This window comes from Scomber scombrus, chromosome 1 (genome assembly GCF_963691925.1).
Source record: "Scomber scombrus chromosome 1, fScoSco1.1, whole genome shotgun sequence".
Taxonomy (NCBI): Eukaryota; Metazoa; Chordata; class Actinopteri; order Scombriformes; family Scombridae; genus Scomber; species Scomber scombrus.
This window is the reverse complement of record NC_084970.1, coordinates 28,044,923-28,184,752: the sequence shown is the minus strand read 5'-3', so window position 1 is coordinate 28,184,752 and position 139,830 is coordinate 28,044,923. Positions and strand designations below refer to the sequence as shown.

The 139,830-nt window shown below is 38.5% G+C and overlaps 8 protein-coding genes across 9 annotated transcripts; 5 read left to right on the top strand and 3 right to left on the bottom strand.

Annotated features, from left to right (window-relative positions):
- Window positions 1–14,809: 14,809 nt before the first annotated feature.
- On the bottom strand, window positions 14,810–34,993 carry LOC133978019 (mothers against decapentaplegic homolog 6-like). The gene is made up of 4 exons (XM_062416345.1): window positions 34,059–34,993; window positions 32,503–32,556; window positions 31,873–31,950; window positions 14,810–15,627 (listed from the first exon to the last, which is right to left on the bottom strand). Exons 1-4 carry the CDS (start codon window positions 34,798–34,800, stop codon window positions 14,990–14,992), a joined length of 1,512 nt encoding a protein of 503 aa, XP_062272329.1. The 5' UTR covers window positions 34,801–34,993; the 3' UTR covers window positions 14,810–14,989.
- Window positions 34,994–54,430: 19,437 nt separating this feature from the next.
- tmem208 (transmembrane protein 208) lies at window positions 54,431–61,974 on the bottom strand. Of its 2 annotated transcripts, none has more exons than XM_062424776.1 (6): window positions 61,812–61,974; window positions 57,746–57,842; window positions 57,428–57,487; window positions 57,189–57,325; window positions 55,313–55,397; window positions 54,431–55,144 (listed from the first exon to the last, which is right to left on the bottom strand). In XM_062424776.1, exons 1-6 carry the CDS (start codon window positions 61,862–61,864, stop codon window positions 55,007–55,009), a joined length of 570 nt encoding a protein of 189 aa, XP_062280760.1. In that variant the 5' UTR covers window positions 61,865–61,974; the 3' UTR covers window positions 54,431–55,006. The 2 variants fall into 2 exon arrangements, with proteins under 2 accessions (XP_062280760.1, XP_062280767.1); XM_062424783.1 differs by having other exon boundaries at window positions 57,746–57,841; window positions 61,809–61,948.
- Window positions 61,975–65,291: 3,317 nt separating this feature from the next.
- On the top strand, window positions 65,292–72,380 carry slc39a1 (solute carrier family 39 member 1). Its single transcript, XM_062424765.1, has 4 exons — window positions 65,292–65,543; window positions 66,733–66,863; window positions 67,384–67,698; window positions 69,440–72,380. Exons 1-4 carry the CDS (start codon window positions 65,429–65,431, stop codon window positions 69,791–69,793), a joined length of 915 nt encoding a protein of 304 aa, XP_062280749.1. The 5' UTR covers window positions 65,292–65,428; the 3' UTR covers window positions 69,794–72,380.
- A 5,971-nt stretch (window positions 72,381–78,351) lies between these two features.
- On the top strand, window positions 78,352–81,211 carry LOC133993761 (retinaldehyde-binding protein 1-like). Its single transcript, XM_062432864.1, has 6 exons — window positions 78,352–78,603; window positions 78,697–78,901; window positions 79,897–80,075; window positions 80,163–80,321; window positions 80,430–80,540; window positions 81,065–81,211. Exons 1-6 carry the CDS (start codon window positions 78,352–78,354, stop codon window positions 81,209–81,211), a joined length of 1,053 nt encoding a protein of 350 aa, XP_062288848.1.
- Window positions 81,212–83,269: 2,058 nt separating this feature from the next.
- LOC133985163 (monoacylglycerol lipase ABHD2-like) lies at window positions 83,270–102,083 on the bottom strand. The gene is made up of 12 exons (XM_062424751.1): window positions 101,918–102,083; window positions 100,208–100,283; window positions 99,653–99,694; window positions 99,137–99,352; window positions 94,921–95,096; window positions 94,344–94,511; window positions 93,620–93,803; window positions 91,836–91,928; window positions 91,078–91,179; window positions 90,759–90,828; window positions 90,564–90,648; window positions 83,270–87,479 (listed from the first exon to the last, which is right to left on the bottom strand). Exons 4-12 carry the CDS (start codon window positions 99,343–99,345, stop codon window positions 87,271–87,273), a joined length of 1,296 nt encoding a protein of 431 aa, XP_062280735.1. The 5' UTR covers window positions 99,346–99,352; window positions 99,653–99,694; window positions 100,208–100,283; window positions 101,918–102,083; the 3' UTR covers window positions 83,270–87,270.
- Window positions 102,084–104,913: 2,830 nt separating this feature from the next.
- Window positions 104,914–116,529, top strand: LOC133993685 (EGF-like repeat and discoidin I-like domain-containing protein 3). The gene is made up of 10 exons (XM_062432735.1): window positions 104,914–104,992; window positions 108,222–108,347; window positions 108,439–108,570; window positions 112,901–113,014; window positions 113,545–113,726; window positions 113,826–113,981; window positions 114,128–114,272; window positions 114,880–115,064; window positions 115,184–115,339; window positions 116,339–116,529. Exons 1-10 carry the CDS (start codon window positions 104,914–104,916, stop codon window positions 116,480–116,482), a joined length of 1,419 nt encoding a protein of 472 aa, XP_062288719.1. The 3' UTR covers window positions 116,483–116,529.
- A 4,034-nt stretch (window positions 116,530–120,563) lies between these two features.
- Window positions 120,564–123,664, top strand: LOC133993598 (hyaluronan and proteoglycan link protein 3-like). The gene is made up of 5 exons (XM_062432616.1): window positions 120,564–120,690; window positions 120,846–121,068; window positions 121,167–121,312; window positions 122,214–122,516; window positions 123,375–123,664. Exons 1-5 carry the CDS (start codon window positions 120,564–120,566, stop codon window positions 123,662–123,664), a joined length of 1,089 nt encoding a protein of 362 aa, XP_062288600.1.
- An 8,779-nt stretch (window positions 123,665–132,443) lies between these two features.
- On the top strand, window positions 132,444–135,037 carry mibp2 (muscle-specific beta 1 integrin binding protein 2). The gene is made up of 8 exons (XM_062424887.1): window positions 132,444–132,710; window positions 133,321–133,411; window positions 133,667–133,712; window positions 133,946–134,135; window positions 134,241–134,312; window positions 134,401–134,507; window positions 134,616–134,706; window positions 134,787–135,037. The coding sequence occupies exons 1-7, from the start codon at window positions 132,685–132,687 to the stop codon at window positions 134,699–134,701; spliced, it is 618 nt and encodes a 205-aa protein (XP_062280871.1). The 5' UTR covers window positions 132,444–132,684; the 3' UTR covers window positions 134,702–134,706; window positions 134,787–135,037.
- Window positions 135,038–139,830: the final 4,793 nt, after the last annotated feature.

Sequence of the window (139,830 nt, the reverse complement as noted above, 5' to 3'; positions counted from 1 at the left end):
GGTTTTAACCATGTGTCACAGCAATATATATTTTGGTTTGGCAGTGTGACTCTGCTCATGTGATGCTCTAGGGCAAATCTGAGTGGACTCAGAGCTCTCAAACCCCCCTTTCAGAGCCTGAGATACACAACAATTAATGAACACACACTGTTGAATGTTAATACATGGGGTGCTGCAGAGGTGGAGAAAACATTTTTATTTAAAGCAGGCATCAATGTAGCAACCAGGATGCAGAGTTGTTGTGTTTTGACTGAAGGTTTAATTGGACCACCTATTGTGAAAAATAGGCAGTCGGCATGTGTGATTGGAGTGTATGAAACATGTGCCAAACTGAAACAAGCTCCACTTGTTCCTAACCTTTTTAATGTGTGACCCTCATCAGAGTTTATGGCATTACAGTGGACATGAGCTCTCAGCAGTTCAGAAAAAGAGTGACTTTACTTCTCAGATTGTTTATTTTTATAGGCCTGAAGAGATAAAAGTACGCACAATTTTACACTAACCGGTCAAGGCAGATGGCCGCCCACCTACAGCCTGGTTCTGGTTGAGGTTTCTTCCCGTTAAAGAGAAGAGTTTTTCCTTGCTGCTGTCGCCAAGTGCTTGCTCATGGGGGAATGTTGGATCTCTGTAAGTAAAATTACAGAGTACAGTCTAGACCTGCTCTATGTGAAAAGTGCCTGGAGATTACTTTTGTTGTGATTTGGTGCTATTTAAATAAAAGATGATTGATTGAGAAAGATCATAGTGGCCTTAAGATTAGAGAGGCGGGTTGTGATGGTTAAAGGATAAGTTCACAATTTTTCAAGGCGGTGAATGATAATCAGGTGCCCAAATGAACATTAAGACATGCTTTTCTTACTGTAATCATTCCTTCTTTTCATACTGACCATCAAGAAATTCATTCATAATGCACTTACAATGGAAGTGCATTATGAATGTTACCTGTTTCAATATTTATTTGGGCATCTGACTATAGTTTTAAGACATATCAATTGTCAACCTATCCTTTGAAACTTTGCTTTAGAAGTAAGGTCAGAATTATAACCTCTGTTATGGTTGGGAGTCGACATGTATCAGTTATTGTTAAATGTGGTGGTGAAAAAGTGTTCAGTCCAACATAAATGCTGTCAGAAGGGTTCAGACAATCCAAATGCAGTCAAGAAAGAAGTAGAAAAAGGTCCTTTATCACCCAATTCTATTACACATTTTTTTGCAACACACACACAGACTCTTTGTTTGATTATATTTTGTTGCTGAAGATACAATGAAACATTTCTCATCATTTTCTTCTCTCATCCCTTCTTGAATGTAACTCAAGCACAAAAAAACATTGAATTAATTATACACTTCCGTCACAAGAGGGCAGCAAAAAGCCACTGTGGTGATAGTAGAAGTTGTAAAAGGTGGTGACTCATTTGATCAAAGTCTGTCACACATCAGATTTACTCATTTTGAATGAGCAAAGCACACGAAACCTTCAAAAGATGGGAATGGTTATTTAACCCAAAGTTCTAAAAAATCCATGGTGTCTTACACTGATTTTTTATTATATATATCATAAAACATTTGAAAATACTTGACCTCAGAATTTAATACCAAACATAATTGAGGGTGTGTGTTTACATTAATACCATTGTTTCATCAAGTGAGTTGGGTGTGTGTTTGCGTGCTTCTGACGGTGCTCTTGATGAATGTTTAGAGAAAGTGAAGATATGACAGAACATTGGCTGTGTGTGTTTAGTCGTCATCCTTTGGAGCCAGACATCTAACTGTCAGTCCGCTTCCTGTCTGTCGTCTATCTGTCGGTTTAATTGTGTCTCTGCCTGTCTAATTGTCTGTCTGTCTGTTGTTATTATGTTTAATAGTTTGTGTTTCTGACTGAGTTTTGATAACATGAAGATAAAATGTTCTCAGTTCTGTCTTCATATTTTCTAATATTTGACAAACTGTGACATATTTCATTGATTCTCTTGTGTTGATTTTCCCATTTTGTAATTTTTATTATAACAGAAACATGTAAAAGGTCACATGTAAACTGTTTCTGTTTTAAACTGTTAGTATATTATGCCTTTAATTTTGATAAAAACATTATATTCAAGAGAAATTAAAGAGAAGAGAGTCAGTGTGTTTATACATTAAAGCTGGAACTAGAAAATATTTTTCTCTTTTGCTTCATAAATGACTCTTTCTTTCTTTATTTATAAACTATTTCTTAACTATCGGAATTGTTGCTTATCTATTTTCTGTTGACTGACTCATCGATTAATAATCAAATCGTTTCGGCTTCACTGGAGTTACGTTTATTCTGTGAGACTATGTAAATGTTTGTAGTTTGTAGTTGTGGCTCCATAGTTACATAAGACATGATGAGTCACCACTTCTAAGCAAGCTCTAAAACACTTCTTGTTGCTCTTGCAAAAATCAGTTTGTAAACCAAAAGTATATTTTTGTTTTAAGCTTAATCCTACAGTATGTTAAACATGTCTTTATTTTTGTAAAAAGTATTGTTTTTCAATTGCTCTCACAATGTGGAAGAAGTGTTTATTATATCCATGTTGCAACATAAAACACAATTTAATAGCAGGCAACAGAGACACAAAGATATGAAACGCATAGTTCCTAAAGTCGTCTTATTGTTTTTCTCTCATTAAAGAAACATTTTCATACCACTGATGAGTGAAGGGAACATTAGAAAATGTGGGTGGTTGTGTAGGCCGTTGTTATATTATAGTAATGTCTATGTCTCTACAAATGACAACTTGTACAACAGTAATGGCTATAAAAATACTAACCAGTAGTTCAATAGTTTAATTAATAAAAGTAAGAAACAACTCCTCCATCACATCCTAAAAGATTCAGGTTCACACATTGATGATCTGTGGAACATTTTTCTCTCATATTATCGTTGGTTATTAATCTCAACTCTCATTTATGGGTAAATGTAATTTGTATATTTTACAGTACCAGTTCCAATGTTTACATCACTTCTGTGTAGTCATCACCTTCTCTCATGTTTCTGTGCATCACATTACAGTCAAATCACATATTACAGTCACTATTGTAGGAATGAAAGAGTGAAACTTAATAAGTTCACTAACAGTTTAAAGTGCCATATTAGTTTCAGCCACTATATTTACTACACATAATGTTTACTGGACCTTCCTGCCAGCATTTTTATGCTGCAGTATTTAAATTCATAAGCATCTTTTTGTTGATTAGTGAAGTTAACAGAAGTCAATCGCTGCCTGGTTGACTCCCAACATGTTAGATATTCTGGCACAAAATTGTTCAATACATGCAAAACACACTTTTCTGATCTTTTACGTGACTGGGTAAGTAAAATAAAAGTAATTAAGTCTTGTTATTTGAATGCTTTTGTTGATATTTGTGGTAGTTTGAAAACGTTGTAACAACAATGACTCGTCTTTGGCAAAGCCGAGAAAAATTCCTGAGAAAAACCCACCAGAATTCCTCAGATTCTTTTGTTGGGGCGTGAGCGCATTGTGACGAGAAAGTGTAAATCTTTCAATGTACATGTAAAAGATGACTAGCAGTACTATATAAGCTGTCACCTGTCCAATACTTTACTTGAGAATTGTATCTTAAGGTTCTTGGCACACCAGCATTTCTGTGGTTTCTATCTTTGTAAGAACGTTTTAGGGGTTTCAGGATGTCTCCATTTTCAGGACTTTCCAACATACCAAAATTAAATCGAGCAAAAGAAAAAAGAAGAATCTGCAGCAGCAGCAGCAGCGAAGGCCAACTGCAGCACTGCAGGGCATGTGTTGACAACTCCTCCAACAATCTTAGGAACATCAGTAGTCGTGGTAATGTTGCCTTCAGGGCTCAGGCTAGTACCTGCAACACTAGCACAGTGACAGGCCGACATAGTTTTCTCACCTCTAGCTCAGTTTGACTGACGGATTCACACAAAAGCTGAGAGAATTCCCATTAATCCACTTCAACAGTGCAGACCTGAACACAAGATTTAATCTAATACTTCCCTCGCTGCATCTCTTGTTCAACACCTAAACTCTCCGTTTGAAAGATGATCTCTTTACTGCTGCAGGAAAACAAGGCAGTTTTATCTTTTCTGGTCAATATGATGAGCTGAAAGTGAGTTCTTCTGTTTCAGGCCTGTCGCACTCAGAGTGGCGGCCGACAAAATGTTGCTTTTTAGTACGAAGACCAGACCTCTCAGTTCCACCCTTTTATTTCTGTTTTTAACACCTTGCCTGAGACAAAAGGTGAGAGATGAGAAATTACTGTATACTTCTGACTGGTTCAAGAGGAGGTCAGACAATAAGGCTTTGTGGCTTCAGTTAACCGCCACAGTTCAATAAAGCTCTTTGAAATGAAGAATAATGTCTGTGAGTTTCAAAGAGAGAGAGAGAGAGAGAGAGAGGGGGAGAGAGAGAGAGAGAGAGAGAGAGAGAGAGAGAGAGAGAGAGAGAGAGAGAGAGAGAGAGAGAGAGAGAGAGATAGAGAGAGAGAGACAGAGAGAGAGAGAGAGAGAGAGAGAGAGAGAGAGAGAGAGAGAGAGAGAGAGAGAGAGAGAGAGAGAAAAGAAGAAAGGGAAAGGAGATGAAAGAGTCACATTTAATGTCTCATTTTCGGGTTGTCTGAAATATGCCTGGTCTTTTTTATGTTGAAGTGCAGGATTTAGTCTTGGTAGCAGATAATGCTGGCATCACAGTTTGTAGTTGGTGTGTATGCAGCCATTTACAGCAGAATTAATTATACTTACAAAGATGAAAGGCTTCAGAGCTGCTTCATTCCTTTTTTTTTAAATGTATAATTAATGATGATATAAATAGGAGAGCCTATTAGAGGGAAGCTATTTTCAAAAATGTAATTAATCAACCAGTTCAGTTCAGATTTTGTATTAAAATATCAAAATCAGGAACCTTCTGCACAGCTGTGTAATACTCTCAGGTACTGATCAAGAGCAGAAAAAACCGTAACGCTGGACAAACTTAAAACTATGTATTAATTCAAACATTTCCTGCAAGTAGAAGAGTGAGCAGCATGTTTGTTTTGCAGTTTATCTGTTACACTAGCACCACGATTCTTGGGACGGCTGTGTCTGTTGGTCCAGACTAAAATATCTCAACTATTGGATAGGTTGCCATTAAATTTGCTCAGAAATCCATGGTCCCCAGAGGATGATTTTTGATAATCCTCTGACTTTTAATCTAGCTCCATCATCAGGTCAAAATTTTAATAGATTGAGTTTTGATTTTAGCACTGATTAACACCTGTAAGCATGTTAACAGTCTACACTAATGCATGGTTAACATTATACCTGTTAAACATGAGCATGTTAGCATTGTCAGTGTGAAAAACGTTGCATTTATTACAGCCTCACAGAGCCACAATATGTTCCTGCTCCCTTCTTTCAGATTATATCAGATTATTTAGGATATCTGAGGCTATACAATGTCTGACTTATTGTTGCCATTTGCCAGTGTTTGATCACTTTCTGATTGTTGCTTGACTTACATAACATGTGATCTTTAAAATGATTAGCTCTGTCTTGTCTTCCCTTATTATCTGACATGAACAACTGCAACAATTGAAATGTTGTCAGGCTCATCATGGGTGAACCAGACAGCTCATTCTTAAACAGTGTATATACTATTTGCAACACTGGGACTTCTGACAGGCCCAACCCAATTCTAAACTGCCAAAATGAAAATGCAAAACAATGCCTCCAGGCTGGCTGAAACATATCTGTATTGTTTATTTTCTCATTATGTTGTTTCATGTGCTTTTTTTTATCATGTCAGCAGATTCATGAGCTATTATTTATGTTTTTGGTTTCAGTTTTCCCAGCAGCTACAAATGTAATTTACTTTAACTGCAGGACTGTCCTCAAGTCAAGCAAACAGACTTCCAACTGCTTTAAAGTACCAATTAAAAGTTTGGACACATTTTCTCACTCAAGAGAATGAGAAAGAGTGTCCAAACTGTTGACTGGTACTGTATGTTGAATGGGCAACAAGGAGAAAAATCCTGTTGTTTCCATCTGAAGCTGAAGAATCAAGAGAGGGCGGAGACTCCTCAAGTCTCTCCCAGCAAGAGGAAACCTGAGCAGGGTCGGTACCGCGCTGGAATTTACCGCACTGGCATCTGCCAGAGCCAAAACCTCATTCTGGAAGTTTGGAAAGCAGAGTGGAGTGACAGCATTTCCTGCATCCATTTAGAGTCCCACAATATGGAAAACATTTAGACCTCTTCAAAAAGAAAAGTCAAGTTGTAGATCAGTTGCGTTGTGATTTTTTTTTTCTGGTGGTATTTTGAGTAAATGCAAGTTTTGTAAAGGAAACCTTTTATATGTGAACAATAACAAATTGAAAACATAAGGGGAGTTGGTTTTATACTTGATTGTTTGGTCTTGGGGCAGAATTGTTCTTTGTTATGCATTTTGTAAAATAAATTACATTAAAGCTTCTATGAAAGTGTTCAAACATCCTCTGTGTCTCTGGAAATCTGCCACAGCCATTGTCTGGCTACCGTGGCTCTGTGCCAGAATAACCAGGCATGATATTTACACTAACCACTATTTAACCACCATATGTTGTATACATTTTCATTGTTGTCAAGACTGTATCTGCCTCCATTACAAAAATATGTGTGGAACATGAAAATGACATGTTAGTCTGAATCGTTCTAACCCGAGGCTGCCACAAAGGAGACACAAGCATCCTGTTTGTTTGTTTACTCTCTGAATCATTCCCACAGTATGTTAGTTATAACACAATCTGTATTTCTGAACATTAAACACTACAAATGTTTGTTCTGCAAAGCTCATTAGAGTTAATTTCCACAGTGTTACAGATAATGAATATCCTGTTTATGTGTGTGTTAAACTTTTTCATCCATGGTAACCTTCTCTAAAAATTCTTCATCCACACAAAAATGTAAACTAAACCAAAAAGTTTCATTACCTTTTCATTTATGGGATGCAGAACCTTTAAACAAATGTTACCACATGACGCACTCCTCCTGCTCTTAGAGGTTAAAGCTGTTAACCGCAGTGAGTGGTGATAACTGAGTTGTAAGTGAGCTCCTCCATTAAATCTCAATTTTACACTAATCTGACAACAGGAAAGTAAAAATATAAATGACAAAAGATGTATTCAGTGGAAGGCAGTCACACATCATGTTTTACTTGTCAAATAATAATCATATATATGTGTTTTTAAAAAGCAGGTTAGTGTCAAAGACATTTTGTTCTATAAATCTAAGGTTTCTAATGTCGTGTCAGCTGTTGTCATTTGTATTATGATCCTTCCTTCACGCTTTAATGTTTATTGAAATGCAGCTACATGCAGTAAACAACCAAATAAATGTACATGTTTGCAATTAAATGAGGTTAATACTACTTTTATCCATTCTGACAACCATGTACATGTACAGCTTGCTTGCAATAGCATAGTTTTGTAGGAAACACAACAATTTGGTGTTTTTTACTGCAATCTCCCCACAATATCCACACCGTACAACTACAGCATCATGACAATTTTCATGAAAACTCACACCAGTAAGTTGTAGGGTAAGGTTAGAGAAAGATCAGATATTTGGCAAATAGTAGTTTATGAACATATTTTGGAGGAGACAGAGTTTAATTTGAACCAGAATATGCGCCCATATTTTCTACAAATGACCACGTGTGATGTCACAGCTGACAGACTTCACTGTGCTGGTGTTACATCATAACTTTGGGAGACAAATATTCCCCTTTGTTCCTCTAATGAATGTTAAAGGGGAACTCCACCGGTTTTACACATCATAGTCTGTTTACAGGTCTTGCGCAGTGCTTCTGTGTGTGTAAAAAAAATTGTATGAGGCCTTGTGAAGCTTCAGAAGGAGTTCTGTGAAGTCTGTTCCAACTGAAGCTGACAAGTCTGAAAGCTAAAAAAAAACATATTGTGAAAGAATTGAGTGGCCGACCTCTCCTGATCTCTGCTTGGGGCTATATTAAAGGACAGGTTCATAATTTTTCAAGGCTGTCTTAAAACAGAAGTCAGGTGCCCATAGGAACATTGAAACAGTTTTTGCTTGCTGTAATATTTGATATTATTAATTAATTAATTCATCTTCATACTGACTATTAAAAGTAAACGATGCAGGACAAAATCCACAAATCCAAATTGTACAAATTAATCTAAAATCTACACAGTAAGTGTGTATATGAGGCTTCGACCATCCAGGGGATCATTTCCAGGGTTGCGACCTTTTTAGTGCAAATTTCCATCTTTTTGTTCCCCTCCTCTCACTGCCACTCAACAGAGAAACCCAAAGAGGGAATTTCACACTAAAAACACTTCAAATACACCTCTGAAAAGATTTTTGCACAAAGAAGGTCTGTGGTTTTTGTCCATCATGAGTTCACTTAAATGAAACGCACATTATGAAGGACTCTCCTAATGGTCAGCATCAGCAGGAGGGATGACTACAGCGAGCACAACCTGTCTCAATCCTCATATGAGCATCTGATTGTTGTTTTAAGGAAGGCTTAAAAATGTGTGAACCTGTGCCCACAAGAACATGTCCATGTCCGTGGTTGAGTTTAATTGTGGGTAATGTAGGTGTCCGATTATGACAAGGAAGAATCTGTTTAATCTGTTTTATCCTTTTTTGAAAACTGCCAATCATGAGTCTGACAATCTTATAGGATTGAAATGCTAAATCGGTGAAGTACTGTTTTAATTAATGCAATCCATTCCTGTCCTTGGGTATATGGATTTGGTTTTGTAGACTAATATGAGTCCAAACAGCCAATATTACAAAAATATTTACAAGTGGCAAAAATATTAAATAATGATGCATGGAAATTGCAAGCAATGTGTGTTAATGTTCCAATGTGTCTTTTTTAAAGGTATGACATATAAATGTATGATTGTTTTGTACATACAAACATTCATTTCATTAATGTAACATAAGTCATTTTCCAGACCTTTTCCAAGTCATCTCCACCTGTGAGATCTGAACTTTTGAGGAAGCCACCAGACGACTCTGAAAAAAAGAAAAAGAAAAAGGGCTCTTTGGGTGATCTAAGGGGTTAAACGGGAGTCGAAGAGTCTCTTGGCTGCTATTCAAGAGGCGAGCAGCTTCAGGCAGTGCTGGTTGCGGCTCACAGCAGCTAAAAGAGAAGGCTGTCTCCAACGCCTCCCCCCCTCCTGTGTCTCTGTCTCCATATAATTACACTATGGCTGACAGACATGGTGCTTAAAGTAACAAAACAAAGACGGGCTGGAAAATAAACAGCACCTCAGTCATTCATTGAAAGGGCGAGCCTGAGATGTGTACATTGCTGGGTTTTTATACTAATAGTTCAGAAACAGGAAATAGTTTACAGTGAAAGCTTGGAAATCATAAAGGTGACAGTCAGTCATCCTATTACTCTATTACTCATCTTCATGTATTAATGAGGCAACACGAGCTTCAACCACAACTGTTGTTTTTGATTTATTTCCAGTCACACAAGCACTCAGAGTTTCTTTCAGTTAGTAATTAGTTTACAATGATTTCATGCTATAAATTCAAGAAATAAAACTGACTGATGAGACTCTGTGGATGTGTTTGTGTTTACATGTGTGGAAGTGTTTATGTTTGTTGGAGAGGGCGACAGAGTGAAGGCAGACAGAGAAATAAAAAAAACATTTAACATAGAGGTTGTGTAATGTAGATTCAAATTTGATAAATCCATTAGTTAAAAAGTAATAGTATGAGAAGTGACGAAGTTCAGATGACATCAATATGAAGTGACAAATTTTCATATTTGGAGTGTCATGTTTCCAAGCCTGAGTCGGGACAGCTTTTTAAAAAATCTTAACGATTGTTGTGGCCTTTACTGTTTTCATGATAATGAAGCCTAACTTTAAGGAAGTGGTAACTTAAACCTACGCAACGTTTCAAGTGATCATTTTAACCCAAACCATGACCCTTCGTTAAACCTAACCAGACCTTAACCACCGCATCATCACAATATACAACATAATTATTTTTTAACAGTGATTTTTATAAGATATGAAATTGAAATAATTATCAAGATGAAACATGACGCAATATAAAACTATTCAGTCCTTATTAGCAACAAAACACTATCTGTCTGTCTATTCTATAGTCCATCATATGAGAAAAACCTTAAAGTTAAATGTTTGAGCTTCACTGTGCAGAATGATGTATGTGCAGAGTTTGACACTAGAAAACTGTTTTCACATTGATCTTCTGAAGGAGGAATATTTCTCTGAATTCACCTTAAAATCTGAGTTAAAGTGCTATACGCAGAGCAAGATTTGTGACATCATAAGTTAGTTTGGAGTCAATCATAAGTTAACAAGTTAAGTTTACTTTCTTTTGTGGAAAAACCATAGACATATATTATTATTCCAAGAGAGTATATTGGATTGAATTGAGCAGTTTCACTAAAAATACCAATTTGATGTGTAAACTGGTCACAAACTGATTTTATTACCTTTTTTGGTGAGGTGACTGAAAAGTATTATTATTTGAAGTGAGCTGGATCTCTGTTTGTACCATTGTCAATCCAACATTAATTCATTTGAAAGAGTCTGTTGTTATTAAAATTACTGACACTGATCAAATAAAACTGAGTTGAGCAGCAGAGTCACAGAGCCGGCGTCTTTAAAGAGCTCTGACCTTGATGTCGTTGGATGTTTACTTTTCACTTACTGATGACTGCGTGCACCTTCCAGCTTTACAGAATAACCACTTATTCACTGGTGTCACATTTGCCTGAATTTTAATATTTTCAAGCAGCCAGACCGATTACTTTGGATATTATTTGGCTAACAAACATCAGTGTCTCTGTCTGCACAGTCTTTGTTTAACAGACTTCGTTTTTTTTTTTAAACTGCCAGTCGATTGTTTGCCTCCAGGGCGGCTAAGAAAACTGTCCGCCATCATTCTTTGATGTAAAGATGACATTAATAAACACGGATGTGCAATCAGCAACAAGACAGTGAGGAGATGTCTGAGATGTTTGAGCTGTCTGCGGTTTCACACAAGAGAGCTCGCTAACAGCAGTGCTATCGATCCACATGCACTCCCAGCATCAATGTGACAAAACACTGTCAAGGCAATGATGATGTGATGAAGGGAGAGGTGTAAACTCTTATTTTCTCCTGTGATCACTTGAATTGCTTCGGAATTTCTGCACTCATGAGATGATTGACAGCTGGATTACGACCTGAAAAATAGGTGACAACACCCTTTGGATTTACTGTATTGATTTACGAAAGCATGAAAATGAGCAGTATTTTTTTTATGTCACAGCCCCTTTGCTACAAATCTTGTATACTTTACATCACAGCTACTTATTTTTTGGCAAAAAAATTCAATGCATCGTTTCTACCACATCATGCATTCATTGGTTTCTACTGTTTTCTATATGGATATTTATGAAGTGGTGCAGATTGGAGTTTTTCAAATGTTTAATCTATAATTAAATTACATACACACATAACATTAATCTAAAAAAAAAAAACTGATGCAGACTTTATGATCATTAGTTCAAACTATTTTTGAACTATATATAAAAAAACAATAGTTGCCTGAACATCTGAAAATGTGAACAATATATGCAAAACTGTGTAGTAAATTGCAGTTGGTCCTTTAACGGTGCAGTGTGTAGAATTTAGCCACATCTAGTGAATGAACCTAGCAGAAATGGACTATGATATTCATACATATGTTTTAACTAGTGTATAATCATCTGAAAATAAGAATCATTATGTTTTTATTACCTAAGAATGACTTTTATATCTATCTAGTAAGCAGGTCCTCTTCCACGGAGCCTGCCATGTTTCTACAGTAGCCCACAATGGACAAACCAAACACTGGCTCTAGTTTTTCATGAGTTTTGCAGCCATTGTAGGTTTTCCTCTCCGCTACTGTAGATGTCACCAAATCCTGCACACAGCGTCTTTAAACACTCACTCATCTTGTGTGTAGTGTAGAAAATATCTTCCATTAATTACCCATCCCTGATGTATTCATTAACATAATTATAACATCATAATCTGGATGGGGATAATTATACGGTGGCTGGGTGGAGCTCGAGAGGCAGTGGCAGAATTAGCCCGTTTTCATGCAGTTCACAGTGAGGTCAGCACACACCGCAGCCCTGAAGACGAAGGCCAAAAACCCTCCTCCGCCGCTGCCTGGGATTCATTTCATCGTCTCCATGACTCTGAGTCCTGACAAGGGAAAACAATTAGACAGGAGACTGGGCAGTGGTGTTTTCAGATGAGAAAACCAAAGAAGAGATGGAAGAGAAACATGGTAGATTTCGGACAAGGAACGCCAGCAGCAACTACCCCCTCCCCTCTGAATCCTTCCATTGTGTCCGAACCACAAATCCCACACTTTGCCTGGAAAAGCAGAGAAGAGACTCGACTTAAATATACATTTTTTTGGTAGGGAATGCCCAGAGCTTTTACAAAAGCTTTCATTATGTTGTTATACAGTATACAAATAAGAGCTTCAAACTCCTCTCCAAGAGAATCTATGTTACAACAGAATTCTTACCGTCTTTAAATGTGACTGGTTTTGCTACAGTATGACATTTATTTTAAGATCGTGCTGCAAACCTACAGTAACACAATGTTGCAGTGCTTCATTTTTCTTCAGGAGTGCTTTGTAATCAACCCCTCTTTCAAGCTAAAGTTAATTACAGGTTTCAGCGAGCAGCCTGCAGAGGTTCAGGGTCAAAACAAAAATGCCTGACTGCCTGAGCGAGGTGCCGCTGCTTCTTAAACAGACGTCTCCAGAAAGGTTTTTAACTGCCTCCTACTGCTTACATCGCATTTTCATCTCACTGTTCTTGCTCTTCAGCCTCTTAGTCAAATATGAGTCTCCATAAATAATTGTGTTGTTGAAAGGCTCAAACAGGATGCCATTACGCTATAAACAGAACTTTCTCCTTGCAGAGTCGGTTTGGGCCTGAGTGCCCTGCTGTGGTTTGTTGTGTAATCTCTCAGTTATGCACTTTATTTTCTTACCACTGGCACTGTGACGCCTTTCACTGTTTTCCATTGCCGCTGGTCCCTTTTAATGCCAACAAGATAGTTAAATTTTAATTATGATTTATAAAGTTTAAACTCATTTTTTTAAAGTATGTGGTGTATTGCACATGTACATTTTTCCTTTTACACAAACAGCAATACTTTTGGGCATGAAAGTTCATTCTTGAGCTTTGGGAACAGTAAATGTAACTGAATAATCAAAGCTCGGACTTCCTTTTAATAGCCTTTCATAACCTAAAAGTTGGCTGTCTTCCTCAGTGAATGGAGTGCCTCAAAGCTAAGTTTATACTCCACACAAGGGGTTAAAGACATGATTTATGGTTATGTGTCAGGTTTTACCTGCTAACAACGCCTCCACAACATTAGATGTATAGCATATGATCAGGCCTTTTTGTGCTGTAATTATATTCCCTGCAGTAACTGTTTTCATCCTTTCATTCACTTTGTGATATAAAGCAATGTTAGCCTATGCAGGTACTTATAGAACTGCAGTTCAGATAACTTCTATTTTGAGACTACCGCAGTGGAGTCGCCGTGTCTATGTTGCTTCATTCACTGCGATAGAGAGATGAATGCAGTAAGCAGGAGGTTGAAGTGGAGAGGGCTTGGATATGGAGAGGGAGACGACAACTGAATGTTTGTTTAGCAGGGATCAGAAGGAGAAAACACAACCAGCTTGCATTGACCAGTCACAGATCTACTGGTCCCCATGCAGGTACATTTTTGAGAAGTTGCATATCAGCTACAGCTTAGCTACGTTCGTGACATGTAGGCTCCGAAACTATGCCGTAAACTATACATCCTTTCATGTGTAACTTCACCCAGCATTGACTGGGAGGGGGTCAAAGTCGTCGACCAGTGCTCAGTGAACAACTGGAAAATGATCGAAAAGGCCATCCCTGAACAGGCACAGGGGTAACAATCTCTTGGCAATATACCAGAAGTTATTATGTGATTTTTTCTTCTTATTATTATTATTATTATTATTATTATTATTATTATTATTATTATTATTATTATTGTTATTATTGTTGTTGTTGTTATATGTGGTTAGAAATTAGTAAGTGGACCTTTGAGCATCAATTATTTTGTTAAACAGCAAAAACTGTACATTGCATCACTCGTGCATAAAGGATGCTTGAAAGGTGTTTCTAAATAAGCAAATATGGCATATCAAAATATCTTTAAATCTACAGGACTAACAAACTTGAGCTTGCGGTGGATATTCAGCGTTAATTTAATCGTATCTGTCACCCACAAAAATGCCTTTTTTGACAACACTAATAAATAGAAGTTAGTCCTCAACATCATATCCTCTTTACCTAACACTTATCAGCATTTTTCTCCATATTTTTCATGGTTCATGACAGTTCATGGTACACACAGAACACATTTCATTCATCTTTTAAACATTAGAAACAGCATCTATGTTGAAGCAGAACTCTGTTTGCTCTGGAATAAAACAGCCAGGAAAAGTGTTTGTCTTGCTACAACGTTGCTAAATATGTCATTCATCGATAAATGACGTAGATAATGAGTAACTCAGGTAAAAGCACTTAAGACCACCACATAAACCTTCATTTAATACAAATACTTTATTGACAATGTGTGTATGGCATACTTTTTTGATGGAATTGCTAAATCATGAGAACATAGACCAGGTTCGTCTTATTTTTACAGTTTATATTTGCAAAATGACGCTGAGAAACTCTGCAATGCATATATAGAATCAAAAGTGCATATTCTTGTTCCTTTTTATTTTGTCTATATACACATTACACTATACATAAATAATTGCATTGTAAAAATGACTCAAGTATTTACATGTATAATATATTTTATATAATATATAAATTTTATATTAAATCTAGGTAGATTACAATTAGGATACAGGGTCAGGAAACCTCCTGTGTATCTGTGAGAGGGTTTGTGTGCTATCTGTGGTTGTTGAGGAGCACCTCCAGCCAGCACGGGCAGGAGGTGATGAACTGTCTGGAGTAGCAGGGGCCCCATCCTTTAGCAAAACTGATGCGAACACTGTGGGGGTCCCAGGGCCCCTCCTGGCTCTCAGGTTTCACGCCATGCTCCGCCATCCAGCTGGAGCGCTCATAGTCAAACACCTTGAGGGAAAAGCCAGGCATCACCCTTTTCACGCTCAGTCCTCGAGCACTGGGTGGGTCCAGAGTGGGCGAGTGGACAAACACCGGGTGCTGGCTGCGATTGTACACCCAAACTCCGTCCGGCTCACGGCTCAGCACGATGCCGAAGCCGATTTTACTGCGTATCTGTTGTACACTGCTGCTGCTGTTCCCTCCACCTATACGGCTGTGGTGGCCGTGAAGTCCTGATGTGCCGTGGCTGCCTGGGTCGTCACGGCGACTGTGGTAGGCGTTGGCATGGAGCTGGCCGAGGCAGAGGCCTGTTCCCTGAGGTAGGTCATAGAAGATGCTGAGCGAGGGCTCGTAGGCTGGATAAAGGCGACCCACACGTGTGCGCTGTTCCCAGTAGGCAACGCTGCACCAGTGAGAGCGATGTCCACCAGAGGTTGAGGAACCAAGGGAGGTACCAGTGTCTGAGGGGAAGAAAAGAAGAAGAATAAATGTTCATTCTTTATTGAATTTCTTTTTCTTTCTTTTTTTTACAACTATGATTTGTCTTTAATGGAGAAGAATGGTCTTGTGTTAATGGGAGGGAGAAAGGAGGATGGGAAAAGAAGTCTTTATGGAAACAGGAGCAAACATGTTTATTCTTTTCTCTGCTCTCAGGAGGAGTGGGTTACCACAAAATTTGTTTCAACACGATGTGATGCTCAATATCAACTTAATCATTCAAAGCAGATAATGCGCTATCATGTAAGGGGCAGCCATGTATAATCAGAGCCATCATTAATGGGCTATATCTAAATTCATTTTTATTATCAGACAGTTCCTTTGTCAAACACTAAGTATTTATTCTTACTGTTTATGAAATGGAGACAAATGAAACAAACTGCGGTAGCTACAAGTCATGGATAGACTGCATGAAGAGCATCTAACTGTATGGAAGTGACATTTTCAGGTATACTAACATGCTGTTTAATGTGATGCAACTGAACAGCTACATAGCTATTTAACCTACTAACTAATGTTTGTTTGGTAGCTGGTTCAACAAACTAAGATGTAGTAGAAGTTGTGTATTCATGTTTGTAAGATAGATAAGAAGGAGACTTCAGCTGGAAAGCTAATGTGGGTTGTTTTGACTCTTCCATATCCAGGAACAGGAAATCAAAGGACAACACAGTACAAGTTATTTAAAAAGCAAATATTTATGTTGCAGTAGACAAAATTGTATTTAATTTGGATGTTTTTTAATTGAAAATTGAATGGCAAATGTTTACAGTTTTGTTTTCTCTAAACTAACAAAGTCATTGTTGCAGAATGAACACAGCAGTATTGATCCTATTCACGCAAGTATCAATACGCAAAACAACACTTACAAGACGACCCCTCGTTTCACACTGTGAACTCACACATGCATTCCTCAAAGCAATTAAACATTTTAGCTCACAACAGCCATACACAGGTCAATAATTTTTTATTCAACATTGCAAAGACAATTTCTCCCACTGCTCGATGTGCAAACTTCAATACAACCTTTAACTTGTAGACAGAAACAACATAAAGTGTCCTAGTAAGGTATTGCGCCACTATGAACCACAATAACACCTTCAGTGCTCCTGGGAATATATTCCTCAAGTCTTTACTGGAACTGTACTGGAGGGGTGAACACCTTTCCTCCAAAACATATTCCCTCATTTAGTGTTTTGATGATGGTGGATGAGAGTGCTGTCTAAAGGCTGAAATGTGCTTCTACAGGCTACACGTAGGCAAACATGTGCAAGGGTTGTTCTGAGATCTTTGTGGCTGTTTCTTTTATACTTGAACATGTTTTGTAAACTTTAACATTTTATTTTTTTCTTCTTTATTTTCCACCCACCTTCTAACAGGACAGGAGTCAAATCAAGCAGCTTGACACTTCATCTGCACGACATGTTATTGAGATTTAGGAGGCATGTGCATCGCCTCCTCTGTGACCCCTCGGTTAAAGCGTAACAGCCTCCTCTGTAGAGACGCTTCTTTGCAGAAGCATAATTCCAGGTTAGCAGGACCAAAAGATCTGTTTACTTTCAAGGCCACAGCAAATAACTCACATCATATTTATAGTCTGTTTATATTATCAAACCAGTCAGTGACCCCTTGGCCTGTGCGGAAGTGTAATTTCTCATATTTCTCCATTTATTTAGACTTTTCCCTTAATTTGTCACCCGTCGTCTATATTTTGAAAAAGGGGTTAAAACTGTCAGCACTGAACAGCCCACTTCCTCCACTGACATCCCTCACCATCGCTGCCTAACACACTCCTTCAGGTCCAGAGTTAAAGAGAAGGTGGAGGGCAACAGCGTGGGGAGTTGGAGGGGGGGCGATGAGGGGAAGCATTCAGCTCTCTGTCAACCTAGCGCAAGCCCATGAACCCTTGACCCCCCAGCCCTCATGCTATCAGCTCACATTAACTCCCACACAGAGTGATGCCATTATTTTGTTCCAGAGACTCTACTGACACAGAGGATTTAAAGACCCATGTGCCTGTGGCCCCATTCCTTTCATATTCCAGCGAGCACCCCCTCTTCATCCACCAGGGGCCAGAATGGCTGCCCTTCTCCCATTAACAAGCTGTGTTTGGGTGAAACCAGGATCGAGATTAGGCTAGGTGTGTTGTGTTTGCACAGCAGCCATTTTCATTTCGGGGGGGATGGGTAAAAAGGGGGTGGTACGGGTCGCTGGGAGGAGGAGGAGGAGGAGGAGGGGGAGGAGGAGGAGGAGATGTGTACGCAAATACAAGCACACACACACATTAGATGATGAGATAGGGCCTCACACATGCACACGTACACACACAAATTGGGCCTTCTGATGCAAACAGTATGACTATAACACACACTCACACACAAAATTGCACTCCTCATCTGAGGCCCACGTGTGTCATTAGTGAATTCCGGGCTGGCAACTCCTGCGGTCTGGAGTTTTTACAGCTCTCCAATAAGAGAGCAAGCTGCTCAGCTAGCAGGATCTCTCTCTCTCTTTCTCTCACACACACACATACACACAAGCAAACACACACACTTTTACAAGCCATGCTCTTCCCTGTAATAAGGCAACACAAACATGTCTGGGGAAACACAGGGAGACTTTATGAGCTCACGATCAAATTAATTCCCAAAGAAGACATAAAACAAACTGGGACTTTTTAGGGTTTTTTAGACATAGTGCACTTTAATTTCTATCTTATAATGAAGGGTGCAGCACAAAATCTAGTATTAAATCCTGGCTTTTAAGTTTCTAATGCACTTAAAGTGTTCATATCACAGACAGAGAGCATCTACAGAAGTTAAATGTCCTGAATATGCTGTCAAAAAACCCCTTCAAAAACTTTATCTTCATACCTTGAAGTGACTATTTAATAATCACCAGTGTGCTTGTTTGCTAATTTGTGTATTTACTTATTTATTAATTTACTATTTATGACTTTATGCTTTATTGTATCATATTTCAGTTTGATTTCAGTTACCTGGCACTAACTTTCTTTGTCTGCTCACTTCATTTCTCTTTCTCTTTTGTGTTATCTTAAACATCTGAGGAATTTTATAAAGGTATCTCAAAAAAAGCTTGAAAACTGGCAAAAATGAATGACAGCTATGTTTCACATTAAGCAACAGGATCACAGTCTTACAGTGGAATTTTTTACTGAAGGTTAACTGATATTATGTTCAGAATAATATAAGTCACGACTTCCACTGTTGTTTGACATCCCGAGTGGTACAGCATGTCATGTTTAATGTTTCTGGCACAGTCTTTAGTGTCATCATGCTCCGTCTGGCTATCATCCAACTAAAAGTATAATGAGCTCGTGTGAGAACGAAAGACAGAAGACGGGGAGGGAGGAGGTGGGCAACCAACTTCTTCAATGGAATTTTTTAAGACAGGTTCAAAATGGAGGTTATCAGTATGTTTATGTTCGAGCGGAGGAAGTCAAAAACCTCTGTGTGTGTGTGTGTGTGTTTGTGTGCGTGCCTGTGTGTTCATCTGTATGTGAGGGCTGGCAGCAATTACAGCGTCCTGCAAGCATTTAAGCCAACCACCATTTAACAGCTCTGTTTACCAATTAGATAAGTAGCCTTTGTTATTTCATTTCAAAATCACTGTCTCTTAGTGCCAATCTCATTGAAACGCCTGGTGCACTTCATGGATGTTTTCTCTAAAGCCTGAACAACAGTGGCGAGGTAAACTAAATATATACTTACTGCTTTTTACTGCAATAAAGGCACAATGATCCACAACTCAGGGCTAGTTTTGTTTTTGGACTGACACAAAGCAGTGGCAATCTAAGTTCAGAGGTCAGACAGTCAGTTTCCTGCCGGCACCCCACAGAGGGTTGAACCTGAGCTCTTTCTTTTACACCTCTGCGGGTTTTTTTTAATCTCCTTGCACCACAAATAAATAGATGTTAAAGGAATATTTTGGCAGAAAGAGTTAGATGAGAAGATTTATTCCACTCTCATGTCTGTACAATAAATATGAGGCTACAGCCAGTAGCTTAGCTTAGCATAAAGCTAAACAGCTAGCCTCTGGCTCGGTGCCAATGTAACAAAATTTGCATGAAGCTATCTTATAAAATTTAAGTTATATCTTGTTAATTTAATCAGTACAAAAACCAAATTGGAGAAATGACTAGTCAAGGTCTTACAAGGGGGAATCAGACTATTTCTTGGTAGGACACAGTGACTAACAGTGACGAGAAAGTCAGCTACATCCTGTGGCGTCATATTTAACTGACAGGAAAAAGCCAATAAGCACAAATTTCCAAATTGTTGAACTATTCCTTTAAACTCTCTAGTTTCTCTTTCCCTAGTTGGAGGAATGGAGGCTCCCTCCTGCCAACCTTAACCTGCACTGTGAAGGAGAAAGCTGGGGGAAAAAAGGGGAAGTAGAGGAGTAAAAAAAAAAGAAAAGACTGAGTGAAAGAGGGAGCGGGAAAATGAGAGGGAGAGAGAGAGAGAGAACCTGCCAACCATAACCAGCATCCACGGAAAAAAATGAAGGGAGAGAAAGAGACTGTGAGAAAGAGAGGGAGGGAGGGAGACCCTCGTCTTTCATCCAGTGCCAAGGATTAGATTCCCCTCCAGTTATTAGACTCTTCCACTGTGCTGAAAGAAGTGTGTGGGTTGGGGAGAGGGAGGAGGGGAGGTGTAGAGGGGGACAGAGGGACGAGAAGCGAGGATAGAATTCAGCTACTGACCATTGTCGGTCGCCTCTAAGGTGCTTTATTTTGATTTGACTTCCTCAAATTTCCTCTTAAAGTTCTAAAAAAAATAGGAATAAAATAAAGTAAGGGAAGAAAAGAAAACACCCCTCCCTGGCTGCAAATGGTAGGTTCTGTGTTGTTTGAGACAACTATCATTACAGGGCAACTTCAATCCAGCAAGCCACATTTAAGCTGGCGTCTCGACTATCTCTGCCATCAGAGGGCTGTGTTATCGCCAGACATGGGCTTTACAGTCGAACACAACGGGGGCTCTCGCTCGCAAACACATACAAACACACACATTCTTGCACACACACGCACACACACACTCCTTCCTTCTCCCTTTTTTTCCATTGTGAGGTGGAGGATCTTGTGATGTAGCCTGCTGCAGTGTGAAAGTAGGCATTTTTCTCTGCTTATTGTAATAACACAAATGAATTCATTCTCTATCACCAATCCATTATTTCACACACACACACACACACACACATACACACACACACACACACGCCCACAGGAAAGTTAGCGTGTGTGTCTGTAAAATTCCTAGGAAGACGTGTTTGGAAGCTGTTTAGAAAGCTCCTCCAAGAGGAAGAGTGAAAGTAACCAGTTTCCTGCATTTCTGCTGCTACTTCAAAGTGCCACACAACTCAAGCCAAGGAATGCTCATGTCTTATATCATCCAATGAGATACCAAGAAAGACATAAAAAAAACTTCTTAGATAAATCCTGTTTAGGTTATTCTTATTTTTTCATTTCAGTTTCATGACTACAGTTGGAGAAATGTTTGTGAAGCCCTTAATGAAGGCTGATCGTGCTGAAATGTCAGAAATGCAAACTCTTCATCTGACATGTGATGCAGATTATATATTGTTGTTTTTCATTGTTGGGGAAAAAACATTAAAAAAAAAACCATTGATTATCTGAAAAATGCAATGTCACAAAGCTGGAAAAAAACATATTTTTCACTGCCAGGTTCATAAATTCGATTGTATGCAAAACATCTCAAATATTGGAAGCAAACAGAGAAAGGGAGAAATAAATCCAGCCCTGCAAACTGCGCTCCTCGGGGCAACTGTAGGCCTATTGTTCTTGGTTCAATTTCATTAACTCAGAATGAGGAAAACTTACTGAATGTTGTACAAGTTTCCTTGAAAAGTGAAATATCAGCTTATACCCAATAACTAAACCTCATCTTGAAGATTGTACACTTTACGTCACATCACCGCAGTGAAAATACAGTCCGGTTTTTTTCTGTTGCACAACAACCTCGCTATTGGAGATTGTGAACATATTTTTTGGACATGCAGGCCTGCATGTCCATTAAAATTGAAGCAGTAAGGAAAAGCACTTGAACAATAAGAACGCACGGCAGGGATGCCCAATGTCAGTAAAATTTGACAGCTAGCTACTGACTCAGAAGGCTCAGTAATGACTTGCTGTATATTTAGCTGTTTTCAGGATTTATAAAGGTGGACCTTTCTGTGTGGTGCTACCTATAAAGTTGTTAAACGTCTTCCTTATCAGATTTTCATATATGTCTATCAATATGTCTATGTCTACATGCCTATGTATATCAATTAATCTATAATTTTCTCATCTTGTTTTTCCATGCTGTATCTCTACAATATTGAGTCTTTGTCCATCCTGAAGAGAGATCCCTCCTCTCTTGCTCTTCCTGAGGTTTCTTCCATTTTTTCCCCTAATAAAGGGTTTTTTCAGAAAAGTTTTTCCTTACTCGAATCAACAGTCTAATGATAGAGGAAGTTGTTTTGCTGTGCAGATTGTAAAGCCCGCTGACAGGCAAATTTGTGATTTGTGATTAACTTGACCAAAAACGTGATCTGAATTCATCTACTAAACAGAACTGACAGGTTGATTGTACTGTGTGTTATTGTGAAGGGTTTTGAACATTCAACCATTCCTGGTCTAATTGTTAGTATCTTGAAGCAGTTTTAGTTTCTGCAACTGTTTTGAGTGCCACGCAACCAACAGAGCTCGAGGATGATGAGACTCAAGCCTATCATACTTCCAATACATTAAGGTGCAACAAAGTGATATATTGTTCTGCTTAGGCTCAACCTCTAGGCTGATGTAGTAAAAGAAGATTGTGCGATCGCTGTGCATTCCTGCTCAACCTGATGTAATCATGTTCACGTTCAGTCACAATCAAAAACAAAGGAGGCAAAGTTTGCACTGAAAATGTTTTGCTAGATGAGGGGGCGCTAATCTGTGTAGCATTCTTGATAAGAAAAAAGAAAAGAATAGTCCTTTCTACAGTCTGCTCCTTGTTGTCTTTGCTATCAACAAACACCACCATTAGCTCACATGTGGTGACTGTAAAGCCAGTGTAGCTCCTATACAATAGATGTGGTTACATTTTTGAGGAGGTGCACTTTGCTAGCCCTGTGTTTACCTACAGAGGCACCAGAGACACATCTATATGACACAAGGTATCACATAGACAGAAATCAGACTTCATTTAGTGCTACAAGAGGACAGATGACATATTTTGGCTTTAAGCATAACCAACCGTTGGTTTCTGTACCTTAAAGACAGATTATTTCAATCTGAATAGAGACAGAAAAGCAGAAAATAGAGACAGAGAAGCAGAGAGAGACACAGAGGGGCAGAGCTCGCTGCAGTTGACAAGCCTCCCCTCCCAACACATTCCTGGACAGGCGCCCTCTTCCTCGACACTTCCTCCCCCCGCTCAGCCAGCCACAGAGGTCAAGTTGACAAGTCTCTCATTGAGCCTCACGTGATCTGACTATATGGCCTTCACTCCTCACAACATAATTACAAACGTTTATTGGTGGAATTGATCGATTTGTTCCACTATGAAAGAAGGATTTATGAAATTCCAACTAAAACTTAATTTGGCTGAATTTGAAAGTCCAGCAGTTAAATGCAAAATCACTACACACAACGTACACAGACAGGAGGAAACACAATGACTGTGAGACCTGCACTGATTTCACAGATATCCTTCAGAAAATAAATAGAGGGATCCTGTTTAAGAAAGCATGTGGAGGCCCTACAGCAAATTAACATTTAACAGATTTCTTTTGGCTGAAAGAAAAATGATGAGAAATAATGGCAATTAATCGTTTGATGATATTGGATTAAAATTGTTACTGTTGTACTGAACTGTTGTAAAATGCTACATTATAAATCAAATATATTACTGGGAATCACTATTGTGTCTATGTTCTAATCACATGATTTTCAGACACAGGTGTCAACAGAAAACTTAAAGGGGAAACAGACATTATTATCCTGTTAGCTAACAGGAAGAAAGACAAGTTTCTTCAGGTAGCATACTCAATGCTACCAAAACGTATGCAGATATAAGTGGTGTATCATCACATTTGCCTGTGCAATATTATAAATTGATCATATGGCATAAAGGATTATCCTCTTCCTCTTTTGGTTGCGCAGTGGTTGATACACTTCCATTTTGCCGTAAATCGAGCCTTCATTTTCCCGGGAGTTTGTACCCAGCGGCAGACAGAATTGCTAAGTGAAAACGAGTCTAACCGCAGACAGTGTCATTATTCTATAGCCATTACACTGTGCAATCAACATTTACTTCATAATGATAAGTTAAAGCTAAAAAAGTTGTCTATATCCACTGTAACCGTACACTTCAGTTAGATCACTTTTGAGCCACAGTAGCAGCAAATCTAAAACCTAGTTGTGTGTGTGTGTGTGTGCGCACGCACGTGCGTGTATGAAAAAGTGTGCATGCGGGTTTACATTTTTCAGTAAAAGTGAATATTGTATTATGTCTGCTTGTCAGTGTGGGTTTATTGAGCAGTAAGTTTCCAGTACTATGGGTTGACACACACACACACACACACACACACACACACACACACACACACACACACACACACACACACACACACACACACACACACACACACACATAATGCCCTCACTAAAAACAGGGAGCTACAACTTCTGAGAACTAGGTGAATGTTGCTTCCCCCAAATAAACAAATAAAGTCCTAACTAACTCAGCTTTTGCACTCACAGTGCACGGCACAGGCGACAGCTTCCTACATTTCATAGAGTCAGAGCCTGTCGACATCTGCAAAGAATCTTTAGGTTCAGCAGCATGGCAGGATTCCATTAAAAGCCAAATTGCGAGTTGGCAAAAACTCTGAGGGAACAACGGAAAGCCACAGCCAGTCCTGTAATTTAAACCTTATTTTAAATTGTGATGGCCTGACAACATGGACCGAAGGAAAGAGAGAAAGAATAAGAGTTAGAAAGACAGAGGGCAAGAGAGAGAAGGAAGAAAGAGATCAAAAGAGGCTGCACAAACAATAAAAGGCAAAAGTAAAATGAACTGACAAAGAAGAGTAAAAGTGGACTAAAGAAGAGAAGGGGGATACCAAAAGAAGAGGGAGAAAAAGGTGATTAGAACATTATTGGGATATGACACAAAGAAGACAATCTGATATCCTAAATACATGCAAATCCAGTTTCACTAACAAGGTGTAAATGTCTGAAACATGCTTCTGCGTCTGCAAGTCTGAAAACACTTTTGGATCTGCCTGCAAAGTGCAGACAGTGTTGATGGAAGTGCAATGAATCAGTGCAGCATCTATGAAGCCAGAATGTACAAAGAGTCGAGATCAAACACAGAAATCCTGGAAAATAAATCTAATGAATTAAATGTTTTAAAATAGGAAATAAATTATATGTGCTTTTGCTTCTTTCCTTTGGTTCAATGTTGGCCAAACCGCAGTGATACGGATATCCTTTCCTGCTCAACCAATCATCATTTGTTTGAAGTATGAAGACCTCAGATACCCTCGAGCACTTGGAGAATAAGTATGTACTTCAGAGGTATGCATGCTGACTGTTTTCAAGCTACAATTTGCCCAGAAACTCAATCTGTGCATCCGTACACAGAGATGTTTACATGTATCTTCACTGAAGGATGTTTCAGCATGAAAACCACAGAAGACTCCATCAGTTCCGAGTTTTAAGAAAATATGTACCGGTAATAGGTTTTGAAGTTGATTGAAGAGAAACCAATAAGACAATGAAATGAAAGAATGAGATTAGTAAACTGAAATGAAATAACACAGTTCAAACAAAAAAGCAAGGAAATGTTACCTTTTTTTGTTTAATTGGGCAATTCTGTTTCCTAGAAATTAAGTTCATATGCAGCAAATATGTTTTGCTAGACACGTAACGCTGGCTGAATTATTTCTGTTTTCTTTCAAAATACTGAGAAAATGTTGTTAAATAATGTATTTGGTAAGTTGCAAAAATGTTGATACAGAATGCATCTGTGAAATGTTCTGAGACATTTTTTCTCTCTTCACCAAAATATCCATTCTTGCAGTACAATATCCGCTGGTAGAAACTTCAGCATCATTAAATGTTTTACGGCACTGGCAGTATTTACAGTTCGGGAAAGATCATGGTCTTGGTTTAATACAGAAAAAAGTCTGCAGTGACTTGATGCATTGTGTTTATTATCATTTAAATTAAATCACCATCTTTCGCTAACCTTAACCAAAGTGCTTTCGCTGCCTAAATCTAACCACACATGCAGGACTGTGGATGTGAGCGCCAGTCTCTGGTGCCTGCATCTTGTATGTACGCCATCCAGTACAACCTCCTCCTTCTGACCTCAGAGTGATATATAAATATAGTGCTTAATTAATTCAAAAAAATGTTGCCTGTGAATATAATCCAGGAAGCCCTTACGTTTGCCAGTGAGACATAATTGGGAAAACAGTTTAGTAGTAAAAAATGTAATTTCTAGGAGACAGGATTGAAATGGGAGACACTGTTTCATGATGAGGCTCCTGTCTTTGGCAATGTCGGCCTGTTGATTGGTCGGTCCACCACCTCAGTCCAAACTGAAATATCCCAACAACTTTTCGGAGGATTGCCATAAAATTTGGTAAAGACATTCATGATCCAATTCCTACAAACCTCATGACATTCCCCATCAGCTGTACTTTGTGTTCAGTGCTACTAGCAAGACTACTAGCTACACTAAGATGGTGAATATGTTAAGCACTTCATCTGCTAAACTTCAGCATGTTACCATTATCATTGTGATAAAGTTAGTATTTTGCTCAAAGCACAGCTGTGCCTGAACACAGGCTCACTGAGCTGCTGCCGCTTTCGTGGCTGTAGACTCCTGTTTTGTTATGCATGAAAGAAATATGGTTGACAAGTATGTATGAGCTTAAATTGTAGATTCAACCTTGTTAAACCTCAACTTACAGTTAATCAAAATATATTAGCAAAGAATACCCACATCTGCTATAAGTCATTTATTCTTATAAGATAAACATGCTGAAATTCTTAACAATATTCTGGCTGAAGAAAAAGAGTATCGCTTTCTTCTCTATCCTTCAGGTTACATAGAGAAATATAGAGAGTTGCACTTGTCGGTTGTTATTTTGGAAAATCAGGAGTCTACCATAACTCTACTGCGGCTGTGATGAACATTCTGCCATTTAGGCTAAAATGTGAAAAAACTTCCAAAAAAAAAACCTTCTAAACCGCTGTCAACATGAAAGTCTGCAAGCGAGTGCTGTGCGTCCTCACCCTGCTCGTATAAGTGAAAAAGAGCCATGATGGAAAATATTTGAGGAAATGGCAAATGGTTAATGGGCCAGCACTTGATGTTGAATTCCATAGTCTAATGTGTCTCAGTCAGGCATAAGAGCAAGTGTTGTACGCGCGCCAGCAAACAGCCTGGAGGTTCAGGTCACTGAGAGGACCCGTCCAGACTTAGACGGATAGATTCTCGCTGGACGTGGTAGAATGTGGGTGTTTACTTTTTGTCTTTGCACTATTTTTACATCTCGAGACTTTGGCGCACCAATGATATCTCAAAAATCAATTCTTACTTGGATCCTGCAAAAGGTACCTCATATAAAATTCATGCTCCTGTGAGACAAATCTTTACTTTTAGAGCCGCAGAGCCTCAGTAGATCATTTACAAAACCTTATGTCAACCTGGACTGACCTGGAACACTTTATGAACCAAGCTCACTAAAACAGCATGGTGCAGTCCCACTCTTAAAACCGTCCTCCAAACTTCCAAGAATGTCGGCTCCGCTCTGTGTTTCTTAAGTATTAACGGCGATATGTTCAAACATGTATCAGATGTCACTCTCCAGAGTCAGACCCCCTTATCCCCCCTCCCACCTCTTTCACTCCGAGACCCTACTCCCCCTCACCTTCCCAATTTCCCAACATTCCTGGGCCGTGCCCCATCAGTCAAAGGGCCAATTCATGGGGTTAATGCTGCAGCGAGTGCAGACAGGGCTTTGAGACAGGATGTTTGGCTGATACCTTGCTCTGCTTAAGCAAATAAGCCACCAAAATATGATTACTGAGGGCAGAGAGGGAGCAGTCTTCTTGTCTTACTTCAGTGCATCAAGACCATACTAATGTCCACTAAGTATCATTGCTTTACTTGTTTCCACATGTTGAAAAGCCAGAGCCTGATGACAAGAAGGAAGACAACTGCTTGACAACTGTAGTGATGTTTCTCAATTTATTTGTCCCTTTAACCCCTCAAAATCAAAAGGACACTACCTGTAAAAACTGCTGGTAAAAACAAGACTACATCTTCAGTCATGCTAGCAGCACCATGAGGCTGTAATGCTCATTACACACTCTGAGACAAAAACGGACACTTTGTTTTTCTTAGATCTTTACCACTAGTGGAGCAAAAATGTCAGATCTGGCCTGGGTTAGTGCCAGAGGAAAGCCCGTGGTGTAAATCAAAAGGTCATTTTATGACATCTCGTGTCACAATCGCTTCATATCCGAATCAACTTTGTAATCAACTTTATTACACATAGACCACAAATAAGAGCAGATGAGCTGGAACAAACCTTAATGACAGCCTTCCAGTATTAATTATGGGGACTTTTTGGCAATGTTATGTCTCCTAATCAAAGGAAGGAAGTATCAACAAGAAGATGCAATAAAATGGAAATAAAATTCAATATTTACACTGATGTAAATGATTCAGATAGAGGAGCTTACTAATGTACCCAGTTAAATGTAGTTCAGTCTGATAATGATGGGCTGGTAATATGTTATACAATAACGGCATATCAACTATTGGATGTAACATGGTTACATTTAACATACGTAGTGCTACAGTATACAACAAATGTATGCTAATGTTAGAATGGCAGCATTAGCTTAATAATCAGACTGAATGTCAATTTCACTTCATCTCATCCATTCAGTCTGATATTGTGTTCATGTTCGCTGTTTTTTGTTTCGGAGGTGGGTTTATTCTTTCAGCAGCGAGTAATGTTTCAGTCCTGTCAGCGTCTTTTTCACTTTTTAAGAGTTGTTTTTTTATATGTTTTAGACTTACAACAAGCTGTACATCAGAGTCGATCTCATACATGCTTGTCGCCATATATTGGTCTTAATTACTGTTGTTATTTTTCATGGATTTAACATGATAGCTAAAGTCCCCATTATTAAAGTTGCCTACTGGCAGGAACAGCCATCAATGAGCACATTGCCATATTTGAACAAAACTGAAATGTGGACAGTGGTTCAGATCTGGAAGTAAATTATGAAAGCATTGTATGTTAGTTTCCATCTCAAAGTACAGCTAAGGCTGACAGGAATAAGCATTAGAGGTATCCTGCCATGAAATTAGATTTTTTGTATGAGTGGATATTTTGACCTGTTTGTCAAAAGATTTCATTACAATTCATCCTGAGTTAAATATTTCAGTTTAGACCAAAGTGTTCTGAACCAATCCACCAATCAACCCTCACAGTCAACCTAAAGCCATATTGCTTTAAAAAATCTGGCAAACAGCAACCACAGATATTGCCAAATTTAGTCAGAGATTTAGTCATTTGTGTATCAGTCACATGATGTGAATAATATACACTACAGGAGGATGGTAGCAGTGGAAAATAGTGCTGCAATACAAGCCACATTAAATGCAATATACAACAGAGATCTAAGTGCTTGTTACGCACCAATCATGAAGGTAAGAAAGCAGAACTTTGCCTTTTTCCTTCCAACAAATCGCGTGATTGGTGAGTGTGTTTATATGTGTGTTTTGTCCTGATAGAACCCCTATGTGAGTACTCTGAGACGATCTTATCACTGAGTCAGACAGAAATTCCTCCATGTCTCTCCCTGTCGCACACACGTACATGCACGCACACGCACACGCACACACACAAACACACACAATAAGCAGTTGAATGACACGTTTTGTTGGAGTCACAGAGGGATGGTCCAACTTGATATAAGCCTACCAAACACCCAGTAGACATTTCCTTTTTCAAAGCGAGGGCTGTTTGCTGTGGTTTAAAGGGAACGTTAACTGATCGAATGATAAAAGAGACCAGGGTAAAGGTATGTATGGCCACGCCCTGCTGCCTCTGCTTTTTCTTTAAAGCTAGCTGGTTTAAAAGGAATAATAAAAAAGATGCTAAAGTGCCAGAGCACATGTTCAATGCTTGTTTTTGTTCTAAAGAAAACATCACAGGCTTTAGATGATATTCCAGAGGATCACCTGCACAAAAAAGACTCATTTACTCTTGAAAGATCTAACCAACATCAAGGGCTTTTTAAGCTACACTTCTTTGATACATGCTTCATGTTCAGCTTATTTCCTGCTATTATACCAGCTGTAGCTCAAAAGCAGCATCTTATAACCTGTCAGAGCTCATGACAAAAACTGCATGCAGATTTCTTCATTACTTCTGTTTAGCCAAGTCTTGCTCTTGCTCATGCTCTTGGCCCGAGCCTCGGCTCTGGGCTCCAGTGCTCTGGTGTGGGGGGCAGGGGATCAGAGACCACACACAAACGCAGACTCACACAAACACTCCACACACCACGTCTTCTTGTAAGAAAACTGATCTATTTCTACTTATTTCACCAGGCAGACAATAGGAGGGACCTCCCCTGGCTACTCAGCCCAGCCTAAAACTTGACTGTTCACTCACTTGCGACCTTGACTCAACAGAAGTTTGGATTATTTTCAAGCTTCCCTTCCAAAAATGCCTCTTTGTGTCCTTGTTTTGTCAGTGAAATTAACTTAGAAATGCTATACAGATTTGGCAGATGTGTTTCAATTTGAAAGGAGAGAAACAATCGTTATTTGTATTAAAAATGTATATCAACTCTTGAGTCACATAATCAAAAGATTCGATTCTACAATAAAGAACTAACACATGATGGGCATTTTATAAGCTGATTCCAGCAATTTTAGACTCAGTGTGTTTAAATTTGACAAACTTTACCCTAACAAAAATAATGAAAAGTGTCAGCATTTCTAGCCCATAATTGTATTCCTGGCAGTTTTAATCCTTCAAATCACTATTTGGACAGGTAAAGGGTAAAGGTAAAGGAGTTAATGCATCTTTTTTATTTTGATTCCTGCTCTAAATCTTTAGAGTGGTGAGGCTTCCTGACAACAGAAATGCATCTAAACCAACCAAACATGCACAACAACTTGAAAACTTTGTAAATGACCAAATATTTTATCATATGTGATCGAATCTGACAGTCACACACACAATTAAGTATCGTTGGGCTCCTCAGACAGGTCTGCAGTGTCGTGACTACACTTCGCAGACTTCATAGGTGCCCATTCACCTTTCAACACCGTCCACAAGTGAGTCCGGGGAGGCTTGATTGAGTGGGTTTGTGGGTTTCTTCTAACGCTACAAGCACCTCTCCACCCGACCCCAGCACGTAAACAAATAAAGCTCCAGTTTCATCATCTAGAGGGGGCTGTTTCCTGTCCAAGCGCACCCCTCAGCCCTCCCTTTCCACATATACACACACGCACACAAAACTCTACACCTCAGCCTCATCAGAGCCGCTCCGCTCCCCCGCCCCCGAAATGCCAGCCTCTTTCCACTGCTCAATTGCCGAGAGGAATGGAGGGATTTGAGGGAAGAAAGAGGGAAAGGGGGGGATGGGTGGTTCCAGAGGCAAAGGGGATTGGGAGTATGCACAGGGATCTTATTGCAGCTTCGTCCCAGTGAAATATTTTGCTGTGGAGAAAGCGTACAGAGGGAGAAAGAGAGACAGAAAGGCTACACTGCTGCGGCATCTAGATAGTGAGAGACCTCAGACCCCCACCGAGCCCCCCATGCCTCTCGGACAATAGAAGCTTTATGCTGCAGAGTTTTTGGTTGTCTTAACAGCCTTTGAAAATAGGAAGGAAAGCACAACATAATAACTCCAGTAAATGCAATTTACTCGTTTATGTAAACATTCATGGAGAGGATGTAAGTGTGTGTTTGCATGCAAGAGTGTGCGAGACTGTAAATGCATGCGCACACATACATCTCATGCAACCAAAAACTTTTTCTTGTTGGAAAAGTTTCCTGCTCTGGAATACAAATCACGCCCATCTGAAGCAAACATCTGCCCAGACTCGATGTTTTTGTCCTTCTGCAATGATAAATAATGCAGAGTTACTCACCTGTGTAGTCTCTTGGCGTAATGTGAGGCGGGTTGGAGGAGAGGGGCAGCACAGTTTCAGTGTAAGACAGAGTAGAGTCTGGTAAATGTGGGGAGAAAAAAGGACAAAGGTACAGTAGAAGAGTGAGAACTAGACTAGAGCTGTAACAAGTAGATGATGAATCAAAGTTTGATAATCAATTCATTCATTTATCAAACACAATGCCACACGTTTTATGGTTTTCTGTTCTACTCTGCTTTACATTATTACAAGTTTAATATATCTAAGTGTTGAACTGCTGGTAGGAAAACGTCTGAAAACATTCCCTTTGACTCTGGATAAATCTGTTTTGCCACTACTTTCTGACATAATTAATTGAAAGACTAATTATCAGATGTATCTGTTATGGAAATAATTATTAGTTGCAGCCGTAATCCAGAACCTAGAACAGACAGCTTGTATGCAAAAACAGAGGCTCCGTATTATCAAGTCCAGGTGTCATCAAAGGGGAGATGATCACAGGTAAATCCTGACAACCAGAGTCACTTCCAACACAAGCAGTAATCTGTGTTTTCAATCTAAAAATATGGCAATGACGACACCCTCTGTGTCACTCACTGGTTTGTAATGAGGCCATTTTTCCAAACTCACCCAGTGGCTTGTGTTCATCTGAACGGGACACAGAGTATGGGGGAGGAGGTGATTCTGGAAAAAACAACAAAAAAATTGAATTAAATTAAAGGCCGTATGATTGTAATCCTAAATCATCAAACTGAACTGTTTCACATGGTGTTGTTTTGCTTCATGAAATGATTGAATTTTTACATCAAAGTCTGCCAGCTGTCAACTTTAGTTTGTGAAGCTTACAGCTGCATCACTGCAAACATAAACTAATATGTACAACATATTCTGAACCTCCAAGTATTTCATCTCACTGTAGCTTTATTTAATTTGAGAACTGTATTTGATTCCCTGAGTTTTTGCTTGATCTTTTTATCCTGTGCTTGTCCTGCATCATTAGACAGTTTCATTCACTCGCGCACACACACACACACACACACACACACACACACACACACACACACACACACACACACACACACACACACACACACACAGGATGACTTCTGAGCAAAGCAGCTCTGTAAATAAGCTCAGTAATGCTGCTGCTGCAGGGATAGTCCCTTCAGTGCAGAGTGGACATGGGTTTGTGGCTGCGGCCCCTTTAAGAGCAGAGCCAGTAATTGCCGGAGTCCTCAGTCAGTCAGATACCCAGCGAGTCAGTCTGGCGCCAGCACTATGCAAACTGTATATTATCGGCACTCCTTCACCTAAATAACAAGAGGAGGACCTCCTTGTCAGAGAAAAAAGAGCCTAAGTGCAACTTGAGAGCGACCTTCAATTGGATGATGTGGGAAGCAAAGTTTTGCGCAGATTTAAATAAGTGTGTAATGTGTTAGGAATGTCCAGAGGATATCAAATTAATGGTGGACCAAAGTCAGAGCAGAGTTATGAAATAAAACTGTATGACAAACAATAAAAACACTACAGGAGTATGTTTGAATGTAGCTCAGTAACATTTGTACTCAGGGGTGTTTCTGCATTTTGATCTTCAGTATGATTATAACCACTTAACACGCGTGTAAAATATGCTGGATGACTTCATCAGAAACTATTGAATCAAGAGGAATAACTGAATAACCGTGACTGTGACGTTGTTCAACACATGAATCAACATATGTATTGAGCTGCAGGCCTCAGATAAACTTGTTAACTCTCTGGTTTATTGTAAATTCCCATTAATTTCACGCTATCCTGTATGGGCCATTAATCTTTAGATTGCATAAAGCCCACTCAAATTCATGACGCATTTCACTGCTATGAGATTTATTTAAGTCTCATGGCACTCAACCTGGCTTTGGTACGCAGTGGTTCTCAGAGTGGGGTCCCAAAAGCTTCTTGAGGGGGTCCAAGGGGCCCTCAGAAGACTTGTGATGGCTTGTTTTGAGTGATGCTAAATGTGGTGGAAGTTGACAGAGCAGCATGAAGGTATTTACCTTGAATATTCTCCTCTCATCTTCCCTATCACCCATAGCATACTTCTAATCAGTTGCAATTTGGTATTTTCGCAAAAAGGTATTTTCTAAGCATAAAGGTCCCCTGAGGATCAGATCTAGCCCCTCACCCCCCGCCTCTAGTGTCCTTACCTGGCCCACACAAGCGGCTGTAGTGATAAGGGTTGCAGCACACTTTTGCGCTGTCCACTGCGCTGAAGCTCTGGCAGTGGCACAGCGCTTTGAGCCGGGCTGAGAGTGGCAGGTCGCTCCAGCGGTACAGTCTGCACAGGAGATACTGAGGAGAGATGTGATGAGCATCGAGCCGCAGCTCAGTGCTCGGCACCATGACGCACTCGCTCGGTATCCCTCCTTTGGTCTCTACAGCCTTCACCAAAGCGTCCAGACATCTCTCCTTGAGTCTTTTCAGAAAAACATGAGCGGTGCTCGAGAGTTCCTCCTCCAGCGCCGCGTGCCTTGGTGAGCTCTGACAAGGTCCCCCTGCGTCTTTTCTTGGGGCCCAATATGGGCTCCGAGATCTGAGATCCCATTCCCCAAACAAACAACATGTCACCGTCCTACTGTCGCCCTCCTGTCCCCGCCGGGAGCCTCTGTGCTCCGGGACGCACATGGCACCCCGGTCATCGTCAGGTTGCTCCTCTTCCTCCCTCTCTGCGCTCTCCGTCAGCTCTCCAGCCTCCACTATGAGTCCTGCAGCCGGGTCAGCGTGTGTCACCGACCGCTGCTCATGTCTGTGGAGCTTTCCTGAGTTTCTGCTGCACGGACCGTTCCGTCCTCCCTCACCTCGTCTGTTTCCATCCCGCCCGTCGCTCTCGGTGACCAGACGGCTTCTCCAGAGTCGCCGTACAAGACCTGAGCGTTTCGACTTGAACATACGACAACCTAGACAGTTTTGGATGTGTCGTGTCGGTCCCGTCCGGGTCTCGGGAGATGCCACATCGATTTAGACTCGTCGCGCAAGACCTGGGGATTGTGCACGGTGCGCACAACATGCGCAGCCGGTGGTCACCGTTTTATGGCTATCCCGCAGCATTAGAAAACAATATTTACGCATGTGTTACGTTAAACATCACTAAACGTCTGGAGAAGGAGAAGGCTACACACAGTCACTGTTTAGTGACCGGCTGTCGCCAACTCAATTAAGCCACAACTTTTGCCAGCTCTCTCACAAAACCTTCAAGTCCCCAACACTGTGGAGATCCCGCACACAATCCCCAAACCATAGTTAAACCACTCATGCAGCAGTATCAGTTTACATTAACCAAACAGTAACATGCGCATCAGGACGCATACATCCAAGAGTTCTCCAGAGTTTCTCCCTCAGCTTTGGGCGCCCCACGGTCCTTAAAACCTTTTCCCTCACCCCAGAATAAATCCTCACTAGACTGAAATCCCGGTGTTTTCTTTCGCTGTCGTGGAAGTTGTAATCCCGCTGCAGAATCCCGAGATAAAGCCGGGATGGTCGGGGACTCCGGTGCCAAACTCCAGGACGGATTCCGCGCTGAGAAGTTGTTTTAAAGAGAGCTGGAATTACTCCACTCTCCACTCCCCTGCAAGTCCTTCTCGGGCGCACACACGCAAAACACACACACAGGCACACGCGCACACGCAAAACACACACACACACACACACACACACACACACACACACACACACACACACACACACACACACACACACACACACACACACACACACACACACACACACACACACCGCAGTCAAGCCTGCCAAAATAAAACCCGTCTCTTTCGGCTTTTACTTACAAACTAAAAGTTTTAACGGTGAACGCTGCAAATACTGAATACAACTTTTAAGATGAAGGAATGAATTCATTGATTGGTAAAATGTAACCTAAAGAAAGTTTGGCAGGACGTTTAAAGGTCTCTTATCATGAAATACATTTGCTAATGATTCATTTTACAGGTTGTATTTTCCAGAAATTTCTGAGAGAGAAAAACGGATTTATTATAACAGACATGATAAATATTACAGCAAAGTACAATAAGAACAATTTAATACTGATGATAAGAAAAGAAAAACACTTTCCTTGAATAAACAGCTTTAATTACACTAAATAGTCATTCTTTCTTGATATTGTTGTCAGTTTCCATGTTGTGACCTGCTGTGCATTGAATAACTGATTAATTGTAAAGGTAACACTGTTAATGTGTCAATAAATAGAAGGCTACCAAATGTCATATAGGTTAATTGATAAGCTAAGAAAAGTAAAGTATAAGATAATTTGTAAGCTACGAAATGAAGTTTAGGCTAATTTGAGTTCTGAGTTAAAAGTCAGCATTTATTTTTCACATGTGGCACTAATCCTCTTCCATAGTCCTGAGCCAATCTACAGATTTAGGACTACATGCTGCTACCTTACCTGCATTGTCCTGACATGTTTACATATCATATAATGCCCATGTCTTAGACAAAACTGTTGACAAGTTATCCTTTTTATATTTGATATTATTTTATATTTATATTGCCATAATGAATCCTACCTCTGCTGCTAAAAGAAGAAGTTTGATTTATTGATGGATGTCATGATATTATTTGTTGAAATTGGTTGTTTTAAGCCTGCATAAGCACACCTCATATATTGTTTTACAGTAAGAAAACATGATTGGATTTCGATTTTATATATGGAACATTTTGATATATTAATACAACTGCTGCCAGTGTTCATGTTTGTCTGAGTAAAAGTAGGCTTTTATTTTGAAGCTCACAAACTTCACCTTTCTCTTCCTGTTCTGTTTATATTGACTCTCTCTCTCTCTCTCTCTCTCTCTCTCTCTCTCCTCTCTCTCTCTCTCTCTCTCTCTCTCTCTCTCTCTCTCTCTCTCTCTCTCTCTCTCTCTCTCTCTCTCTCTCTCTCTCTCTCTCTCTCTCTCTCTCTCTCTCTCTCTCGGGGCCCCCAGAGGAAAGCTCTGGAGCCATTGGTTGATTCCCGCCATCATGTGCCAGTCTAGACACTCCGGCGGCTGGAATACATCCATGGCAGGGAGCCGCACTGATTGTTGCGCAAACACGGTTTCAAGTTTCTTAACTCTTAAAGACGCAACATCCTGCTCTGCTCTACTGGAAGTGGAAATGTTCTGCAGAGTGGAGATCACACAGAAAATTACACTGGTCATAAATGGACACTTGAATAATAACAGATGCAATAACAATAATGAATAATACATGCTTATTGGGCACAGAAAAATAAAAAAAAATACAAATTATAAAAATATGTCAATTCCCATAATAATAACAATGCCTAATACATATATGTACATTTTAATATGATATATAGGATTAAAGATGAAGGATTTTAGGATTAAAAAGAAAAGATGATTAGCATTACTGCATTGCCATCATAATATTAAAATGCACAGTTAAAACGGGGTTAATACAGCACTTTGTGTATTAACCCCGTTAGTAAATCTGTGTGAGAGTGATTATTTATTTAATATTCACATTGTCTTGCAGTTTGATTTTCTTATCTTCAAGCTGTTGAAATCTTCATTACACTTTTTTTTAATATTCTGCTAGGAAGACAAATTTCAAATCCTACATTACTCCTGATGTCTGCATGACACTTTCAATTAATAATATGCTGAATAACATTTAGTCATGAGACCTTTTCACTAAACACCATAAATGTTTTTAAACAAGCAAACAGGGTTGTCAAGCCAAGGACAATACGCCACTTATTATATACTTTATATATGTTTCACTTTAGTGTTCCTGGAGATCTCATGCTTCTTTGTTTGTCATATATTTTTTATTTTTCAGGTACAGCTGTGCCACTCAATGCACACAATGCCAGGTAGAGGTTGAGATACAAACTGCCAAAATAGTGAGTGTACACAGTTGAGTAGCTGGACCGATTGGATGAGGGGGGGGGGGGGGGGTGTAAGAAGGGGGTTAGGGTATCCCCTAGTGGCATCATTCCAGTCCTCCCACTGCACGTCTCTGTGCCAACATGATCTCCTGCTCTCCACCGCTGCTCAATACCAGCATTTTAACAACTCCACAACTGTTGGTTGAAGTGGAAGTTACTGTCACAGGATTAACACAGTGTTCCTGATGGGTAACCGTTCACACCTCATATCATAAGCATTAACCCTGCGCGTCAATGGCATGTCCAGTTATGTGTGCTGTACCCAGCATACCCAAACTCCACTGGAGTATGTGAGGACGACAGGGCTGGCTGAAGGAGTGGGAGTCGTGTTACAATGACAGAGGGAGCAAGTCAAGGAAGAAGGGGAAGCAGAGAGCAGTGTGTGTGGCTGCGGAGGGGTTCACTGGGCACCTGTTCAAAACGTGTTCCCCTGTGTAACTCAATCAGATGCAGGGATGCAGAGAGTGAAGGGAGTCCAGAGTGGAATGTTTCAGTGGCCACATAAACACCATCGGGACTCACAGCAAAGGGAAATGTGATACATAACCAGTAGATTTTTTTAAATAGATCACACACTCATAAAAAGGTTCAAGCATAATTACAGTCCAACATTAGCCGACCTCATCCACTGTCACCACTGGTATTGTTTTCTGTAACACGTTATTAAGACAGAATGACAAAAAAGCCGGATGAGGGTTATTACCTCAGCTTAGTCAAACATGTAAATCAAAGAGGGTGTAGCACACATTCCTGGGAGTCAACAGTCAGTCAAACATCATGTTGTCAAAGTGAAAATACAGCAGGTTCATTCCCAGTCACGTGTGACTGAAAAACTGGATGCATTTTTATGGTGGTTATGAAATGCAAAACACACCAATATTACATCAAACACAACAGCATTTCACAAAAATACAGTTCCCGTAGCGTGAAATAAAACAAATGCGTGCACGGTGGGTGGATGGGTAATGTTTGTAGAAAAGTGCAATAAGTTTACATACTTCCTAGATTGTGCAATTCAACAATAGTGAGCAATAAAACAATTATATATTATTATTATTATATTTTTCTATATAATCTACTATATAATTACCAAGACACAACAACTAATACCGTTGCACAATTATCGAAAACCAATTACTCATAGATCTATTGATCAGGAATGCTAAACCAATTTTAAAACACACTTTTTGCAAATAACTACACACAGTTATACAGACACATCCTTCAAAACTAAAAGCCTGTGTTCTGTTGTTTGTTAAATACTGCCACTGTGGGTACAGTGTGGCATACACTGTACCCACAATTCACATGTGAGAACACCTGTAACCAATTAAATAACTTAAAAATCAGAGCTTGAACACTATTAATAGGATTCAGGTTAGCTCTTCAGGTGTACACAATAATATAAGTCAATTTTGGAGAGAGAGTTAGAGGAAGAGGTGGACGAGGACTATTGACAGAAGGAAGACCAGGAAGAGGAGGAGGAGGAGGAGGAGGAGGAGGAGGAGGAAGAGGACACCGAGGAAGAGTAGTGGCGAGAGGACAAGTCAGAAGACATTGTGAAATGAGAACAGGTAAGAAATCCTACCCTCTATTTGAATTTACTGTATTGCAAAAGAAGGAGATATTAGATCCTAAACATTTGTATCCTGTATCCCCCCCCCCTCCCCCCCCCCCCCCCCCCCCCCCCCAACTCCACCACAAGAGGAAGCAATCACCTGTTCACACACAAACTGGAACAACACATCATAAACATGCTCACTGTAAACAACAGCATACAAATACTGCAACACTACATCATTACTGACAACAAAACATGCAACAACATGTACAGGATAAGTTTATACGCACTGGGCGACTGAAGCAGCATCTACTTCAGATGAAACAGCTGCACAGAGAGTCATTTAAAAGAATGAAATATATTATATATATTTGTCTATTACAATATCTGTACTGTATTTCAGTTTACTGTATTACTGTGCTACACTATATGGACTGATACTATCTGTATCCTTTCTGTCATACAATATGCTTTTTCCTGACTGTTTATGAGAGTCTGCTTCAGACCAGCATGTTTATTCATGTACTGTATATTGATGAGGTTGTCTTCAATCTTGCCAAAAACAGACGCTGGGGAGGAAACATCATTGGGCAGCGAGCCATTGTCCATGTTCCTGGGCAGCATGGAGGCAACATCATAATGTGTGCTGCAGTCGGTCAGAATGGTGTCCTTCACCACCATGCCCCTCTTATATAACATATAACAGCGCTTATGTTATCAGATTCATTGAAACCCTACATGACGTCCTCATTGCCAATTACCAGAGGAATGTGCCGGGTTACTCCAATGTTTTTTGTCATATGAGGCAACGTAAGTTTCCATCAGGCTGCTGTAGTCTATAATTGCTTCGAAAATCACCTACAATGTCAAGTCGTCCTCCTTTCCTAAACCCTATTGAGGAGTTCTTTTCATCGCGGTGTTCGAAGGTATATGACTGCCAACTCTATCAACTCTCCTCCAGGCAATGAAAGATGCCTGTGGTGACATTGATGTGGAAGCATGCCTGGGCCAGATATGCCACTCATGACGGTACTTCCCCCAATGTTTGGCCATAGAGGACATTGCATGTCATGTTGATGAGGTGCCGTGGCCAGATGCACATCAAGGATGGGATGGGCTTTAATTGCAATATACTGTATTTTGTTTACAGTTTACAATTCAGTAACTATGTTTATGTCATCTTTAGCTAAAGTAATTGTGTCTTATACTGTTAGGAGTATATGATTATTGAGAATAAAGAAACGTGTTTGTCTCCCCATTGTATTTGTGTTCATAGTTTATATTTACAGCATGCTACAAATGAAAATGCCAAAGACTTTAGATAATAGTTTTTTATACTCCGCACATCAGTGTGCAGTTAAAGTTGTGAGGCAAAAATATCATTTTCAGAAGAGTTTATATAGTCTTGAATGAAATATTTACTTGCAAGAGATATTTTGTATTTTGTGTATATGTTTTTGGTTTTTGTTTGTTTTGACAAAGAAGGCACTAGTTTCAGAAATTGTGTTTTAGCAATAGCAAAAAACTGTAATTTTAACTTTAATGTTACTGCAATTTCATTGAGACAACGAAGATAGAACACAATATAATCTGTTTAATCTGCATAACTACAATTCAGGGATGACAAATGAACTGAATACTGGTCTGACTTGAGAAAAACAGGTTACTGGACACTTGACAAAAAAGGCAAAAGCCACATCATCACTGAAGTACATGATTCTCTATATGCAAAATTACCTTGAGTTAGGATTGTTACTGTTTAAAATTTGAAATTCAAATTTAAAGCCAAAATGAACGAGAAAAGGTCTGAAAAATGGACATTGGAACATTATCGTACAATTCCCTGAAAACTGGGCAAACTCCATAATGAGTAAGATCATGTAATAAAATTATCAGTTCCAGAACAGTGGCTAAATGGACCTGGAGGAGAGATTGTTGTTGTTTCTGAGGTCAACAATGAACTTTGAAACTTTAAAGAAATAAAGATAATGTCATGGAAAAGGGGTAGAAGTAATACCTCCAGTTGATCGTCATATTGATCTCTGTATTAATAGAACGTTTTTTCGTTTTGCAGTGTCAGACAGTCACCACTGAAGAGGATATAATAGTATAATAATATTGATTTCACTTGTATTAAGTTGAGGGCATTAACATTAGGGATGCATATGTTAAAACCTGGAGCAAAACTGTCTGCATTGCTGGACACCAGTCAAGAAAAATGTTTTTATGGGGGAGAGTGAACTGACCCCTTTAACAAAAACTGTGTCATTCCAGCAATTGCTTATGTCACCAAGTAAAAGCGTCCTGGTTGTGTGTGTGTTGGTGATAAGCTGTGAGTGTGGGAAGAAGGGGGTGGGGGTGTATTGAGGTTGGTGGGAGAGCAGACAGGGTGTCCGGCACCAAACCACCTCCCAAAATAAACTCCGTCCTTGCGTCTCTGTGTCTGTCCAGTGGCAGACCTGCAGACTCCCACAGCTCCTGCAGCAGGAGCAAGAAGTCTGGGGCCAGGCGACTTGTCACAGGAACAACATGTCATCAGTTCATCATTCCCGTAATGGCTCTGCTCAAAACCACAGACATGGTAGACATTGCGTTGCCCCACAACCACAGACATGGTAGACATTGCGTTGCCCCACCAAGGTGGCAGCTTACTCAGCACTCACGCACACACACACACACACACACACACACACACACACACACACACACACACACACACACACACACACACGCACACACACACACACATATATACGTACATAAACATTCATGCACATACACACACTCCTGCTGCCCACTCTCAACCACTTATAGGCCAAGACTGGAAAGACTAGGAGGCCCCCTTTATGAAAACATGCAGGGGTGCTGGAGATAATGTCTAGCCAGGCCTCTGGACTCATGCCAGGCTGTCCTCTTAATCTGACGTCCATACGAATCTCTGCAGAGAAACACTGCCAAGGGGTCGTAACATTAGCCAGCTAAAATATTTATCTGTTTGGAGCTGGGCCTGACTTAAAGGAATAGTTCAACGTTTTGGAAAATACACAGTCACATTATTACTGAAAGTAAGATGAGGAGATTAATTAAAGCTCTCTAACAGGAAGAGTACCTTCTAATTTATAGGGAAAAAGCCACTTCATCTCTAAATTACATGATTCTCTCACTGTTATACATTTTAAGATGGTTCAATTTAGAAACACAAGTTCCCCTGCTGCCTTAAAAATGAGTCAACTGAACTTATGAGGATGAATTAGTTCAAAGTTTTCTTGTGAGTTGTTAAAATGTAAAACTAACTGAACTGAACCAGTTAATTCAATTTGAGATTAAAAAAGTATTCAATCAAATTAAAATATTAAGTTATTAAGTTGATTGAACAGTTCAGTCATACTGTCTGTCAGATTTACTTTCCATTTCAATCTCCAGTCCTCAAAATAAATGACCAAATGCGTCAATCTTCTCATCTAACTCAATAATAACAACAACAACAAGCAAATATACACATTTTCCAAAATTTCGAACTATTCCTTAAAATATATGAACAATTTTCATAAGTCCTTCAAGCAACTATAATCAATGTTCCTTTTTTTTTTTTACACGCATAAGGCGCTTTGTAGTGATGAACCCATTATCAGCCGCTCTGCTGAGCTTTTTAGTGACGTTAAGTGTGTTGTTGTTTTACGCCGATCTTTTGCCACCATTTCACCACATCAATTCAAAACATGAGAATATGTCAGTGTTGTGTTGACAGATTATTTCTCACCAAGTAGCCAAACAAAACATTTATTGCAAATTTAAAAGGAGTGAACATCTTTGCATGACACATGTACAAAATAGAACTATGTATGGAGAGAGATGTATTTTCAGTCTGCATGTTCCTTTGTACAAAATGTTGCAGCAATAACTGAACCGTACACCTAAAGAGGGCAAAATAAGTCAAGAGGATGCCTGAACTGCTTTTCATGTTCACAGTTCTCAGTTCAGCACACACCCATCCTCGTCTGCTGGACTTCTGGCTCCAGAGAGGGCGTAATCAAGCCTCACTCTGCCTCTCACTCACAGTTCAGCGCTAATGCTCCACAATCCCTTTGAAACTGCACTCAACTACCCTTTCAATGAATTTCCATGCACTTCTTTTTTTTCTTTTTCTTTCGCGGGCCACATATTTATTTTTCTTCCTCTCTCTTTGCGGGTCCGACTCTCACGCTCACCACTGGGGCTAGGCGAGCTGCTGGCTGCACTAGTTAGCTCATTAATCACTCTTCACTTTTCTCCTCCCCCCCTCCGTTCTGAGAAACATAGTCACTAATTAATGGAAAGCACTTTATGACAGTACACAGGGGTTTCCTGGAAATTAACCATTAATCGAGACTCCCATTATATGTCTAATAGCATGAGGTGGGCGGGGATGCGTTTGAAATGGTGGAAAAGGGTGATTGCAATAACACCAGTCCAGAAACAAGAGCTGCATAAAAAAGTGTGTAAACCCTCATTAATGTCCATGCAGGCATTAGCTGAGTAAACAGCTGCACAGGGTGATGGATGATGAACCACCAGCTACTTGTTTAAATAAATGTAACTCAATATTTTGGTGAAATATATGAAAATTGGTTGTGTGTTATGTGCTCTGATGCAGACTTAGAGGTTAACAATTTGGGGGCATTTTTGACTTTTATTAGATACTTATAACACTAATTATCATTAGAAAACTGGGATAACATTCAATAAAGATCCTTGTCTGAACTACGACACTGAACATTATTACATGGTATGTGCGTCAGACAATTAGGACATTAGGATGTTATTATTGTCACTGGATGCATCAAATGTGCCCATGTTGATTGTTTAGGATAAATTCAAATTAATTTAATATCCTGTTACACTTTTGGTTTGCTCATTGATTATTAAGCAGTTCATCAGACTTCATAAAAAACAAACTTGCTTTCTGGGACAATGTTGCATTGAAGAATATATTTTGGTATCAGTGTGACAAACAGCTGTTTTGGCAGAGTTTTAAACAGTTTATAAACTCAGGATTTACAATCTGATGTGAACAGCCGCTCCAGGATGAAAGAAAACATAAATACTGCCATGAAGCTAAAACTGTGCTGTTTGCAAATGATGCTGACAAAGACGTTTCCCACCAAACTACTCATGTTTAAATGTTTCCAAAGCAAAGAACCTACGTGTCCTCCAGAAAATAAACCACTTAATTTCTATTTGAACCACGCCCCTGTTACGCAAAATCTAAATCCTTGTGCTTTTTGGCGCATCAGTGTCACTTTCATGTATCATCCCAGTCAAGCCATAGTTTGGCTGCTTCTGGATGTTACACTTTTGCACAATTTACTCTATGCTGAACACCAAAATCTTTGATCCTCCAAAAAGTTGGGTCAGATTTTGTTACGGGCCAAGGGTCTAGGACATGATATTTGTGCGTTTGTTTACTTTCACAGTATTGTATTTTGTTTAGACTTCCATTGGGGAGAACAGTATCTAAGAAAACGAGGAAGGAAACGGGATGAAAACAAAGGAAGAGGAAGGGAACCCAGTGTGATGGAGCCTGTCCCTCACTGATCCTGGTTTAGCCAGAGTCATGTGGACAGTGGCGCCACTGCCGCAACTAATAGCTGTGGTCACTCACGGAAGACCTTTATTTATTCATTTCACAGAAAGCACAAACAACCAAACAAAATAATGAATGGACAGAGGATTGATGTGGCCTGTTATCACAACTTAAAATCAGTCACTGATACTCGCTGAGGTCGACTGCAGAGAGGGACAAAGTGTTTGAATCTGACTGCTGGGCAGGTGCATGGCATTAATATAAGATTAATAATTAACTGATGCTTCGCTGCATGTTTCTTTTAAAGTGAGATAATGATGTAAAATAAATATTATTGACATCAGTGACCAACAAATGTCATACTTTCATAGAGATGATTTGATTAATTTAAATCTTTAGGGATACAAAATGTTCAATATTAAAGGTGGAGCTTGAAAAATGCAGTGGCATCTAGCAGAACGGACTTGGCAAAAAAAAGGGATATAATATTCATGAGTATGTTTTAATTAGTGTTAAATCACCAGAACATGAGAAACAGTGTGTTTTTGTTACCTTTGAATGAGCCCTTTATATCTACATAGGGAGCGGGTCCTCTTCCATGGAGCCTGCAATGTTTTTACAGTAGCCCGGAACGGACAAACGAATGGAGGAGGGTCTATTTAGTTGGTTGCAATCTGCAACCTCACCACTAGATGTCACTAAATCCCACATACTGGTCATTTAAATAGATGTTCACAATAAGACACTATTAAATAAATCATTATTTATTTTAGGTTATCTTTAATTAAATTCCAGCCATTTTTATTCTGAAACATTTTTGGAAACCATTTTACTCTTAAAATGGTGATGGGTAGAATAGATGGTGAAAATGGTAAACATTATCCTTGTGTGTTATCATGCTAAATTTAGCGTTTAGCTCATATAAGCATAGCCTCACAGACCCTTAGTTTTTGTTTATTTCATGATGTCTTAATTTACTTAATACTTGACACTTTGGCCTTCAGTATAATCACAATAACAATTTAAAACAGTAAAGCATCAATCTTTTTGTTGACTATTCTGCAAAATGTGTCATTACCTCCCTGAAACGCCATCGTTACAGATAGCCACAAAGATCAGCTTCATGTTGACCACCAGAACAGACACTCAGAGGTTTGAGGCTGTAACATTGACACGTGCTGGGTTTGTGTCCATGCTCAGATGAATTCAAACGTGCTTCAGGTTGAGGTACCATGTTTGAGAGAAACAGCAAAAATAAATGCTGTTGTAGATAAAAGGTGAAAAGTTCAGAAAAGCAGAACTGACACTGTGACATGTAGCAAGCTCATGCATGTATTTCTCAGTGAAAACATTTGCCTGAATATGCATCATTGAAATAAGTGCTGTCACAAGACTTAATATGGAGACTGTATGTACAAGTTATTACAAACACTAAGTGTGTAAGAATGTAAAAAATTCCTGCTTGTAAATTATTTATAACTGAGCAGGACATTCATCATCAACTTGGCATTTCTGCCTGTCTGTTGATTTGTTGGTTTGCCCTTCACCTCAGAATCACCTCAGCTGCACAAATCCATCAATTAAAAACCTAATGTAAATTATGTTTTTGTAAATCAAGAATAACGTGAGGCTAATTTCCACGCACTCGAACAGTGAAGTATTTCATCGTGAGATGGTAGCTGCATTGGGCTGCTTTAGCCAGCAATTTAAATGTACAAAACACAACTTTTATGCCTGAAAGGTCATAACCTTGCCTTTGAGGATTTGGCAGAGGACAGTGAGTAACTTAATATAGACAACCTAACTAGTCTGAACTGAGATTGATGAATAAAACAAACCTAGAGGTCCACAGGATGTTTCAGACACGATGCTCTTGATTTTCCCTGTTTCCAGAGTCAAATAGGTTATAGAATAATTTCTGTACTGATGCCTGAACTCTTAAACATTTTTTCATTTAATATCAGGTCGGTTATTGACCCATTAAACTCAGCTCAAATCACTTTTTTTAAATAGAATTGCTCCTGTCTTCCAAATACGTATTTGTGCTCTGACATGTTGCCACACAATAATACAATTTTGTTCTTATTCATAATTAATCAACTGGCCTTGTTTTATATTTTTGTTATAACTTTCCTGTTGTATCCTTCAGACAGATTTATCCCTGTGTGTATACATGTTGCAGTACCCAATGTGTCCTTGTTGCATTTTTATTTCCCTTCATCTGGAAAGCATTTTCTGCCTCTTCCTTGAAAAGAGATGTATAAATACTACATTAATATTATTGTTATGATTAATTTTTATAGTTTGTCAGATTACATCAGAAACACAGTAAATCTAAAGGCGTCCAGGTCTGTTAAATGTTTGGTTCGTGCAGTCATGATTATGGTCATGGGTCCCGGCGCCATGACTCCACTAACTGAGAAAAGCATCCAGTCCATTTACAGTGCAAATAAATATCTGGATCAGTGTAGTGTTTGGGGATGCAGCAAATAGGAAAGCAACATTTTGTGGAACTTGACAGATAAATATTAACAACAGACTATCAAAATAGAGCTTTGATGCTCGTATACGTACAGTGAGAGAAACAATTTGATGGCACAGCTCATAAAAGGAGTCTGCATTATTTTTAATTTATGTTACAGGCTGCAAACAAGGTTGCTCATTCTCATAAACTAAATTCATCATTATATATGTTATAGTCCAATGTTTCAAATGTGGCACATGTTAAATATACATTTAGAAAGATTTGATACTATAATATTACTCTGCCAAGTCCTGTGGTAAATTAACAGACAGGAAATTACACACTAAAAGTAACTGGGTTAAAATTTTACCCAGTTTGGGTCAATATAGCACCAACAAAATATTAATGGGTTACTGTTATCCACAATGTCACTCAATACGAATTGTTTTGACCCAGTTTTAGTAATGTTACTGCTTTTACTGCTTTTTATTTGTTATTTTACTGCTTGGTTATTTAATCCTTCTTGTTAGCTTGTTATAATTGACTCAGTTATTACATGTTATTACATGTTATTGTTAATAACTTCTGTATATTTTGAAAGTCATCACATACAGTATTGTTTTATTCAAGAAACAATTAATTTGTGACAGTTTTTAGCTAAAGATCATTGTGTTTAACACTGGGTCAAAATAACAGATTGCTACTTTATAAAAATTAAGAAATTTGGTGCTATATTGACCTAAACTGGGTAAAATTTTGACTTTTTAGCATGTACATCTATGATTTCTATTGATTTCTCACATCTGCCTTCAGTTTGCATCTGACAAATGGGGGCAGATGACAGGTTGGTAGGAGACGGACCAAATGGGACATACTCCAAAGAGGTTGGGGTATTTGCCACAGAGTCTGATGCCCATGATGCGTTACACACACACACACATACAGCAGGAATTCCACACATCTTCCTTATAAGGCCATGGTGGGAGCTGAACGCTGCCTGGCTGGTGTCATCCAAAGCTAAAAGATGATGCTGGGAATAGTGATGGAAGAGAAAACATAACTAATAAAGATTAAAAAAAACTGTAAGTGGCTTGATCTTGCTTTTATGTAAGCTCTTTTAAAATAAATTCAACTGCCAAGAGCGTCATGTACTGATACCGGCCACTCCTTCACTACAACCCAAACTGTTCGGGTCAGTTTGCTGCGAGAGTCAAAACAAGATCGAAGCAGAGCAGATATGATGAACTTGAAAAAGCCAACACCCTCAACTATAATTCTGTTTACATAGTAGAGGCTTGAATGTTCAAGGGGAACGCACTCTGTGTCGCATGTAATTGCTCGTGATTCTCTCTCTTCACTTCAAAGACGGGGAGCGCTGCAGTTCAGGGGTCAAAGGCTCGACTGTTGCCCAAGTGCCCCCCAATTTCCTGTTTTGTCTGGCTCTGTGAGTTTGAAGGGATCTAAAATGTGAAGGCCACTTTCTGTCGCAGTAGACAAGACAAAAGGCTCCACTTGTGTCTGCTTATCACTCTGACTCGTTTCCTGCTTTTTTATCTCAGATTGTGGGATTTTTGTTCACTTTCCTGTATTCTCTCAGTCTTTGTAGTTTAAACTGTTGATTTATTTTTATTTTTTAGGCAATAGCATGCAAACCAGCTCTCAGACGCTGTGAGCCTTGAAAGTGGAATGCAGTTTCACCTCCCTTATTTCTTCTTGTCAGGATGAACCCTTTTTTATTGCCATGGTAAACAAGAACCTCTCTCTCCCCCTCTTTTTCCTTTTTCTCTCCATCTTAAATCAGCGGCTGAGACAAGGACGCTCACATGCTGTAGGTTATTTTCGGATAAATCTCACTACTTTGTGTTGAGCCTCAGAGACAACTCCGTGTCAAGTAGAAAAACGGAGGAAGTTTGCATATGGAAAAATCACAATGGTTTAAATCTCATGTTTGTTTTTTTTTGAAGATTTCACCAAAGTCGCAATTTTAAAAATATTCCTACAGAAAACAAAGTGTATGTGTGTGTGTGTGTGAGTTTTGAGGGGGTGGGGTTACGTGCTAGTGAGTGGCCCCAGTGCTAAATTACACTGCAACATGGTCCCTCTCAAAGCCCACATCTGGGATTGGCCCTGACAACTGGATGGCGTGCTGCTCTAATTTTGGTTACTTTGTTTATAACCCTATAATAGAGACAGTATAGGACCACAGGGCTGGAATGAAGGAGGGCAGGACACAGCCAAAGTAAAAGCAGTCATTTTGAAAGAGCTTGTGGGGTTATTGGTGTTTTAGGAAAAGTATAAGTCTAGGTAAAATTAGCTGTTTCAATTCCTGTATGTATTGGATTAAAGCTTACTGTATAGTTGCCTCACTGTTTTGTATTTTCCTTTTCAACAGGATTCACACCACAACAGTGATTCCTCTTCAAACCTGAAGACTGCAGGTTGTAGCTTGTCAAGTTGGGAAAGCTGGGATGTAACAAAATGAGAAATATGTAATTATATTGAGAGCAGATCAGCCCACTCACTCTCTTTGGAGTCTGAACATAATCAGTGAATACACTTTGTCAACACTTGGATTGACGGTATAGAATCACTTAGTAGACTTGATAATAAACATAATTGTATCCCCCCCTGAGGACAAGGCTCATCTCACAAGATGAAGATAGATGTGTTGAATATAGCTGTGCACCATCTCTTCAGTATCTGAGGATTAAACTGTCATGTATGCATTGATGTGTCACCTCTAATCTTATCTAAACTATGTGAACAGTTTCAAGAGCTACTATAAAAAAAAGACAACAAGAAGAGATAATGATGTTTGAAGTGTTGCAGTTCTTTGCCACACTACAAAAGCAGTGGTAATTGATTGAATGGATGGTCAAATCTGAACATTCATTAATCATTTGGCCAGTGGGCAAAGAAAGTTAGTTTTGCAGTCTTTGAGTAGAAGTATAAAGTAGTACAACATGGAAATACTCCTTGCAGTCTAAAGGTGTAATCCTCAGATAAAACAACAACGACGAGATCCACCTAGTCCGAGTTCACTGACAGAAACATACCTGATGTCACAGCAAGATGGCGGCGCGCAGTGAACAGTAAGCAGAATGACCTTTTCATCCATTTTTATTTCATGTAGTGTTTATATTGTGAAACATACTGCACCAACTTTGTAGTTGGTTTTTCCTTTCAGTTGATTTGTGCTTGATAGAAGTCTTTGTGAGCATGTGCGGTACCAGCCTTCTCCTCCGTCTCTTTTAAACTCTGTTAATCTGTTAAGGCAGCTGCTCTAGTTGGGTTGGAATGAAACCTTGCATGTACATGGACCTCCAAATATCAGCTTGCTGCAGGTGTCCATGTTTTCCCGAGCAGATGCACTGGGATGCCTTTTTGATTGGAAGTTGTGAATACCAACTCGGAAATATCAACTTCCAACTTGCAATGGATTGGAGTATTATTGCGACTGCACAGCAGTGTTACAAAACAGAGAAATGATCTTTGCCTGAATAATGACAGCAGCTCACAACCCAAATTTACCCAGACAACAAAGTAGTTCCACTTGGCATTATCAAGCATCTCCAAGTATGTCTATCTGTGGAAGCAGTATCTACATGACACACCCACCTGGGTAGGTTTAGGCATGAGCAGTGGGATATGGGTCAGGGAGATGTGTCATGTAGTAAAGTGGGGGTGTTGTAGGTCTGCATGACTGCAGACACACCCTTTTCAGCATCTCACTCATCAACAGCTGATGTAATCTGCTGAACGTACGGTCATTAATGGCTAAATAAGCTGCTTCTCGAATGTTGACATTAACGTTGGCTCATAATAAAGAGGAAAATTAAAGATTTCAAAACAGACAGTGACCCAGCCGACAAAAATAAGGTGTTAAATAGACTTATACTGGAGGAACTAATGTATTGTGCCTGCTAACCTCAAATTGATCAGAAGAAGCAGTGGAAGGATGCATACTGGAGGAGTAGAGACAGTTTGTTCTGAGGACTTTTCGGGCTGAATGGTTTTTATCCAGAGGTGCACAAGGTCAACCTCATTGGCTTTGTTATCCAGATGCACCTCCTTACGGTGGAGAGCCAGTTTCAGATCCTCAGTATCCACTTGGGCCTGTATTAGACTTATTGGATTTATGCTCAGAGCCTGCATGGCAGCCTCCTTCCACCTCCAAACCCTGAGGTGCACCACCTGTCTGAGGCCTTAGTGTAGTTACCACCCCCTCTTCCATCAGCTTCACTGACAAAATAATTCTGACCTTTGCCTTGCGTGTCACATGGGACAAAGATGTAGAAGGAACTTATAATCAAAAACAAATCTGCTTTTTTTGCATCGGTCCAACTTTTAAAGGGTGGGACCACTTATGAATTCATCCATCTCTCTCTCTCTCTCTCACACACACACACACACAAACAAAAACTGCAAAAGCGCAAAAGAGCAAAGTCACACCCCAGTGTAGGGGGTTTGGAGCACAACATTGGGGGTTAAAGGTTGGTCCCCAAACAAAAACAAAAAAAGGTAAAACAATTTATAACTATAATTTATAAACAGTGAAATAACAATTGAATATTAAACTGAAGAAATATAGTTCAGATTGACCCAAGGCTAAAACAACATTAGCGTATCTCCTCAAAAAGTGTCAACTTTCCAACCAACAAACCAGCAAACTAAAAGAAATATAGTCAACCTACCCTTCCTCCGATAAAGCAAAAACCATGCAAAAGAAAATGGCACAACAAACAAATGTGGGATGTTTACTTACAAATTTGGACAAAAAATACATGCAATATGTCACAATGTCTAACAATGTCTAACAACAGTCAAACAATCACAAATACTCACAAACAACAGGTATTGCTACTGGACTGCTAACAAACATTGCCATTTTAAAGAGGAGAATGTAATCTCCAGACCAAGCCCACAAAACCAGCCAATCAGATGGAACCTAGAACCCCTAACTGAAAGAGGTCACACACTCCCACATAAAATACAGGAACACACCTACACACAGATTTGAAATAAAGACAAGGCTTTAACTGCTGTGTAATGTGTTAAAAATTATTTATTTTGACGCCGTGACTTCTTTTTGAAACAAAAAAATAATCCATTGTATACAATTAAAATATATTAGTTATAAAATAAACCGTCTAAAACACTAAAACCAATGGATTCAGAGAAGTTCTATTTGAATACATTTTAATTCAATTTTCAGATGTGATGTGAAGTATAAGCTTAAGTTAACTGGAAAAAAATAACATGAGACAAGGTGTGTGTGTGTTATTTAGAAAGTCTAGCCTTTTCCAAAGCCCCCTGGTTTGCTCCTCTTACCTCATGTGACTCTCGTTTTCAAAGATTAGCAATCATATGTCCTCTCTGTCGTGCTACTTTTAGAAGAAAATACATTAAAAAGTCAATTCAATTTTATTTATATAGCGTGAAATCACAACTGAAGTTGTCTCAGGGCACTTTTCACACGGAGCAGGTCAAGACCCCACTCTTTAATTTACAGAGCAAGCACTTGGCGACAGAGGCTGTAGAAACAGCCCAGTGACTCACAATACTAAACACCACCATATGAAATATTTCAAAATGTCAACCCCATAGATAAGCTAAGTATTAATATGATGCATAGAAAAGGTATGCAGTCTTTAGAAAGCAGTAATACTGATAACACACAACATCATATAGAGTAAAGCTCATGTTTGTATGAACTATTTGTCTGCGCTTATTTTAAAGAGGAGGTGTGATCGGTAAAGTGGTCACACCTGTGTGGGTCTGTTGAGCTTCATGTAAATTTTGCAGGAGACGCAGTGAATATCTGAAGATTATTAGATCTACAACTATGACGGTTGCCTGTTTCAACAACTGTATTCAATGATTTTGTGTGTATGTGATGAGCCCCTGTAGGAGAGGACGTAATGGCTGACATGATCTCAAACTCCTATGAGAAATATATTTGAGAGAGAAGAGGCTTGTGGTAACATTGTAAGGTATGAAATGCGCTCAGAGAGTTAAAACTGTGGGAGTAAGACATATTTCAATTTTTTAATAAAATAAATCTCTGCTCTCCCCTCTGACTGATCATGACACTGGTGAGAGCTGAAAACTGCCGTAAAAGCCTTCACTTTAGACTTAAATTGCACCAAAAGTACAACAACATTTTGTGAATGTTTTAAAGTTAAGAGTGCGGTGTGTAGGATAAAGGATGTCTGAGCAGTTGAGTTGGATCATTCCTCTCATAGATTTCCATTGTAATTTATGATGTTTAATGATTCTCATAAAATCACCGGAATATGCTAGAAAACAAAATATACAATACATCTGCTGAATGAGCTGCACAGTTTGACATTTTAATGTATTTTTCTAACACAATCACACAATTAAGACTGAATGCAGAGCAATTTAAATGAACTGAACATTTTTCTACTAACAAGGTGAATTGTCACAGCCGTTACAGCACAGCACAGACTTTAGCTTTGGCCAAACATTCCTGCTTCTGATTTAGGAGGCTAAAATCCCCCCAATAACTCTGAGAACTACATCACAAGCCTTGATGTTAGAAAACTGGTTGGCGGTGGACCCAACACTTTATAAAGAAAAGAATTTTAATACTGAAATGATTTAATTCATGATCCCCTGTAGACATGTTTTAAGAAATATTAAAATACTCTGCATTGAGTAAATTTGTGTCTAATATGGTTTTTCCACAAAAAAAAGAACAATTACCTTAAAATTCCTAAAATAACACCTCCTTCTCCCTGAAAAATCCAAAACCTATGAATATGCAAATGTACACTCATCATACATCATTCTGCACAGTGAAGCTCAAACATTGAAATGATGTAACAAAACTGTGACTGCAGAGGGACTTTAAGGCACTATAAGCAAGATTTAGCCTCCTGGTGAAAAGTGTATACAATAGCTTTTTATGGAACGGAGAGCAGTGAGATATAACTTTTCATAACAGCAATAACAAGCCTTTCTGACAAATTTGAAAAAACAAACTTTTCTTGAAACACGTGATCGACTCCACACATTGGAGGAAGTTTTTATTACAAAAATGTTCCCATTTTCTTATTAAAACTTGAATTCTATCCAGTTGATTTTTTTTTATAAGGCTTTAATAGCTCACAAACAAAATCTCTCTGCTCTGTAATGATGGATTGCTGATTAATTCTGTTACATTTGTCAAAAACAACAAAATAAAAATACAAACATGCCATGACAGAAGAGCCTCTGGCATCATTTCATCAGTGTATTGGGGGGCTGCTGTGAGGGGGGGAATTGATGGAAATCTGCAGGGGGCAGTGTGACGGCATTGTGCAATACCAAAACTCTAATATCTCTGCATGAGGACAAATGACATTTGGACCGTGACATTATCTAAATAGGGAACATTTCATTTCATAATTTGGGGAGAAAATTGGATTACAGGAGAAAACAGAAAGAAAACAAACATGGAAAACAAGATTCCACATTATCAGATTTGGGTTGAGTTTAACTTAATAACAAAATTTCTTCCTGAATAACTTATGAGTTCCATGCTATCTGTATATTAGATTCTGTGTACAAAAATACTGCTCCGTCTGCTCTGCAGCATCAGAATCTCCTCATCTGTCTGCGCTCTTGTCTTCTCTGCTTCTTCTCGTTCACCTCCTCTGGTGCTGAGGGGCTTTCTGCTGTAAACCAGGGGCCCAGGATGTTCACCCACAGCAGGTGCATGGCACGGGCCGGGGCCTGGGTCACACACAAGACAAGATTATTTAATTATTAAAAATGAAGAAGAGGAATCAGGCAGAAACATTAAAAGTAACAATGAGACACAACTGTTGAAACTACTGATTGTTAGATAACAGCTATGTAACCGGACTCATCGGGGTAAATATATTCTACAGGAGCTCTTACCAGCAGCCAAAGATACCAGAAATAAGACGAGATTGCGCTGAGCACTTGTACTATGGCTGTAAGCAGGATAACGTCCTTCAGGTGCCTGAAACAAAAAAGAGACGGAAAAAAAAACGAAGCGTTTCCATTTAAATGAAGAAAAACCTTTGTGCTCCTCTGCATCAGTGTAGATTTAGTTTTAATGATGGGGCATCACAAGGAAGTCAGGGCTTCTTTAATCAGACAAACACAACTAAATACTATGTGGGTGTTGTTTATTTACATAGGTTTATATTGAGCGGACATTGTTAAAGATCTCCTTCAAGCATGTTTTAAGGCATGTCAAATAATCTGCTTTGAATTGTATTTATCATGTTTTCTTATTAATAAGGATAAGAACGCAGTTGAAAAGTGAGCCGCTGCTGTACGTCGGAGAGACACTCAGTTTATTTCAATACTAACAATACTACAATTTATTGCTGACAGAAAATATGTTTGTACTAATTCACCCTCCTATGACGAACTAGTAAACCTTCACATTCCTGAGAGCTATGGTTCACACATTAGTTAATTATTGTATTTTCTGTTTTACAAAGGTGAAGCAGCCTTTTCATTTGTGGATTTTTAAATAACATAAAAATCAAATCACTATTCTGTTTTCATTCCTTTAATTTACGTTTCTGGAAAAAACAGAACGACAAAACAACCATCATTCCTTATAGCCTAACCATTGCAATACATTGTGTCAATGTTTTCTTCCTTATACGTTCACATCACCTCACCTGGCACTCTGTGATCATTCAGTTCTTGAAATGGTTGATAGCAACAGTCATCATTGGGCTCTTCTTATTGGTTATACGTGTGTGTAGTAGTTTTTTTTAGACATACTCTGTAATGGTTTTGCACATAGCCCTCAAATAGGTCGTTTATGATGGAGATAATAATATTTGACATGACGTGCCACACTGAGATATGAATTACAATCAGACTGGAGCATCAGTGTAAGGACTAGTCTGGCATTTGTAGTCTTATGTCCATCTATGACGTCAGGTTTTTCAAAATTGCAAATTGCATTTCATATTTTTCTGTACTAAGTGTGTTGAGCTTGTACTTCAGCGATAAGTTAATATAAATGTATAGTCTTTATAACCATAGTAAATTAAATTTTTTTGAGGTGTAAAGTGGGAGGAAGGGGGCACTTCAAGAGTGGTCACCACACTGTGTTAACCCTAACTAATTGTGATGTCACAAATCATGCTCATAGGTACATGTATCACACTGAAATTCAAGGTGAGCACAAAGAAACTTTCCCCATTCAATAGATGAATATCAAAACAGTCGTCTAGTGTCAAACTGCACATAAATCATCCTGCACAGTGAATCTCAAACCTCACAGTTTTGAGTCCAGGGGGACTTAAATATTGGCCCCTCTAAATTAAAAACATAAATTCAGTGATTTTTTCCCCCAGTAAACAGCCCCAACCTGTTCCACCAGGGCAGACTTTGTGCATACTCTCTGCCTGCTACAAAACCCAGGGCTAAAACAATACAATAAACCTCTTGCTACTACTCAAAAGCTTAATTTCAAGTTGAACAGAGGACACATTTTATACATATTTTAGCAATCAAACACCTGTAAAACTGTAAAAGTGAGTTCCACTTGGCCTTCTGTGTATTCTACACCTGGTGTTAACATCTGCATTTAATCTACTTTACACTTAAAATCATTTTTATGAAGTATCTGCTGTATGTAGCCTGAAAACATATTTCTCTTTCTCACACAATCCACATGTAGAGTGCACTCTTCACCTCACATGTTCAGCATTCAGAAGCATCCTGATATTCTGTTTTTGACACTTTTTGAGCATGAATTATATTCTTTCCTTTGGTTACTTACTCCGCCATTCCCTGCTCCATGTTTAAGTCTATTCCTCCATCGAGGAGACTTCCATCGTCAGCAAACACTGGCTTTGCCATAGCAGACATGGAGCGGTAACTCCCGATGTACACTGCTAGTGCAAACATGAGAAACAGCTACAGGAGGAGGAAAGAAAGAAAACGAAACAAATTTGTGATTATTTTGTCGACAAATTTTGAGATTTTTAGTGATGTTGTAGTTTGTTTAAATACACTCACCCATGTCCAAAATGTGGATGAACTGTAGAACATCAAAAGATTTACAGCAGCATATATTGCCTGTGGAAGAAGAGCAGTGTATTTGAAAAAAGTTTGAAGTTCGGCTTTTGTCATACAGTGAAATAAAACAAGTTAATTTTTAAAAATGTATGTCATGCTGGACTGAAGTTACACAAGTTCATGTACAAGCGTCAATCTAATGGGAAGGATAACCATAAATTCCACATCATTCAATCAAGGACTGCAGTGTCCAGGCCACTGACATTTACACTTTTTTTTTTGACTGACACAACACAAAGTTAGGGTCGAGGTTCTTACATTAGCTCCGAGGATGACTCGTGTGTAGAACTTTAGAGTCCCCTCGTTCTCCTCATAGATCTGCTTCTTTCCCTTTGTGCCAACCTTCCCTTTGGGCTGCAAGGAGGAAAATGAGAGAAAGTGATTTTAGCAATCAGGTACGCATCTTGAGTCTTAGTGCAGGTTTTCAGGCATGCTGTTTGTTGGCAATTCTGCAACACACACAAAACACTACACACTGAATCTTACATTTTAAAACATTCTTCAAGAATGAAATCTCTTGCAATCATTGGGAAAAAATTCTATTCAAAATGAAAAACATATTTGAAATTGTCAACACTCACACACACACACACACGCATAAAAATGTTTGTGCACTAACTAAACAACCAATCAGTCTGAGCTTTTGCACAACAAACAGACCTCAGGTAAGCTCAACTCTTTCGTGAGAACTTTGCAAAGCAACCTTAGGAGGCAGTGAAATTGAAAGGAAGAGGAAGAGAGAGAGGAAGAGAAAGAGGAGTAGGAGGAATACGAATACAAGAACAAAGAAGGGGACCAGGCAGTAGACGGAAACATATTTCCTACAACATTATGGCCACTATGGTGAACCATGTCATAAATCATAACTTGACACTGAGGGAGGCTGGGCAGAGACTCGAGACCAACCTGTGTCGCCATACAGTATCATCCATAATATGGACATTTGGACTGGAGAACAGATACATCTTCAACTTTCTACACCGGACTGTACCTATGTAATAGTTACACAACACACATCAACATTCTGCATTACAGTAAAATACAATGTTAACCTACAATATTAGAAAGCCATCAATAAAGCCACCAAGGCGGTGAAAAAAGGCCTCCAGGTGGCTGTGGATCACAAGGGACAAGCCGTTTTCTAAAACTTCTCTGACACAGGCTGGGAACTGATCACTCCCAGTCGGGTCGCCTTGGTGAGGGGGTCTCAAGTTGAAAGACCCGAAATCCCCAATGACCCCAGGTACTATCACTGGTGACGTGTCCAAGTGCATCACAGGATGTATGTAAAGTAGGTATAGTGCTAATACAGTTCTGATGTTACTGTGTACAGTATGATAGTACGGTACATAAAAAACAACCTAACCAATGACATCATGTTATTACATTTTCTGCAGAACTGCCAGATCACCTGCTGAGGGTTTAAGACAACTTCAAATCACCCATGAACAGGAACTGGCCATATTGTATTGGTTTTAATGGTTTAGTGTACGAGAGAAAATCATTGCCGATCACACAAAATTCCATAATATCAACTGTGTCAGTATATCAACACCCTGCTGCATCATACGTCAACACCAACTTACGATGAAGCAGCTGTACAGGGCCGCATTTGGGAGGAACAGTGTTAGAGTCAAAGACCTTTGCTATGATTATGTGCAAGTAAGTATCACTGCACTATGTTATACAGTAATGGCAGTAGATCGCATCCTGTTAGTACTGCATAAATACATTCAGACATAGCAGTATGTGACCTATACAGGTACCCCCATTCTCGGGTTAGGAGGTGGGGGGTCTCTGCCTTGTAGTTTTTGACTGAATGTGTCTAATCCAATCCACCCATCCCCTACTCCCATGCTTGTGTGAAAAATAAGACATTGTAGTCCTGTGTTATGAGTTACACCATAGAGTTACTCTGTTACACAGAGTCCTGGACTTTGAGGCAGCTGCACAGCCTCATGAGTTCATTTTCATTAATGAAGCTGGATTTAATCTAGCTAAAACCAGGCGTCGAGGCTGAAATGTTAAAGGACAAAGAGCCGTTGTGAATGTCTCCGGGCAGCACGGGGGAAATATCACCATGTGTGGCGCCATTAGTCTGCTGGGAGTTCTTCATCATCATGCCACCCTAGGTCGCTACAATACTGCACACGTAATCACATTTCTTTCATAATGTAATTAACAGGATGGACCAAAGCAGCCCACGTTTGTTGTCATCTGGGATGGCTCCCCATTTCTCAATCTGATTGAGGAATTCTTCATGACTTGGCGTTGGAAAGTGTATGAACGCCAACCACATGCCTCCCCGGGTCTTCTGCAAGCAATCGAAGAGGCATGTGGAGACACAGAGGTGGGGTCAGCCCAGGGTTAGATATGGCACACAAGGCAATATTTTCCCCTAACTAAGTATGACATTGCTTGTGATGCGATGAGGTGATGTGGCCAGACCCTAACAGAAGGCGGGATCCATAAATCATCCACAGGATCCCTTACAGTCCCTTACAATGCTATTTTTTGTTTACCATTGCATTGTAAGTGTACTGTAATTATTTCTATTTCTGTGAGTTTACAGAAACATGTTGTATTGATTACTGTACTGTAATTTTACTGTTCTTTGTGTTTTTTGTTGTAGTTGCAATGGCAAAGAATAAGCTGTTTTTTTTTCTGAAGCTTTTCTATTTTTGTGTTCATTGAAATGTGAGTACTGAACAATCTTTCACAAAAGCTTGTATGAGAAAATTTAAAAAAGGTATTCGAAGTACTAAAGACGGCAGTGTTTTCATAAATGTCATCAGTGTTTTGATGCTGTTTTAAAGGAGTAATTTAAATGGTGCTTATGTGTTTAATTTTTTTGCATATTGTTATTTTGAAAAAGGATTGTTATGTTTTGATGGTCGAGTTTCATTTTGACATAGAGGTAAGATGTTTATCTCCAAGTGTTGAGTCTTATTTGGCTCTTGTGTAGTTTTGACACAATGAGCCAAATTCCACAAGAAGTGTGTTGGCATTCACGAAGAACTTACGTAATATCTGCTTCATTCAGTTTCAACTTCAGATTCAGATTTTTCTTCTTTATTCAATATTTGAGATGTTGACCTCACTTGATTTATGAATTTTATTCTCCCTCATATCTTAGAATAGTAATACAGCCTAGACGATGATTCAGTATTTTACATGATATTATGAATCACACAAATACTAGCACAGCAAATAATGTACCTTTGAACTTTGGCTCTTCTCTGCTGGCAATAAAATTTCATAACAAAGCATATCATGACAACAGTAAACAGAAATCTTTTGATTGTTGACTGTTGTGGACAAGACATATCACACACACACACACACACACACACACACACACACACACACACACACACACACACACACACACACACACACACACACACACACACACACACACACACACACACACACACACACACACAGGCTCACAATGTTTCAAGTCTGTCTTGAAACCACAGTCAGGTGTAGGCCTGTCACAATTATTGCGTCTTGACTTGTCGTACAATGACGTAATTATCAACATCATCATGTCTATCAACGTATCTACATGGACATGACTGGGGTCATTTTTTTGCTGTAATCATTCCTCTTGTTCATACTGACCATTAGAAGATCCCTTCATAACGCAGTTACAATGTAAATGATGGGGGGAGGGGGCAAAATCCAAAAGCCTCCTTTTGTGCATAACATTTATTAAAAAGTTTATTTGAAGCTAATGTGACGCTTCAGCTGTCAAAATTAGTCAAATCAAGTAGATGCCTTTCAACATTAGTCTTTAGTGCTAAAGTGCCTCTTTTTATTACTATACTTCCACTGAAGCTCAACAAGGAAACACAAAGAGTGACTTTAATGCTAAAGAGTCTGTAAATGTGGCAGATATCCACTTGATATTCTAACTCTGACTGCTGAAGCCTTAAATAAGCTTCAGATCAACTTTTAAACACAATGTTTGCACAAAATGACTGCATGGACACACTGTAGATCTTTCACTTACATTGAAAGCACATTTAAATGGGATATTTTACCAGCCAGTATGAACAGGAGGAATGATTACAGCAAGGAAAAACCTCTTTCACTGATCATAAGGGCACCTGACTGATGGCTTCTGTCACATGGCACATTTTAATTGATTACAACTATGATTCAGGTTTGTTAAATATTCTTTATATATAATGTGTTATAGTGTTTGTTCTCGGTGCATTTGAGTCGGTGTGTTCAGTAAATATGAAGGTGAGTGTAGAAATGAATGAGTGAGCAGCTGAGAGGTTGTCAGATCCTGCTTATTTGAGTCTCTCACCGCCATTCGCTCTCAGACCAGGTGCTGCTTTCTTCCTCTTTCCTCTTCTTTGACATGGACCTCTGACCCGCTGCCTCTGCACTCCGATATTATTTCACTGCATCAAAAACAAGAAAAATGAGAGTCGCTGCTGTTCAATTTCTTGTAACACATCAGCATTTGGGGTTGCTGGAGAGCAATATATCCGGCGCAGGAAAATTACATCATCAACTCGTGTGAATAACATTTGAAATTTGGAGACAGGATGCCATCTGCTGGTTATAGGCTATATTATTAAAAAAAAGTCACAGGGCAGCAGGAAAGAAAATGTAGCTGTGATTGCCTATGATCATGTAATTAAAAGATTAATTATAGTTTTTTTTTCTGAATGCCAGGGGTGTCAAACATATGGCACGCCAGCCAGAACTGGCCAGCCAAGAGGTCCAATTCGGCCGACTAGATAATAAGGTAATTTCAATTTTTCCCACTCTGACCATTCATATATTGAACATCAATCAGCAGCTTTTGTGCAAAATAATCTAAAAAACAACCATGAGACGTCATATTGTTGAAAGTGCACTCATTTTCACAGTAAATATATTGACCTACATGGAGTTATGTCTTATTTGCATAGGAACACTAATTTTATATGCTTAAAATTAAAAATGAATATACAAAATGAAGTTATTTTGAAATGGGATTATCCAAAATAGTGTAAAATGACAACAAATATGTATATAATTGCATTTTATAACATAACTCTATGCTATAGCAGTATTATGCTATGGAACACCATTATTAGATAGTTAAAGACTTAACACTCTTGTGGACTTTATCAAATTAAAATAACATACTTTTTAATATGTCAGACGGAGTTGACAGCAATCAAGTTATGAAGTATATAAATGTCAATTTTAACAAAAAGTGTTTTAATGAAAAACCTGTTCCTTTACATGGTTTGTTAGCTGAGACCTGTGTTTATAAATATATAGATTTCAAATTAATGTAGAATTATTTTATAGGTTATTGTGAAATTGTTTTACTGGTCTGGCCTACTTGAGATCAAATTAGGCTGTACGTGGCCCTTGAACTAAAATGAGTTTGACACCCCTGGCTTTAACACTAACAATGATTCTTCAAGCAGTATATTTGAATCCATTTTCACTCAGTTTGCAATTTAATAACACAGTTATAGATAAACTGTAAATATTGGTGTCTACATGCTACACTGTTTTTGCCAGTTGCCTTTCCACACTGACACATGTGAAAACACCTTTTGAATATCACTGACATATCAGAGCTTGAGCACTGTGCTGTGATGTGGATGAAGTCTTATAGTCAGACCCACAAAGAAGATGAGATTTAGCCCCATTTTTTTCTGTTCTTTTTTTCTAGGACAAATGTTTTTATTTTCTTCTACTGCTCTTTTTATTGTTTGAGGAGTGTTTGAACATTTTGAGAAAAATATAAATAACATTTTCTTCATATTTGTATTGATAGTTTATGTTCACAATACACATCCATACACATTTGGATTCCTGTGTGTATGTGTGTTTACTCCATGTGTGACAAACTGCTTCCCTGCACCGAGGAAAAGCAAAAGCCACAAGTGTTTTTTCATTTATGCTATGAGTGTGTAGTTGATGCTTTGTGTGTTTATTCAAATGATGGTTTGTGTGTACTGTATTGGTGCAAAAACAAATGTTTAAAGAGTTTGAAGAGTTTTGCAAGAATAGTTTGCTTTTGCAAGAGATTTATAATGTTTTGCTGGTTTGGTGTGAGGTTTTGTGGTTAGTGTGTAGAGTTTTGCAAAATAGCCTATAGTTTCAAAGATTGTGCCTGACAAATCATAAAAAAAACTGTGATGTGTGCATGTGGCTTCAAAATCTTGGCTGAATTTGCACACAAAAAAACCCCCAAAACCCTCACAAAGAGCAACCAGTACTATCTTCTAATAAGTATAATCAATGAAATACAGAAAATAATGTAGCATATTGCTAGAGTAGTTAAAGAAGTCTTCAGATCATTAACTTCTCGGTAAGTAGAAGTTATTTTAATTTTTTTCTAATTATCTTAATTAATTGGTAAACTACTAAACGTGGGAAATATGAGTAATATCATCTTCAGTGTGTTAATTTAAGTTTAGTATCAGCATATATCACAACATCACAGATTTTCTGGAAAATGTATTAATAAAATGTTTATACATGACAGATCAGACAGAAATGGATGTGGGCTCTTGGCTGAATACATGCGGGCCAAATCTAGCCCTATAAAAAATGATTTGTCCTCCTGATGAAAGTTTTAACTTTCATAATTTACATTAAAAACTTAACACAATTTTTCACAAATCTGTTGTAGATAGCAGAATAAACTCCAAGGCTTCTGAAAATCCAAATTATTGACATATAATACTGCTCTCAAATGAGGAGTGGCATTAAAATTAGCCTATAGTTTCACCTTAGTCTACTATCTGAACAGTGCATGGTGATGAAATTAAGTCTAATAAACCTATGAGAAATTCTAACACAGTTTTAAAACTTTGGCTTATGTGATCCTGAGATTTGTTGGTTTGCAGCCAGACATAAATGGGGTATTGATACCATTTCTTCCCCCTCAGATACAATCTTAACCCAATTATTTTATTCTTAAAAAGTCCAAGTTTAATTCTAAATAAATTAAAAGAAAAAACAAACATAGGCTGCACTAACACTGCACTGGTTAATGTCCCCCATGGAAATCCTAATAAAAACTGGCCCATAGTTGAGCCTAATTGCTGACCCCTGCTATATGAAATTCTGCACATAAAACTGTCGTAGTGTAATATTATAAAGTAAAATTTGGTAGCACAGCAGACCAGACTATAGACTGCATTTAATGAAATTAATATACAGTCAGTGGTCTAGACAAATTGTTATATAGGATTAAGTGACATTTTGAAACTGGTTGTTCCCAAAGTAAGAACAGAATTAGGAAAGAAGGCATTTAGGTTTTCGGCACCAGTTGGTTGGAACAATCTTCAAGTTGAACTTTGTCTTCAAAACCTGGTACCCTTGACTGTTTTTAAGGATCTTGTGAAGGCTCTGGAGTCCAGGCTCTCTGTATGCAAGTGTGTTATATAAGTGTTTTTTATTTGACTATTTATTTGTTGTCCGATTTGTATTTGTTTTTAACTGTGTTTGCTGCTGTCTTGGCCAGGTCTCCCTTGTAAAAGAGATATGACAACCGAGTTTCTAAACTCAACCGATTTTCCTATCTGAAAAATGTACTTATCTTGCAGACAGACTGAATATGAATATATCCTTCCCTGTTCTCATCATCCAAAGTGAAATCTGCCAATCAGAAAATCCTGCAGATAGGAGGTTTTGCTACTTAAAAGTGTTGTAATGTAAAAGAGTCAACAGGAGGCGCCATTTCTCATGTTTTGCAATTTTCTAGAAACTTGTTTTTGTACCCTTCTCAGCCTCCGTAGTCTGGGTGCCTGGTCTACTTTCCAAATAACAACATGATGGTCGCTGCTGCTTACAGTATAGGAGGGGAAACTTGTCGTCGAGCGAGCTTCGGCTTTCTTAAAACCTCATCTGATGATAGTAGAGTTTGGTGGTGAAGCTTTTTCTTAAACTGACACCTTACAGTTCAACATGGATTACCTGCTGCAGGTGAAAATAGGCGCTCTGGTCGGGTTATTGTTCCTAACTCTTCTTTTTGGATTCATCCCTGCTCGAGTCAAATGGTTCAGCCAAACAAATGGGTCAGGTAGGTAAAATAAACCTTAATCAGCAAGTGTGCGTATATATCAGCATTTATCAATGTCACACATGGACGTAACCTAAAAATCTCAGAAATCAGGTTGAAACATGTCAATTAAAAGTAAAGATTGTTTATATTGAATCACTTGTAGTTTTATTACACCAATGCCGAATTAAAGTAGGAAAGTCAAAGCTTCATTTGCAGTTTTTATTCTTGCTCTACAGTCAGTTACTGTTTACAGACAAACAGGTAAAAGGCTAAATTGCCAAAACTTTCAATGTAGTTTGGTGCTAAAGCCCCATCAATGATGAGCAGAACAGGGGCTTTCTGACATTAGTCGCCTGTTTTAAGTGAATAATTTTTAGCTGTAGACAGGAGTTGTAGAAGTACTTATCTGCTATTGATTTTATCAACTGTGACTTTAGAAAACCATCAACGATGTGTTAACAGCTGGTGAGATTACAAAGAGATAATACACTGATTAATAATGAGGTGGATAAGCTACAATCATTGATCATAATAACAAATACCATTCAAGACATACATGCTTTACTGCTGTATTGTCATAAAACATCCACACATAAGTATTACTTCTTCTTGCACCATTATAGCCTAATTATTACTTATGTTAAGCTACATGGGGGGATGTGTACGGTCCTTTACTACCATTAATAAACCCTCCTCTCAACTCTGGGCTGGAGTCACCTGATATGGATGAAGCCTAAAGCCTTCCTAGAACATGGTCACATGTTAATGTATGTACAGCACAGCCAAATGAAGGGTGTCAGGGTGGTGGACTTTGTCTGTCCTTTATTAGATGGAAGTGAAAGTATCATTTCTCTCTTATTGCATCCTTGCGTGTGTTTCAGTGGAGTCAATTTCGATACTGTGCTGAGTCATTTTCACTCCTGTGCTTTATGATGCTGATGTGTCACATGATCTCCCATCAATCAGTCTGAAATTGCCTCACCTCTTACTTATTGCTTCCTTTTGGACAATTAATGTTTTATTTACCAAGTTAGAACGATTTTTTAAAAGAAATTCACTAAGTCAGAGTCAGACGCTCCATAGCTGAGCCTAAAATCGGAAACCATTCTTTTACATTCTAGTTCATATCCTCCTGTTTGTAATAAATCTACCCATGTGTGTTAATTCATCTTACAACAAAAGACATGTTTCATCTTTACTTTTCCAGAGACCCATCGCACCGTTTTGAGTCTGATCAGCTGTTTTGCCGGTGGGGTTTTCTTGGCAGCATGTCTGCTCGACATCATTCCAGATTATCTGTCGGACGCCAGCACCGCGCTGGATGCTCGAGGGCTGGAGGTAAGTGCAGCTCTGGACAGATCTGGAAAAGCTTGGGGTCTGGAAAGAACCTCAAATATATTAGATCTGCAGCAACAGTAATTAACTTTATTTTATTTGTGTACAGCTGTTTTTTTATCATGGACATTTCCTTCACAAATATGCAAATAGGTCCATGTACGTTATGCATAATGTGGTGCAGTGACTTCTAACCAGAGGATACTACAGGAGTGAATTGTGTTAAAAACATTAATTTTAAAAATCAATTCAAAAGATCCCATTTGGAAGATGATGTCAGGCTAATTGTGCACATCTGACAGTGCTGGGATAATATGAGACAGAAAATGTTGGCTACCTCTGCTGTAGTTTACTAAGTCTATATTTTTATTTTATAGAACAGCAACAACAGCTTTAACATGTCCAATTCTGGATGACTGAGAGTTTTATGCAGATACTGTGTTGAAATATGGTTATAATCTCTCTTGACTTTACCAGCCTGAACCTGCAAACTAGTTAATCTCTATATGTTGGTCTCACACAGACCGACTTCCCCGTTCCAGAGTTCATCATAGCTGCCGGCTTCTTCATGGTCCTCATCTTGGAGAGGATGGTCCTGAATTGTAAGGAAATGGGAGGGACTCAGGACGAGAGGGCACCCCTTATACACGACAACAGGAACGGGCACGGTCATGCGCATGGCATGGCTTCGAGTCCTGATCTGGAGAGCAGCGGCCATCATGTCCATGTTGACTTTCAGGCCCACTCCCCCTTCCGTTCCTTCATGCTCTTCCTCTCTCTCTCGCTCCACTCTGTTTTTGAGGGTCTTGCCATAGGCTTACAGAGCACTGACTCAAAGGTAAGAAGAGAGAAAGTACTCAGTGTTAAATCTGCCCAATGTATCTTCTTTCCTATATACATTTTTTTCTCCTTTATCTATTCAGGGGAATTTCTCTGGGAGCGATGCTCTCTTTTCCAGTAACACCTTGTTCACATTCCACATTCATATCTTGAAGCAGCCCAGTACAACCACAATCTGATCTGCTTGAATTGTTGAGGTTAAGTGCCTTGCTCAAGGGCAGCTCATTAATGGTAATGGGAGGGGCAAGGACTGTTTCTTCACATTCCCCACCAAGATTTATACTGCCGGTCTGGGGGATTAAAGCTGCGACCCTCAGTCACAAGCTTGCTTCCTCTAACCTTTAGACCACCACTTCCCCAGAGGGTTTCAGTGTGTGGCTTCAGGACTCTGTAGCAGGAATGGAATCTCGCTGTCATGAGAATCAAATCTGTATCTTTAAGTCACAAGACCATCTCTAAACAACAACATACTATCAGTGCTGCCTTGGGACTTTTCATCTTCATATAATGTACTTTGTTTTAGTTTGTTTACAGCTTGGGTTTTATCATGGACATTTCCATAAGTATGTTGAAAAAATTAATTTAGATAATATATATAAAAGCTTTATTTATTTATGTAAATTCCATGGTTAAACTGTATCTTACTACCAGCTAAGAATCTTGTTTTTGCTGACCTGCATTGGTTGAAGTTCTTACCTTACTTCAGTGATATGATTTGTTTATGATTATTAGGTGTGGTTATAAGTGCAGCAGAGCATAAATCAAAGAGAGGTATGACAAACGATAAATTCCCCACCAGATTTTCAGGTTAGTGTTCAATCAACAGCATCAGCTTGTCTGTTCTTGTTAACTGCCAAAAATAAGGAAGTTATTTTGATTCTTTTTTATCTTTAATCAGTAACCTACTAAAAGTGGGAATTATGAGTAATATCATCTGTATATTTATTTTTTGTTCAACATCAGGATATATCATAGCTTCATACATACAAAATATATAGAGAAACTGTTTATAAAAAACAGAGAGAAATAGATGTCTGCTATTTAGATATTATCTCATGATGTATAACCTCATATCGCTCAACCCTGTTTTCAGAATCAGACAGTGGCGGATAAAATACTGGAAATACTGAGACTTTTTACTTAAGTAAAAGTAGTAATAGCACAGCGTAAAGTCTTGCATTCAAAATCAAAAGTAAAAGTATTAGTTGCAAAATGTACTTAAAATATCAAAAGTAAAATTACTCATTGTTCATTGTGTCATGTTTTATTGTAAGTGGAATCAAAGATGATTGAGATCCTTTATTGTCAAAGTGAAAACAGATCTTGACAAAGGTGTCTACATTAATTCCGAATATAAAATACATAATCGTCTGCCAAATAAATGTGTGTCAATCTGTTTTTACTGGGAAAGTTTAAGAAAAGTAAAGTGCAAGTACTTCAGAACTGTACTTAATTACAGTACTTGAGTAAATGTACTTTTTTACAACTAAACAACTAACATAGAATATCTACACAAAGATTATAATGTTGATGGACAGTTTATCATCAGGGGTTGTGGATTGGTTGGATTTGATGTTGAACAAGTAATGAAAGCTGAATCATTGACATTAAAATTCAGCCCAGCCTTTAAATACAGGGCCATAAACATTTGTACAGACTGTTTGAAGATAAATTATGAAGGCAAAGCTGATATAGTTGATAGAAATAACCATTAAAACCTGTTTTCTTTTTTTCTCCAGGTTTTAGAGATCTGCATTGCTATACTCGTCCACAAGAGCATCATAGTGTTCAGCCTGTCGGTGAAGCTGGTCCAGAGCGCAGTTCGTCCTCTGTGGGTGATTGCTTACATCTTAGTGTTCGCCATAATGTCACCTTTAGGTATCGCCATCGGTATCGGTGTGATGGAGGCCAAGCTAGAAGCTGGAGCCCTAATCCAGGCCATCCTGGAGGGGCTCGCTGCAGGCACATTTGTTTACATTACCTTTTTGGAGATCCTTCCACATGAGCTCAACTCTCCAGGGAAGCAGCTTCTCAAGGTACTCTTCATCCTGCTAGGCTTCAGCGTCATGGCTGGCCTCACGTTTATCGGTTGACATGAAGGCCAGTCGTCATTTTAGCTGGTCAACATGTGACCTGGATGCTTTGTGCCAACTACTGCAGCTCCCACATGTGTGGGTGACCTTTTTACCCAAAGACAAACTGTTCTCATTATAATGGACACACTGGCCACACTGTTACTTCCAACTTTGGAGTTTGTCATGTCAAATGGAGTATGATAACAGTAGCTGGTTTTTATTTCTTTTAATATGCTTGTTTTTAAAATGTCCTAATTGAGAATTATTTCTCAATATAATTTCTTTTAAGGAGGATTTTATATGAAGAGGAACCACTTAATGATAAGTTGTGAATGACAGAGAGGGGCACAGGGGAAAAGTCCTCTCTTTATCACTGGCCTAGTTTTGAAACATGCTTTGGATCTGCAAACAAAATCTCTGCCTCTGACCTTTGACAAGATTGAGGAAACCACTGGAAACAAAGGGCCGTCCCTCACTGTGTGTACATCATACCTTGTAATTAATTCAATCGTGGGTTTAACAGCACCTCCAAATATTTCATGTTCACATTTGATTTGATTTGATTTGCAACAAATTAAAAGGGGAGGTTTGACAGCATTTTGTCTCTAATAAAAGCACTGCTTGTGCCTATACTTTTGTTGAAGTATTATACAGTACTCTGTGTTCTTTAGTACGAGCTCAGCTGGATTGTTGGTCTTCATAAATTGTTATTAATGGTGTTTCTACTGATCTGGGTTCACTTTATACATTTTGGGATTTTAGTGCAATCCTTTTTAGTTGTAGTTTCCAAAGTTGCACTCCTTTTAGTGCTCATTACAAACTGCATAATGCACCATTTCTTACATTTGTTTAGAGAAACTGGGGAAATGTAAACTGACTCCCTGATGCCTTAAGATGTTATATGCCAAAATGAGGTTAAAGAAAAAAAGAAAAGAATGGATGTCATGACACAAGATAGAGGATTTCTTTTTTTATATTGTTGGCACTTTTCCAATAAAAAAAATCAGTGTATCTCCACACTTGAGCGAGGCTGCAATGTAACAGGCTGTTGACAACCCACTACTTAAACAAGCTGATTGCTATTGTTTACAGTGTATTCACCTTTGGTCTTGTTTAGTCCACTCTGACACTTTATGTCTTATTAAAACATGATATCTACACTGAGTCCTTTACTTCTCTATTTGAAGTGTGGAAAAATACAGAAGCATAATTTCAAACCAACTGGAGCTATAAAAGAGACGCTAAATCTGCAAACTGACATCTAAAACTCCAGCAGAGGCCCAGGGACTGAGCTGTAGTTTTCATGGTCCGCACATGTAAACTGGCTTTAATAGAGTCCCCATTTGCCTTGTTATAGTAGGAAAAACAATACTTCAAACACATCTCAAAAACATCCAGTACATTTGTGCATCGAGTCTGTGTACACTCAAAGTCAGTCAGTGTTAAAGTCTGTGCATGTAATTATAGATTTAAACTGTCCCCGCTTCGTCACATTTCCTGTTTTAGTCTTGTGATTTATTTCCTGAGTGAGCAGGAAGTTGGGATGTGGTTGATAGTTGTCATAAACGAGACAAGCTAATGTCAGCAAAAATATGATATGTGATAGTCATTCAAACCAACCAACTCAATTGTGGTGTGCCTCAATTTTTGTGCTGATGTGCTCATTATCATGTGACCAAGACTGATGAAACTGTCTCCACCCGAAAAAGAAAAAGAAAAAAAACTGCCACTGCTTTCACTTCAGTGTTGTTACTTTGCTGTTTATCACAGTGTCACTCGTTTCTAAGAAATAAAAAGACATGAAAACATTGTACTTAACTAAATTTTATTACAACTTAATGGTGTGTCATAGCACAGTAAAGTGCACTAAGGCTTATATGAAGTAGTTGTGGGTGAATCGTTACATAAAGTATCAAACCTACATATACTAAGGCATGTTTAGAAAATACTAGCATCAATAGGATCAGTGTAAATATGCATTGATCTCAGATTAGATTGTGTCCTGAGCACATGGACTAATATAAACTCTTTACACTTTTGTGCTGATGAATGTGTGCATTCACACAGCATTTACCTCATTAGTTCAGACAATTTACACATAAACATTTTTTATTATCAGTTATTAATATCAGTGATTCTGACCCTGGTATCAAATCCGAAACTAATTGTAATAATATGAAATAAATGATGTGAAGAATGTCAGACATAGGACAATATAATAACAGTAATTATTACTGTACATGTGTATGATGTAACTATACCAAAACTATGTGTAATGTGTTATCATTTTTGTTGTTGGTTATGAGGTTTGTGTGTAATCACTGGGGATGAAACGTGCTGTCATCCTCCTTTGTTAAAACATACTGATGATGCCTTTGTGTTTCTGCAAATGAACCTGTTGCTAGTGGAGATTCACCGACCCGACCTTTTCAGTCTTGATACTGTTACCTGGATTTTGGGTATCGGCCAATGCCTGTGTTTAATTAATAGTCTGTATGGTATGCCTCACTGTGTGGGAGAGAGTGGGATGATTCTTTTATGCGTAAGGCGACATCAGGCTTGACTTAAACATTGCTTTTCCAACTTTGTAAAAAAAAATGTAACAAATAAATAATAAATATAAATGTATTGAATTGTTATTTATTCAAATAATGGTATCCAATACCAGATTGGCCCATTGTTACAATACACCATCCAGCTATTTTAGTCAGTTTTGCACTGATATCCGATATCAGTATTGATACATCTCTAATTGAGAGTAAAGCATACTGCACCATTACGAACCATTTAAAATATTTCAGTCCCTCTATTTCAACTCTAATTCTAATCTAAAGAAAGCCATTTTAAATGCAGTAACAATGGGCACTGAATGGTTATAGGTTTCTTCACCGATGTGGGCCTTTGGAAGGGGCCACTAGGTGGAAGTGTTGATCCTTTGATTGAAAGCCTGATATTACTGTGATCTTCCCCTCAATTAAGGATAGAGTTTCAGGATTATAACATTACTCAGATAGCTCAGATATTGTTGACATCCTGTAATACTGTTTGGAGTCGGTCAAAGGAGACCTGAATATTGGTTTTAGGACTTCACTTGAAACGTGTTTGAGATTTATAATTCGTATTTTAACTTTTTAAATAGCTTTTTGGACACTTCGCTTGATTTGCCTTGTAAGATTTTCTTGTGACCTTAATTCTTCATCAGTCTTTAATGAACAGTGGTTAAGATTTGTAGATCTTTTCAAACCAATTATTTTTTTATTCATATAACCCAATATCACAAATTTGCCTTAGGGGGCTTTACAATCTGTACAGCATGCAACATCACCTATCCTGGGCCCCTCAGTTTGAATTAGAAAAAAACTCTTTAATTGGGACAAATGGGTTCTGTTCCAACCCTAAAATCTAATCTGCATCTAAAGAATTTCAGACCATTTACACTTATCAAAGCATATATCCCTTCAGATCCTTTACTTAAAAGTACAAAAAAAAAGAAACTATCTAAAAAGACCCCATTACAAACAAAAATCCTGCTTTCAAAATTAAAGTATTTTCAGTTAAATGTACTGCAATGTAAATGCAGAATTCAGCAGGAAAATTGCACTTGACTGGCAATTCATCATATTTAAGTCTTGTTAAGACTAATACATCAACATGTAAGTACAATTTTACTGTTGTACTGTTCAGTAGTTCAGTCCAGTGGGGTCTAGCATAGGGGTTACATGCTTCCTAAAGGTCACAAGACAAATCTGAGGGGTCATGAGATGATTAATCAGTTAGAAAAGAGATGTGTAACTGCACACAACTCATACTCATCTGAATATAATCACAGATTTTATTGTAATGGGTCACAAGCCAAAATGATTGGGAACAACTGGTTAAGTCTTAATAGTAGCCATAAACTATAGTTGTTAGATAAATGTAGAGGAGTAGAATTAAAATGGAATTACTCAAGTAAAGTACAAATACCTTAAAAATTGCTTCCTGTCATTGGCTACCAGTACAACATAGAATTTACTTTAAAATGTTACTAATTATGTAAGAAGCCTTATGACCTGATATATCTATCTATCTATCTATCTATCTATCTATCTATCTATCTATCTATCTATCTATCTATCTATCTATCTATCTATCTATCTATCTATCTATCTATCTATCTATCTATCTATCTATCTATCTATCTATCTATCTATCTATCTATCTATCTATCCATCTATCTATCTATCTATCTATCTATCTATATCCTATATGTGAAGCACTTTGTACCCTATGTATGTATGTATAGTGCTATATAAATAAAGTTGTTAATATTATTATTACATGCATTACTTGAGTAAATAAAGTTGATTTCTTTCAGCAGAACAGTCTTTTCCTCTGTGTATTATGTATTCATGCAGGCCTTTTTGTTGGCTGGCAGAGTGACATAACATCAAAGATATGAACTGAATACCAGAGACGAAAACACTCGTATGGCCATGCCTGATGTGATACATGGAGGCATTGTTAACCCCTGTTTATTTCTGTGAGCGAATAGGAGTTTATTCATGAGCATCCACTAATGAGAGGTTCTGATGGAAGAACAATAGCAGAGTACAGTAAAGTCTGCCAGTTCCTGATGACAGAGGCCTCAGTGTGTGGAGGAGGGAGACCGAGCGGAGCATCAGGCTCCTGTGTGAGAGGGACGCTTCCTCTGTTCATCCACAGCTCATTAACCTCTTCTATCAGCTCAGTTATGGCACTCAACTGTATTCTCTTCTTTTCTCTCAGACATGATGCAGATTATGTCCTACGCATACACATGGTCTGCTTTTTCATGCTGGGATGGCATGCTTTATTGTTAGGGTTCACAAATGTCAAGAGGGACGAAAAACATGTGCAAACCATTTGATCATTTAAAACTTACATCAATTAAACAACATTAAAAACGATTTCTATAAATGTACAATTCAGTTCAGGCCCTTTTGTATTAAATCTAAACTAATCCAAAGTACAAATCAAAGTAAAATAGGTCTAGGTAGGTGAAGGCAAAGTGAAAAGGCATATTAAAGGTGAGAAGTACAATACAGAAAAATTGAAAAAAAACCGAAGTGCACACACCTAATGATTTCACTTAATGATGGTGTTACAGGAAAGGTAGGAGGAGGTCAGATAGGTATTGTAATTCATCCGGATGGATACATGGATATGAATGTCACTGCAATCCATCCAGTAGTTGTTGAGACATTTCACTCAAATCCACAAATGTCAACTTCTTGGTATTGAAGGAAATTCAGGGATCACCAAAACTCAATGAATTTGTATGACAATTGAAAGTTGCAAAGAAAAGAAAACTTTTATTTATCAGTGGTGAAAGAGGAAATGTCATTCAGATTAATTGTCTTGAGACCATAAAAGACTGTATGAAATGTCACAGCAATCTGTCCGATATTTGTTGAGAAATTTCAGCATGAACCAACCAACCATGACCATGAGATTCAGATTACTCATCACTGTAAGGAACACATAATATATATACAGAAAAAATAATACACAGTACCAGTCAAAAGGTGTGTCCAAACTGGTATTGTATCAATATAACAAACTATCATCAATCTAAAGACAAAAGAAAGTAAACATGATTTGATTTTCAATGAATTCATAAATAGCACAGGAGAGGGTTATTTGATTTCCTGGTACAAAGTTGTCTGATGTTGTGCAATCATGGAAAAATAATCCATAAAGATTTCAAACAATGTGCAGAGAGGAATGTGTAATGTGAGGGCTTCTACACAGGTGGTCGTCTCGCTCATATGACATCTCCACAGGCACGAGAACATCGAGCTCAAATCCCACCTTTCATGTTGTACGTGTTGGGTTAACATCCAGTCTGGATGGGTGACAGCGAGCATGAGTCACACTATGAGATATGAGAGACAGAAATGAGAAAAAGATTTGTAAAAGTCTCCAAAGTCATATAATGTTGTGTTTGTTTCTAACAGGAATGAACGAAAAACAGAAGAGTCACATAAAAACGTTTTGGGTTATTTTCTTTTGAGATTGTGTAGCTTCCAAATACAATGATATGTGATGAAAATAATACGAAATTACTGTTTTCCAGTTTGGTTTAGTCTCTGTGTCTGTCTGTCTGTCTGTGACTGTTCAGCTCTCTGTTTTGTGGTTGCACTTTCAGAATATGAACACTTTTCAGCAGTGGATGTTGACAGTTTGGAGTATGATATAAAAAATAGTTTCTGTTTTCTAAATTGTTTGTTTGTTTGTTTGTTTTACTTTATGATTTTATTTCTTACAATGTTTTTGGAAATGTTATGATGTTTTCAATTCAGTTATTCTGTTTTATTATTTGTATTTATGTTTTGGGAAATTGTGGTGTCTGTTCTGCCTTTGTCCTGTAACATCTTGTGACATCCTGTGACATTCGAACACATGTTTTTCTTAGGTTAAAGGTTAAAAGTCAGGTATAGTTTATGGACCAGAGGCTGTTTTTCCTTGAATGATCAATTGTTCAGAATGTGGAGTTTTTAGTGTTGCCAAAACGGGAGTAGGGAGAGAGACTCAGATCGGCACCAGGGACTCTCTCAAGATTGGATGTTTGACACTGTTCTCTTTTGTAATAAAATCTTTAAAATATACAAGTGAGACGTGTCAGCGGTGGTTTCCTTCTTTTTCATCAACACATCAAGAGACAACCATTTTTATACTACAAAATGTTTTAGAAATGTGAGTTGTTATACTTATAATGTTTTCTGTTTTGGTATTTACTATTTTGGTGTTTTATAAAAGGTTATGTGTTCTGTGTTAGTTGTCCGAATTTTTGTGTGTTCATTTTTGGGTTTTCTAAATTTTTTAATGTGTTATGTGAAATGTTGATGACTTTTCTTTTAATCCAATGCAGTTGTGTTTTGCCACTGTAGGCTACCATACTACCATAGTGACCAGTTCAGACCAGTATGCCTCTCATCCTCCATCACAGCTCCTCCTTCACTTCCCAGTGTGCATTATGTAGCCACTCATTGTAATCCATTGTGTCATTTTAATCCTACTTTGAGTGACGTTTCCAGTAACTCCTCCCCTCCTGGTCCTCTCCACTCCTGTTGTCTTTGCCACTCTCTGTAGCTCGCTCATCCCGTCTGTTTCAGGTAAGGCTGCTCTGCTCTTTGGTTAAATTGAACCTCTAGTACTGGACAGTTTCTAGATGAACAGATCAGGAAATTAAGATATTAAAACTATTTAGCATGATGATTAAAAGTGAGAAATAAAAGAAAACAATTGTAATAAGCAACACTTGCAGGACAGATAACCATATTTTACTGCAAAGAAGGAAGGTGTCTCAAAATAATTTTAGTGGTATCATATCTTTTGTTCATTGCACTGTTTGATATTCTGTATTTAACTTAATTTACACCTAACAGCAGAGTGTAGAGTAGCTTTCTCATGTAATTTGGTTATAAATCTTACACTCTAAGTGGTGAAATAACACCCTCAGGTGTAGTTTTTCCTGCCAAGAATAATCATAAAGGCATTTCAGATTTTCCTTGTGTGATTTCTTCTTATGTTGTATCTATTGTGTCCTTTCAACTGATAATCATACAAAACCAGGTCTAAGAGTGGTTTACTGCCAAAGGAGAGAAGCTAAAAGGCACCTGTGTCAAAATTCTTGACTAAATTACTTGTACAATGTTAATCAACATTAATATTTAGTTTTATGCAAAATTAACAATATTTGACCAGATATCTATACATACTGGCAATGAGACTGCCTGTTCAGCAACATTCAAAAAGTGTGTGCTCTCCATGTACAATATAAGTGTTGTCCTGTTTTTAGATAAGCTAGTTTGGATCATTCAGTGTGATAGGTAAGCAGTATTTATTTGATATCTTTTGTACTATAGCAGAGCTTTAGGTAAAAGGATATCTGCTCTATTCACCTGTAATGAAACCAATCTTCATTTTCAACATTTGGATGTCACATAGCCAAAAGATTTTTTTTTTTTAATGTAGATTATGTAATATGCAAATGACTGGATTGATTTTTTGGCCTTGGTGTTTGGACCACTCTGAAAGAAAGGGTGCAAACTCGACTCTCTTCAAAACCAACCGTTTGATGTGTTCACATTCTGCTTGTGCCAACTCTCCTTTCTCTACAGTGTTTAGTGAACCTGCTGTGAGACGCTGCAACCATGGCTGCTGTAAGTTTAATTACTCTCCAACAATAGAAGAGAGAATTTGTCACTTTGTCTCTGTTTACACCGCTGCTTGTCAGTGTTTGGTCACAGTTCATTGGTTAAGTGCCTTGGGTCTGGGTTAAGAGCATCAGTTCTTGGAGGTTTGACTGTCAGCGCATGATGCTGCTTAATGCTGTTATTGTGCCGGTAGATGCTGGCTCTGGGATGGACCCTTAAGCTGTTTTTAAGAAGTGGCTTTAAAGGTCTTTTCTGTAATCATGTGAAGCAGATTAACCAGCCGTTCACTGGTGTGCATCGTTTTGGGTGTGCTCCAGCTCAGGTGCATGTGTGTCTGTGTGAGAGTTTGTTATAAATACTCAATGATCTGCTGTTGAAGTATTCAAGCAGTAAAGCATGTATAAAAGTGGCAGAGTGCAGCTACTGAGTGTGAAAACAGTGATGTTAACAGAACATAAAGGTGTAGTTCAACCAAATCTTTTTGTGCACCTTTACACTTTAATCTTTATCTTTTTGCAGACTGGATCTTTCCGTATGGTGTCAGAGGAGGAGCAGGCCATGAGGTCCAAGCTGGAGCATTTGACAGTGAAGGATCATGGGCCGGTGTTTGGGCCGTGCCAAAAACTGCCAAGCCACACAGTGCAGAAGGTCAAAATCAGTAACTCAGGATGGCTGTGTACACATTAATTACAAATAGTTGTGATTCATTCATTTACGTCCCTGCTTTTCTTCACCCTGCAGGCAAAGGATGAGCTGAATGAGACGAATGAGAGTCGGGCGTCATCACTTAAGGACCTGCGAGCCATGATGAAGGAGAGGGCAGCGGAGGGAGACGACCTGGCCAAACTGGTGCTAGAGCGCTTTGGGGACAAACCCGACTCTCTGATGCTGCGTTTCCTCAGAGCCCGCAAGTTTGATGTTGTCAGATCCCACGAGCTCATGAAGGGTGAGTGTCTGTCAATGAAGTCTATGACAATTCTTTTGTCTTTCATATATTTTGGATTCAAACTCTGCAGACATTTTCCTTCAATAATTGAAGGTGAGGCCTCTTTTGTGCTCCTTGTATGCATGAATCCCCATCACTGAGACAGGGAGGCATGTGTTCATTAATTGGGGGCTTTGAGATGCTTCTGAGTTTCCCCTGACAAAGAAGTCCTTTGTGTCCAAATGGGACAACAAGTTTACTTTACTTGTGAACTCTCAGTGCTCTGCTGAGAACTTCACAGCGCCTGTTCTGATTGTGTTGGTCTGAGAGAGGGCACGAGATCAAAAAGCAGCATGGTGTAATACTGATAAGGAGACACTGACTTGCTTATTTTTTGTTTGTGTGTTCAGGACTTCTTATTTTATTTAATTTTTTTCAGTTGTCTTGAAGACAAAAAATCTGCAAAACTTGAGCATAATACCTCAAAATGTAAGCTGATTTAAACCTCTAAATTCAACCCTGATAGTTTAAACCTTAGTGGATATAAACTCAACAATATCTCCCCAAACCAAATATCGAGGCCAGAAATTACTCAAAATCGATGGTCGCTATGGTTGAATGTTTTTTTCCTCATCTTGAAAATCACTGTGAGAATATTTGGTCCTCACAAAGACACAAGAAAACACACAAAAACACACACACACACATTTATGAATGCAGAAGCAGAACTTGTTGTTGTGTGAGAGGGGAATGTGATGTGAACTCATTCTGTGGAGTAAATTGCGGCTTGTGAGTAAAACACACACACACAGACACACACACTGGATATTAATTGGTGCCTCAGTATTAAGAGAGCAGCACTGTAGATGCACTGAGACAGTGGTGTCATTGTGTTTGGCATTGAACACTCACACTATACATGGAGGGTTTGTGATTCATTAGTGACCGATAAGAGAATGCAGTAATGTGTGTGTGTGTGTGTGTGTGTGTGTGTGTGTGTGTGTGTGTGTGTGTAGGTTATGTGCGCTTCAGGAAGGAGTATCCTGAGCTGTTTGAGAACCTGACCCCTGAGGCGGTCCGCAGCACCATTGAGGCGGGCTACCCTGTGGTTCTGCCCAGCAGAGACAAGTATGGCCGCGTGGTTCTACTCTTCAACATTGAGAACTGGGACCTGGAGGAGATCACCTTCGATGAGGTAATAACCCTTACAGACTGCAAGATTGAAGAAATATAGAGCTTTTTTTCTCCTTCTTAAATAATAATGCCTTTGTTTGTGTCACAGATCTTAAGAGCATACTGTGTGATCCTGGAGAAGCTGCTTGAGAATGAAGAGACCCAGATTAATGGCTTTGTCCTGATTGAGAACTTCAAGGGTTTCACCATGCAGCATGCCTCAGGCATTAAGCCGGCTGAGCTCAAGAAGATGGTGGACATGCTGCAGGTCAGAGGAAAAGACACCAATAAATACCTGAGAATTTCTTGATGTGGAACTTAAAGAGCTGGTTCTAAAAAATATTTAGGCTGTGTTGTGTTTTTTTTTTCCCTGCAGGACTCCTTCCCTGCACGCTTCAAGGCAGTCCACGTTACTCACCAGCCCTGGTACTTCACCACTACATACAATGTGGTCAAGCCCTTCATGAAGAGCAAGCTACTGGAAAGGGTATGGACGGAGGGTGAGCGGGTGGGTGTAGGGGAAGATGTTGGAGGGAGACACATGGATGGTTTCTTTAAAGCAGGAGGCTTGCATTTTTCTATGTTTTACATGTTGTGAATAATCTCAAACCAACAATAATGTGTCCCACTTGTTGTATTGTGTGTGGATCTAAAGCCTCATACTGTATATCTCATTCCTCTGTGCTGTTGTCCCCTGTTGTCCAAAAAAACTACTAAAAACACAATGAGTCACACCGTTGCACTGGGTTCCTCCAAAACAAGTGCAACGGTGTGACTCAATGATGTGCTTTTAATTGTTTTTGGACACAGAAGAAGATATATCACTGTGGAGACACACACAGTTGTAAGTGGATCAGTTCATTGTTGGTTTGGATTTGCACTTACGTTTTGTTGACAAGAAAAAAATATAGAAAATCACCAACCATATTCAACTGAAATCACACAGTTCTGACCATTTTTTCAAAGTTACATTAGTAAATTTCTCTGAATGCTGTTCATACATTTCTGCAGGTCTTTGTTCATGGTGATGAGCTGGAAAACTACATCAAGGAATTTGAAGCAGACATCCTGCCGTCAGACTTCGATGGGAAGGCGTCTGTAGCCGACTGCCAGGCCATTGCCACCAAGCTTTTTGGCTCTGAAGACACTGCTCTCTGAAAGAAAGAGTCCACTAATACCAAGAGCAATAGTGTCCTTTTCCCTAGATGCTTCTTTTGTGATCATATCACATATGTGGTCTATTTTGAAGCTAGGTTGACACTTTTATTATATTCAGGCAGTTCCTATGAGCAAAAAGAAGTATCTAGAGTTAGGAGCAGACGGTGGTTTGGAAAGGAGTAATATATGATGATATAAATGGGAAAGAAAATGGATGTTTAGACATTATAGAAAGAATGACTGATGGTATATGTTTGGGATTTTAGAGCAGTGATATTCTTTGTTACTGTACAAGTTGGTAATGTGATGTTGTAGCTCGCAACCAGGATAACGTCTGAGTTTGGTTTGGTGTCATTTGCCTTAAATTTCACAACATGCAGAGCAGCCTCGTGCCTATAATCCCATCAGATGATATTGCAGTAGTTCAGATCCTGTACATTACAGTGTCGAGGGTGAAGTGAATGATTTGAAGAGGGAAAATTGATCATGGATAAGCCTGTGTTATAATAATGTTTTAGGAGCAGGGGTCTCCTAATGCATTGCCATCAAAATACATTGTGTTTCTCAACAGCCTTGTGTCAAGTTCTTCAAGTATTAAGAGAGATGTGACACTCGAAGTGATGCCTGATGTACCACAAAGGTCCATTTTACAGTTTGCATTGGATTTGAATAAAATAGATGTTTTTCTGTCTGTAGTTTTATATGAATTGTCCCTTTTATCAAATGTTTTTGGTATTTCACCTCACTCATTACCATTAAAGGACGGGTTCACAGTTTTTCCAAGCCTGTCTTAAAACAACAGTCAGGTGCACAAATGAACACTGAAACAGGTTTCTTCGCTGTAATCATTCCTCCTGTTCATACTGACTATAAGAATACTCTACAATGTAAGTGATGTGTGGAAAATGTATTTAAAAGCTTATGGGAGGATAATATGAGGCTTCAGCCAGATAGTCAAATTTAGAATCTTCCAGTTCTTTTTAGTACAGAATTCCCTCTCTGTCTCGACACAGTGTTTTCATGTGGTAGGATGATCAAAAAGTGTGAATTTGATTTTAAAAAGACAACTTAGAAGATGTTGAACTGATTTAACTAATTTGGATGGCTGAAGCCTCTTACTACCTTCAAATACACTTTTAAATACATTTCTGATCACAGCAAGAAAAATTTAACTATGTTGAAGCAAGGTGCTGCATGTCAAATGTGCCACATTTTCACATGAGCTTAATTTATTGCATTCTTAAAATGTGATCTCTTAGCTTTCTCAGTTTTCTCAGTCTCAAATATATGCATAGCATTCCTGTTTCTGAATGCATTGCAATTAAATCTAAGCAACAAGTTAGACCCTTGACTATAACCTTGTCCATTAAAAGTACAAGCGGGACAGGCAGCCAAACTGAAGGCATTAAAACTTTCTTTTCTCTTGCAGGCTGTTTCGTCACTCATACAAGTCAAGTTGCAAAGGCTGGTAAGAGAAAAAAATAAAAAGCTTACAACAGTCACCACAAGGGGGCTCAGCTGTATCATAAATCAGCGATTAGTCTGAGACTGTGGGCCTCCCCCTTAGACAAAGCTGGGAAAAAAGGTGGCCCCTCAGACCCCCAGAGTTCCCAGATGCCTATGTGATCATGATTATGTTATTTGATCTGAGAGACATTTAAGAGTTGAGCCAAGATAGGCTAATATATTACTTTTTGACATACTTCACATTACTTAAAATACATATAAAAAGTCTGTCTGAAGGTATGTATTAGTTTCTGACTCTGGGAAAGTTGGAATAACAGTACCATTCCCCAAAACTCATGTATCTCTGAATTATCTCCTTAGCTAAATCACACATTTAGGCTATTTTATGTGAACTCCTTTTGATGACTAATGTAACAGCTAATGTTAATGTTAAATAATTTTTCACTTCTATTCATTGAGCCTCCCCTGAATATGTTTGGAGAGGCCCGTCTCCCACTGTGAGATTTATGTTCAAGAGGTTAAAAAAAAAAATCTCACGGGTAAGTAAGTAAAGTGAAAAGGCAACAGTTCTTCTTTTGAGAAAATAATTTATTTTGGAACACAATAACCATATTTCCTCACATAATTAGATCACACAGACCACTGGTCTTCTTTGAACAAAAACACCCAGCGTTCAACATCAGAGTACCTCATGTTGTGTGACTATGTGTGCCCCTTCTCGTCATCGCCGCGTCCTTTAACCATCTTTCAGCATCAAAATATTTGTAAACACGAAAGTAAAGCTGTAAAATGGTTACTGTAGGTTAACATACTTTGTTACTCATGTGGGCTCTTAATCCACTTGCTTTAGGTTTGTAAGATTTCAGATGGAAATACTCTTAAAAGAACCAATCCGAGGTGTATTTGTCGATTAATTTACATTTAAGGAGGAGATTTATAACTGAATTCTTTACCAGCAATTAAACATGAGCCCACAATCTTGAAAAATAGGATCCTTGAAGCACTGGGGTTAGGATAAATACAGAGGAATACTTTCTCATATCAACACAGTAAAACAACATTTCAGATCACACACTCCTCAAGAAAATGATCTTAATGCGTATGACATGTTTTAGTCTACTACATTTTGACACTACTTCTCGTCATATTATTATTACATTGGTAAGCGAATCCCTCCTGGTTGGTTATTGCCTTCGATTTTCCTAACTGGTCCCTCAGAAATGTTTTAATATACACTATCTTTATATATTTCTTTAGCTTTTTCATGTATTAAAGTGAAGAAGTTTTGGTTTTTTGTCAATCAGAGGTGGTGATATGACACAGTATACATATGTTTACTCATCAACACTCACACTCTGATGCATTTGCACAAGTAAATAACACAAGTCAACATATTAACATTAAGTACAAATACAAAAAAATACACAAAATATTTAACTAGAAAAAAAACAAAACATCCAAATAATACATCCAAACCTGCATTTCTGTGCAAAAATGGAGGAGGCAAAAATCTTAAAGAACACAAATGGCTCTCGTGGCGTTACTGCAGAAACTGGGTTTGTGCTGGTGTCATCAATATTCGTCTAGTTTTTACTACGAGCCAGAATACATCTCAACCACACCTGACTCAAGACTGAACCATATAATCAGACTGCAGGGTGGATGAGAGGACGTGTGCGCCATGAATGACCAGCGTGTTGTAGTTTGGTCTCCCTGACAACAGATGGCAACAGTGATTTGTGGTTTGAAAAATGGAGGACGACAGTATTCAGAGACAACAAAGAGGGTGGCGGCTCAGACAGCATGTCCTCACTTTTCAGTTAGAGATGCACCGACCTGACCCACCAGATCCCATCGGTGTCAATACTGACCTTAAATAAGTGGGTCTGGGATCTGCCATGATGTGGCTGACCCACTTTAAATGATTAATTGGTTAGTGTTGTTAAAAAATTCAGTGTTTCCACTACCAGTGTCATTAGTGCTAATTCGGTTCGTATTACTACAGCAATCCCTTGTTTCATTTTATTTTACAGTACATGAAAATGAGTTAAAAAAAACTTCCACACAATGAGGTATGCAGATTTAAAATGAGGGAAAAGGGAGCACTGGTATTAACAGATACCCTGAGTTGAATAATATTGGTACATCCTTATTTTCAATATAAACCAAGCCAGCATTTGTGAGATTAACACCTGGATTTCTTAGTATTTGAACATAATAAACTCCACTTGAAGGAGGTTAAGTTAACAACCATTATAAACAAAACAAAAAAAACCAAAAAAAAACACCAGATCTCCATAAACTGTGAAATGTGAAATCTGTGCCAAAGAAAAACTCATTTAATTTCAGTAGTGATCAGAGTCACTATTACAGCATTATTCTTTGACCAAAAAACAAACAAACTATTTCCACTGTCAAGAATGAACTTAACACTTAGATAATAATAAATAGAATAATTGTTCTTAAACCATAATTTCTGTATCTTAGACTTAAATAAGTTTAAAAGAAAACTGGAGAATTGTTCAGTAGTAACAGATGTTTGTAGTTCTTATAAATTGTTCAGATTAGCCAAATTTAAGGCAAATACTGCTACAGACAAACACTAATCACCCCAGGTCTTACACCACGACAGACGCTGGCCTAAACAGACTTACAGAATGAACTGCTGCCAGATGCCTTCATCGTTTCAAACCACCCATCTGTCTCATCAGTGTTCATTAGCAGTTTTTTTTAGACTACAGATTACTTGGCTGGACTTTCCTCAGCCGTCACCACAATTTAGCAACACATGCTCAGTTAAATTCAGGTTTTTAAAAGTCTACAGGTCCCAGTACTGCAGCGTTATTTCATCAAGACAGGTTTTCAGTCCACGCTTCTGCACTCTTCTGAACACCAAAAGCGTTAACGCTCAGTCCAGTTAAGATTTTTTTTTAAAAGAAGAAAAAAAAGGAAAAGCTTTTCAATATCTTTGAAAAGAAAAAAAGAAATGTTCCCTTCCTTTAAAAATCTGTCTTTTCTTTCATGCATGCACTGTTTCCCGTTTTATAATACAATATAACGATCACCAGTATTCTACAAACAGTCCACAAAATAAACATTTGGTTTAGCATTAGTATTCTCAGCCCTCCTGCTCATCACACCTCACAGCTCAGATTATTAAATAAAATAAAAACAAAAAAAACCAAAACAACTGCTGAACTTTCCCTTTCACAGCACCACGCGGATTAATCAGTAGGCTGCGTTTTCAAAATCTGGAACCACAGAATCATCTGTGAGAGAAAAAAAAAGTGATACGGAGATGTTTTCGTCACATGAGGCGTTTACAGAGTTGAGCGCTAGCCTCTGTGTGCTGGCGGTAGGTCTGTGTCTGTGCAGTAAGAGAAAAAGGATATCAGAGTCTCAACTGGACCTGCAGCTGATCAAAGGCAGACGAATGAGTAAGAGGGCTCAAAGAAAGAAAGAAAGAAAGAAAGAAAGAACAAAAAAACGACAACACAGGGAACATTTTGTTATCATCCTCGCTCCCTTCGATTCTTCCTCACAGAGAGCTAAACCAACGCTAATCTCCACACCTGCAGTTCAGCTAATGAAGGGAAGAAAAAAAAAAAGATTGTAGCATACATGGTGTAAAGTGCACTGAATCAAAGTGATCGAATGTGATTGTGGGAATGTGCATGGATTCCAATCCGTGGTTGATCCCTGCTCACGTCTGGAAAGCGATGAAACACTTAAGTGCCAAACATAAGCGCCGGATGTTGTAAAGAGCTAGAAATAATGTGAAGAATCCCACTACTTAGTTACTTCTACTGTACATTTTTCTACAGACAACAACCCAAAAGAACATATAAGGGTCGAAAAAAGACCATGAACTGAGAATTTGGTTTCACACCAACCAAACACAAAAGGGTCACATGCTCCGTCACGGGTCTTTTAACTCTCGGTCTACACAGGCACACGCAGACATACACACTACATCTGTGAGTTACATACATACTACAAAGACGCTGTGTTTGTTAAGACAGCAGACTAGGCTATATGGCCTTGGCGGTGATAAAAAGTGAGCTTCTTACAGGTGCAGTAAATGGGCACCGACTGCAGCACAGTCCTTGTTTACTTGGAGGCTTCTTGTGTGCTCTTGTTTTTTCACTGGACTACTCTAAATTGGTGCTCTCACTTTCCTTTTCTTGTCATATTTGGTTGACGCCTCCGTTAGCCAATGATCGTCGTTGTGTACGCGAAGAGGAACGAATCACTCCTGCTCTGAATTCAAAGTCCTCGCAACGGAAAAGAGCACAAAGGCAGTTAGTTGTTTTTGTTCCTTCACAGACTGTAAGGTGACGGTGTTTACAAAGGGTAACTGTGGTGTAGGCATGGAGACGTGGGAGGGGGACATGAAGAGGGCGGAAGGGCGGAGAGGGGAGGGGAGAGGGTGGGGGGTCAGTAGCAGTAAGTAGCACCAGAGGAGAAGGCAGACAAGAGAGAGCAGTTTCAGGTTTGGTTCGGGTGCCTCCTCAGTGCTGTGGGACAGTGGTGTGTCTGGGTGAAAGGTGAGAAGGAAGAGACAGAGTGAGAGAGACACAGAGGTCAGAGGTTTAAGCTTTCTCCCCGGCGCAGGAGCTCTCACTCATGTGGCCACTTTGGCACGGCGGTTTCTGTTTCTCCCACTGGCACATGGCGTTGGCGTAGCCCACAATCACTTTGTCCATCCAGGTGAGGGGCTGCGGGAAGAGCACCGCGCCCTTGAAGAAGCCCAGGTGGCCTCCGTGTAACGTCAGGGCAAAGATCACATTCGGCTTCTTTGCTAAAAAGACAACACAGAACACAGTAATGAGGCTTCTGTACTCTGGACAGTGTGTACACATTTAAATCTGAAACTAACACTAGAAACGTATCCAAATATGGGTTTGACAGGGGTGATTAATGCCTGGTAGAGATACGGAGGGTGTGTTTGCTCGAGAACAGATAACAGCATGACTCATCCTCAGGCAGTATGCTTAAGTGGCCACCACCATGTCTGATGAGTCGAGTCATTAACAAGGTTCTTTAATTCAAATTAAGACTTAAGTCTTAACTATGTCTGGAGGTAGAAAAATTGATTATTGCTTACCATAAATTAGTGTGTACAAATTTAAAAGCATTATTTGACATTTTGGGAAATAGACTTACTTGCTTTCTTGCTGGGAGTTAGATGAGAAGATCAACACCACTCTCAAGTCTGTATGGTAAATATGAAGCTACAACCAGCAGCCAGTTAGCTTAGCTTAGCACAAAGACTTGAAACGGGGGGAAACTGCTAGCCTGACTCTGTCTAAAGGCAGCAAAATCATTGATACAGACCATCACCTCTAAAGCTCATCAATTAACTTTAATCATGTTGAAAAACAGCATGTTAAGTGTGAGTTATGTGCCCTGATCACCTGGCAACCAGATTAAACAAATGAGATATTACATGTAAATTAGTGAGCTTTAGAGCTCCTAATATGCTTGTTTTGTAACCAGTGCTGATCTAAGCAGCCATTAAAGTGGTATCGATCTTCTTGTCCAACTCTCAGCAAATAATCTGTTTAAAATAAAATGTTAAAACTATTCCCTTGATTAATTTTGTCCCTTGTGTAAGTTGGAGGTGATTTTGAAGATTATAGTTATATTAAGATGATATTGAAGCTTAAGACGCAGCCTCTTGTTTAAGGCTCAAGACACACTCATTTGCCTTGACTGACAGATCTCTCAGACTGTCACACATAGCTTACCTTTCCCTAAATAACCAAAAGCATGTGGAGACACCTCTGTCCACAAAGCATGGCCCCTAACGTCATGTTTTCCAAGTTTGGTGTTGAAGAACTTAACTAGCCTGCACAAAGCCCTGATTTCAACCCAATTCAACACTTCAGGGATAAACTACAAGCCGGGCCTTATCACCAAAATTCACCGTCTGACAGCATTAATGCTCTCGTCGCTGAGCGTGAATAAACCCCTGCTGACTCTACTTCATTCACAAACACAGCAAACCCTGAAACTCTTTAAAGTAGGTCGTCTCCACGCTGCAGACAAATCATTAATCTCTTTGTGATTGCAGTATAAACCTATATAGATTGCCACAGCTGTGGACACCCAGGCTTTCAGTGTTCCTGAAAAGGATTGGCCTGGATCTTTTTATTCTCCTGCTTTTATCTGGGTTAGTGGGAGAGTCCGCTGCGGCTGACTAGTGATTAAGATCGTTCACCGCTATTCATGACAGCTGCTGAGCTGCCAGGGGAAAACTGAAATGCTTGTCCAGATCCTGAGCCACCATCTCACCAGGCACTAAGTGACAGGTGGGAACAGAATGTGACGGTCCGGAGAACAGCTCGTACTTAAAAAAATTAAAGACGTGCAAGCTTTGAAGAAGAGAGCACAGGTGCATTACTTACTGTGACATGACAGTAACAAATTATTGCCATTATTGAGGCAGTCATAGTTGTTCGACCATATATGATGTTATATGACTGCCACGTTCTGTATATTAATGCAATAAGAAGAAGAAAACATGTATTTTAACATTTTTAGACCAAAATAGGACAAAGACAAAATCAGTATGTTGTATTTAACATTATATCTTTCACTTTGACACAACTTGACAATAGGTGAAAACTCTTCACAGCACCAGAACACATAGTGTATTTCTGTTGCGTCACTGTACGGCATTTTAGGGTGAAGGGGCGACTGATCCTCTTTTCAGTAAGTGTTGCTCTCTCGAGACACATGAAGGATTGAGTCTCATGTGCTCCCAGTCAGGATCCATCCACCCACACGCACACTCTTATACGAGGGATTTTCCTTTTCCAAAATAGTTCAAATGGTCAGTAAGTTTAAATATAGCACAGGCTCACGAGAAAAGGAAGCTTAGTCACTAGTCACTGTGTGACGTGCAGCCAAAAATAGATTGCCTCATTATGTTTGTGAAAATTAGATAAAGACTCCTTTCCATGATAACATCTTTAAGGTGGGGAGGTCGGGAAGAAGTTAAACTCCCTTTTAAATAGATAGAAGTAGATAGACAGACAGGTGGATGCTCTAGCTATATGTGTGGGCGAGTGTGACGACGGCAGACATTACTCATAGACGTGTGCCACACCCGGCCCTGCTCAGGGTGGGGAGCACATTCTATCAGACGACCTTTTGAGCCGGCAGCCAAATAAAAACAAAAACAATAAATCTAAAAGGTGTCATCAGCAGCTGTTAGTCAAACCGGACGAGCCTGTGGCATTAAAACACTCTCAAGCCAATATAGGATTTATTTATATGGCACTGCAAATATGTGTAACTGTACATCAGCAGGTACTTCAACTACTTGACAAATTCAAGTACAGAGCTGCACTGTAAAAGTAGGACACCATTATTATTGTGTTATACTGTTATTTTTTAGAAAACTGTGTCTGCAGTTTTAAGTATTCTGTATGATTGAATATGACCACCTCTCACTTATAATTGTACTATTTTAAACAAGATTATAAAAATACGACATGTGACTTAAATATTATGTGCAGTAGTTTTAATCTTGTTTTTCTAAAAATGAACCTTTGGGAACTTTTGCCGAAGTTTGAGCATTTTCTAAACAATGTTTCTTTTTAATTTGAACAACCTTTGCAGTTTGTAAAAATCTGTATAAAATAAATCAATATACCAATACATCAGTGTATTTTAGGCTAGTTTCAAACTTGGGGTGTGTCCTTCAAGGCCATTATTAGACTCTGGGATCTATTGCAGCTACAACATGGTGACAAAAACACCCAACCCATTTTTGAAATGTGAGCAGAATCAACGTCAAGGTTCATGCTGCCAAGTAAATGACTAATAAAGAAGAAAAAGTGTGCTCTATGGTTGCTTAAGTGAACATGATTGTTACCTGCTAGTGTGCGAGGGATGTTGAGCAGCGAATCATGAACCAAAGGATCATCTGCAGAGTTTACTAGCAGCAGTGGCACGTTCACCTACAAAACCAGGAATTATAATTATACAATTCAACACAAACCGACAAATAACAGAAACATTATTTGAGATCATATGAAATGTATGAAATAAAAAAAATTAAAAAACTTACATTGTGAATATAATGTACACAACTCTCCTTCTCATAGTACTCTTTGAGAGAGCTGTGGCCGTGGAATTTTCTGTTGAAACCCGAAAAAAGAGGATCATTAATTAATCTTTAATGAGAAAAATCATCAAAAAGAATTTGCTAAAGATTCAAACCTGCTTGGCCAGAACATCTCATATATCTTACATGAATCTACTATTACTACTGTAAGTTTCAGGTAAAATACAGATAAGGACATCCAAAACAGCTGATCTACATCCAACCACATCGAAACTACTCAACTGGACGTTGTGACTTTCACAGGGAGGCAACCTCCACATACCTCATGATGTTGTCATCAATATGCATCATGGACGTCGCTGTGTACAGCCGACTGATATCTGTATCGATCATTTTAGGTGAGCCTCCCCCAAACAGACTTTGCCTGTAACACACAAAAATGCAAAAAATAATATTATTCATAAAATATGTTGAAAGCAACGACTGCTTAGAGTGAAGTTAAATATTTATTTATTAGTGCTATGCAGTTAACTATTAACTGTAACTTACATATATATGAAAACTAGGGCTGTAACTTATGATTATTTTAAGTATTGATTAATGTCTCAATTTTGTTTCACTGTTACTGACTTTTTTTTGGTTTTGTTTGATCGAAGATGTTCAGTTTACTATAATGTATGACATTAAATCATCACACAGGAGAAAAGACAAAAAGTTATTCAATTAATCAAAATATATAACCTATTCATTTACTGTCATTTAACAAATTATTTAATTGAGTCATCATTTCAACCTAAATTGGAAATGCTACACCAAGACCCTGCATTTCCCTTCATTTACACCTATTCTCTCAAAGCAGAATGAAGGTGATTTGTTTAGTTGTTAATGTCTTTGCTGTATATTCAGAGTGAGAAAATGTGCTTTCATGCGGAAATTTAGGAAATATTTAGAGAACTGACAAACGATGTTGACATTGATGCTGATGTAAGATGTGAGGGCACAGTCGTCAAAAACGCGTTTGACAAATTGAGAAACTATTGTGAAACAGTTTGTATTGCAGGTGATGGAACGGAGTAATACTTGTGTGAGAGGATGATTTTCTTCATGTTGTCAGCCATGAGAAAGTTGTAGAAGCGTCTGAACTGGTCCCACTGTAGGAATGTTTCCTGGGCCCTGAGAGATGGAGAGACAAACACACAGGAAGTTAGCTTTGTACAGCCTGTCTGCATTCCAAACAACACGCTGAATGTCGGCTGTAATCCTCCGGACAAAGAGTCACGCTGGTGGAGAGTAAAAATAGTGTCGCCATTAATATGCAGCTCACTGACAGAGACCAGCTAAACTAACACAAAAACAAACCAATAAATGGCCATTAGGAAATTAGAAAATACCATTCAGTACAATTAAGAAAGGGACCAAAAGTAAGTGTTGTTAACATTATGAGTAGGAAAGAGGAATAGACTCACTAGAGCCACTAACAGGAGGGCCAGTTTACATTTGGACACCCATTTGAGAGTAGAATTCATTAATGGAGAGGAGGAAAAAAACAGCTAATCCAATCTCACAAAAGGCCAGTCTCTACAACACACCCCATCCTCACTGCCTACATCCAAACTTTAACAGAGCCAGTCTGTCATGACTGCCAAGAGACGCTGGCAGCATTTAAAACACGGAGGGTGTGGCTCAGTCCAACATGTACACAGGCTGCAACGTCCGCTGTAACTCCCACATGCACTGATGGTTTAAACCATCATCCTAGTATTTTGGCTTGTCCTCAACTGTGTGTTTCATAATGCATCTCTATGTACACAAAGTGTATTCTGGACATGTCAGGCAGTCACTTCAGTTCATTGCATTGTACAAGCCAACCACTCCGCTTTATACTCCTCTAATCAAATGGAAGGGATTTAGACAAAAATTCATAATATAGAGTACACAACCTGAACACACACATCAAGAGAGGAAAGTTAAAGCAAACCGTGGGAAAAAAATGTACTGGGCAAACCAGTTCAGAGCTGTGACCACATGAGGCTGCTACCCTTCAGGACATTTTGTTATCACAAGTCTGTCTTGCTGTCGGCACTTAAAAATACTGCAAAATAGCAAAAACATAGTAAACCGGTTTTAGTAGTGCTGGTTCAAATAATAAAGAGCTGCTTGGTGCACACAGGACCAAACATGTGATTGTATTATGAAAGCAAAACTTGGAAAAAAACTTTCCCCCACAATCAGAAAAATTGTGTTCTTTTTACTGTTGAATTATGATACATCACTTAGTTTAACACTTCATATGAAGAGAGGTCTGCTGGTGGGCTTAACTGCTGCAAAGAAATTCTTGGTAAGGAGATGGAAACCCAGCCACAAGCTTATTATATATCAGTGGAAGTTATCATTGTATGAGGTACTAACTTTAGAAGCCTCTAGTGCTCAAGCACAAAGAGCCTGAATGCTTGCTGACCCTGAGTTAAATCTTCTGGTAATGTTCATTTCAACAAACTTTAAGTAATTTCCCTTGCTGTAAATAGATTTAGCAGATAGATTCGATTTCTAATTCAATATTGATTCATTATTATTATAATAATTATTATTATTATGTATAAAGTTCACAAGGTGGGTTTGTTTTTTGTTTTTATTTTTATTTTTTGTTTTGTTTGCTTGGAAAATTTCTGGAGGGGAGTGATGATGTATATTGGTGAGGACCTATTTCTGTCATCTCCGTCAACATATTATGCAAGAATAAATCACTTTGTGGCATTATGTTGAGCTTCAGTTATATTTAGAAATGTTTGCCCATGAAGTGTCTGTGTTGTAACTGGCTTTTACAATATGAAGAATTGTAATTAAGAGATGAGACAAAAACCCACCTGAGAGCGCTGTATCCCTGACAGACGCTGACGCAACACAGCACTCTGTCCTGGTTTGTCATGCTCTCGCCAAGGAATTTACAGACGATGTTTCCACCCAGACTGAAGCCTACCACGATCAGCTGGGTCTGAGGATACGTCCGCTTAATGTACCCGACCATGGCTGCAAACTCCCATGTGCACCCTGTGAGGAAAACGGTACAGAGTTACCGATCAATACGTAACACATCTAAAGGACGGAGAGTTTTTCTGTGTTCAGCGGTTAGGGCTGAAGGTGCCTTTAACTCAGTGTATTTGTGTCTCCTGTCAAACCTTTTAAAAAAAGCTCAAGTCTAAATCTGAATGACTATGTACCCTTAAAAGAAAGCTGTTTGTCTAAGCGTAGAGAAATTACAATATGAAAAGACATTACTAATCCAGATTAGATAATGAAGTTACAGTGCCACTAAAGCATACCATTATTCCAGACTAATATTTCAGATGTGTTCACTGCTATCAGAGAACTGCTTCAGTCCAGAGCTTCTTAAACCTTACTCGCACTAGATAATTGGATGAGAGTCAAAAATGATAATGCAGCATTACTGATCATCAGATTAAATAAAATCCTTTTTTTCATTTTAAAAACCAGGTTAATATTCTTGGGTGCTCCTATTAATAAAAGGTGACTATGGAGGTCAAATACAGGTTCCTCAGTCAGGACAGTAAAACTCAACCTCGGTCTCACCGTAAGTAAACATGCGTGGAGAGGTAAGCTCAATGTTGGGGAGAGCTCCAAGGTGGTTCAGCACAGCACAGCGGTAACCTTCCTTCTGGGCGTAATCCACAAAAGTTCGGATGTAATGCTTCTCACTATGGTTACCAATGCCGGGGCATATCACCATGGTGATGTCATCTGGTGAAAGGGAGCAGGGAAGATTGGAGAGAAATTTGCCAGTGAGAAATATGTAAGCACAGATAACAAGAGGAATATGTCACTCTCCTAAACAGCAGATCATCATACTAAAAAGGAGCCGAGGCAGAGTGCCGCAGCCGATCCAGAAGAAAGGATTAAGCTGTTTGTCTGTCAAATTTGGCTTCGGCTAAACAGACACAATATGTGTTACATGAAGCGACTAAACAAAAGCAGCAGTAGAAGAACTGCAATGCAAAAAAAAGCATTACACTACAAAACTAAGGACTAAAAAATATATCAGATTCAAATGTTTGGCGTGGCAGCAAAGAGCCAACTGTCATCATCTAAGGAGTACGTATCCGAATGGCACTTAGCAGGAGCATAAGTAGATCTTGATTGAATGCATCACCTCCTGTACGATGGTCCCCCAGTGGCTCAAAGAGGTCAAAGGTTGCAGTGGCCCCGTCTTGCATGGGTAAGTACTTCCTGATTCCACAGGGATGAGGTGAACTCACCCGACCGAGTTTCCCGTACAAGGCCGTCTGGAGGTGACCGCTCTTGCCCCACAATAAGGGAGGAATGTACCTGAAAAAACCAAAATAGTTTTTTTGCTTTAAACCTTCATATACTGTTCATATTCTGACTCATAATTAGTCTCTACACCAATTCACATTGATCATTTCCCCCATCAGTCTTTAATAAATGTCTAGTTAATCCTTTCACGATCACTATTTTGGTGATTTTTAAAAATTATTTATTGTACATTGGTCAAATTTGTACATTGGCATATAAAAAAATGTGTATCGGCTACACAAAAATAAAGAAAAAAAGATGCATTTTATTTCCATTTTGTAAACTGTGGGTCACATTAGGAAAAGTCCAGCTAAAATAAATGTGTATATGTTGTATTTACAGCTCTTAAATGTAAAAATGTGTCAAATTCAACCCTGAACACTATGTAAGGGTTAAAACTTATCTAAAAATATGAGCTTATTCTACAGTTGCATTCAATTGGAGCATGAGGTCAGTGCTGAGGAATTACATGTGCAAAATGTTATCATGAGCACATACATTTGCATTGGTGGTTTATGACCCGGACGTCAATATTCTGGCTCACAGTTTGCATACAAAGTCACATTTCTGTAGCAGCATGTGGACGATTGCTCCATCAACCTTTTAACAGACATCAAGGGTTTAACATGAGGTGTGTTGCTCCGTTTCGTTAAGCTATGCTGGCCAGTGTACTTACATTCCAGTCACACCTCTGTAGGAGTTAAATGTTGGAGTCAAGTCTTCGGATTATGTAATACTCCTTTGAAATGTTGTAACTTATGTTGCAAGTTTGTCATGAATCACCATCTTATTTCAATGCTCAGACCAAAAGCATGCAAACAATTTTTTTAACAGGTAAACCTGATTGGATGCTGTTTTTTTCAGCTGCCTCTCTTAAAGGGAAACCAGGCTTATATTATAATCAGGTCTGATAAATAACAGCTTATTATTTCCTTTTGATATAATGTTGCAACCATAAAAAAGATTTAGTTCCTTTTCAACTTGTGGGGGAACTTAAAAGACAATATGTGAATTCACATATTCAATTAAAACAAAGCTTTAAAATACACATAAGACTTGTTCACAGTTACACATTAGCCTCTTTCTCACGTTGCTTCTATTATATAACATCAGATACAGAGTATCTTGATACAGAGTATCTTGTTCATTTCCTGACCTCGAAGTGAAGAGTGGGCCATTTAGGAAGCAATGAGATAAGATAACCGCGATTAGTTTTGCTGTAAACTAAAAAGGATGAATACAACGTGGCCACGCAATTGAACATGTTACACAGAACAAAACACATGATAAGTAGCTGCACTGGAGCAAAGGGTTCAATTACATCGACAGTTACACAAGCCCTTCAACCTTTGCGTTTCCCCTCATCTCTTACTGTGCTGTTCTGCACCTAAAAACAGTCTTACATAAGAGGACTGTCACTCAAAAGGCAGACTACTCCCATTAGGACACAATGTAATCACCTATAGCATTCGCTGTAAAGGTAGCTGAAGCTTAACTACACTTTACTAGAAGGTACTCGTCAGGTTTAATCTACTGCAGGGGGAAGAGGATAACCTCATCGTTGTAATGTGGATAGGAAGATAAGCACTCTGTCGGATTAGTAGAGAGTTCAGTAGTGGGAAACAACAGACACCTTCTAGCACAGTCTGGGTGGTTTTTTGTCCTCCGAATGATCAAAGTCTTGATTCATTTCTCAGCTGATCATAACTGAGAGGAATATAGACCTATTTTAAGTTTCATGGGTTTTTTTTTAACAAACATTACTAATGTAAACAAAGCTTTCATTACAACCAACTAAAGATTTACTTAATGTTCACTGAGTTTATGTTTTAAAAGATAATTATAGAATAGAATACAAAGCTTTATTGTCATTATATTTAACATATAATGAGATTACAGGTGCCACTCCATTTGTGCTTTAAAGACAATAAAAACATGACAACCAGATAAAAACAAGACACACACGCAGCTAAAAAGAAATGACATAGCTAAAAAAGATGACAGAGCACAAAACAGGAGAGCTTAGAGCCGTACACAACCGTGTGCTGCCAAGATATTCCACAACTAATTTTAATCCTGTTCATATTCTGACTCATAATTAGTCTCTTCACCAATTCACATTCATGTTTGATTATCTTGTGAAAAAAAGACATTCACAATCACTATTTCATGGTCCAGCAGAACATTTTATAGAATATGATGAATACAACATGTTTGAATGCTGATTTAAAAAAAAAAATAAACTCATGTCAAACATTGTTGTACATTTACATATATAATATATACTGTGGACTGTGGGCCACATTAGGAAACTTCTGGCTAAAAGAAATGTGTATGTGGTGTTTTTACAGCTCTCAAATATAAAAATAAATATAAGGGTCAAATTTGACCCTGAACAGTATGTACGGGTTAAAAGACAGAAAGCAGGATTCAATCTGTGTGTTATGAATTTAGGTAAAGGGGCAAAACCTTTTGTTTCAATTATATTGCAGATTTTTAAGGGTGACGTCACTCTCCTCTGCAATGTGTGTGAGTGTACCCGTGTGTGTGTTTGTGTGTGTGTCAGGAGGGGGGGTGATGTCTGGTGTCCTTCATTCCCTTTAGGAAACAGATGCCTCTTTGTGATTTCATTTGAAGCATAGATCTGAGAGTCCAGATCAAAGTCCAAACGTAAACGCACAGGCTTTTGATACTCTCAAGCCGGGAAATACAAAACATTACAATATCACATACGTTAACTGAATTATTCCCTTCTTTTATGACTTTCAACTGTACTTTGCTCATGTATTATTGTTGGACGCTATTAAATCATATGTTTCTGCCTTTGTTTTGTTTGGTATTGGTCTATTTACTGCTGGATGGTGCCTTATTATGTTGCTGTTTGAAAAGTTGAAAACAAGAATCATTAACAATCAGCTGCAATTTTCTTAATTTTTCAAACCAAACTAATGAAAGGGGAAAAAGGGGGTTACAGCTAACATCAAGGTCAACTACAAGTAATTTGTTGTGTATTGTTCTTTGTGTCAGCCAAAAAAACGCTGCATGCATGTTCTCAAACAAGGATGCTGTTGACTCTGTAAACACCACAACACCCCTCCTATCCTTCCCGCTGTGTAATTGATCTCTGTTATACAACACCACAGGATGTCATTATGGGTTACAAAACGTGACTTCTCGACAACAAGGAGACACAACACAGATAATGTTGCACCAACAAAAATCCGAAGGCTTCCAATACTTAAATGATCTTAACGCACACATATCCAATTGACGACACGTTTTCTAAAGTTAAATATGGCCATTCAGCGGGGAGTGACAACCAGCCAGACTCAAATGTAAACATCAGTGTGGCCTTATTATTCTCTGACACCGCAGCTGAAAGGCAAAGTGCTCAGTAACATTCGGTTATATAAGCAGACACTCGTGATGAAGGCTTGACGAGAGTCACCCTACAGCGCTGAAGGTTCCTCTGGAGTATTATAACACCAGCAGACCACAGGACACGGACAGTGACACTAACCGAGGACAAGCTTTTAGTTTACGGTGTTTTAAAAGGAGGTAGAGGTGGATCAGCTGTTTTTCCCAACAACAAACAGGATGTTACAGTTGCTGCTAACTTGGTTTAGCCTGGTTAGACATGTTCCAACAGCTGCTAGTTTGCATTAGTTATTATAAGTCCTGATGCAAGATTCAAATTATAGTACACATCATAGTTACCCTGAGGAGAAGACATAGTATAGTCATACAGTATGCAAATATTCTTACCCTGCGGTGAGCAAGTCTACGTTTGTAATGCAAGTGAGACAAACCCACTCTATCTCTGAGATAACCCCTGACAAAAAAACAGCCAGCTGTTTAATTCCTGCTGGAGCTGCCAGTAAAACCAGATATCTCTGGTACCGACATTCGGCTCACTCGGGGACACTGATGACAGATGGGATCATAACCAGATAAACTGCTACCTTCACTGCAGCACCCAGATGGCCGGGCAGCCGCACCGTTTCCACGGCAACGCATTGAGTGACAGACACAGAGCTGAGAAAGCAACTCACTCTTTGGTCAGCTGAGGACAGGACTTGAGCAGGAAGAGGTTGAGGGGCGTGTCCTGGAAGGTGAGATCCGGGGGCGCGGTGGGGCTCTTGAGGTTCAGGCAGCGCACGACGATGTAGAGAACCGTGGCGACCGCCGCCAACTTCATGCCGTCAAACATCGCCGGCAGCTCTGGAGAGATGTAGTGCACTTCTGAATCGTGGGTGTTCATGATTACTCTGAAAAATAAAATTGTGGACCAAAGTTGTTTTCAAGCTCTCTCTTGTGAAACAAAAATATACCTGAATGCCAAAATTAAAATTCCAGTACAAACAATGTTTACATAAGTACAATGACTACAGAACATAAACAGGATTTGTACTTCCTTTGATTTTTTTTTTTTTTTTTTTTTTTAACAAAGAGCAGCCATTTTGTCTAAAATGGGTGAATTACTTCTTTAGTTATCAGTTAACTGTGATCAAGTAAAAGATGGGAGGAAGCACAGACATAGAGGAAGTATGTGATGATGTCTGACTGACCTGAATATTCCTCTTGGTGCCCAAAGCGCTACAGCAACAGATCTGTGGGAATACAGAGTGAAAGCAATTCAGTCTGATAAAGTACAGTCACTTATTTAATACATTCACTTTAATTACATTACATGTTATGCAGTGCTGAAAGGAAGCCACGCAATGTAAATGATAGAGGTACTGACATAACTTTAAATAAACCATCCAGCAGACACACTGTAATTCTACACAAATTTACATAGCTTGTAATGTAGTAACACTTTTATTGAAACATTAATTTATGTCATAAAATAAGTAAAGTCATCTGAGCTGTGAAATCACCGTAAAAAAACAGGAAGTGTAAGAGCACAGAAAGTCTGCGGACTCTCCTGTTATCACAAAAAAAGGAAGTAGTTTTACAGAATTTCACAAAAATAGATGAAGGTGTTTCCACTGTTATTACTAAGTACCTCACATATAAAATAAACTCTTACTCGTTGAGGCTGTTGTAACTATTTACACAGAAAATGTTATATATCATTCAAAAATAAAATGCAAAAATAAAATAAATTGTCTGTTACTTACATTTTATGTTCAAGTTATCAACCAATAACTTGTTCAAACAGTCTACTAATGTGGTGTCACAGTGATCTGGTCAAACCTGAAGAGCATTAAAAAAAGGTCAGAAAATATATTAACCACTTGATTATAGTAATTGATCAGTATTCTTCTTTCCAAATATTTTCTGTGTCTGTCTAATGACAGCAGTCAGGTGCCCATATGAGCACTGAAAGGGGTTTTCCTCGCTGTAATGTTTCTTCCTGTTCATATTGGCCAATAAGAGATCCCCTTAAAATGTGCTTTAAATATAAGTGACAGAGGCACAGTATGTCTCCACAGTTATTTTGTACAAAAATGCACGTAATGCTTTCTCTGAAGCTTACATGAGGCTTCAACAATCTGAGTTTGTCATATCAAGTGGATATCTGCCACATTTACAGTCTTTTTACAATCAAATTCACTCTATTTCTTTCCTTTGACAGTGTTTCCTTGTTAAGCTGAAGTGGAAGCAAAGTAATAAAAAGAGGGACCTTTGCATTAAAAAGACTTTAACATTGAAAGGTATCTTACTTGATTTGATTCATTTGGGTAACAGCTTCAGAAAAAACTTTCAAATACATTGTTACACAGAGGCAAGCTTGTGCACTTTGGCCTAAAGGCATGACTGTATTATGCAGGAATCTTCTAATAGCCAGTATGAACAGGATGAATGAATACAACAAGAAAAACCTGTTTTAAATGTTAATTTAGGCACCTGAGTATTGTTTTAAGACAGACTTGGAAAAACTATATCTAACCTTTGTGCCACATTTATGGTGCACAGCTGCATAACATTAGCAACACGCCCACATCCACGCAGCTATTCCCAGTCTCATCCACTGGGAAACATAGCCAGTGAGTAACGTTACATCTGATAGTTGTGTCTAGCTGGTGCCTACATATTAAAGTGTTAATGCCATATTACTGTACCGGTCTATAAACGATCCGATTTGGTATGAGAGAAGCTGCTAAGGTTAGCTCTCCCTGCTTTGTCACGACTCCCAACAATACAGACAGAGAGGGAGAGACAGAGACAGAGAGAGAGAGAGAGAGAGAGAGAGAGAGAGAGAGAGAGAGAGAGAGAGAGAGAGGCAAGGAAAGAGGCGTCTACAGCTACAAGGGCACATACTGTACTTAGCAAAAAAATATAAAACGTGGAAAAATAGGAGGCCAACAATCCACGCAGCATCTTCGTCCGCCCTACTGAACCGAATTAGGTGTTACGTCAAAATCTGTTAACGCCAAAAAATGATGTTCCAGTTTCCAGTCGCACTCCCTCCGCCGTGTTGAGACGTAGCAGAGAGAGCTGTTTACAATCAAGTTAAATATCTCACAAGATTTTTTTTTGTGGTGGTTTAATAGGAATACGGTTGGATGCAGGCTAAGATTAAAAAAAGGAGAAACACATATTCACAGGGGATAACCAAATTCGACGTAACACCTGCAAAACGACAACACATCTCTCTCTCTCTATGTTAGGGATGAGTAAGCGTGTCCATCCTTAAAAAAAACAATAACTCAATAACTCCACATTGAGGGAATACACAAGACGAAAAACAGATATTATTTAATTTTTTTTAATATTATTATTATTTTGGTCGCGTAGCTTAATTATAAGCGTATCTGATCTTTAACATTATCGGGTCCGTTATATATTTCACCCGTGAGTGAGTTAGCATCTTTTAGCTCACTTACCTCCGGTTGGAGAAAAAAATAAATATATCCCCCTCCGTTTATGTCTTTTTGCTTAAAAGTGAGCCAGCCTTATTTCTGTTCGTGTCGTTTCATTTGTCCGCCTGTTTTGGTTGCCTGTTTTGTGAGATGTGTGGTGCAACCCTCTCTTTAGAACCACACAGCTAGCCTCACTAGCTGCAGCCTGCAACGAGTCCACTTCCTGAAATTTGCATATCGGCCTTCTGATTGGTTGAAAGTGATTAACGTCACGCATGCCAGATTCCACTCTCCTTCTCTATATAAAACATTACTCTTTCTAGATTCATATTATTGTGCTTTTACTCATTATTATTATAATATTTGTGTCTGTGTATTATCATTGAAATGCATTATTTTTTAATCCAAATGTTCTGTTTTATGACAATGTTATACAAAATAATGTAGTTTGTTTAGTCTGCATTTTTTGGCAGTATTACAGTACATTACATTATAGTATCACATTTAATCAGGTTTATAGGATTTCCTCGGTGGAAATATGTATTAAGCTTGGAGGACATCGACGAGATCCTTCCTGAATGTGAAAAAAACGTGAGCAGAAACCTGTTACATAACATTTCCACATTTGTTAATATTATTATTATTAGTGCAAGTATTATTATTATTATAATTATTATTATTATTATTTGCTATGTATTTATTTATTTATTACACGAATGCAATATTGCATGTTTAGTGTTAATTTTACACATTGTTGTCATCTCATTTTTTTAAACTTTCCTTTAAGCATTATGTTGTTAGGTGAATGTGAACTGTGTATGTGAACATGTTTTGATATTCCGTTTTAGGCAGTGTACTGAATTTCGTTGTGTATTTGTTATACAATGACAATAAAGTGATCTTGAATCTTGAATCTTGAATCTTGAAAATAATGTTGTTTGTTTAGCCTAAATTTTAATGGCCTTATTTTTTGCCAGTACGTTAATTAATCTCACATTTAATCAGGTTTATAGGATTTTTCCTCGGTGGATAGATATGCATTAAGATTGAAAGACATCGTCGAGATCCTTCCTGAACGAGAAAAAAACGTGAGCAACAGAAACTTGTTACATAACATTTCGACACTGATTTAATTAAACCCCAGTCGTAGCCCAGGAATCTCCCAAATCTACCGACAGGCAATCCTATAATGCTTATCAGATACTTTTTAGTTAAGTTTTAGAAAATATAATAAGTTTGTCCATACTTTACCAATGTTGTGACATACACAAGAGAGGGCATGATCAGTGTATATTTGCCAAGTATGTACAGTAGAGCTGTTTAGTTAGCCTTTATATTTAATTAATTACAACGCTGAAGCAACAAATTAGTCTAACTGGTTGTAAGTTTGCTATGGGCAGCAGTTAAGGCCTGTTACGTGCAAACTAAAGAGGACTGGGTGCATTCTTTGTTGTCTTACTTGTTGCAAATAAAATGTCCACCTGATGGCGACAGAGTTTAACATATTGATCTATACCGTAGTTACTCACAGTATTACAGTTGAATAAAGTTTATTTATGCACAGGTGCTTTGTGAAAACAGAACAATACTGACAATATAATGCCAGTAGTATAGATAGCAGTGTGCCAACTTAAGCCAATGGTATTGAATTTATACTATCTATTTTAATAAAATAGAAAATGTTGTGTTTTTCACAGCCAATGTGTTACTTATATATGCTATATGACTTAAAACTAGATATACACTCTTCATAAACCCTTACATATTGAAAAATATCGGATGTGAGCACAAGTCTTCTAACTGTTAACAAGATGCATCAAACCTCTGCAGCTCCATTATAATATGACCATTGGTAGAGTACTTAAGGCCTTTAAAATGAGACATTTTCACCAATCATCAATAAGTTAAAGTTTATTAATGGTAGCATAATGTTTGGTATCATAGTAATACACCTATCATCACCCTTGACCATGGGAATAGTGGCCTCAGGGATGGATTTGGACACAGGGTACTGCACTGTGGTCTTAAATAGCTGGCAAGGGTCAAGACTTTGCAGGCTTTCCCACGGGGATTATTTCAAAGTACCAAATTCTATTATTTATCACTCAAAATGTCAGGTTTCTCTGCCAGTACTTCTCTTATACATTAATATGTTAATTGTCGTCTTGATAGTATTTGAGTGTCATTCTGAGTTACAGGTGTTTTCATTTTCACACAAAATAGTTGCATGGTCTATAGTCCCTGGAGCTCTTTTAAAACCAGCCTCTAGGGGTAGTGGTGCCTTCAAATGTTCCTCATGAAGCTTTAAATGAGACCAATCGATTATTGTGCATTCAAACTGAGAATAACAATAAACTGGACTGCTTCTTAGAGGGCAGGCTGTTTATTTATTTATTTATTTAGATCACCAAGCAGTTCTAGAGATTATTGTTCATCAGTTTTGTAACTGCTGTTGAAGATTTAATTTGCCAAGGTTAATTTGCTACTAAAATAAAATATGATTGTATGTTCACTAAAGGAAAAAAGAGAACAGTCATTGTAATAAGAGCAAGAAGAGCAAGTAAAACAGTTTAAAATTGATTTATTCTGTCTGTCAAAAAACATATAAAAGTAAATTTAAAAAAACTTTTTGAAAAACTTAAACTTTAAACCATCTCAGTTGTTTAAATTGCCATAAAGCCATTCATTATTAATTAATACATCCGTGTGTGTGTGTGTGTGTGTGTGTGTGTGTGTGTGTGTGTGTGTGTGTGTGTGTGTGTGTGTGTGTGTGTGTGTGTGTGTGTGTGTGTGTGTGTGTGTGTGTGTCGACCTGTCCCCGAGCTCTCCGCCCCCTCCATTACGTCACAAGTTGTTAACTCGGGTATTATCGGAAAATCCCTGCTCCTTCATTCATCACTTCGTCGTTGCTTCGTGTTCAGCTTGTGATTCTGACATTTCCGACTGCACTTTAAAGCAGCACCGGTTCGAGGCTCGGCAGCACCGGAGAGAACTAACGGAGCAAAGAGTGTAAAACAAACATGAAACGTCCTGGAAATGTAATACTGCCCGCATATTTAGCGACAGTCACTCTTCTGCTTTACCTGTCTTCAGTCAGAGGTAAGTCTTTGTTGTTGTGTTTAACCACAGACACGTATCAGAGCTTATTAATCACAATGATAAAACTTAAAGGAGTCCTGTGATCAAACTATTCTGTTGTTTAGTTTGTGCTGCTTCCATTTCTAAGACCATTACTCTTTCATTTATTACGATGCCACCCACAAGGGGACGTTGGCACAGAACTATGCCACCGAGCCTTATTTTCCATGCCATTTTCCTTCCTTTTCCCCATTACGATGGAACAAACCAAACCAGTCCATAGGCCTGCTCCTTTTACTGACTCAAATATCCTGTTATGTATTTGTGTGTCAGTGTCTCTAAGTGATGGGAAAAGTGGAGTATAATGAATGACCAAAGGGAAGACATCATGTGCAACAAGTTGGTCACACACATCCAAACATAGGCTAGATAAAAATATATATAATATAAATAAATAGATATGAATTATCATGTCATCAACAAGTTATTATAAACTTTGTAATTCGTATATTTTCCTTTATCTCAAGTCTCCTGTTTATTCTTTTCATAGTAGCATGAGTAGGCTCAGGAGATTTGAGACTACTCTGTTATTACATGTGAGACTCTGTTATTTTGTACACAGTGTTTATATTGTAAGAGACAGGTCTTACTTGCAGCAGTCATCGGTTCTTTTGTGTTTCCTCTTGCGTGTGTCGTTGGCAAAAATGAAATAAGATGATGCATCTCAAAGAGTTTATGCTGTAAACGATAGATCCGTTCATGTTATATTTGTGTACTGTATTTGTGTCCCAGCTTTCACCTTTGTGGTCACGCTAAAAGGTCGTACAGATGGAGAGGAAAATAACACCATGTGCTCTTGTCTGGATTCAACATGAACCAGCTGTCTCATCACCTAACTTTAGTTCAATTTGAGAAAGTGCTGCCAAGTGGGAGCACTTGACACCACATGAACTGCTCTGTGTGTGTAACACCTGGAGATAAAGAGTGTTTTGACTGTCTGACCTCTTATGTGGCTGCTGTTCTTATGCTGCCATCTTGTTTTGTGTACATGTAAAAAGAAAAAAAGAAACTTGATCCCAGAATTCTAATAACAGCATATGTAACAACAGTCTCTCTTCAGCTTTACCTGTCTGCATTGGTGCCCCTTTTTTTTTTTAAACCACACACACATAACAGAGCATATTAATCATATGTACATAGCTTGTCGGAGTCCACCAAAACTCATTCATTTATTATCATGTCATTCAAAAGGGGACTTTGGCACACAACTGTGCCAAAGTCCCATAGTCTTTTTTCCATGTCAGTTTACTTTCTTTTCCCATTACGATGGAGCAACCAAACCATGTCATAGCCTTACTCCTTTTCCTGAGGCTTAAAGATCCAGTTTTCCGTTTCCTACTGTTTGTTAAGGTCTCTTAGTGATTGGAAAAGTGGGGGCTATAATGAATGACCAAAACGGAAATGTGCAACAGGTTAGTCACACCCATTAAAATATAGATAATGTTGTAAGTTATCATCTTTAGCAGTATTTAACATGTCATCGTCAAAGTCATTATTTGTGAACTTTGGGATTTAATGTGACACTATGCTGTTATCACATGTGAGTAAAAGAAATGTTAAGTGTTTTCTCTTGCATTCGTGGTTGATGAAATGTAATAAGATGATGCATCTAAAAGAGTTTATGCTCTAAATAACCTATCTGTTCATGCCTTACTTGTGTGTACATGGCACTGTATTTGTGTCCCAGCTTTCACCTTTGTGGTCACGCTAAGAAGTTGTGCAGATGGAGAGGAAAATAACGCCATATGTGCTCTAGTCTGGAGTCAACATGAACCAGCTGTCTCATCACCTAACTTTAGTATGTCTTGAGAAAGCGCTGCCAACTAGGAGTACAACGATAAGTATAGTCTGTCTGAGCTGTATGTGGCTGCTGTTCGTATGCTGCCATGATGTTTTGTGTACACTCAGGATCTATTGCCCACCTGTCAGTTAGATGTGCTGCGTGTCCTGAGCCACTTGTGAGTCGCTGCACTGTCATGTTGTGTAACTGCTCATTCCTGAAAGGACTGAATGCTGCTGCTCAACCTGGCTAATCCTGCAATCTCTTAATCCTGCACATAAACACATTCTGTTGTCAAGTGTTGGCTGCATAAAGATTATGTTTAAGGTCTGTTTTCCCATTTTCATGGAGGCAGAATGATTTTAACTTATTACTATTTAAATCCTCAGTGATGCAGCTTTAAAAGTTTTGTTTTCACATCAAGTAACCCACATTAAAATCTATCATCACTGATGTCATTTAATCTGTTAATTGCTCCTCATAGTCAATTCCTTTGACTTTCAAAACATCTGTGCTCAGATTTGTTCTCATGCTAAAAGATGTTTGTCACTTAGGTAGCAAATCCAGTCTATCCACTTCAAAGAGGTTTGACAGCAGCTGTCAGACCTGTTCCAGTATAAAAACAGAGCTGGTGTGATGCCTAACAAGGACAACAGTGATTGTGATCAAATACTCAATAATGCATTCCCAAGCTACTGATTTTGGTGATAAGTCAACCTGAGGCTGCGGAGGGCATGAATAAGGACTGATGCATTGGATGAGTAAAGAAAAACACAATGATTTTGAGCTAAAGGTTTTTATGATTTTCACAGCTCCATTGTGACTCATAAATATGTGTCTTGCCACTCCCGCTGCAGGCCTCTGCCATCATTTGTTCTGTGACTCAGCAGCTGAAGCTGCAGAACGTCTGTTATAATAATCAGTCCGACCAGACACACTGGAAACAGAGAAAACTAAGCTGAACTACAGATACACCCAATGGTGGAAAGTAAATACGTTCATTTACTCAAGAAGTCTACATAAGTACAACTTTAAGGTACTTGTACTTAACTTGAGTATTTCCATTTGATTCCACTTTCCACTTCTACTCCTCTACATTTTGAAGGGAAACATTGTGCTTTGTACTCCACTACATTTATTTGACAGCTTTTTGTTTCACCAAAACCTTCTTTTACCAAAGATACTGATGTCCTACATTTCCCAGAATTACTTTTGGCAAGCTCCAGAGAATAAGAGGATGTTTGTTTAGTTTAGCTGTGATTTAACCCCTGTGAATTAAACCAATGACACAAAATGAGAGGTGCACCGGCAGCGGCTGTGTTATTGTGTTGTAGGGTGGAGTTTAAGAGTTTTCCTAGTTTCTTTTATGCCTTTCACTCCATGTTTTTCTCTCTCTCTCTTTCCCTAAAGGTGACTACTGTGAGGTGAATCATTGCCATAATGGAGGAACATGTGTGACGGGGGTTGGTGAGGATCCCTTCATCTGTATCTGTGCAGATGGATTCGGCGGAGACACCTGCAACCTGACAGAGACAGGTAGAAACTTTAGAAGGAAAATCAGGGTTAATTACACACTTAACTAAAAAATTAAACTCTTTTTTACCCTTTTCCATATTCCTTCTCATAGGACCTTGCAGTCCTAACCCCTGTAAGAACGATGGGTCTTGCGAGATCATCGCTCCGACCAGACGAGGAGACGTTTTCAACGAGTACTTCTGCAAGTGTCAGCCCGGCTTTGAGGGAGCTCACTGCCAGATCAGTAAGTAGGACCTCTGACTGTGAGCTGAGGCTGTGCACGCATACAAAAACGTATTTTATAAATCAATATATTAATTGTTTATTGCCATTGATACACACATAGGAGCAAAAAGTAAAGGTATATGAACAATCAAATCACAATTCATTCTTTAAATGCACTTAATTACTGTCAAAACATTATGCAAGGTTAAAATGAAGGAGCATTTATTCCTCCTCTTTATAAGATCCATTCATGTCACAAAAGTGATACATTTTCTTTAAATCTTTGTAGAGGACTTGATCGCATCTGTCTTCTCTTCTCTTCTCTTCTCTTCTCTTCTCTTCTCTTCTCTTCTCTTCTCTTCTCTTCTCTTCTCTTCTTTTAGTCTTTTCCAGGACAGTGCTGTCTGTCTTATATATTATTATATAGCACAAAGCATACAGTTGAAATAGTTCAAAACGTGAATGAGTTCATGTAAAAACATAAATATCAAGAGAAAAAAACAAAATAATAAAAACAATTCAGAATTCATGAATAGTGAAACAAAAATAGCTTAAAACTGTATTATCGAATGATCATATAAACAACAATTAAAAAGAAATTTGATGTAATCTGTTGCATTAGTAAAAGGTTTAATTGGAGAAGTAAAATATAAGTTATAAGCTGTTTTTTGAAAGAACTAATTAGGTTGCCTGTTTGATGTTTGCTGGTAGGCTGATCCACAGTTTAGGGATTTATGTTCCAGTCATATTGTAATAATATGAATGAAATACTTATTGACTGCTTAAGATTATTATTATTGACTCAGGACAAATTATGCAAAACATTCATAAAATCCTCGATTTCTACTTTCTTCAGTGCAATCTGTTAGATCATCTTGTCAGTTTTGTGTCAGCCTACATAGAAGCATCTAAATGTGGGGAAAGCAACGGCGAGAAGCAAGTAAAGACTGAACAAGGAGAGCAGTAGCAGAAAGCACCATCGCAAACAGTCTTCTATTAAAAGAAAACCCTAAACGATTCATTTCCCATAAACTAAATAGATACATTTGTCAGAACAAGTTGGTAGAATGTGTAACACGAACAGCAGCAGCCCCACCTTTAGATCATTTCTCTTTAACCCTTACATACTGTCCGAGTCGTATTTGATCCATTTTGACATTTGAAAGCAGTAAATACACCATAAATGACATCCTGTAAGCCTGAAATTTCATGAGTTTTCCTAAAGTGTTGATTGATGGTTTTAACGTCTATAATAAACATACCATTCAAACATGCTGTTGTTTGAATAGTGTCAAACCTAAAGAAAACACCCTTTCTGCTCTCTGAAACATTAAATCACAGGATAAATCACACATTTATCAATGACTGATCAAAAGATCTATGGATTTTGTGGTTCAAAATTTGGTATAGGGACTATAGGGTCAAAAATGGACCACACCAAGTAAGGGTTAAGTTTGAATGACTGAGGTTTTTCCATCCTGTCGTAGCATCAGCAGTTGAGTGGATGTGTAGTCAGCTCAGCAGTCTAATGAAAGGACCTCATTGAGTGGGTTCTGTGGTCACTCCGCTCGGCTAATTAGTAAAAGGCCACTCCAAGTCTCTTAGCATGCAGACGCCTACCACACAGGTTCAACACTGTTTTCCCTTTTCGTAGACTTAATCTTGACCAAATGAGCTGAACGATTTGATATTAGTGAATTCCATCATATCCTCTTAATGTAATGACTAAGTTTGCTGGTACAGTAATTATTTTAGAGGTCATTAGTGGAAGAATGAATGAAATACCAGCATTATTTTACAAGGGTGGTAAATGTCATTGTGAAAATCCTATGGAGTAAACATAGTATTTCTGAATCATAATCGACACTGGAATTTAAACAGCTTTAAGATTTAACGACTGTGTGTGTGTGTGTGTGTGTGTGTGTGTGTGTGTGTGTGTGTGTGTGTGTGTGTGTGTGTGTGTGTGTGTGTGTGTGTGTGTGTATGTGTGTGTGTGTGACTGCTCAGAGAAGCAAATTAAAAGGTGAAAATGGCAGAATTATAGTTTGAGAATAGCTCAGCCAGTGTAATGTTGACTGTCAGGGCTTTTATGCTCTCCTATTACTAAGGAGGTATTTGTTATGAATGTGCAGCTCACCCTCCCAAAGCCCACAGCCTGACCACCAATTGTAGTGTTTGTGCAGTCTGGTAGTCTACTCCCAAACACTTTCTAATTTTGATCCAGTCAGACGTCATAGGCTGAACTGATGAAGAGGTGCAGGAATGGGGTTAAACCTATTCAGGAAATTCACAGACACTCACACATACAGACTTAAATTCATAATTAAAATTAATAATGTGTTAATAATTAAATAGTATTTCTGAGCTAAACAACTTTCCTTTTCTTCATGTTTTATTGGCATAATCTCAATCATGTTTCCAAAGCATGTGAAAATTAGGTTAACAGGATGCAATCACAGCACAGACAGGATTTAAAGAGCGAATCAGAACGGCTATTTCACAGCCCTTCTCTTGGTAGGATCACTTGTTTCTCTGTGTTGTTAACTGTGTTTATGCTGGCGTTGTCACATACAGGCATTTGTTTTCTAAGTTGTGACCAATCCTCTTAGTGTTAACAGGAATGAGAATTAAACAGACCCATGTGGGCATTACGTCAATCTGTCATCTGCTTTAGACGTGAAGTCCCGTAGAGTCTCTTTAGGTTGAGCGAGACAGGTAGAATAAGGCAATAATTCAGTGTTATTTCATGATGTTTAAATTATATAATGGCACAGATATATGATTATGGTGTGGCAGTTCATGTCAATAAACACATATTAGGGTTAAAAGTCTGACTTAAAAGAAGTAAATAGTTTCAAGATTTAGTAAAAAATAAAAAAATTAAAAGATTAGGATAGATAGAGGAGGCGGTCTGGACTGTGGTCTGAACAGGTTGAGTCTGAGGTGCTAATGTGCGCTAATGCGTGCCTGCCAAGCCAAAAAGTCCAGAGCAGCCACACTGATTTAGATGGTGGAGTAACGTCTGACCTGATGTGACCGCAGCACGCAGTCGAGGACAGTGTCAGTGCATAGGTTAGAGTTATGGAACTTTTTATAAACATACATTAAGATCCAATCAAAACCACAATTTTCCTGCAAGAATTACTGTTTTTGACCAAATCACAATAGACACTGTGGCACTGTATAAAGACAATCCAGATTCTGCAGACGTGCAGTCACCAGGTGTGATTAAATGGAACAAAAGAAACTCAAAGGATGAGTCCAAATCCCTCATTCACTCATTTACTGCTCCCTATTTAATAGACACTCAGTAGTTAAGCCAACAATGAGCAGTGAACTGAGATTTCAAACACATATGAATCATCATCATTTTCCGTCATCACCAACAGGAGTGAACTCGTACCACTGTTAGTTTTCCAATTTTAAAATGCAACAAAATGCACTGAAGGATTAATAGAAACAAGTAGTTTACATGCCATGTACCCTACCTTTTTTGTTCCACTGTGGGAACTTTTTAGGGCACATTCTAAGACACATTAAATGCCGGGCAGTAAATAATGTGCACCATATAGCAGATAGAGAGTTATTTCAGACATCAAGAACATCAGTAGAGTATTGGTCATTTGTTATGCTCTGTGGTTGGTTTATTATTCGGTCTAAGGTCTGAATAGCACTCATCATTTCACCACCCATTATTAAAGTATTATGGTGAGTGCATTTTACTGTTGTGAGCTCATCTCACTGCTGTAGATAGTTTACAGAGTAAGTGTGCCACCCTGTGGAGATCACAGAGCATTACATGATCAGTGCTCAGAAGGAATACAGGAAGTAACCAGGTGGTTACTGTGAAGAAGTCTTGTCTATCTGTAAAATGGGATCTCTATGAGAAGAAGGCAGAGCTGGAAATCCTCAAATATGACATCTATTTGCTAATCAGTGCACCTGAAATAGAACATGTTTGTTCTTTACTGACATCAGAGCTCTCTGTCCTTCTTCATGAGACAATAATCAAGTGTAATCTTTCACCTTTAACCTGCTGTGCCCTCTGAACTGGTTGCCAAGTGTGTCCCGTCTCCTCATTGCTTCCCTCGGGGGCATTTCTGTCATCACATGAGACTTAAGAGAAACTTCATGTCACCATCTGTATGTCGGAGGACAGTGAGGCTATTATGTCCCTCCACCTGCTTCAAAACCCCTCTGTTCTCTGTCTGAATCACTTGTGGACAGGTGTTCACCATATCCTAAACTATTAACTTTTTGTGATCGTTGTGTGTCACTGAATATTTCACAAATTCTGGACTAAAATCAATTTTAAGGTGTTGAAAATAATACAATGTCCTTATTTTCAGATGAGAATGACTGTGCCAACCAGCCTTGTAAGAATGGAGGGATGTGTAGAGATCTTGATGGAGACTACACCTGCCAGTGCCCCTCACCTTATGTTGGGAAGCAGTGCCAGCTACGTACGTATGCACTGACTTGAATGAGCTTTAATTTTATTTACTTTGTTGTTCAGATGGTTGCCAATCTAATGTTTACACGCAAACCTCCTCAAATATGTATAACAACATCATATAAAGATATAAATATAACATAAAAGAATGTGTTTCTAAAATTGGCCAATTCAAGACTGTGTGTCTATTAAATATAATAACTAGTGCAAAGAGTAACACAATATCCTGTCAATATTTTACTGATATTTACTAAAGCATAAGTAAAAGTCTTGGTGTATACATCTACTAAAATAAAAAAGCAAATAATTAAATACTGACTCAATTCAGTGTTACTGATTTAGAGAATCTTACAATATTTAATATAACATAAACATACAACATAAAATAAACAATGTTAATGTTTTGGCCTAAAAATTTTGCTTATAGTTTCAGTTTGCAAGAGAAATAGAAAGAGGTAGAAGTACAATTAGGAACAATCAAGGAGAAAATGTAACTACTTGCGTCCCCCCTTGGTAATATTTTAACATCTCGTGTCCCAGGTTGTATTTCTCTGCTGGGGATGGAGGGAGGAGCAATCGTGGAGTCCCAGATTTCTGCTTCTTCTGTGCACTACGGCGTTCTGGGTCTTCAGCGGTGGGGTCCAGAGCTGGCTCGGCTCAACAACCAAGGCATCGTCAACGCCTGGACGTCCGCCATTCATGACAGGAACCCTTGGATCGAGGTGAGAGAAGTCAGACTGAACACATTCATAAAAAACCATGAGGTGACCAATGAGAGCTGTGAGGCTGATTCACACTCGACCTCTCGTTGTTGACACCAGATCAACATGCAGAAGAAGATGCGTCTGACAGGAATCATCACTCAGGGTGCCAGTCGCATGGGCACGGCGGAGTATGTCAAGGCCTTCAAAGTGGCAAGCAGCTTTGATGGAAACACTTATACCACATACAGAGTGGAAGGCCAACGGAGAGACAAGGTTAGACCTCATCTTGTATTAATATTGGTTACATGTCATGTTTTTAATTGCATTGGCAGCTTTTATACAATGTTACAAAGTAAATTCTACAAAAGTTTCTTCTCCTTCCGCTGACTTGCCTCATACTGTTTGGCTTTGTGCTGCAGGTGTTTGTGGGCAACACAGATAACGACAGCACAAAGACAAATCTTTTCGATCCTCCTATTGTGGCCCAGTACATCCGTATCATCCCTGTGGTTTGCCGCCGGGCCTGTACTCTGCGCATGGAGATGGTGGGCTGTGGACTCAATGGTAAACACTCAGAAAACACCCGGTTAAAAGCACTATGCGAGTTCAGAAATTTGTCAACTTGCAACTGTAGATAAAGACGCACATGTGATATTAATGAAAAAAGGGTAGATGATTTGAGGTCCAGTTAAAACAAATATGTCTAAAACCCCAAAGAGGGGAGAAGTGAGGGAAGACTCTTTTGTTTAACTTTCCCTCTGTCTCTTGTTTTATTGTGTTGACTTCTTGCTGCGGTTACACTGACAAGTAAAATGACAAAGATTTTATTTCAGCTGTGTAACATCCAGCCGTGGTTAGACCACAGAGAAAATTTGTCTTATTTGAACATAAAAGAGAAATATGTAGACACACTACACATGTAGCTCTATGTTGCATGCATTCTTCTACTTTTTGTGCGCTTTTTTCTTTTACTTCCTTTCTGGCACATTTGGTGGTGAGTTTCTGAACGTCCTGATTTTTTTCAAATGGTGGATAAAGTTGATTTGCCTTTTCTTTGGGTGTATTCATTGGTGTTTCCCCCTCTCTCTTCCTATCTCTTTGTTTTTCTGTTCCTCTTTCTTTCCATCTCCTCTTTTTTTAAAATTATTCACAGTTTATTCAAACACGGCAGGTTGCTCAGAGCCTCTGGGTATGAAGTCTCGCCTCATCTCAGACGGGCAAGTTTCAGCCTCCAGCTCTTACCGAACATGGGGCATTGATACTTTCACATGGCACCCTCAGTTCGCCCGACTGGATAAGCAGGGAAAGACCAACGCCTGGTCTCCTGCCCATAACAACCGCTCAGAGTGGATCCAGGTAAGAGCGGTAAACTGTTATAATTGGTGCAGCGTTGGAAGTTCAGCAGCGCCCTCACACTGTTTATGTGACTTTGAAAGCTGCCAAGTGTTTTAAGGTATACCTGTTTTCTTCACCAGGTCGATCTAGAGAAGACGAAGCGCCTCACAGGCATCATCACTCAGGGCGCCAAGGACTTTGGGGTGGTGCAGTTTGTGGCAGTGTTTAAAGTTGCTTACAGTAACGATGGCGAGTCTTGGAGTACTGTGAAGGACGAGAATACCAGCAATGATAAGGTCAGACATATGTTGATGTGTAAAATGTCTTTTCTCTTGATTATTATACATACTGTATATATCATTTATATAAACTCTCTCCCAGTTTGTAAAACCATACAGTAGAGTCAAAAGTCAGAGACCACTTTCCCATGGGAAAGTTATGACTATCAACCTGTCAGCACTTCGGTTTATTCCTTTCCCTTTATAAACTGATATTTATAATATGATATTTTTCCCTTACTGGAGCAGTGAAAGACTTGTTCTCCTCAGCATTGACCCTTTCTTTGAGAGAACCAGTAAATATTTAAATCCTGTCCTTTTTTAGAGAATTTGAGCTGCTCTTCATACAGTGGCTAGACCCAGATGAACAAATAAAACTGTAAAGCAACCTTTGATGTTTTTATTAAGCAGAGAGCTGACAGGCTAATGACATAATGAGGCTGCCCGAGGCTTTGTCTGAGTACTCTTAACGTTTGGGTGGGGCTTAGAGGATCTGGGTTGTAAATAGAGCTGCAACAATTTGTTGATTAACTATCAGTTCATCCTTTTAGTAATTTATCTGGCAAAAATGCCTCATTTTTGATGATTGTGGGATCATAAATGTGAGAATTAAGTGTTTTCCTAGATTTTCATTATAGTGAACAGAATATTTTTGAATTTTGGACTTGGACAAAACAAGACATTTAATGACGTTGCCTTGTGCTACAGGATATTTTGATTGACATTTGTGGCAATCAAAATATCATTGAGACATTTGGTGGATGTATTGACCCAAAGAATCAGGAAAATGTGCAGGTCTAGTAAAGTTGAGCCCAGTAGAAATTAGAGCCTCACATCATTATGTTAGTGTCAAGCTTGTTAACCATGCAGAACCATCAGCCTCCTTCCTTATCACCTGTTACTTCTTATAATCGAATTTCCTTTTTAAATAAACTGCACAACATTGAAGACAAAATACATGATACATAGTAATTGCTCATAAAAAAATTTTCATTCTTAATTTTATTTTATATGCAGCTTTTCCAAGGCAACATGGACAACAACGCTCATAAGAAGAATGTATTTGAGCCACCGTTCTACGCCCGATACATCCGAGTCGTCCCCTGGGAGTGGCACGAGCGCATCACTCTACGCATGGAGCTGCTGGGCTGCGATGACTAAAAAAGTTGTAAGTCACCATCAATCAGTGCCCCCTCCTCATCCAACATCTCCATCTCCTCAGACGACAGCGGAGAACGTGTCCCGCAGAGGAGCGTCTGTTTGTTTCTCTGGATGGATAAACATCGTGCTGGCTGAATATCTGGGACTGTAACACTTATAGCACTTTCTAAATAGTGATTTTTTTATGTTCATGTTAATAAAATTGTTTGATATTGCTCACAGAATTTTAAATTTGCATAGATTTGCTCCTTCTAAGAGTTAATGTTGATTTTGACTTGGTAATAACGCTTTTTGTCTCTTCAGTTGTACTCCAATCTAAAGGCAAAATTGCCAGTTTTAACTATTTTTCCGTCCTGCCTTTGAAATGACACTACCCTGCTATTTCTTAGTAGTTTTAATGGTCTGCTGAGGACAGATAACAAGCATCATGAATTTCATTAAACCCATTGTCCAACTTGTCTGGCACAAACTAGAATAATAAAGCAGGGCCTGTGCAATATGTATTTTAAGATGTGAGAAGGAAAAAAAAGCCCAGTGTAGAAAAAAATAATTTGCACTCCAGTACACTGCTCTGTCTTAAACTGGATCAAACAAAGGAATGACAAACTGTAGGGTTTACTGCATGATGTTTTATTATATTTCATGTGACATCAGTGTTTTTTTTTTACACATTTTAACTGGATTTTCCATTTCATTATTAGACATGATTTCATTTTAATTTAATAGTTTTTACAAAAAATGTGAAATAAGTAGAAAAAAAATGTAGAAAATAAAAATGGTTTACAATTGTTTTTGTATGCATTGTTGGTCTTGAACTGAGATCATTAATTAAAATGTTAAAAGAAATCTTTGCATTTGTTTCTTTTCAATCACGAAACACAGGACCTGTTTTGCCATGCACAGAGTCTGAGAATTTATACAGTCCGTCACCATTTACATAATAGTTTTATTACCACTGCTTGACAGGGTTTCATTTGGTCAGACAATGTCCATGTCAGAGTGGGTGTTGGTGGTCGTTTTCCTGCATGTATAGACTGGTCAGAGAGGCCACATACAGGGGACTGGATGTATGACTGGGGACACAAAGGGAGCCACATGAAGGACAAGAGCATGCTCATCAAAAAGTTTTTTGGGGAGAGAATCATTGCAGTGTTCAGATGCAGTTATGGTCTAAAAAGTAGACGTTCCTATGTAACAAAATGTCCAAATATGATATGAAAGGAAAGTACAGTAAGACACTTTTATTTGCATAAAAGGAACAAACTTAAACATTTTGCAGAACAGGTTCTGCTTTGCTGTCTTCAATGTTTCCTTGACGATGCAAACACTAACTCAGTCCCAGACGCTCAGAGATGTTCTGAGTCTCCTCCATGCTGGACTACTGGTCTTTGGCCTGCTGTTTAAGAGAGTAATTACACCCTTTTAGCCCCTCATCTTCCTGCTAAGCTCACAGTCCTGGTATGTTTGGCCCCTGGCAACAGCTTTCATCTTCATGAAATGAATGTGGTGGAGGATGGAGCATCTCTGACACATCTGTCACCGCTGTGCATGTGTATACCTTTACTGTATGAGAATGTGTATTTCATGTGTGTTTTCCAAGACATAGCAGGGCTCCCAATAAAACATCACAGTGATTCCAAGAAAGCGCAGTCGCCAGCTGGAGAGATGTGGGGACCCTCGTCAACTAACATCTGCTTTCACAGTGTTAAGGAGCAATGCAAAGGATGCAAGATCACAAGATATTCCTCCACAAACAGCTGGACAAGATGAGCATATGTGTTATGGCTGGGCCTTCATTGATTTGAAAAAAAGAAAGCAGTGATTCTGTAAATGATGTTTGTGGGGACAGGACCAAAACAACTTCACCGAATGTTACTGTAATACATGAATTCACCCAGTGCACAAACTGTCACTTTTGATCACTTTAACATAATAATCACATTGACACAAATATATTTGGGTTCATTTTAACCCTAAAGCAGATTTAGCATTGGTATGTATTTTATTCATTGGGAAATAGACTGAGTGTAATTTTTGGTTTTGGTTTTACATCCATATGGACAAAAGTCTTCCCTGTGTAAAATTGTTTGGATTTTAAATCGTTTAAAAAAAAAATGTGTTAGTTTTGCAGAAAATACTGACTTCAAACATGAACATTGATAGGAACACATTTATTTATTATGTATTTGTTTTGTTTTCACAAATGTACACTTCACTGTCCATGATTTGACAAAAAAAGCAATTCTTTTTCATTATTTCATTTGCTTAAATACTCGCCCTATACATTTAAAAGACGTGTGAATGAAATTGGTGGACTTCATGTTTGGCATCCCTGTCCTCTTTGCACTCACTGGCTGCAGAAACACACACACACAGGTAGGTTCAGTCCACTCAGGCTGAGCTGTTGGCAGCAGAGCAGCTCTTCAGCTCAACCTTAGACTCCACGTATCATTAACTATTTTAGTGTTAAATATCTGGTGTAAGGTTGTTTTTGTTTTTAGTTTTTTAATTAACGACTAAGAGAAAAATACTCAGATACTTTTTTTTTTTTGCTTTCTTTAATGATATTAGATCAACACTGTGAACATCAGAAGTTGTGCGTCATTTTGGAGAGACACACATCTTTTTCTTCAGTTTTTCCTTCCAGAGGGATTTAAAACTATCAAAGCAGAACTGTTGTTCGGTGAGTGAAGAACGACAAATATTAATGAAGTGCTTTATTATGCTCTTGGATATTGTTTCACGTTCACCTTTAAATTTAGAAGAAGTTTTTGAATTTTTATTTCATGTTTTTTGTTCTCACGTATGTCCAGGTGTTATAGGTCCCTAACACCGAGGAAACGGGTTTCACAGGTAGATGTAGCATATATCTAAATGCAGATCAAGGTAAGGACGCAAATAAATCGGATGGGGAAATTATGTTCTGTATGTAGGTACAGCCCGTCTGTATTATAGTAAGGCATCTGTCGAAAATACATTTATGTATATTATCTTTTAAATGTGCACTTTGAAGTAGCTGTTTTTGGCCGCAGTGAAATGAACCTACTTCCCATGACTTACAGGTTTAAAGCACAGCTAAGATTTGTTTAAATGGAAACATGACGTTTTATAGTAAATAGACGAAGCTCACCAACATGGTATCATACTGGCCTCTACTGGCACTGTACTGTCACTACACCCCGTGTTACTGAAAAATGACAATAGATTGTGTGTTAGTTTTTTTTCCTGAAACACAAACAATGATTATTGAATCACTATCTCTGAAAGTATTAACAATTGCCAATGCATTTACCAAATGTGCCAAACTTAATACACATTGCTTTACACTCAATTTGCATTTTATGAACTTACTTCTATCAGACCTGTAAACATTGGTCTCTACATTGCTGTACTATTTCTCCAATTGTATTTCCTCATTGACACGTGAAAACACTTTTAGTTTGCGATGTTATAACACACTTCTAGCAAAACTGTAAACATTGATCTCTACAAAACTGTTATGCCAATTTTCTTTCCTCATTGAAACGTGAAAACACTTTTGGATAATGAATTCACTTACAAATCAGAGCTTGAGCACTATAAGTAAGTCACAGATAAACATTTGGTTTAGAAAACAATGGAGGCCAGTATTAGACAGAGATTAGGACGGGTGACAACAAGCGGATGACAGAGAGGACAATGACAAGGAAGTGAAGAAGTGAGAGGAGGATGAAGAGGTGATGTAAGATGGGGGAGAGGAAGGGAAGTCAGGAACACAATGATGAACAACTGATGAAATCAGAGTGATTGAAGGTGACCCTCGTCGACCATAGGATGACAACACATTCGGATACCTGCGTGTATGTGTGTTTAAGCCCTGCACACAGAAAAAGCATGTTGAGTTTTGTCAAAATAGCCTGTAGTTGCAAAGACTGTGCCTAAGTAATCAGCAAAAAAATGGTAACTGCAAACACGTACAGAGTAACAGTAATTATTCCACTGTGTGTTTCTGGGAGCACAGAGCTAATTAGATGTCTCTCCACAGGTTTGAGGGTTGAACAGACACCAAACAGGATCAGGATTTGCCATTCCAGTCAGGATCATGGTTTGTTGCATCCAGGCTCTGCTAATGTTGGGAGTTCAGCTGGCTCTCACAGACTGGGCCCTAGCTGTCCCCAGTACCCCGACCCGCTTCTTCTACCATGACTACCTCAACGGAAAAGGCAAAAGTAGGCACATTATAAGCAAAATTTATTTTAAATTATTATAGATGTTTATATTAGGAGATGCATTTAAATCTGCTTACGGTCAAACTTTTAATATAAAGGTCAGAGGTCATATTTCCAAACTCCATTCTCAGATGTAATGTCTGCATTTCCTCTAGTTAATTTCAACGGTGAGAAACTCCACGTGGACTCTGCTCAGCCATCTGTTTTTGCAGTCAGAGGGGGTAATGCCACTCTGCCATGCAGGTTTTGGTATGAGCCTGAGCTTAACTCTTCAAGAGAGGTCCGGGTCAAGTGGTCCTGGTACCCTGTTGTTGGAGAACATGAGACAGATGTGCTGGTGGCTATTGGGTCCCGCAGTCGAAGCTTTGGAGACTTCAGGTTGTTGGAAAGATCAATTAGTATTTAATTGATGATCCCTTTATAACCTTTTCCTTATAGTGTGTCTGTTGGTTTGTTGTTTGTCATCTGTTGATCAGAGGTCGAGTTCAGCTCAGGCAGGACTTCCCAGGAGACGCTACACTCATGATGACTGAACTCCAGCTGAACGATTCAGGACGTTACGTCTGTGAGTTGGTGGACGGACTGGAGGACAAGAGCACGTCGGTCAAGCTCGAGTTAAGAGGTACTTCAATCTAAAATGTTACACTTTTACTAGACTTAATGCGAGTTCCTTCAACTAAATGTGTTGCTTTATACTGACTGCTTACACTCAATCTCACTCTCAATGGTCTATTCCTTTCTTCTGTAACAAGGATTTAATAATTTCTCACGACATTAGATCAGATTTCATATTCTGATAAGTCTCGTTGTAACTGGCAGGATGAGACATTTTAAATCATTTGAAAAGTAATAGATCTTTTAGTTGCAGTAACTGTAGTTAAAGTAAGATAACCTGTATTGTCCCTCAAGGGAACTTTGTCTTGGTCCATGAGAGCACTGCTTACATCAGTCATGAGAAACACCATCAACGACGCAAAATCTAAACAAAAGCCATCAGACAAACATATAGTGAAAAAAACCAGATCATACAAAGATAACAAGATAATAGATGTACTAAATAAATAAATAAAATACATAGACATACACACACATTCTGGCAGCAGACAGATATTACACATACAATTATGGTGACAATCATGGCAATTATAATTATGGCAATGATTTAAATATCCATATGATACATGCATATCTATGTCTTGGTGCTATCTAGAAGTCTCTAAAAGGGGTTAGGATGAATGATGGTTTGAGGCAGTTATTTGCACTGTGGGACTCTGTAATGTCTGCCTGAGGAAGGAGAAATAGTTATAATAGCTTAATAATATAAGCAATTTTAACAGTAAAGTAAGTATTAATAGCAGAGGATGCAAAGATACTACCAGTGGTATTAGTAATAATATTATTAGAGTACATATTTTAAAGGTAATCAAAACGCTGCAGACTTTTACTGTGCAAACCCACATAAAATGAAGACGTTCATCTTTCGATTACAAAATAACAGCTGTCTGATTCATTCCACTACCCAGGTGTGGTGTTTCCCTACCAGCACCCTCGTGGACGTTACCACCTGAGCTTCCTGGGTGCCCAGCAGGCCTGTGAGGAGCAGGACTCTACACTGGCCACCTTCACTCAGCTCTTCCAGTCCTGGAAAGAAGGCCTGCACTGGTGCAACGCAGGCTGGTTGGCTGATGGGACAGTCCAGTACCCCATCACCCGGCCCAGAATGCCCTGTGGAGGACATGGCCTCGCTCCAGGGGTCCGGAGCTACGGTAGACGAGAGCTGCACCTTCATCGCTTCGATGTCTTCTGTTTCTCCTCCGCACTGCCAGGTGAAGTGATCTTTGAGAATTTAATGTGGAGTGAGACCAACAACATGTTATGGAAGGAAAAGCACAGGTGTTACTAACAACCTCAGCTCTCTGCCATCATGCATGCACAATGCCATGTCCCTGAAACCAAAATAGCTAAATGGAATTCATTTTAATAGCACACATGCTTTTCCCCTGTGACCTGTCCAAATGCCTTCCCTGGAAAAGGCCTATTAAATATCCACTACTTGAAAAAGTGCCACCCTCATTTTTGTCTTCATCAACGCATTACTATTATATTCCAATGATAAAGTAGCCTACCACCTTGCTGTAAAGCTATCTTTGCCAAAAGGCACATTTTTGTATCTCTGTCTCTGTTTCCTTCCTTAAGAAGGTGCTGTCACTGGATATTATGTGCAATATACATACAGTAAAGCCAAAAATAAAGCCTCATTAAATCTACATTGACCTCTATGCTCAAAGTGTTATTGTATTGCTGTGTTAAGTAACAATAAATCGAATGAAGGAAATTAAAGCAGTAATTCACACATATTCCTTCATCTTACAATGACTCAGAGCCAAATTATAACATGCTGACTATGGGTTATGTTTTGTCCATTTTTCAAGAGTTTTTTTTACTCATTATCTTAATCAATCAAAAATAATAATAGAAATAATAATAGAAATATTTTTACCCTAACATCATACATTTATTTTGGTTTGTGTACATTGACAGTTCAACAGTTTAAAGTAAATCAACACCTATTCCATGAGTCTTTTCAACTAGTCAAATTGTGTACATTCTAATGGAGGATGTGAATCTACATTTAACCTGCAGAAACATCTCTAAATAAAGCAATAACTGTGTTTCCTCTAAAGGAAAGGTGTACTATCTTCAGCCCTATGACAAGATGAACTTGACAGAGGCTCGGCAGGCCTGTGTGGAGAACGGAGCAGAGATTGCCAAAGTTGGACAGCTCTTTTCTGCCTGGAAATTCTCGGGGCTGGATCACTGCGATGCTGGCTGGCTGGTTGACGGAAGCGTTCGGTATCCTATCACCAGACCAAGAAGAAACTGCGGTCCATCTGAGCCGGGGGTGCGCAGCTTTGGCTTTCCACCTCCCCAGCACAAGCATGGCGTCTACTGCTACAAGGCAGAAGATGAATGAACTTTCAGAAGATCACAATTCTTCTGTGGGCTTAAAAATGTAAAGTTTACACTGATTTCTTGAAAATATGTATCCTCATCAGCAAGCGCCTTTATTAATAACGTGTAACCCCCAGATTTATTATTATAACCACATCTCATTATAACTTTCTATTAGTTCAATCTTTCTGTGAATTTAAAGCATCATGTTAATGTGAGGCTGTCTCATTTATGAGAAGTACTTGAGCATCAAATTCTGAAAAAGCTCGTAAATGGACCTTGAAATTATTATGTCAGTAACATTTGTACTTTTAATTTGTTTTATTATGTATCTCAGTTTATTTCCACATTGAGGTAGGCGTTGGTTTGTGGATATTTACATTACTGGAAAAATAAGCTATTTTATGTATCAAATACATTTCCTATTCATTAAAATCCATGTACACACACACACACACACACACACACACACACACACACACACACACACACACACACACACACACACTTAAACATGTGATCTTAACCAAAAATTCTCATAGGTGTACGTGTTAAACTCTGATTTAAGGTGAGCATAGAAAAACGTCCTCCTTCAGCAGATGCATGTGAAAACAGCCTTTTAGCATCTAACTCTGCACATAGCCTACATAACTCTGCAGGAAATGAAAAATGCAAAGCAACCCTAATATATTAAGTGTTAACAAAAAGCAGCTTCCTTTTCTTTATGAAAAGACTGGTATCAGAAATGCCTGCCACTGCCAACTGTTCAGATCAATTAATAAAACATTTTTAAAAAGCAACAAAAAAAAAAAAAAACACACACACACACACGCACACAAAACAAACATGTGACTTAAGATCAAATATGATGGGAGAAGTGGGCCGCTGTCCCTTTTCATTTATGTAAAACAGGGCTGCAATGATTAGTTGATTAATCAATCAGTTGCCCACTGTTGAATTAATTACCAAATACTTTTACAATCGATTCATTGTTCATTTTTAAGAAGAAAATTCTCTGATTCAAGCTGCTCAAATTTGAATATTTTCTGGTCTCTTTAGTTTTTTATGACTGTAAAGGTTGCATCCTGGGTTTGGGAATGTTCTTAGTCTTTCAACAGCTATTAGTCAGCAAGCTTTACTAAAATAATTATATATAAAATAATAATATTTTGGCCTCTTCTTCTTCTTCTTCTTCTTCTTCTTCTTCTTCTTCTTCTTCTTCTTCTTCTTCTTCTTCTCCTTCTTGTGTATTTATGGTAGGCTAGATGCTTTGCAGCACATTGCTGCCTCTCACAGGTCGGTATTATGTATTGTAATCCTCTTGTGGTGGATTCAAGTATGGTGGCTTTCACAATCTTTCACTGGTTCTTGGTGGAATTAAGATGCTCCTTATTGAGACTGTCCGTATGTTATAATGTGGTAGGGTGAAAAAAGTAAAGTGGGACAATATTTGCAATTGGCGCTTGAGCATAATATATATATTTATTTTATTACAGGACTTAGACCCCTAAATAACTTTTGGTTTTGCACTTTTAATGTGCTTAAATATTTCACCAGTTTAAGAGTGTATATGACTCCCCCACATTAGTAAAAACCAGCTGTACCAGACTACATTTTCTTAAGTGGGACAGGGAAAAATTGACTGAAATAAAAACAAATAGGCTATGAAACATGTTTTAAACATAATACAGTATGTTTTGATGCATGGATATGTCATAAACACAATCTGATAACAATTGGCAGCATTGCTTCATTTATAATAAATGTATATAATTAACAGAAAGAAGATTGCCCCACCCAAATCTATGGAATCACATGTGTGTAGTCAAGGGATTTTAATCACCCCAGATTTAATTTGACAGCAGCCCTTTCATTAGCATTTGTTAGAAAAATATATGGATGCATTTGAGCTCAGATGTCCCACTTTTGGCAGTGTCACACATCACAATAATTCACCCTATATAACTGTGCTCTTTGTTCTTCACAAGAAGATGTTTAACAGTTTATTGTTTTCTGCAGTTTCCACGCTTGCCTATCTTCACTCTGTCTCATGTCAATCTACAGTGTCCTAGTCTTAGTCTGGTCATAATGAAAATGTGCTTTCTCTTGTTACCTAGATAACAATGCTCTGTCTTTACAGTATTATAGATATCATAAATCCTCATTCAGATACACTCAGATAATTGTTTCTCTTTGGTGCCCTTTTAGCTGCCATATGTGCTGCCTCATTCCCTTCTACCCCAACATGGGCTGGCACCCAAATAAAAAACCCACTGAGCCTCCGGCCTGTTCAATTTTATCCAACAGAACCAACAACTCCACCACAAGGTCCGGTCAGGCCCCTGACTTGTTTTCTTCCATTAAAATCGAGGCTTAGACTGTGCATATGATGGCCCTATTCGGCATGACCTCCTCTACCCACTCTAGTGCCCATATTATAGCTTTTAGTTCTGTTGTATATACTGTAACTCCCTCTTAAAGTCGTTTGTGCTTTACAGTTTCAAGGTCTGGGATGTAAAAGTCAAAGCCTGAGTTTTCAGTTTTGGGATATTGGGCCCCATATGTATAAATCTGGAGATAATGTTCCCAGTTGTTTTTTAGGCTTTCCTTTACTATTCGGCAGCTGAACATACTGAAAATGAAACACTCTTTCTTCTTTTTCCCGCTCCCCACTCCCAAGCAGTATTCAACATTACTTTGCTGGGTGCTCTGCTTGATTTCCACTTAGTTCAACTATATACCACATTGCCAATTTTGCTCTACTTACAACTAGTTGTGCTTCCACTAGTTTGACGGATGGGAATCGAGGATAAAGGTCAATTACAGCCACCTACTGGACTACAGTGTGGTGCAGTCAGATAGGAAGGGACAGTAAGTAATAGACAAGTCAAAAGACTACAATATTTAAATGGAATAACAATCAAATGGGCCCCAGATAAGGAACTTGTATGATACATAAAGGTTTTATATAAAGGGGTTTGAAGATCAACTATTTAAAGGATAGGTGCCCGTATGAACACTGAAAGAGGTTTTCCACACTGTATCATCCCTCCTATTCATACTGGCTGTTAAAAGATCTCTTTCAAATATACTCTCATTGTAATTTTGTGTGAAATGAATTTTAAAGTTTATCTAGAGCTTATATGAGGATTCAGCAGTCTGAGTTAGTCACATCAAGTGGATATCTGCCACATTTACAATCTTTTTAGCATCCAATACGTTGTGTTTCTTTGTGACAGTTGTCATTGGAAATACCTTCAGCTTGGACAGTGAATTCTTCAGGCTCTCCACAACATGTTACTTCAAAATCACAGGGGAACACACAGGAACTGGCAGTTTCAATGCAATAATAGGTTTACTGTATAATAAGCAGAATGCATATGAACCGAGTTGGTCCACAAACACAAACATTTATACTGAACTTCTTAGACCTACAACTGTAGAGCCAAACTTAACCCAGTCCCATCGTCACACTTCCTTTGGCCTAACTCATAATTTTTGTCTCCTTTTTATCAAACTAACTGTTGCCATCAAACTAACAATGTTTTACATTCCTTTGTTATCATCTTTGGAGTGGCCATCAAGCGTCTGCCTGTATCACATAGTTTCACACACCATAATACACTGAGGCACATTTAAAGTTACAAAAAAAGAATGTTCAACCTTCACTGTTTGTCAAGGTTGAGAATAGTCACTCAGAAAGATTAAAAGGTTGAGAATAGTGGTGAAGAAGTGAAGTGGTGGTGAAGAATAATAGTGGAATAATGATTTTACAAATAATGTGGAATAACTGGTTCATTTCCATAGTGCACGATTATATAACTTGATCAATAGTGCATTGGTAAAACACTGGCAGTAAAACCGTAACATTAAAAAGTATCTGCTTGATTTGATTGATTTGGACAGCTGAAGTTTCATATTACCATTGATCATTTCCTGGGACTTCTAAGTTTGAGCTGTTTCCTGGGGTTTTCTCTTTAGCATCATTCCAAACACATGTGACTCAAAAAGCAGAAAAAAGTCATTGATAGATTTATTATTAACTATACTACATAAACTATATTACTATACTCTTTACAGTAAATAGATTCTTCTGTACTTTCGATCCAAAAATCTGAACCCTATTCACTTTAGAGAACTACTTCTCTCTCTCTGGATGTGTTCCTCTCTTCTCCATTTACCACTGAAAATGATCTGCCACAGTAAAAAAAAGTTTCAAATCTGACTGTCTAGAGATAGAGATTATCATATGATGTGAAGATTGTAAAGCCTTTGAGGCAAATCTGTGATTCCAATTTTGGGCTGTATGAATAAAATTCATTTGACTTGTTTAGTTATTCTTATGATACTGAGAGGCCAAGTGAGTGAGCTTAAAAAACTGATAACAGGAAACATACAAACAGCTTGTACGTGACTGTACGCGTCACTCTGCTTGTCTTGTGGTCTAAATGGGGAGCTGAAAGTGAAAGGGCACAGGAAGGCCACGGCTTTTCAAAAGGAGAAGCTTTCACAGCCAGCAGATGGCAGTCAGGTGTTTGAGTGCTTTCATTCAGCAATAAGCACAGAACATAATGTGCAGTAACTATTAAACTTTCTGTATTACTAAAAGCATCCATTAGAGAAACACAAGTGCTATATTTTAATCGGCACATGCATAAATCTCAACCATGCTTTGATACAACATGATCCAGCAACTGTATCACGCCATCAAATTGAATAGTAGATATCCTGAATGCACTGTGAACAAACTGAAGTCATGCAGAAAATGTGGCATTCATGGAAAAACAATCAGATTAAATGTGAAAAAAGCAGGATGACACAAATGTGACTGCTGGAAATCTGAGGTGCAATGTGACAACCAGACACAGAGAAACAGAGAGAGAGAGAGAGAGAGAATGAGAGAGAGAGACAGAGAGAGAGAGAGAGAGAGAGAGAGAGAGAGAGAGAGAGAGAGAGAGAGAGAGAGAGAGAGAGAGAGAGAGAGAGAGAGAGAGAGAGAGAGAGAGTGCGTGAAAGAAAAAAAAAGTGCAAAAAAGAACACAGTGTACATTCATAGGAGTATGTTCATAGACCCCGCAGTATCTCACAGGTTTATGAGACATTTGTATGTGGGACAGTACAGTATTTGCTTTGCAGCTGATTCAGCAGTACATGTCTTGTTAGGCTCATGTCAAGAAACCCTGACAAAACCAGTTACACCTGATTTTTGAAGTGCAAAATCTCTGTTTATGTATTTAGGTACATGAACTAATGATTAAACAAGGAAATATACACACAGCTGCTATAGCAATACAGTGTCATGTGAAATATTAACGCAACATAAAGTTGCGCAACTATTTGTCAGGATGTCCAATAGAACATAAATTAAGCCAAGTAAGCAGATTCATGCGCTGATCCGCAAACCCATTATTGAAAGAGTAACACAATAATGTGATAAAAATAAGGTGTATAAAGTTGTAGTAGTAGATGCAATAGCCTTCAATAAAACTTTATCAAATGACACACAAAATAAATATTTGGGTTTCATTATTTTTCTATCACATGATACAATTTGAGCTCCAATGTGCTGAACGATACTACACAATGTCTTATTATTACTCTCATAAACTGGCATTATGTTAATTTTATTTTTTATTTATTTATATTTTATGTTATTTGTTTTGCTCTTTTATGTTACAGTAGATTGTAATTAAGTGCACTTACTCCTGTAGTTATTAATAGAATAAAATACTAATACAGTTGTACTTGAAGTATTTCAATGTTGTGCTACTTTATTCTTGTACTCCACTTCATTTTCCTGACAGTTATGGACTTTTCAGATCAACATTTCACACACAAAACATATGATCAGGTTGTAAAATCTGATAAATTGTTATAGATTGAACCACTAGTTTATAAAGTAGTTACAATTAACCTAACCTTGTCCAGCCACAACATTAAAATACTGCTTACACAGCAATGCATCAGTAATAATATTCCTATATCGTAGTCATATCATAATATAACACTGACAGAAACTGCTTCTGCATAACAAATGGTTTTACTTTTGATACTTTAAGTACATTTTGATTATGTAAACATTCGAACGCTTTTACTTTTACAAGAGTGCATCAGACACCAACTTGTACAACTACTGCATACCACAACATTCAAATTATCCTTTGATACTATAGATATTTATTTAGCCATTGATCCAATGAGAAATGATTAAGCCACGAATGTTTTGTTCAAACTTCAATTAGACTAATCTGCAGACAATAACCATCACATCACGGGCCTGAACAAAAACAGGGATTCGTAGAAAAGATTGTCCTCATTATATCTAGTAATTGCATGAAAAATGTGACAAGACCTTCATGTAACGCTTTAAGTACCAAGAATCTCTCAGTCACATTTTGAAGGTGACGTTAATGTCATGACATCACATGGTAGACAAATGAGAAACAAGATTTTCAGAAGTCTTCATCTCGCTTGTAGACTTCGATATTAATCAGTATCATCATAGGAGTGGAGAAGTTAACAGCTTGACCCTCTTGAAACATTATATCTGACTTGGGTGTAAACAGTTTTTTTGCAGTATATAGTTGTACAGTTTCAAGAAATTCAAGAAAATCTCAGTCCTGGGCTCCAAATTGGCAGAATGAATCAGAGTGAAACTATGAATAGAAGTCTTACAAGCTGAAATGAATTCCACACTTGGCGACTTCGTCTTCATACTTGAGGTTCTCGAGGGTGTAAACCCCGACATAAGTAATATTTTGGTGTAACCTCAGGAAACTGTGTCATAGAGTCGGTAGAGAAGTTTCTAAACAAAACAAAGAGAGGTCAGAGGCAGGCTGGTAAAATAGACACCACAGAGAGATGTTAAGAAATGTTTAGGCCCCTTTTGTTTGTTGTTTTCGTGTCTCTAACTTTTATTATCAACTGTTGTCTCTGAATGAGCTATAGCAGCTCAGGCCTCCTTGTCTTACATAATCCGTATACTGATGTGTGTGAAACAGAAAAAATAATATAAGAGGAGAAAGTAATTTGCACTATGCCTACAACGTATCCCCTATATTGTTAACATGTGTCTGTTAAGGTCTTAGTAGTACAGAGAGGCCCAATAAATGAGTTCAATGCTTTTAACAATGAACTGTGAAAACTTATGTTGAATGTACACTCTTACATAACTTTCTGTTTTACTGTCTTATGTGTACATTTTGAAGTTTTTCTCTTTTTTTATTAGTGTTTTATATATATTTACTTACAGACATTATTATATGTGCAATAAGTCTACTTTAGTCAATATATCATTGCATTCATCAAAGATTCAATGATTGTAAAACTAGGTATTTACATTCCTCTACTCTTCTCCATGAGTAAACACAGTGTAAAAATGATCAAATAAAATCATTGTACAGTACAGTACAAATCATATCAAGTAAGGCAAAATGTATTTGCTTAGCTTAAATGACCTTAAATGATTGATGAATTAACATGTAAGAAGTATATGTTAATGAAGTATGGCCAAGGTGGGCGTGCACTATGAAGTAACAAAGTCAAATTTTCACCATATTCTGGCATTTTATGGCTCAAGCAACTAATCAATTCATTAAGAAAATAATCAACCGATGAATTAATGATGAAAATAATCATTAGTCGCAGCCCTAAAGTAAAAGCAGCTATATCACAGTGAGGAAAAACTTAATTACAAGTTAAAGTTGTGCATTCAGGATCTTAATAAAGTAAAGGTATATAAGTAAGATGAAGGCATGAGTAAGATAAGTACCTATCAGTGAAATGATCCCCTGTCAGCGTGAGTGTTAAACATTATAATATTGGATTGTTAATTCTGATGTATACATAGGTTATATGGCATTTTACTGTTGTTGGCCAAGGTGGAGCTAATTTAAACTATGTCATATACTGCTGGGTAGTTACAACCATAACAATTTATTCTAAAAGCTAATTGTATGTTTTGTTTGTCAAATCTGAAATCTTTAGTGAAATGAAAGCACATTTGAGGGGATCTTTTAATTACTGAGTTTTTTTTTTTCTTTTTGTATGAAGGGTTCAAAGAAAGAAAACATCCTAATGTGCCCAAATACTAATAATAACTTCATTTATATAGCACCTTTTAAAAACAGAATTTACAAAGTGCTGTGACAGACAAAGCAGAGACAAAGTAATACACAGAGACCAGTAACAAGGCATACAAAGTAGAAAACAATGAATGTCTCACAATGGGAGAGGCCACCCAACAAGTCTTTTTGGGTTTTATTGGCTCCTTCTGCACATTTCTCTTTTGTTAGTTATTGTTTTCTATTCTTAATAAAAAAAAAACCCTGCATGTTTTAGTTTTTGTATTATGTTTTTGTATTATGTGCATTTAAAACATTAAACATACATACAGTAAGGAGATGATGAAAATATAATAATATACAATTATATTAAAATAAAATAAAATAAAATCTCTATGTATTACTAGAAAATGATCTGACCAATGAAACTGTTTTAAAAACTAACAACTGCTTAATCATTTGTTTTTTATATTTCATAGTTATTTTATGTTTTATTCTGCTTAATCTTTTGTTTTTCCCATAGACCGTATTTAAGACACACACCATTTGTCTGTCTGTGTGTATGTCATATACTGTAGTGTCTGTTCATTGTAGATAGAATTGCCGAGGGGGCGGGGGTAACGTGGGTTGCTGCGGTCGTAGTGGCTTATGATTGGCTGATCTGGGTTTTCCGTGGCTCTCGAGGCGTTTAAATAGCCAATCATGCTTCTCTCTTCAGTATGTGTAGTAGTGACAGGGAAGTAAGACCCTCTCTCGGTGGAAGACCGCGTCCGAGTGACACCTCGTCTCCGCTCACACTTAAAACTCACTCAACCCATCTGCCATGGAGGAATCGAGTAGTTGACCCTTCCTTTTTGCAACCTTTCTTTTTTAAGCTTTCTTCCCGTTGATCACTTGTTCGTCCCGAACCGGTTCATTGACGTTTTTGAACTCGCTTTTCATTTTTTTCATCGACGAGCTCTAACCCAATCCAGCAATCATGAAGTACATCATCGGCATCGGCGGGTGAGTGCAAAACCGAATGAATGGGCCCCGGTGTTAGGGAGGGAAGGGGTTGGTGGTTGAAAAGGGGGGAGCATGCATGGATAGCCGGCTAGCATGGCTGCAGTGCTAGGCCGTAAAAGCCCGGAACACGTGGAGAAGGCGGTCATGACATCCGCTAAGTGCTTGCTTCCGTTTTCTTGAGCTATTGTTGAAGCTGTGAAAAAGCCAAACATGTCGCAGTTGTCTTTCTGTGCGTCTGTTGTGTGTGGACATGAAAGACCCCTCTGTGTTTATAGCTAACGACACAGTTAATAACATTGAGAGGCTAAAAGCATTGGGGGGTGGGGGGGTGGAGCAAACCCGCCTTATAACATTGTACCAGGTTGACCCACCCTTTTTTCCTGTTCACAGTATGTGCTAAAAGAAAATCTAAATGAGTGTTAATTCATAGTATAGAAATGTATCATAATAACTCATTCATTACATGTTACATGTTACTGCACTATCAAGTTTATGATCCTGATATATTTATAGCACTTTCTCTCGCTGTCTAATCATTAACTTTGCAGGCTTACAACTTCAACGTGGCTTGCATCATTTATTTGCCCTTCATATCTTTTGTTTCACGCAGCGTAACCAATGGAGGGAAAACCACCCTCACCAACAGACTGATCAAGAACCTGCCCAACTGTTGTGTGGTACATCAGGATGACTTCTTCAAGGTGAGCCTCATACACTTATTGATCATTTTTAAACAAATATTTAATATCATAAACAAAAAGAAGGGGATTTGTAATGAGTAAGACTAAGATGAAATGGTGGGGTTGTTTTTATACTTTGCTGCCTATGTTACGAGAAACAGTAACGTTACAAGCAAGTGTGTAAAAGATAGACAAAACGCTATCAGAGACTTCCATATAGCAGCGTGTAGCACTAGTCGTATGTACCTGGGTACATCTTATCAATGTATGTTTCAGCCCCAAGATCAGATTGAAGTCGAAGATGGCTTTAAGCAGTATGATGGTAAGCCGGGGTTTTTAATGGAAGGGTTTGTGTGTCTGTTTGTTTGTTTGTTAGTTGGTGGTGTGTATGTGCGTATGTTTGCTCTAAATGTAACATCTTTCTTCATTTGCAATCTGCATGCAAAATATCCTAACATGAATACTTGACACACGTTTCTTACTTGATTTCTGCAATTTTCTATATTTTGTTTTTTCTCCCTCCTTCCACCCTTCCTACCTGCTTTTAACCTTCAGTCATTACTGCTCTGGACATGGACGCCATGATGAGTACCATCTACGCATGGCTGGAGAACCCGGTGAAGTTTGAAAAGTCTCATGGCGTTAATAACACACTGGATACGGAAATCGTTCCAAAGTCCGAAAATGATAAGGAGGAGGAGACTCATATCCTTATCGTGGAGGGCTTCCTGCTTTACACCTACGAGTAAGTACACATGCTATTTATTAGTTCATTAGTGGGGTTTTTCCACTATTTAAAAAAGGAAATGGGGCCATCAAGCTGGATCTTAATTTGTCTTTACCCTTGCAGACCTTTGATCAACGCGCTGAACCAACGTTACTTTATTTCCATCCCGTACGAAGAATGCAAAAAGAGGAGGTGGTAAGTGCATTAGTGTTTACACCTTTCTAGGAAGGGTATTTGTTGTCTCGCCTGCTGTTTTGTTTACATTGTTTTTTGTCTCCTGCAGCTCTAGGAACTACACGGTGCCAGACCCCCCCGGCCTGTTTGATGGTCACGTCTGGCCCATGTATCTGAAACACAAAAACATCATGGAGACATCAGATGTTGATGTGTGTAAGTATCTGCATTTTGTTTCTTCGAATTTTACTTTTGACTGTATTCATATTCAAAGATGAAATATAGTTGTATTGATTTTTAAATGTGGTTTTTATGTCACTACAGTGCAGCTAGATGGAACTAAGTCAAAGGAACAACTGTTCAACTTTGTCTATGGTGACATCCTGAATAACATCCAGAAGTCTCTTTAACAAAGGTACAAAAATCATCTGACTGACCTGCTACAATATGACTTTATCATATGTGTGATTCTAACTATATTTTTCTCTATTTCAGGTCATCTGATCAGCTAAAAGGAGCATATATTCAGCCTGCAAGAAGAAGACCGCCTTGCCTTAAGTTTCTACCTGGCAGCTCATTTAGCTGACTGCTATGATTTTTTTTGTAAATGTTAAACTGACGGCATCAAATGCTGGCATGATTTTATATCGACCATATTTATTGCTTTGTTACAGCGTATACTCCAAGAGAGTTGATGGATATGTTCAGAGGATGGTTGCACTTGTCAATAAATGATCCTCCTATAACTTTTTTTTCTCTTGTTGTCATTATAATGAGATGTGCCTCTCTGTCCAGCTGTCACACTGCTAGCCATTAAAATACAAGATCTACAAAATTATATTAGGAGCCATTTATTTTAAGACTCTTGGCATGCATAAAATACACATTTGTAATGTTCTCCATATACCACTTTTCAACACTTAGCTGGTAAGTAGGGCGCAGTGTACTGACAGCTCTCACTATCTGGCTCTAGGCCGCAGTTGGTGTGAGTGATAAGTGTAGTCACAAGGTTAAACCTCGTGACCTCAGGTTTTAAGAACAAACCTTATCTAAATTTAGACACCTTTTCTCTGGAGGAGTTTCCATCAGAAAAAGAAACGCTGAGTGATGTCATGAGTCATACAGAGAAGCAGGCTACATGATGTACTGGACTGCAGGAGTTTACCGGTCTGCTTTAATGTAATTTACATGATATTGGAGCAAAGCTATGATATATTCATTACATAATATGTGGGCATTTTTTAAATTTCAGTTTAGAAATATATCAAATCCTGGCATGCTGGTTTAATCAAACAAAATGAAACGCCCTGGTTTGGTTACCTGGTTACCGTAAACAAAGCCAAGCTCACCAGAGTTTCCTAGCAGAAAATTATCTCATAATAGCAGACCATCACTTGGAGTGAGTATTGGAAAAAAATAAGTTGGACTATTTTCACAGATCTTTGGTTTGCAAAATGTGGTACCACTGCAGGCACACATAAAGTAATGTGTATTTGTGTGTTCATAACATGATTAGTGAAATACATTTAAGAGAGGGGGCTGTGTCAGTTATTTGTAAGCTAAAGGGCAGATTTCCATCTTGCAAAGTAGTTTTTAATTGAAATACAACACATCTTGACCAGCTAGTTGAATTATGCAATGCATTAATACTACATGTGTATCAGTCCATTTATTTCCGTCTAATGTTAAAATGCAGCAGAAGACACGGTTTATGAAATGTATGTTAAATATCCACAGATGTCTGGAGCTATTGGCATCACAGGTGTGTCAGGCCCCTCTGAGGGAGTGAAATGCGTTTCATGTTGTCCTTTCTTCACACTTCTGTAGAAGCACGTTATGTAATGATACTTTACGCACGTATGGAAGTAGGTCAGAAGTGCTGAAAAAATGCTTGGCCTACATATGGGTTGAGGAGTCGTTTTTCTCCCCCTTTGTGATCATGGTCACAAGGTTCTTGCTGTTTTGTGAGAAAGCTATTGTAATTAAAAGTTCAAAATGCATTTTCAATATATTGATTTCAGTTTTTAAAAATGCTTATTCTAGTGAGTTGTTTTTTTTCAGACTTTTAAAACAAACTACAAGCTATTTTCAGATCTATAGTCATGACTATTTTCCCATTAAACCATTAATGGAAACCATTTTTCCATTAAAGTCACTGTTTTCATACTGCTGAATGTGTCATTCTGGAACAAAAGTCATCTCCAATTGTTGATATTACACTGCATGCAGGATGACACATGGACGCCTGACAAAGAGAGCATGTGCAGGGTTATCCACAGAGCACAAAGCAGCTCTTATGTGTTTCTCTGTTTCCAGACAGACAGCATGATTATTGACATATCAATGTTTCTGCAGCAACAGCACGGACACACACTGAACATCTGTCCTATGCAGCATGTACAGTTTCCAGTAAATAATGGGAGACATACTGATTTGTCACACACTTGTGTATTGTCATTTAGCTACTAGTTTATGAAGGTGGTTTTAGTGTCATTTTTATGCATTTCAATGGCCTTGAACAACTGCCAGTATTACTCCACCCATTTCCCCTGTGGTACATTAAATTTGCTTGCCAGTTTAAATGCCTTCACACACATGAATGTCCACATCTGCCTACACTCATTGAGTATTCTTTTGCTTTCTACCATTCTATCTTTGTTAGATTTACCTCAGTTAATGGTTGCCATTCGGATTGAGTTACAAAAGTTTTTGTCAGTACATTCAAATACATAAAGAGGAAGAAAGAGAGATAGGGTGAGTGTGGGAGAAAAAAAAAGAGAGTGAGTAAGAGATCCTATTACAGTCCTATCTCACGCAATTTTCTGCAACCTACTTTAGTTTCCTGTAGGACAAACACAAAAATACTTTATCCCCCCTGTTTACAATGCAATTCCTCAGCTTTGGTAAGACAGCAAGTTTTTTTTCTGTGTCAACTTGTGCACACCTTCAAGAAAAAAGTTCATTTTTGCACGTTTACTATGTGAGATTATTGCCCAAATGTCTTCATATGTCTTTATATTTTAACAGTAACTCACCAGCAATCACTTTTAGAAGACCCTTATTCCTTCAAAGAGTGGCTAATTCATTTTAAAATGGGTGTTCACAAAGTGTGCAAACTAACAGCATTCAGTCTAGACTTGACTATGTGAGATAAGCAGTTATGTAACTGTGACTGCTGCTGGCAAGGCATCTGCTGAAAAAAAAGAAGAAAAATTGAAGACCCTCCCACATCTGCACAACGGCTTGACTGCATACAGTTACTGACTTCTACCTGAACTTATTTAAAGCAATATGAAGGGACAGTCAGGGAAAGTTTTATAGATGAAAAAACAATAAGCTTTCAATCTTGGGTTGCAGACTAGTGTGAGCAATATTGCATAAATGGTTTGCACCATGGTGATAAAGGACTGACTGACTCAAGTTCTGACACCCATGCTGCCTCTGGACTACAACAAACCCTGCAGTTTTCTAAACCACACCAACCACCACACTGGGGATTATGAGGGCTGCAATACTGGATCTTACTGGATCTTGTTTGTGCATGTGAATAAGCATGTGTCTGCATGAGTGTATGCGTGCACCCGTCTCTTGCTCTGTCTCCCTACACACCTCTCCTCAGTGGATGCAAAGAGTAGAGGAAGCAACAGTCTGCTGTGGTTGACTCAAATAGTGCATATAAACAACACTATAAATCCTCCCTTTCAGACCTCTAACTCCATACAGTTAAGGTTTGGATGATCACGTCGTCACCTCACACAGGTCAGACAGGACACGGCAATGCAACCACTAACTATCCTGGCAGTAGAGGTGATTGCGAATCTGTGGCCGCCTGTCTGAAAACAAATTCTTTGTCTTGCTCACGTCTTTGCTATGTGTCCTTTGACATATTTCCTCCTGTTTTCTTGCGTTACCCAACCCAAGAAAACAACACAGACAGGGCACATTCATCTAATCAAATCATTCTTTCCCTCCACCACAACTGGGCCTACGCCGCTCTTCAAAGCCTCCTTTCCAGCCTACGAGTTGTTTCTATTTTTACCGCTTTTACTACAGTCTAAGAGGAGCCCATGAAACCAACTAGTCGTGCCATTAAATCTTATGTGACGATTGGAGTTGTTGCAAGGACTTGTTTTTAAAATGTGACCCTTTAAAGCCTCCACGGCATTGAGCCAAGCAGGGTTAACGCTGCACCTGTAGGGCCAATGGGAAAACAGCTTCTCACCGACTGTGGTTCACCCTCACTGTCTGTGTTTACTCTTCATGGGACTAGCCTTGGGAGAAGTTATACCACAGTGCAGACACAACAAGACAATCTTTAACCCATACATAGCATTAGATTTTTAAATTGTACGCATTCTGTGCATGTTGCTGCAGCAGCGTGGTGGTCGGGGAAGTATTTAGATCCAGAACTGCTGATTTGTGCTAATTTATATTGAAAAATAAAACACTTAAGTCTTGTGGCCCTCTTTGGAGAGGGAGTCTGCGTCAATATCCAGTTTCAGATTCATTATTCATTCATTATTTCAGTTTTGGGTTATCATCTTGCCTATTTCTAAATTTAGCTCTCTGGTATTCTAGCATACAAAAAACTGCACATACAGTATAACATTGTTCAAGATTTAGTGGAATCAACTATTTTTTCCCCCTTAACTTGGTGTAAACATACATTTGATTCATTCGTAGTTAAGTTTTCATTTTTAGAACATTTCAGAACATATTTCACCTGACTTTAAGTCTAAAATGATTTGCAAAGTTTAGAAGGAAACATGATCAGTCTTGCAGCAGACTTCCCATCAAGCATTATTTGAGAGTTAAAATCCTTCTTTTTTGTAACTTAAAGCAAATATACTTGATGGAAAACTTGATGTTTTATTACGTAAAAGGCATGATATAAGTCATGGTGGTTTCTTTTCATAATAATGAAAACAATGCTAACCATGGTAGAGGTTAATATCAAATTCAGTTGCTCAAAGATCACTGAATGCAGCATTGTTCATCGTTCATTGCATACAAATTCTGTTACAAAATGGCTATAACGTGAGCTGCCACAACTTGTACTGTCAAATGAAAAAATTACTCTTGCAGCTGCGAAAACATAAATGGGAAACAAATCAGACTGATATTTCATACATTTAATATGTTGAACTTATTTCATATGGTGTTGTTGACTTGATTGGTTTCACATTTTATCAATTCGTGAGCTGACTCGCATTTTCAAAGCAGCAGGGAAACTTAAATTGAACCAACTTAAAAAGGTTTCACAGTGCAGAGTAGTGGAACAGAAGTTTAAAGGAGCCCTTTGGAGTTATCTTGTTTACATTGAGTGTTCACCCAAACACATGTGTGTGTCCTTGAGGTTTAACACACATTGAGTGCATTTCCTTCCTCTTAAAACATTTGCAAAATTGTAAAAGTAGTATTTTAAATCTTGGTTTATTTACATTCATGTTTACAAGCTTGAAGTCTGCTTCTCCCCTGACTCTGCTGGTGCATTGCTGCATTTCTTGGCACATTACAGCCACCTTAGTGGAATAGCGAA

What these genes read in the sequence shown, in the direction of transcription:
- LOC133993761 (XM_062432864.1), top strand. Translation starts at nt 78,352, where the DNA reads ATGTATAAAAGTGGCAGAGTGCAGCTACTGAGTGTGAAAACAGTGATG. An exon ending in CAAGCCACACAGTGCAGAAG is followed by an intron (nt 78,604 to 78,696) that starts GTCAAAATCAGT and finishes TTCACCCTGCAG; the next exon opens with GCAAAGGATGAGCTGAATGA. An exon ending in AGATGGTGGACATGCTGCAG is followed by an intron (nt 80,322 to 80,429) that starts GTCAGAGGAAAA and finishes TTTTCCCTGCAG; the next exon opens with GACTCCTTCCCTGCACGCTT.
- mibp2 (XM_062424887.1), top strand. Translation starts at nt 132,685, where the DNA reads ATGAAGTACATCATCGGCATCGGCGG. An exon ending in TACATCATCGGCATCGGCGG is followed by an intron (nt 132,711 to 133,320) that starts GTGAGTGCAAAA and finishes TGTTTCACGCAG; the next exon opens with CGTAACCAATGGAGGGAAAA. An exon ending in GACATCAGATGTTGATGTGT is followed by an intron (nt 134,508 to 134,615) that starts GTAAGTATCTGC and finishes ATGTCACTACAG; the next exon opens with TGCAGCTAGATGGAACTAAG.
- LOC133993685 (XM_062432735.1), top strand. Translation starts at nt 104,914, where the DNA reads ATGAAACGTCCTGGAAATGTAATACTGCCCGCATATTTAGCGACAGTC. An exon ending in AAGGCCAACGGAGAGACAAG is followed by an intron (nt 113,982 to 114,127) that starts GTTAGACCTCAT and finishes TTTGTGCTGCAG; the next exon opens with GTGTTTGTGGGCAACACAGA. An exon ending in GGTGGGCTGTGGACTCAATG is followed by an intron (nt 114,273 to 114,879) that starts GTAAACACTCAG and finishes CAAACACGGCAG; the next exon opens with GTTGCTCAGAGCCTCTGGGT.
- LOC133993598 (XM_062432616.1), top strand. Translation starts at nt 120,564, where the DNA reads ATGGTTTGTTGCATCCAGGCTCTGCTAATGTTGGGAGTTCAGCTGGCT. An exon ending in CGAAGCTTTGGAGACTTCAG is followed by an intron (nt 121,069 to 121,166) that starts GTTGTTGGAAAG and finishes TCTGTTGATCAG; the next exon opens with AGGTCGAGTTCAGCTCAGGC. An exon ending in TTTCTCCTCCGCACTGCCAG is followed by an intron (nt 122,517 to 123,374) that starts GTGAAGTGATCT and finishes TTTCCTCTAAAG; the next exon opens with GAAAGGTGTACTATCTTCAG.
- LOC133978019 (XM_062416345.1), bottom strand. Translation starts at nt 34,800, where the DNA reads ATGTTCAAGTCGAAACGCTCAGGTCTTGTACGGCGACTCTGGAGAAGC. An exon ending in AGATGAACACAAGCCACTGG is followed by an intron (nt 31,951 to 32,502) that starts GTGAGTTTGGAA and finishes CACATTTACCAG; the next exon opens with ACTCTACTCTGTCTTACACT. An exon ending in TACGCCAAGAGACTACACAG is followed by an intron (nt 15,628 to 31,872) that starts GTGAGTAACTCT and finishes TCTTCCCCTCAG; the next exon opens with ACACTGGTACCTCCCTTGGT.
- LOC133985163 (XM_062424751.1), bottom strand. Translation starts at nt 99,345, where the DNA reads ATGAACACCCACGATTCAGAAGTGCACTACATCTCTCCAGAGCTGCCG. An exon ending in TCCACGCATGTTTACTTACG is followed by an intron (nt 93,804 to 94,343) that starts GTGAGACCGAGG and finishes TTTTCCTCACAG; the next exon opens with GGTGCACATGGGAGTTTGCA. An exon ending in AAAATCATCCTCTCACACAA is followed by an intron (nt 91,180 to 91,835) that starts GTATTACTCCGT and finishes TGTGTGTTACAG; the next exon opens with GCAAAGTCTGTTTGGGGGAG.
- tmem208 (XM_062424776.1), bottom strand. Translation starts at nt 61,864, where the DNA reads ATGTCAAAGAAGAGGAAAGAGGAAGAAAGCAGCACCTGGTCTGAGAGC. An exon ending in ACCTGGTCTGAGAGCGAATG is followed by an intron (nt 57,843 to 61,811) that starts GCGGTGAGAGAC and finishes TTCCTCCTTGCA; the next exon opens with GCCCAAAGGGAAGGTTGGCA. An exon ending in TCTGGTATCTTTGGCTGCTG is followed by an intron (nt 55,145 to 55,312) that starts GTAAGAGCTCCT and finishes TGTGTGACCCAG; the next exon opens with GCCCCGGCCCGTGCCATGCA.
- slc39a1 (XM_062424765.1), top strand. Translation starts at nt 65,429, where the DNA reads ATGGATTACCTGCTGCAGGTGAAAATAGGCGCTCTGGTCGGGTTATTG. An exon ending in CAGCCAAACAAATGGGTCAG is followed by an intron (nt 65,544 to 66,732) that starts GTAGGTAAAATA and finishes TTACTTTTCCAG; the next exon opens with AGACCCATCGCACCGTTTTG. An exon ending in TACAGAGCACTGACTCAAAG is followed by an intron (nt 67,699 to 69,439) that starts GTAAGAAGAGAG and finishes TTTTTTCTCCAG; the next exon opens with GTTTTAGAGATCTGCATTGC.